Source organism: Symphalangus syndactylus, chromosome 5 (genome assembly GCF_028878055.3).
Source record: "Symphalangus syndactylus isolate Jambi chromosome 5, NHGRI_mSymSyn1-v2.1_pri, whole genome shotgun sequence".
Taxonomy (NCBI): Eukaryota; Metazoa; Chordata; class Mammalia; order Primates; family Hylobatidae; genus Symphalangus; species Symphalangus syndactylus.
The window spans coordinates 135,138,900-135,283,078 of NC_072427.2; the positions used below are offsets into that span (position 1 = coordinate 135,138,900).

Sequence of the window (144,179 nt, forward strand, 5' to 3'; positions counted from 1 at the left end):
TCTGAGGGTATTAAAAATAACCAAGATTCAAGATGAGGGTAGCCTTGAAACAAGAGAGAGGAGCTCAAATCATTGGAAAAGAGGAATGCAACTTTGACCTATGTATCGTGTTAAGGTCTAAGGACATGAAATGTGAAGCTGCTCTTTGTGGGGGACAAGGAGAGAGCGAGAATAATGTTCTGGAAGCTAAAATGAGAAGCAAGGTTTTCCCTTTATCCACAGAGTTGTAAGACAAAGTAAACACCCATTGTATGATAAGGTTTTGGAGGAAGCAGATTTTGCTGAGTGTGCAGTGGTGAACAGAATACTGATTTATGAACTGGAAACTGGGAGAAAATGTGGAGCATAGGGCACATGGAGGTTAGAGTTATGGAAATTATAAAAGAATGAAAACTAACTTGCAGTTCTGGAGCTTTTCAGGTGACTGACATAAATGGGAACAAATGACATAATGAGATGAATTCTTATGGATTCAAGGCAGACAGTATTGGTGAGACAGTGAGTGTCAGTATTAGGGTAAGTATGCCTGGACTACTTGGCAACCCCTTGCCATGGAGGCAAATTGGAGAAGTAGTAACTCATTCAAGCACCTGTGGCCCCTTTTTTGACCACTATTGATAGGTTTGAGGTGATTGGAGAAAGCTGAGTCTTTCTCTGCGCACAATTCACCCACTTAAACTCCTCCCTCAATGCAGCAATGTAGGCCCAGAGGGATGTGATTGTGGACTTAGTACCGTGGGCTCACTCTTATTCCCTTATGGAGGAGATGGCATTTTAGTCTGAAAGCATAGGTTTCTCCTTTGACACTTCTTGGTGGGGGAAATATTTTCTACAGGACAGATCATATGTTAGTCTACCAAAAAAGTCTTAACAAATTCAAAAAATTAAAATCATATCAACTATTATTTTTCATGAAAATGAATTAAATGAGGAATCAACTATAGGAGGAGCTCTGAAATGCTACAAATACATGGAAATTAAACACCAAGCTTCTAAACAAGCAATAAATTGATGAATAAGTCAAAGGAAAAATTTAAAAAATTTCTAGAGACAAAAGAAAATAAAAACAAAATACTAAAACTTATGAAATACAGCAAAATCAGGCATTAGAAGGAGGTCTATAGCAATAGATATCTACATCAAAAAAAGTAAAAAGCTCTCAAATGAACCACCAAATGAAGGATCTCAAGGATAGAAAAGCAAGAATAGACCACACTCACAATTAGGAGAAGAAAAGATATAATAAAGATCAGAGTACAATAGAGACTTAAAAACAATAGAAAAGATAAATAGAAAGCTGATTTTATGAAAAGATAAATGAAATTGACAAACTTTTAGCAAGACTAACCAAGAAAAACAGAGAGGAGTAAAATAAATAAAAGCAGAAATAAAAAAGAAGGCATTACATCTGATACCACAGAAATACAAAAGATCGTAAGAAACTACTATGATATGTCAACAATATGAGTAATCTAGAAGAAATGAATAAGTTCCTAATCGCAAAAACCTACCAAGGGTGGGGCAGGTTGGGAGGAAGGGTGAGAGATAAAGACTACATATTGCATACAGTATATACCACTCAGGTGACAGATACATGAAAATCTCAGAAATCATCACTGAAGAAATTATCCATGTAACCAAAACTGTCTGTAACCCAAAAACTATAGAAATACAAACAATTTATCAAACCTGCCAAGATTGTATTAAGAAGTAGAAAATATAAACCAACAAATAATGAGATTAGAAGCAGTAATAAACTCTTCCATTAAAAGAAAGTCCAGGACACGATGGCATCATTGATGAATTCTAGAAAATATTTTTAAAAGAACTAATACAATTTTTCACAAACTATCCCAAAAAAATTGAAAAGGAGGGAACTCTTTCAAACTTATTATATGAAGCCATAATTACACTGATTCCAAAACCAGAGAAAGACATAGCAGCAATACAAGTACTTGAGGTCAATATCCCTGATGAACTTAAATGTAGAAATTGTCAACAAAATACTAGTAAACCAAGTTTAACAACATATTAAAAAAATTCAGTGGGATTCATATCAGGGATGCCATGATATTTCAACATATGTAAATCAATAAGCATGATACATTACATCAATAGAATCATATAAAAATTATATGATCATTTCAATAAATGCAGATGCATTTGACAAAATTTAACACCTCTTCATAATAAAAACTCTCAACCAATTAGGTATAGAAATAACATACTTCAACACAGCAAAGGCCATATGTGACAAATCCACTGGCAGCATAATGCTGAATGAGGAATTGTTGAAAGCTTTTCCTCTAAGATCAGGAACAATATGAAGCTCCCCACTCTTACCAGACCTATTCAACATATTACTGGAGGTCCACAAAGGACTCTGAATAACTAAAGTAATTCTGAGCAAAAGGACAAAGCTAGAGACATCACAGTACTTGCCTTAAAAATATACTACAAAGCTATAGTAATCAAAACAGCATTGTATTGGCCAAAAAAATATTAGAAAAGACAAAAAGATCAATGGAACCAAACAGAGATCCCAGAAATAAATTAATGCATTTACAACCAAAAGATTCAAAAAAGATGCCAAGAACACAAATTGAAGAAAGCTCGTTCTCTTCAATAAATGGTGTTAGGAAAACTGAATATCCACATACAATAGAATAAAGCTAGACCTCTATTTCTCACCACATACAAAATTCCATTCAAAATAGACTAAAGAGTTAAATGTAAGATCTGAAACTATGAAGGTACTAGAATAATGCAAGAAGAAATGCTACATAACTTTGGTCTGGGCAAGGATTTATTAGGCGAGATCTCAAAAACACAGGCAACAAAAGCAAAAATAGAGTAATTACATCAAACTAAAAAATTTCTGCATGGCAAAAGAAGCAATCAACAGACTAAGGAGAAATCCTACAGAATGGGAGAAAATATTTGCAAATTTACATCTGACAAGAGATTAATATCAATAATTTATAAGGAACTCAAACAATAGGAAAAACCTAATTTAAAAATGGGCAAAGACATTTCTCCAGGGAAGATATAGAAATGGCCAACAGTTATATGAAAAAAATGCTCAATATTATTAACAATCAGTGAAATGCAAATAGAAGCCAAAATGGGATCTCACCTCACCCCAGATAGAATGGATATCATCAAAAAGGCAAAAAAAAAAAAAAAAAATGCTGGCAATACTGTGGAGAATGGGAAAGTTTTATACACTGTTGGTAATGTAAATTAGTACAGGGGTTATGAAAAACAGTATGGAAGTTCCTCAAAAATTTAAAAATAGATCTATCATATGATCCAGCAATCCCACTACTGGGTATAGGGCCAAAGGAAATGAAATAAATATGTTGAAGAGTCATTCTGCACTTTCATGTTTATTGCAGCACTATTCATATTATCCAAGGCATGGAATCAACCTAAATGCCATCAACAGAGAAAAGGATAAAGAAAATGTGATGTAGATATACATAATGAACTCCATTCGGCCACAAAAATAGATGAAATCCTGTCATTTTCAATAAAATAGTTGAGCCTGGAGAACATTATGTCAAGGGAAATAAGCTAGGTATAGAAAGAAAAATACTGCATGATATCATTCATGTGAAGAATCTAAACAAATTGATCTCAAAGACATTGAGAATGGAATAGTGGTTACCAAAGATGGGAAAAACAGGGGAAGTGGAAGATGGGGAGAGGTTAATGGGTAAAAAGTTACAGTTAGGTAGGAGGAATAAGTTGCTGTATAGTAGGGTGACTATAGCTAACAATAACGTATCTTTCAAAAAGCTAGAAGAGAGGATTTTGAACGTACTCACAATAAAGAAATGATAAATGTGTAAGGTGGTCAGTAAGCTAATAACCATGATTTGATCATTACACAATGTATACATGTACTGAAACATCACATTGTATTCCATAAATATGTAAGATTATATGTGTATGTATGTTTATGTGTGTGTGTGTATGATCCCATCAGATTTGTTATATGACACCTACAAACCTGGCAAATGTGTGGTTTTCCTCAAGTTTGTTTGTGTGATTAACGTATCTTTTCTCTAGTTTACAGACTGGGGAAACATTAATACATATATTAATTATATATATTAAGACTTTTTTATATATGTGTGTATGTGTATGTGTGCGTGTATATATACATATACACACACACTGGAAGTTACATATATATGTGTGTATATATATGAAGTTACATATGTGTGTGTGTATATATATATAGGAAATTACATATATACGTATTTGTGTGTGTGTGTATATATATACATATATAAATATACATATATAAATATATATACATATATATAAATATACATATATATATACATATATATAAATATACATATATATATACATATATATATAAATATACATATATATAAATATATATATAAAATTTTCAGGCCATTTCCCAGATTCTAGTAATATTTATTTTGTGTAATTTTGCTACACTCAGGTATACCTTGTTTTATCACATGGCTTTCTGTCTATCAAGGAATACTAACATCATGCGGAATTTTTTAAAGATATCCAAGCTATATCACAAATGCTTGAATTCAGAATCTCTGAAGTAGGTCTATAATTATATTTGTTGAAAATATATTTTTACACTTGACTCTGATACAAAAAAATTTTTTAAATCAATTAAGAAAAAGAAACTACAACCTCTAGCATTCATTACAGTAGAGTTGTTCCTAGTAGAAGATTCAATATTTAAATATTTAATCTCATTTTCCCTATTTCTTGCCTGGCTTGTAGAAATGTGGAAGATATCTTTTTGTGTATGATGAACCAACAAACAAGTATGCAAGAGAGTGACACAGATTTTATTTCTCTCAGAGAATAGACAGATGCAATGAAGACACATCTTATCAATGGGTTTTGTTTCTCAAGTCAAAGTCAGCTTTTCTTAAACCATTTCCTTATGCAAGAAGATGGGGAGCTGAATGTGGAAAAATGCTATTCAAACAAATAATTCGATAATCGCCAATGAAGAGTGTTCTTTCTTCTCACTACAGATGAAATACAAGAGACGTATCTAAGACCAGAGCTTTTACTTTCTCTAACTGGAGTGAAATCAAAATTGATGGATATTTTATTTTTATTTTTATTTTTTCTTCTTTTTTTTCTTCTGATTGTCCTTTTTATTTTAGCCATTTAAGTACATCAAAAAAAAAAAAGGCAACACTTCCTCAAAGTGAATAAAAATGGAATCAAAAATCAAAATTAAAAAAAAACATTTCCATAGGCCTAGCAGAAACTTAACACACGCTGTAATATGTTGCCTGACAATTGTACCTTGCAAATATTTGACTATTTCTATTTTTTCAGTAGTATCTTAATGGGAGATCGGAAGAGAATACATCAAGGTGGCTAGCAAACACAATTTCAAATTATAAAGTAATAATATTTATAATTTCTGAGTAATGTATAATTAAACATGAAAAATAGATATCATTATAGCATAAATCCAGGCTAGATTTTAGGCCTAAGTAAAATGTCTAAACGGTTTTGTTTTGTTTTAAAAAAAGGCATAAGGCTTTTCTCCTTATTTAGGCTATTAATCTATCTCCGCCTTTTTACTTCCACTTGTATTCTAGTCATTGGTTTTATTAAGAGTTACAACTACCTGAGCAAGTACTTTTTCTTCTATTACATATTAACTATTCCTCTCACTTTAAATTTTTATGAATTATATATTCTAAACTACAAATGCTTGTGTAGCTATGTCCTAACCATGGGTACCATTTTTTATAGTTTGTTTCATTATAAATTCATAGGCTTATTCATTGTTGCATCATAAGTGAAGAATGTGGGAATTCTCAGTGAAAAGACCCAGAACACCACAAAAATAACATCTTACTGAATCAATACATTAGTTGGAAACAGCAGCAAAATTATTTTTTTTCCTCCTCTTAATTACATGCTTTACTGTTCTTCAGCAGAAGGTACAAAATGTTCACTGTTATTTAAGAATTCTAAGTTTGCTTCATCCATTACTCGTCTTTCATTTTCTGATACTTTGGTATCCTTTCCATGGAATTTTTTCTTTACAACAAAAATAAATACAGTAAGTAAAACAAGTACTGGGAATAGTAGGGCTACCTTCAAGCCGAAGAAGGCTCTTCTGTGAAAACAGAATAAAGAAAGTAGATTATTAAATTGTGTAAAATATTTTACATTTTTTTCTCCCCAGTATGCAGACCTTAAAAGAAAAAAAAAACAGAAGTTATATATACAAATATCAAGAAAGCAATTCTGTTTATTCTTTTCATTGGGGAATAAAAAACTTTCCTATTGTTATTTTTTCTTTTTAAATATGAAGCTACAGAAACTAAACTTTGGCTTTCTCTAGCCTTCCTCTGGGAGGGAGAAAAATATACATCTCCAGCCGCCTCAAACCATCTCATTCTACCTAAGGGAGGGAGAGAGAAACTGAGATGCAAGTTTTAAGTTCACAATCCACAGGTACAGGCTCGCTAAAAGATTGAGACCTTATCATAGAACTGTTGAATGCTACTTTTTCTCCAGCACCTTATACCACATTAATAAACCCTTATATACAACCGTTCCTTTTACCCAGTACATTTTGTCTGGCTATCATGAAAAAATTGCAAGTCTCATACTAAAAGTCAATAAACACAGTATGAAAAGAATAAGACTTAAAGCCAGATCCAGGTATATAAGGGATGTTGGAATTATCAAAATGGAAATTTAAAACAACTATATTATTAATTTGCTAAGGGCTCTAATGAATAATGTAGACAGCATGCAAGAACAGGTGAGCAATGTAAGCAAGGAGATACAAATTCTAAGAACCAAAAAGAATCACTAAATATTAAAAAATACTGTAACAGATATGACAAATACCTTAATTTTTTTGTTATTAGATAGAGCACAGCTGAGGAAACTATCTCTAAGTATATCCCAATACAAACCTCCAAAATTAAAAGCAAAGAAAAGACTAGAGGAAAAAAAAAAAGGATAGCCAAGAACTTTGTGATAACTACATGTGTATAATGGAAATACTTGAAGCGGAGAAAGAAAGGAACAAAAGAAATATTTGAACTAACAAGCAGTGAAAATTTTTCTTGAATGAATGTCAGACACTAAACAACAGACCCAGGAAGCTCAGAAAACACCAAGAAGGGAAATTGCTGGAAAAACTATGCATAGGTTTGTTATTTTCAGATTGTAGAAAATCAAAGAAGAAGAAAATATCCTGTAAGAAGCCAGAAAAAAAAAAAAAAAAAAACAGGTATAGAGGAGCAAAAGATTACATCAGACTTCTCTGCAGAAACCATGCACTCCAGAAGAGAGTGGACTGAAATATTTAAAGTGCTAAGAGAAAAACACCTCCAACTTAAAATTCTGTACCCTGTGCAATTATCTCTCAAAAGTTAAGTTGAAATAAAGACATTGTCACACAATAAAAAACTGAGGGACTGTTTTGCCAGTACATCTGTCTTTCAAGAAATGTTAAAAGAAGTTTGTAAGAGAGAAGGAAAAGGATATAGGCCAGCAACCTAGATATACATAAAGAAGGAAGAACATCAGAGAAGAAATCAGTTAAGGTCAAATAAAAACATTTTTATTCTAAATTGATTTAATAGAAAATAGTTTGTTCCAAACAATAATGGCAACAATGTGTTTAATAGTATTTAATTTACATGCTTATTCATATGTTTATGTATGATTACACATAAGTGGAGTAAATGACAGCAATGACACAATGGATAGGAAGGAAGAATGAGGGTTATTTTGGTATTATTAGGTACTCTTATTATCTGTGAATTTATAAAGTGTTATTTAAATGTAAACTTGAATTTGTTCTAAATGTATATTGCAAACTCTAGGAAAACCACTAAATGTTTTAATTAAAATGGTACAACTAATAAACTAAGAAATAAGACAAAATAAAATTATATAAAATGCTCAAAACAACAGAAAGACAAAAAGTGGAAGAAAAAAATAGGATCAAATAACAAGGGCAGCAAATAGAAAATAGTAACAAATATGATAATATTCATTCAATTGCACTAGTAATCACTTTTAATGTCAATGATCAAAATGCATCAATTAAAAGACCAAAATGAGCTGGGCATGCGGCTGATGTCTGTAATCCTAGCATTTTGGGAGGCCAAGAAAGGAAGATTGTATGAGTCCAGGAATTTGAAACCAGACTGCGCAACAAAGTCAGACCCTATCTCTACAAAAATTCAAGTATTAGCCAGGCATGGCGGTGCACGCCTGTGGTCCCAGCTACATGGGAGGCTGAGGCAGGAGGATCCCTTCAGCCCAACAGGTTGAGGCTACAGTGAGTCATGTTCAAGCCACTGCTCTCCAGCCTGGGTGGCAGAGTGAGACCCTGTCTCAAAAAATATTAATAATAAGATTGTTGGTGGATTAAAACAAGGAACCAAATGATATAGTTCATAAAAAAACTCACTTTAAATATGAGAACATATAGATTAAAAATAATTAAACTGTACTATATAGTTCATAAAAAACTCACTTTAAATATGAGGACATATAGGTTAAAAATAATTAGACTGAGGAATTAATGCTAACATTAATCAAAAGAAAGTGGGAGTTACTATATTAATTTTAAAAAAGAGCAGTCTTCAAAGCAAGAAAATTGATCAAGGATTTAAAAAAGGCATTACGTAATAACAAAGGGATCAATTCTCTCATTGTCCCTTGAAAAACATAACAATTCTTAACATGTAAGCTTGTAAGAATGGAGTGTCAAAATATATTAGGAAAAAATAATAGAACTACAAAAAGAAATGAAGTCCTCAACATCGTCAACAGGTTCCTGGAAACTAGTAAATTTAAGTGAAATTTTGTATTGTATAATGAAATCAATTTTACCACAGATAATTGGTGTAAACAAGAGTTAAGTTCCTATGGCATACAGTATATTGTTTTGCTTAATGTCAGTTTCTAGGAACCTGTTGATAATAAGTAGAGAATTAATGTAAATGAATCCATAATTGTGTTTGGAGACTTCAAAATGCCTCTATCAGAAATGGACAGATCTAGCAGGCAAAAATCAGTAAGGACATAGTTTAACTCAATGACACTATCAATCAACAGCATATAATGAACACCTGTAGACTACTCCATCGAACAGCAACAGACTACAAAGTCTTCCCAAGATCACATAGATTATTCATTGAGATAGACCACATTCTGAGCTATAAAACATGTCTTACAAAATTTAAAATAATGGAAATCATGCAATGTCTTTCCTCAGACCACAATGGAATTAAACCAGAGATCAGTAACAGAAAGGTAACTGGAAAATCTTAATATATGTGAAGATTAAACAATACACTTCTAAGAAACATGAGTCAAGGTGAACTCTCATGAGAAATTTAAAAATATTTGAAATAAGAGAAAATAAAGTTATAGTATCAAAAGTTCTGGGATGCCACAAAGCAGGCTTAGAGAAAAATTGGTAGCATTAATGTGTACATTTAAAATGAAGGAATATCTGAAATCTATGGCTTAATCTTTTACCTTAACAAAGTAGAAAAAGAAGAATAAATTAAATTCAAAGTAAGCAGAAGAAAAGAAATAATAAAAAGCAGAGCACATATCAATGAAATTTAAAACAGAACACGAACAGAGAAAAATCAACAGAAACAAAAGCTATTCCACTGAAAAAAAAAGTAGTAAAATTGATGAGCCCCTTGCCAGGCTAATTGAGATAGAAAGGAAAACAAGATTTACTAATATCAGAATTGAAAGAGGGAACATCACTGGAGATCACATTTACCTTGAAAGGAATATCATGAACAGCACTATAGCCCTAATTTTAATAACCTCAGTGAAATGGACCAATTCCTTGATAGATACGATCTACCTAAATTCACACAAGAAGAAACAGACCATCTGAATAGGCCTATATATGTTAAAGAAATGAATCAATAATTAATAACCTTCTAAAACAGAAATCACCAAACCAAGATGGGCTCATGGGTGAGTTCTATCAAACAGTCACATAAGAATTTATACCAATTCATTATAATCTCCTTCACAGAATAGAAGCAGCAGGAATAGTTCCTGTCTCATCCCATGAGGTCAGCATTATCCTAATACAGAAAGCAGACAAACGTATTACAAGAAAAGAAAACTACAGAGCAATACATCTCACAAATATAGATGCAAAGAGTCTCAAAAATAGCTAATTGAATCCAACATTATATAAAAAATTATATGCAACAACAAAGTGGAATGAATCTCAGGTTTACAAGACTGGTTCAACTTCAAAAACGAATTATATAATTCGTTATAGTAACGGGCTAAAGATGAAAAAAATCACATGATCACATGAGAAAATGCAGAAATGCATTTGACAAAACCAAACATACATTAGTGACTAAAACTCTCATTAAACTAGGAATAGAGAACTTTATCAACCTGATTAAAAGAAAATCTGCCAAAATCCTACACTTATCATACTTAATGTCAAAGAATCCAAAGACTTCCTGCCAAGGTCAGGAACAAGGCAAGGATGTCGCCTCCCACGACTGATTTTCAACATGGTACTGGAAATCCTAGCTAATGTGATTAAAAAAAAATGAAAAGGGAATGAAATGTATACAGGTTGAAAGGAAATGTATACAGGTTGAAATGTATACTAGTACTGGAAATCCTAGCTAATGTGATTTAAAAAAAATTGAAAAGGGAATGAAATGTACACAAGTTGAAGGGAAGAAACAAAACTGTCTTTTTTTTTACATATGTGTATGTAGGAAAGTCTCAAATAATAGACAAAAATGCTCCTGGAACTAATAAGCTATTATAGTAAGGTTGCAGGATACAAGATTAATATAACAAAATGAAAAGTTTTCCTATATATTATCAATGACCCAGTGGAATTTGAAATTAAAAACACATTACCATTTAAATTGGCACCCCTGAATATGAAACATGAGGTAAAAATTTAATAAAATATATATAAAAGCTGCATGCAGAACACTATAAAATTCTGATTAAATAAATCAAAGAAGAACTAAAAAAAGTGATATTCCATGTTCATGTACAGTACAGACTCAATATTGTCAAGATGTCAGTTCATCCCAGCTTGATATACAGATTCAATGCAATCCCAATCAAAATCTTCATTAATTATGTTGTGGATATTGACAAACTAATTCTAAAGTTTATATGAAGAGGTAAAAGATACTGAACAGCCAAGACAATACTCAAGGAGAAGAACAAAATAATAGTGTTGATACTAACTGACCTCAAGACTCATTATAAAGCTGCAGTAATCAAGACAGTGTAATTTTGGTAAAATAATACGCAAATATATCAGTGGAAAGAACAAATAGCCCAGAAATAGACCCACTTAAATATAGTCAACTGATCTTTAATAAAGAACAAAGGCAATACAATGGAGAAAGGGTTAATATTTTCAATAAATTGTGCAGGAATAACTAGATATCCACATGCAAAATAGTGAATTTATGCTTCACAAAAATTAACTCAAAATGACAAATGTGAAATGTAAAACTATAAAAATGTAAAATGTAAAACTATAAAACTTCTACGAGGTAACACAGGAGAAAACAACCTAGGATTGGTTTATGACTTTTTAGATGCAACAGCAAAAGCACAATTCATTAAATAAATCATTGATAAGCAGGGCTTCATTAAAATTAAAACCTTCTGAATAGAACAGTTATCCAGGCATGTATCTCAGGTTTGCAAGACTGGTTCAACATTTAAATATCAATTTGTCTTGGCTATTCAGTATTCAACTGTCTTGGCTATTCAGTATTCAAATATCAATCGTATAATTCATTATATTAATATACTGAATAAGATAAACAATCACATAATTACATCAATAGGAGGCTAAAGCAGGAGGATCGCTTGAGCCCAGGAGTTCAAGACTACAGTGAGCTAAGAAGGTACCACTGCACTCTTGTTTGGGCAATAGAGCAAGACCCATTTCTGAAAAAAACAAAACACAAAAAACAAATTCTTCTCTGAGTAAGTGAGAAATACACTGTCAAGATGATAAAATGAGAGTCAGGGGACACAGACTGAGAGAAAATATTCACAAAAGACATCCAAATAAATGTTTTCTAAAATATACAAAGAATTCTTAAAACCAAACAATTTTAAAAAACCCAGTTAAAAAATGGGCCAAAGACCTTAACAGATACTTCTCCAAAGAAAATATAGAGGTGGTAAATAAGCATATAAGAAGATGCTTCACATCTTTCATCGAGGAAATGCAAATTTAATGCAAATTTAAACAAAAATGAGATACTACTATATACCTATTAGAATGGCCAAAATACAGAACACTAAACATTAAATGTGGATAAGGAAGTGGAGCAACAGAAACTCTCATTCATTGTTGGTGAAAATGCAAAATGATACTGACAATTTTGAAGCCAGTCTGCCTTTTTTTAATAAAATATACATATTTTTGCCATATGATTAAGTAATTGCACTTTGGTGTTGATCCAAAGGAGTTGATATCTGTATCTACACAAAAACCTATACACACATATCTATAAAACTTTTAATTATAATTGCCAAAACCTGGAAGCAATCAAGATGTCCCTCAGTAGACAAAACTGTGGTATATCTAGACAACAAATTATTGTTCAATGCTAAAAAGAAATAACCTATCAAGCAAACACCTAGATGAAACTTCAATGCATATTACTGAGTAAAGAAGCTACTCCGAAAAGGCTACATAATGTATGATTACTACTATGTGATCTGAAACAGACAAAACTATGGAAGCAGTGAAAAGACTAGTGGTTTCCAGGGATTAGAGGGAAAGGAGGGATGAATTGGCAGAGCACAGAGGGTTTTTTAGGGCAGCAAGACTAGTTTTTATGATAGTGTAATAGTGGATTATATATCATTATACAGTCATGCAAACCCATTGAAAGTTCCGCAACAAAAGTGAAACCTGATGTAAACTATGGATCATGACTGATAAAGATATGTCAATATGGGTTGTCAATTGTAACAAATCTACCACCCTGATGGGAGATGTTGATAATGGGGAAGGCTATGCATGTGTGGGAGCAGGCAGGATATGGGAAATCTCTGTGCTTTCTCCTCAATTGTACTGCGACTCTAAAACTATTCTAAAAAATAAAGTCCTTTAATAATCATGATAATCATTTAATTGTGTATTAATTGGCAAATAACTGCTCTTTTAAAAATTTCCAGCCGGGCGCGGTGGCTCACGCTTGTAATCCCAGCACTTTGGGAGGCTGAGGCGGGCGGATCACGAGGTCGGGAGATCGAGACCACGGTGAAACCCCGTCTCTACTAAAAATACAAAAAATTAGCTGGGCGTGGTGGCGGGCGCCTGTAGTCCCAGCTACTCGGAGAGGCTGAGGCAGGAGAATGGCGTGAACCCAGGAGGCGGAGCTTGCAGTGAGCCGAGATTGCGCCACTGCACTCCAGCCTGGGCGACAGAGCGAGACTCCGTCTCAAAAAAAAAAAAAAAAAAAAAAATTTCCACTTTAAACAATCCAGCAGTGAACACAGGTGACTAAAATAAAAGTAGTAAGGGCCATGTGTGAGCTACAATATGCCAGGAGAGTTGTAAAGAGGGATGGTTATTTCTAGCTGGCTGAAGTGGTGCAAACTTTTGAAGAAAGGGTGTATGAGATAAGCTTGAAGCATGCACTGGATGTCAGAAGCCTAACACTTGCCTTAAATGGCTAAAATCAAGGTATTGGTAGAGCTGCATCTTTTTATTTTATTTTATTGTTTATTTATTTTTGAGATGGAGTCTCACTCTGTTGCCCATGCTAGAGTACAGTAGCAAGATCTCGGCTCACTGCTACGTCCACCTCCAAGGTTCCAGTGATTCTTCTACCTGAAGGCCTCCTGAGTAGTTGGGATTACAGGCACCTGCCACCACGCCAGGCTAATTTTTGTTTTTTTTAGTAGAGACGGGGTCTCACCATGTTGGCCAAGCTGGTCTCTAACTCCTGACCTCAAATGATCCACCTTCCTTGGCCTCCCAAAGTGCTGGGATTACAGGCATAAGCCACCGTGCCTGGCCCTGCATTATTTTTCTGTAAGCTCTAGAATCTGTTTCCTTGTCTTTTCCCACTTCTAGAGGCAACCTACATTCCTTGGCTTCTGGGCCCTTTCCTCCAACTTCAAAACCGGCAACAATATTGCATAGTCGTTCTCACATCACATCCCTCTGACTTGATGATCATTGCTTTGGGGAGATTCTGAGGAGCATCTTGCCAGTTGTCCTTAAAATGAGTTATAATTCCGATTAAAAATAAATACTTTTGGCCGGGCGCGGTGGCTCACGCCTGTAATTCCAGCCCTTTGGGAGGCCGAGGCGGGTGGATCATGAGGTCAGGAGATCAAGACCATCCTGGCTAACACAGTGAAACCCTGTCTCTACTAAAAATACAAAAAATCAGCCAGGTGTGGTGGTGGGCGCCTGTAGTCCCAGCTACTCGGGAGGCTGAGGCAGGAGAATGGCATGAACCCGGGAGGCGGAGCTAGCAGTGAGCCGAGATCGCAGCACTGCACTCCAGCCTGGGCAACAGAGCAAGACTCCGTCTCAAAAAACAAACAAACTTTCTTAAAATAATGTCATTAAAGTAAATTTAGTAAGTGTCGCTTTTTTATTTCTTTCCATACTTTTATTCATGGAAATAAAATCTACCAATTAGGAAGACATTTTGTATAATAAGACTTAAAGTTAGTGAATGCTGCTTTACTAGGATTCCAAGAAAAGCTGGATCATTACTTGTTGGGAATGTTGGATAGTGAATTTACACATTAAGTGAGAGAAAGTTCTAGTAAATTTGACCCAGGGAGTTTTCTCCAGAGATTTAACCTGAACTAAGAAACATTCCCCACTTTACATAAATAATAGCATGCTCCACATATTCTTCATGCTTTCTCTTTTTTTTAACGTAACAATATATTGTGAATAGGGTCCATATTAGAAAATACATATCTTCTTTCTTCTTTAAGAACTCAGAATATTCATTTGCCTGCATGTGTCATTTTATTTGATACCTTATTGATTGATATTTACATTGTTTTCAGTATTTTGGGAATATAGCTTGCTAGAGGATAAATTCCTAGAAGTACTCCCACTGGCTCAAAGTCATTTACTTTGCAAACACAATCTGCAATCAACACCTTTGTTAACAATCTGGGTGACTTTTAATTGCAATTCTGTTATTGTCAATGAATAAAAAAGAGATGTTCATCTTTTCATGTTTCAAAACCTCTAGTGACTTTTTTGGAAAATGTTTGATGATTTTTTTTCTTTACTAGTTCCTATATTTTATAGCAATTTTAGTTTTACAGAAAAACTGTACAGAAAGTATGGAGGGCTCCTTGCCCAGCATATGCACAGTTTCTCCTATCATTAACCCCTTATATCAGTACAGCACATTTGTTCCAAATGATGAAAGAATACCGATACATTATTAAGTCCATATTTTACATTAGAGTTCACTTTTTATGTTGTAAATTTCCAAAGGTTTGGCAAATGCATATTATGATGCAACATTATAATATCATATAGAATAGTTTCACTAGCCCAAAAAATGTCTTGTGTCAGACCTATTCATCCATCCCTTCTCCCCACTGAGCCCCAAGAAACAACGGATCTTTTCATTGCCCATTGTTTTGCCTTTTCTACAAAGTTATACAGTTAAAATTATACAATCTGAAGCTTTGTAGGCTGCCTTCTTTTATTTACACATTTAATTTTCCTTTCTTTTTGTAGATTGATAGCTCATTTTTTTTAATTGATTGATATGATTAGGATTTGTGTCTCTGCCCAAATATCCTGTCAAATTGGAGGAGGGACCTGGTGGGAGATGATTGGATTAGGGGGGTGGATTTCCCCCTTTCTGGTCTCAAGATAGTGAGTGAGTTATGAGATCTGATGGTTTAGAAGTGTGTGGTACTTCCACCTTTGCTCTCTCTCTCTCTCTCTCTCCTGTTGCCATGAGAAGATATGCTTTGTTTCCCCTTTGCCTTCTGCCATGATTGTAAGTTTCCTGAGGCCTCCCAGTCATGCTTCCTCTAAAGCCTGTTGAAGTGTGAATGAATTAATCCTGTTTTCTTCATAAATTACCCAGTCTCAGGTAGTTCTTTATAGCATCCTGAGAATGGACTCATACATTGATGACTAATATTCCATTGTATGAATGTACCACAGTTCAATTATTTGTTTAACTATTAAAGGACATCTTAAATGCTTCCACTTTTTAACATTCAAATGCAGGGTTTTTTTGTTGACATGTTTCCAATTAATTTAGGTAAATACCTGGGAGCATGATTGCTTAATCATACAGTAAATCTATCCTTTGCTTTGTAAAAAACTTTGACTCTGTCTTCCAACATGACTGTCCCATTTTATATTACCTCCAGCAATGAAAGAAAATTCCTGTTATCTCATTCTTGCCAGCATTTGGTGGTGTTTTTGTTAATTTTTAAGAGCTTTTTATATACATAGGACATTTGCCTGTGTCTGTGTCTGACTTAGAAATTCTTCTAATTTATCTTTTGTTGTTGAATTTCACTTAAAATAAGCTCTGGTGATGTAGTTTTTAAAATATTTTATTATTTGTTCCTTTTCTTTATCTTCTTTGTTTTAACATTTATTTTAGGTTCATGGGTACATGTGCAGGTTTGTTATATAGGTAAATTGTATGCTATGCAGGTTTGGTGTACAGACTTTTTGTCACCCAGGTAACAATCATAGTCATTTATAGGTAGCTTTGTATCTTCACCCTCCTCTCACCCTCCACCCACAAGTAGACCCCAGTGTCTCTTGTTCCCTTATTCGTGTCCATATGTACTCAGTGTTTAGCTCCCACTTAAAAGGGAGAACATGTGGTATTTGATTTTCTGTTCCATAGGCTCACTTATGATTCAACATCACTAATTATTAGAGAAATACAAATCAAAACTACAATGAGATACCATCTCACACCAGTTAGAATGGCTATTGTTAACAAGTAAAAAAATAACAGATACTGACAAGGTGGTGAAGAAAAGGGAACACTTATACATTACTGGTGGGATTGTAAATTAGTTCTGCCATTGTAGAAAGCAGTCTGGTGATTTATCAGAGAATGTAAAACAAAATTACCATTCAGCCCATTAATTGTATTACTGGGTATAAACCCAAAGCAATAAAAATCCTCCTACTATTTTTTTTTTTAATTATCATTTGGGGAATTTGGGTCATACTTAGTGTTATGGTTTGTTTGTGTCCCCATCCAAATCTCATCTTAAACTATAGTTCCCATCATCCCCAAATGTCGTGGAAGGGACCCAGTGAGAAGTAACTGAATTATGGGGATGGTTACCTCCATACTGTTCTCATAGGGAGTGAGTTCTCTTGAAATCTGATGGTTTTATAAGGTGCTTTTCTCCCTCTGCCTGGCACTTCTTCTTGCTGCTGCCATGTTAAGAAGGATGTGTTTGCTTCCCCTTCTGCTATGATTTTAAGTTTCCTGAGGCCTCCCCAGCCCTCCAGAACTATGAGTCAATTAAACCTCTTTCCTTTATAAATTACCCAGTCTTGAGTATGTCTTTGTTAGCAGTGTGAGAATGGACTACTACAGAAAATAGGTACCAGGTAAGGGGGCACTGCTGTAAAGATATCCCAAAATGGGGAAGCACTCTTGGAATTTGGTAACAGGCAGAGGTTGGAATTGTTTGTACGGCTCAGAAGAAGACAGAAAAATGTGGGAAACTTTGGAACTTCCTAGAGACTTGGAGGGCTCAGAAAATAGGAAGATGTGGGAAAGTTTGAAACTTCCAAGAGTCTTGTTGAATAGCTTTGAACAAAATGCTGATAGTGATATGGATGATAAAGTCCAGGCTGACGTGGTCTCAGATGGAGATGAGGAACTTGTTGGGAGCTGGAGTAAAGGTCACTGTTGCTATGCAAAGAGTTAGGTGACATTTTGCCCCTACCCTGGAGATCTGTGGAACTTTGAACTTGAGAAAGATAATTTAGGGTATCTGGTGGAAGAAATTTCTAAGCGGCAAAGTGTTCAAGAAGAAGCGGAGCATAAAAGTTTGAAAAATTTGCAACCTGATGATGCAGTAGAAAAGAAACCCATATTCTGGGGAGAAATTCAAGCCAGCTGCAGAAATTTACATAAGTAATAAGAAGACAAACGTTAACTGCCAAGATAATGCGGAGAATGTCTCCAGGGCATGTCAGAGACCTTTGCGGCAGCCCCTCCCATCACAAAATAAGAGGCCTAAGAGAAGTACTGGTTTTGTGGGCTAGGCCCAGGGACCCGTGCTGTGTGTAGCCCAGAAACTTGGTGCTACAAGTCCCAGCCACTCCAGCCATTTTTAAAAGAGGCCATGGTAAAGTTTGGCCCATGGCTTTAGAGGTTGCAAGCCCCAAGCCTTGGCAGCTTCCATGTGGTGTTGAACCTGTAGATGCACAGAAGTCAAGAATTGAGGTTTGGGAACCTCCACTAAGATTTCAGAAGATGTATGGAACTGCCTGGATTTCTAGGCAAAAGCTTGCTGCAGGGATGGGGACCTTATGTAGAACCTCTGCTAGGACAGTGTGGAAGGGAAATGTGGGGTTGGAACCCTCACACAGAGTCCCCACTGGGGCACTGCCTAGTGTGGCTGTTAGAAGATACCCACCATCCTCTGTACCCCAGAATGGTAGACCTAGCAACACCTTGCTCTGTGTGCCTGAAAAAGCTGCAGACACAATGCCAGCCCATAAAAGCAGCTGAAGGAAAGCTGTACCCTGCAAAGCCACGGTGGTAGAGCTGCCCAAGACCATGGGAGCCCACCTCTTGCATCTGTGTAACCTGGACGTGAGACATGGAGCCAAAGGAGGTCATTTTGGAACAATAAGGTTTAATGACTGCCCTATTAGATTTTAGGCTTGCATGGGGCCTGCAGCCCCTTTGTTTTGGCCAATTTCTCCCATTTGGAATGGGTGTACTAACCCAATGCCTGTACTCCTCATTGTACCTAGGAAGCAACTTATTTGCATTGATCTTACCAGCTCATAGGCAGAAGGTACTTGCTTTGTCTCAGATGAGACTTTGGACTTGGACTTTTGAGTTAATGCTGAAATGAGTTAAGACTTTGGGGGCCTGGTGGGAAGGCATAATTGTGTTTTGAAATGTGAGGACATGAGATTTGAGAGGGGCCAGGGACAGAATGATATGGTTTGGCTGTGTCCTCACCCAAATCTCATCTTGAACTGCATTTCCTATAGTCCCCATGTGTCATGGCAGGGACCCAGTGGGAGGTAATTGAATCATGGAGATGGTTACCTCCATGCTCTTCTCATGAAAGTGAATGAGTTCTCATGAGATCTGATGGTTTTATAAGCGGCTCTTCTTTTCCTTCACTCTGCACTTCTCTTTGCTGCTGCCATGTAAAGAAAGATGTATTGGCTTCCCTTTCTGCCATAATTGTAAGTTTCCTGAGGCCTCCCCAGACCTGAAGAACTGTCAGTCAATTAAACCTCTTTCCTTTATAAATTATCCAGTATCGGGTATGTCTTTATTAGCAGTGTGAAAATCAACTAATACACTTAGAAACACATTTTTTTCTTCCTAGATAATTAAAAGGAATCCTGTGTGAGTAAGTCTAATACTTACAATTTCACATGAAAAATTTGTGTATTTGGTCAATATATAAATTTCAAATTAATGTTTCTATAATTGGTAAGGTAAAATTGCAGCAGCTTCTTTTCTTACAGATGATCATCCAGTTATCTTAATGTCACTAAGAGAATACCTTTGCCTATGAAGAGTATTGAAACATTTTTTTCCTTTATTTTTCTCAATGACCATATAACCAGGAGCCCAGCTGGTCATTCTATGTCTTCCTGGAGAAGCCAGAGGAGGAGAATTTTGTAATAAAAAGGGATTCAAGTACAGATCCCAGCTGTATTTCTTTCAGTTGTGCTATTTTGGACAAGTTATTTATTATTCTTGAAACTTATTTTCTTCATATTTAAAGAAGGAGAAAAGAGCGATTTCCTACAATTTCTGTAATTATTAAAATGAGATACCAGAATGCCTGATACAATACTAAATACAAAGCAAGTGTTCACTATATGGTAGCTATCATTACTAATATTATAATTGTCAGGCCTCTGAGCCCAAGCTAAGCCATTGCATCCCCTGTGACTTGCACGTATACATCCAGATGGCCTGAAGTAACTGAAGATCCACAAAAGAAGTAAAAATAGCCTTAACTGATGACATTCCACCATTGTGATTTGTTTCTGCCCCACCCTAACTGATCAATGTACTTTGTAATCTCCCCCACCCTTAAGAAGGTACTTTGTAATCTCCCCCACCCTTAAGAAGGCTCTTTGTAATTCTCCCTACCCCTGAGAATGTACTTTGCGAGATCCACCCCCTGCCCCCAAAACATTGCTCTTAACTTCACCACCTATCCCAAAACCTATAAGAACTAATGATAATTCATCTCCCTTCACTGACTCTCTTTTCGGACTCAGCCCGCCTGCACCCAGGTGATTAAAAGCTTTATTGCTCACACAAAGCCTGTTTGGTAGTCTCTTCACACGGACACGCATGAAAATAATCACACTAAAATGACAGACTTATGAATTAACATAGTCAAAGAAAAAACCTATTAATAAAATATATTTACGACAACTTACCCCAAAAATGTGGAATTATATATCCTACAAGCCCCTCGTGCTCCACAGCTGTTGGTGGACCACTTCATACATGTTGTATCAATCACAGCCCCAAAATATATTGGAACTAGAATACCTCCTGCAACATGAGATAAGAAGATATCAATCAAAGGAAAATGTTTCAAATGTAACTGGGTGATATTCTACATGGATATATTTTGAGTTAAAAAAGTTTAAAATTTTGGAAAATTATTCCATTGTTTTCACCTACATCCACCCAGGAATCAAAATTATTAGGAATCTCAAAGTCTTAAATCATAATGGTAACGTTATAGACACATTTGATCTATCTTCTCTCCTATACTCATAGGGAAGAAGGAGGATTATATAAATGTATACTCTGTTCTTCCTATAACATTGATTAACTTAAACCAAAGGGGAATGTAATTAGTAAAACATGGAAATCTTGTTGATTCATATAAAATTTTTCTTAGTCAAGAAAGACTGGATTACTGGGAGTCAATTTACAACCTTATGGGAAAAGAAAAAAGCTCTCACCTCAACTGCTGTAAAGTCAAAGATTTTTAATACTATTTTAAGAAAATTAAAAATTGAATGCTTACATCAGGACTCCCTCCCCCAGAGACGTTCAGGCCCGGTTTTGAAGAGTGCTCAGCAATTGGCGAGTTTTACTTCTTTCTGGGCTCAGAACCCCACTTCCTCCTTCTTGGTGCTCTTAAAGACTACAGTCCACATTTTCTTTCCGTTGATTTAATGCTTTTCTTAATATCTCCTAAAGCAGCCTAGGCTGTACAGGTTAGGGTCGCTGCTAAATTTTGTTTCTATTAGTGGTCTTATCACAGTGGTGCATACATTTCAGTGGTCTGTCCCTAAGTTAATTTTTATTTGTAGTGCATGATTTCACGGAAGGTACAGCATTCCAGGAATACATACATTGGTTATAGGAGAAGTATACATTCTGAGATTAACTCCTAGTTTTAAGCATAGGTAATTTGGTCAAAATTTTGAAGGACATCATAGTAGAGAGCTATCCTTCAGATGTTAGAACTGAAGCATACAAGATTTTACTTTGTTCTTGTTCTTTTTTGTGACTCACATTTTTCAGATTTTATTTCATCACAAAACATGACAGTGATTTATATATGACAGTTTACTGATTCTGCTTATTTTTAATCATTCTCAATTTTCTGAGAGTAAGAAATATTAGAATCACAAGGGAATGGTGTCTGAGGCCAATGTATCTGAAGCAATCTAGTGCTGACAAAATGGGTGAGAAATTTGCAGATTTCAAAAACTCAGGAGCACCTTTGAAAAATAAAAAATAGATGCCAACAATTTATTTTCTTCACATTATGCCACTGGTTTAAACAAACTTTATGAAGTAAATGTGTTAACTAACAAACTAGGACTTAATTACTGGAATTAAAAGCCTCTGATGACCTATTTTCTAAATAACTTTTTCAGTTTAATACACTATATATTATAATAGGCCTTCCACAATTTACACACATATCATATTTAAGACGATTGTTTGTGAATTGGAAGTTTGGTACTAAGTGTGGATTTTTCCCATAGAGGCATTTGAGCTTCACTGTGGCATATGGTGGACACATGGAAATTGGATGTTCACAATTAGGACGGCCAGATTTATTTATTTCTATTTTATGTTGCTAAAATAATTTCTATTTTCATAGTCTCATTTCAACATATCAGAAGAAATACTAACTACCCAGGACTATTTTCAGCCTCTGTGTTCAGGTTCCAGGAGTGAGGTATCTTCACTGAATCTGAAGGTAGAGAACTGCCAAGATTACAGAGGCTGGAAGATTAGGGACACAGAAAGGGAATACTGGGAGGAGAACCGATGTAACCCTGCAGCATCTCCATCTTGTCTCTCCTATTCTCTCTGCACTTCTTTTTACCTTTCAGGATCAGTGACCTTCTCACCAAATACATTTCATGACAACTCCATTGTAATTTGGCCATAGGGTTATACTTTTTCCTTTGCTTGCAAGGGTCCCAGAAACTGACCCCTCCCACTTCCTTTCCCTTCTGCCATCAGGGGTTACCTATGGGCCATAATCAGTCCTCTGCACCAATCCCTAGATGAATGATGCCCTTTTGCTACTTCCCAGGAATAAGTATATAAGGTTTACAGTTCTCACGAAGGAGCACTCACAGAGGTTAGGCTAGACATTGTTTAACAACAGGCATCTGTGCAGTAAAAAAGGCAAATGGCAACAAGGGAGACAGGGTAATTTTCTAAATCTTTTCTAATCAACTTTGAATATTTAAAATATAGGCCTCTAAAAGGTGGCAGATAGGAGGCAGGACTAGCTTGCAACTCTCACTTGGACAAACAGAGCAGCATGTGGAGACTCATACTGTGAACTTTTTCTGCAAGAACTACCACATCTAAATAGTGGGAAAGCTGAGAGAATCCACAAACCCTTTGAAGAAACTGAATCACCAGCTGCAGGCTCCCTGAGATGCCAAAAAACTGAGTCAGCTTCCTTTCTCTGCAGGGGGGGCTGATGGTTAGGGGCAAGTTTTTAGCCTTCATCACCAAATACCTGGTAATAGACTCAGTGCTGTTGGGGGTCACAGTGGCAGTGAGATCAGCCTGTAGGACTGCATGCTAGATAGGAGCAGAGTAAGGCCTGTTACTGCCGGTCCTCCCACGCCCCTCTGCTGCTCACCTGGCCCCCCACCACTTCTTTTGAAATCTGTGTGACTCAGCAGAGGCAGCCATAATTCCCTTGGGAACATAACTTCATTAGCCTGGGAACCACACCCTCATCCCCCACAGCAGCTACAGCAAGCCCTACCCAACGAGAGTCTGAGCTCAGACATGCCTATCTCTGCCCCCACCTGATGATCTTTCTCTGCCTACTCTGGTTGCCGATGACAAGAACATAATCTCTTAGGAGCTCTATGGCCCTGCCCACCAACTGAGAAACCTGAATACTTAACCAGGTGATCCTAGGGCAAGTTTGCTTCCTCTCTATAGTACTGCAGCTGATGTACTCTTGAAAGCACCACTGCCTGGCTGGAGGCCAGCCAACACAAAACCAGTGAACTAAACAAAAATACAACCAAGGACCCTCACACAGTCCACTTCACTCTCCTGCTATCTCCGCCAGAGCAAATGCTGGTATCTATGGCTGAAAGACCTGAAGATGGATCACATCACAGGGACTCTTTGCAGACACTCCCTAGTACCAATCCAGAGCCCAGGAGCTCCACTGGGTGGCTAGACCCAAAAGAGTAAAAACAACCACTGCAGTTCAACTATCAGGAAGCCCCACCCCTAGGGGAATGGGGAGAATGCACATCAAAGGAGCACCCTATGGGAAAAAAAAATCTGAACAGCAGCCCTTGAGCCCCAGATCTTCCCTCTGTCATAATCTACAAAATGAGCAGGAACAATAAAAACAATTCTGATAATATAACAAAACAAAGTTCTTTAACACCCTCAAGAGTCACACCAGTTCACTAGCAGTGGATCTAAACCAAGACAAAACCTCTGAATTGCCAAGAAAATAATTCAGAAGGTCCATTATTAAGCTAGTCAATGAGGCGCCAGAGAAAGGTGAAGTCCAACTTAAGGAAATCAAAAACATGATACAAGATATGAAGGGAAAATTTCTCAGTGAAATAGATAAGATAAATCAAAAACAATCACAACTTCTGGAAGTCAAGGACACACTTAGAGAAATGCAAAATGTACTGGAAAGTCTGAGCAATAGAATCAAACAAGCAGAAGAAAGACCTTCAGAGCTGGAAGACAAGGTTTTCAAACCAAATCAATTCATCAAAGAGAAAGAAAAAAGAATTTTTAAAAAGCCTCCAGGAAGTTTGAGACTAGGTTAAGCATCCAAACCTAAGAAAAATTGGTGTTCCCAAGGAAAAAGAGAAATCTAAAAATCTGGAAAGCATATTTAAGGGAATAATCAGGGAAAACTTTCCCAGACTTGCTACAGATCCAGACATCCAAATACAAGAAGCTCAAAGAACACCTGGGAAATTCATCACAAAAAGATTATGACCTAGGCACATATTCATCAAGTTATTTAAAGTCAAGATGAAGGAAAGAATCTTAGGAGCTATGAGGCAAAAACATCAGCATCAGGTAACCTATAAAGGAAAACCTATCAGAATACCAGCAGATTTCTCAGCAGAAACTGTACAAGCCAGGAGGGACTGAGTTCCTATTTTTAGCCTCCTTAAACAAGAAAGTTATCAGGGAAGAATTTTGTCTCCAGCAAAACTAAGCTTCATAAATGAAGGAAAGATACAGTATTTTCCAGACAAACAAATGCTGAGAGAATTTGCCACTACCAAGCCAGCACTACAAAGACTCCTAAAAGAGCTTTAAATCTTGAAACAAATCCTCAAAAGACACCAAAATGGAACTTCCTTAAAGCATAAATCTCACAGGACCTGTATAACAATAACACACACACACACACACACACACACACACACACACACAACCCAAGGTATTCTGGCAGCTAGCACGATGAATAGAATAGTACCTCACATCTCAATACTAACATTGAATGTAACTGACCTAAATGCCCCACTTAAAAAATATAGAATGGCAGAATGGATAAGAATTCACCAACCAAATTTCTGCTGTCTTCAGGAGAGACTCACCTAACACATAAGGATTCACATAAACTTAAAGGAGTGGAAATAGATATTCCACATAAATGGACACTGGAAGTGAGCAAGAGTAGCTATTCTTATATTAGACAAAGCAAACTTTAAAGCAACAGCAGTTTAAAAAGACAAAGGGGCACATTATATAATGATAAAAGAACTAGTCCTATAGGAGCATATCAGAGTCTTAAATATATATGCACCTAACACAGGAGCTCCCAAATTTATAAAAAATAATTACTACTAGACCTAAGAAATGAGATAGACGGCAACTCAATAATAGTGGGGGACTTTAATATGCCACTCACAGTGCTAGACAGGTCATCAAGACAGAAAGTCAGCAAAGAAACAATAGACTTAAACTATACCCTAGAATAAATGAGCTTAACAGATACTTACCGAACATTCTGCCCAATGACTGCAGAATATACATTCTATTCATCAGCACATGGAACATTGTCCAAGATAGACCATATGATAGGCCACAAAACATGTTTCAATGAATTTAAGAAAGTGGAAATTATATCAAGTACTCTCTCAGACCACAGTGAAAGAAAATTGGAAATTAACAGAAAAAGGAACACAAAAAACCATGCAAACACATGGAAATTATATAACCATCTCCTGAATGATTGTTGGGTCAACAATGAAATCAAAATGGAAATTTAAAAAAGTTTTGAATGGAACAAAAATAGTGACAAAACTTATCAAAACTTCTTGGATACAGCAAAAGTGGTGCTAAGAGGAAAGTTCATAGCTTTAAATGCCTACATCAAAAAGTCTGAAAGAGCACAAATAGACAACATAAGGTCACATCTTATGGAACTAGAGAAACAAGAGCAATCCAAACCCAAAGCCAATTGAAGAAAAGAAATAACAAAGATTAGGGCAGAACTAAGTGAAATTGAAACAACAGCAACAAAAAAATACAAAATATAAATGAAACAAAAATCTGGTTCTTTGAAATGATAAATGAAATTAATAGACCATTAGCAAGCTTAACCAAGAAGAAAAGAGAGAAGATCAAAATAAGCTCAGTTGAAAACTAAATGGGAGATATTACTACTGATACCACAGAAACACAAAAGATTATTCGAGGCTACTATGGACAGCTTTAAGTGCATAAACTAGAAAATCTAAAGGTGATGGATAAATTCCTGGAAATAAACAACCAGGAATAAATAGAAACTCTGAACAGACCAATAAAAACCAGTGAGATTGAAATGATAATCTAAAAACTGTCAACAAAAAAAAAAGTCCAGAACCAGACAGATTCACAGATGAATTCTATCAGGAATTCAAACAAGAATTGTTACCAATCCTATTGACACTATTCCACAGGATAGAGAAGGAAGGTATTCCTACTAAATTTTCTATAGAGCCAGCATCACCCTAATATCCAAACCAAGAAAGGACATAACAGAAAAGAAAACTACAGACCGATATCCCTGATGAACATAGAAGCAAAAACCCTCAACAAAATACTAGCTAACTCAATCTAACAGAAGATCAAAAAGATAATACACCATGATCAAGTGGGTTTCATACCAGGGATGTAGGGATGATTTAACATCCACCAGTCAATACACCACGATACACCACAAAAACAGAATTAAAAACAAAAATCACATGATCATCTCAATAGATGCAGAAAAAGCATTTGACAAAATCAGGCATCATTTTATGATTAAAACCCTCAGTAAAATTGGCATAGAAGAGACACGCCTTAAGGTAACAAAAGCCATCTATGGCAAACCCACAGCTAACATTTTATTGAATGAAGAAAAGTTGAAAGCATTCCCCCTGAAAACTGAAACAAGATAAGGATGCCTACTTTCACCACTTCCATTAAACATAGTACTGGAAGTCCTAGCCAGAGAAATCAGACAAGAAAAAAAATCAACGGCATCCAAATTGGTAAAAAGGAAGCCAAACTGTCACTGGTGATGATATGATTGTAAACATAGAAAGCCCTAAGGACTCATCCAAAAAGCCCCTAGAGCTGGTGAATGAATTCAGCAAAGTTTCAGGATACAAAAATCCATGTATACAAATCAGTAGCTCTGCTATACACCAACAGTGACTAAGTGGAGAATCAAATCAGGAACTCAACCCCTTTCACAATAGCTGCAAAAATATAAAATAATTCTTAGGAATATACCTAACAAAGGAGGTGAAAGACCTCTAAAAGAAAAACTACAAAATACTGCTGAAAGAAATCATAGATGACAAAAACAAATTGAAACACATCCCATGCTCGTGGATGGGCAGAATCAATATTGTGAAAATGGCCATACTGCCACAAGCAACCTACAAATTCAATGCAATTCCTGTCAAAATACCACCATCATTCTTCATAGAACTAGAAAAAATAATCTTAAAATTCACATGGAACCACGTAACAGCCTGCATAGCCAAAGCAAGAGTAAGCAAAATGAAAAAACTGGAGGCATCACATTATCTGACTTCAAACTATACTATAAGGCCATAGTCACTAAAGCAGCATGGTACTGGTATAAAAATAGGCACATAGATCAATAGAACAAAATACAGAACCCAGATATAAAGCCAAATACTAACAGCCAACTGATCTTTGACAAAGCAAACAAAAATATAAAGTGGAGAAAGAATACCCTAGTCAACAAATTGTGCTGGGATAATTGGCAAGTCACATGTAGAAGAATGAAACTGGATCCTCATCTCTCACCTTATATGAAAATCAACTCAAGATGAATCAAAGACTTAAATACAAGACCTGAAATCATAAAAGTTCTGGAAGATAACATCAGAAAAACCATTCTAGACATTGGCTTCGGCAAAGACTTCATGACCAAGAACCCGAAAGCAAATACAACAAAAACAAAGATAAATAGATGGGATTTAATTAAACTTAAAAGCTTTTGCACAGCAAAAGAAATAATCAGCAGAGTTAATAGCCAATCCACAGAATAGCAGGAAATCTTCACAATCTATACATCTGACAAAGGACAAATATTCTGAACCTACAAACAACTCAAACAAATCAGCAGGACAAAAACCAAACAATCCCATCAAAAAGTGGGCTAAGGGCATGCATAGACAATTCTCAAAAGAAGACACACAAATGGCCAACAAGCATATGAAAAAATGCTCAACATCACTAATTATTAGGGAAATGAAAATCAAAACCACAATGCGATACCACCTCACTCCTCCAAGAATGGCCATAATCAAGAAATTAAATAAATGTTGATGTGGATATGGTGAAAAGGGAACACTTTTACACTCGCCAGAGAAAAAGAATTAATTATATGAAAAAGATATTTGCACATGCATGTTTATAGTAGCACAATTTGCAATTGCAAAAATATGGAGCCAGCCCAAATGCCCATTAATCAATGAGTGGCTAAAGGAAATGTGGTCTGTATATATCATGGAACACTACCCAGCCATAAAAATGAATGAAATAATGATATTCACAGCAACCTGGATGGAATTGGACACTACTATGCTAAGAGAAGTAACTCAGGAATGGAAAACCAAACATCACATGATCACACTCATAATTGGGAGATATGTTATGAGGATGCAAAGGCATAAGAATGATACAATAGTCTTAGGGGACTCAGGGGAAAGGGTGGGATGTGGGTAAAGGATAAACAACTACACACTGGGTATAGTGCACACTTTGGTTGATGGGTGCACCAAAATCTCAGAAATCACTACTGAGAATTTATTCATGTAAGTAAACATCGCCTATTTTCCAACAACCTACTGAAATAACAAAAAATAAATTTAAAAACAATTTAAAAAGGCCTTTAGCCTCTGGAGTCTATAATCTTACTCTTCGCCAATAATAAACCACAATTTTCTGATCTTTCTTTTACTCAGAGCATGCTCTTAATCTAAGATGCCCAGTTCTAGAGTCTGAATTCTCATTCCCTTTTGCATTAACTTCTGCTAGTGGTTAGCTGCTCAGCCTTACAGGACCAGGTGGTAGGAAATGGCACAGTTAATGTTATCGCCTGTTGTTTTATGCAACTTCAGCCTGACCAGATTCCTAGGGCTCCTAAGCTAATTGAGGTCTGTCCTAAATAATGCCTCCATTTAGAAGGAAGACTCTCCACTCTGCCTATACCTGGAAGAAATATTCTTATTTTTCTGAAAAAAGGAAGATTTCAAGTACTACCTATCTTTCTGTTAGAAAAAGTATAATAAATATGATGATTCCTTGCTCTTAACAGATTGGCTTTAACGAGAATTAACAATCAAATTCTCTGCTAGGCCACTCAATTTTCCTCTTATTATTTTCATTTATCACAACAATGGAAATGATTCTTACTTATTCCTTTTTTATACATTCTCATAGTTGAAAATTAATTACATTGTCTTTAAGCCTTAACATGAATATTTACATGTTAAATTTCTAATCTGTATATTTATCATACCTAGTGATCGCATAATCATTGAATGGAAGCCGATTGCAAGTGCTTTCAATTCAGGTTGAACAATCCTGTAATATGATTAAAGGAAAGAAACAATACACATCATTAAAATATCAAACTAATATCAAAACATTTATCAGTATCATTTTTCTTCATGATAGAATGAGAACCCTTAAGTGAATGGCCCACAATAAATATGGTTATAGTTTCAATTGTTTTAAAAGGCAAACACCTAGGTGGTAATAATAATTATTTTTATTTCTTTTTTTTTTTTTTTTTTTTTTTTTTTTTGAGACGGAGTCTCGCTCTGTCACCCAGGCTGGAGTGCAGTGGCGTGATCTCGGCTCACTGCAAGCTCCGCCTCCGGGGGTCACGCCATTCTCCTGCCTCAGCCTCTCCAAGTAGCTGGGACTACAGGCGCCCGCCACCACGCCCGGCTAATTTTTTTTTTTTTGCATTTTTAGTAGAGACAGGGTTTCACCGTGGTCTCGATCTCCTGACCTCGTGATCCGCCCGCCTCGGCCTCCCAAAGTGCTGGGATTACAAGCGTGAGCCACCACGCCCGGCCTATGCTTTATGATTTCAGGACAGTCTAACAAATATTTTCATGTTTGATCCTTATGAAAATCCTATAAAAAGGTGATGAACAGACTCACGTTTATGAGGAAAATGATTTTGTGTGGACTATTTAGTTAAGGTAGCTCACATGAAAATATTATATACCTTTATCCAAAAGTAATTCTTAGCAGTCCTCTTTTTGCCATCTTATTTCTGTCATCAGCGTTAACAGAGTAGTTTACTAATATGATTCATAAATTATATAATACAACCAGAAGGGTCAAAAAACCTTTCTGTATTCTAGTGTCTTGTGTATTTAACTGTCATATTAAAGGTAAAGACTATAATTGTATCCTCACTTAGAAACTAACTCACTCTTGCATTTCCCCAATTCCATTTTTCTGTGTTCAGTAAACTGATTACACTACCAACCCTGTGATAACTTAGTATATACCAAGTGAAATAAAATTATTTTGCATTAGTGGAGGGGGTGGATTGGGATAAGGGAGGGTGACTGCGGCTCAAAAACCCCAGTTTTACTGAAAGAGTAAATTAACTGATGAAAAAGGTGTTTTTTTCTTGAACTCTTGGATGGTTATTCTTTCAGAGACCTATGTAGCTGTCATCAATCAACAAACATTCACTGAGCACCTAATAACAGATACTATGCTAGTTAATGTTCTTGGGAGTAAATAGACAAATTATGCTTCTTCTCATCTAAGTGACTTGGAGAAGTATATCACTTAATTTCTCTTAGCCTTAGTTTCCTTGTTGGTTAAGTGAGGATAATAATGCTTATCTCATAAGAATCCAATAAAATGAGCTAGCACTCTAAACTTCAATTTAATTTACACATAATCACCTCTATACTTTACAGAACAGCTACCACTTATTGAGATTCTGAAAAGAATTCAACAGAATTTATAAACTTTTAAACGGCAAAAGTTAAATTAAACACAATATATTAAAAGCTAAACATAAGATAGTTATATATCAGGAGAGACAATAAATGGAAAGTGTGTTTTGGCTCTCCTTTCACCAAGTACAGCAGTACTTTGTTAGCCCATTTGAGGGCACAACACCACACTGAGGACAATGAATCCATGTCTGCTATATAAGGAGGAAATTTATTTCATAAAGAGACGGTCAGGAGAAAATCACCAGGAAGGGTAGGTTAGCTTTTCTATGGAGATGTTACTCTCAAATATCAGATTTCTCAAAGGAGATTTGGGGAAGGGAGAGATTGCACTTCACCCCTGGTTGAGTTCTCTGACAATTGCCTGACAGGCATTTTTCACTGTAACTCATTTTCTTTTTATTTATTTATTTATTTATTTATTTATTTATTTATTTTTTTATTATACTTTAGGGTTTTAGGGTACATGTGCACAATGTGCAGGTTTGTTACATATGTATCCATGTGCCATGTTGATTTCCTGCACCCATTAACTCGTCATTTAGCATTAGGTGTATCTCCTAATGCTGTCCCTCCCCCCTCCCCCCACCCCACAACAGTCCCCAGAGCATGATGTTCCCCTTCCTGTGTCCATGAGTTCTCATTGTTCAATTCCCACCTATGAGTGAGAACATGTGGTGTTTGGTTTTTTGTCCTTGCGATAGTTTACTGAGAATGATGTTTTCCAGTTTCATCCATGTCCCTAGAAAGGACACGAACTCATCATTTTTTATGGCTGCATAGTATTCCATGGTGTATATGTGCCACATTTTCTTAATCCAGTCTATCGTTGTTGGACATTTGGGTTGGTTCCAACTCTTTGCTATTGTGAATAGTGCCGCAATAAACATACGTGTGCATGTGTCTTTATAGCAGCATGATTTATAGTCCTTTGGGTATATACCCAGTAATGGGATGGCTGGGTCAAATGGTATTTCTAGTTCGAGATCCCTGAGGAATCGCCACACTGACTTCCACAATGGTTGAACTAGTTTACAGTCCCACCAACAGTGTAAAAGTGTTCCTATTTCTCCACATCCTCTCCAGCACCTGTTGTTTCCTGATTTTTTAATGATGGCCATTCTAACTGGTGTGAGATGGTATCTCACTGTGGTTTTGATTTGCATTTCTCTGATGGCCAGTGATGATGAGCATTTCTTCATGTGTTTTTTGGCTGCATAAATGTCTTCTTTTGAGAAGTGTCTGTTCATGTCCTCTGCCCACTTTTTGATGGGGTTGTTTGTTTCTTTCTTGTAAATTTGTTTGAGTTCATTGTAGATTCTGGATATTAGCCCTTTGTCAGATGAGTAGGTTGCAAAAATTTTCTCCCATTGTGTAGGTTGCCTGTTCACTCTGATGATAGTTTCTTTTGCTGTGCAGAAGCTCTTTAGTTTAATGAGATCCCATTTGTCGATTTTGGCTTTTGTTGCCATTGCTTTTGGTGTTTTAGACATGAAGTCCTTGCCCACGCCTATGTCCTGAATGGTATTGCCTAGGTTTTCTTGTAGGATTTTAATGGTTTTAGGTCTAACATATAAGTCTTTAATCCATCTTGAATTAATTTTTGTATAAGATGTAAGGAAGGGATCCAGTTGCAGCTTTCTACATATGGCTAGCCAGTTTTCCCAGCACCATTTATTAAATAGGGAATCCTTTCCCCATTTCTTGTTTTTGTCAGGTTTGTCAAAGATCAGATAGTTGTAGCTATGCGGCATCATTTCTGAGGGCTCTGTTCTCTTCCCTTGATCTATGTCTCTGTTGTGGTACCAGTACCATGCTGTTTTGGTTACTGTAGCCTTGTAGTATAGTTTAAAGTCAGGTAGCGTGATGCCTCCAGCTTTGTTCTTTTGGCTTAGGATTGACTTGGTGATGCGGGCTCTTTTTTGGTTCCATATGAACTTTAAAGTAGTTTTTTCCAATTCTGTGAAGAAAGTCATTGGTAGCTTGATGGGGATGGCATTGAATCTATAAATTACCTTGGGCAGTATGGCCATTTTCACGATATTGATTCTTCCAACCCATGAGCATGGAATGTTCTTCCATTTGTTTGTATCCTCTTTTATTTCATTGAGCAGTGGTTTGTAGTTCTCCTTGAAGAGGTCCTTCACATCCCTTGTAAGTTGGATTCCTAGGTATTTTATTCTCTTTGAAGCAATTGTGAATGGGAGTTCACTCATGATTTGGCTCTCTGTTTGTCTGTTATTGGTGTACAAGAATGCTTGTGATTTCAAAACTCATTTTCAAAAGTTGCAGTTTGTATACTATACGCACAAGGCAAACTGACATTTGTTATCAACGTGTATTTTCCCAGGGAAAGGGTTAGCATGCAGGAGAATTGGGGGACTTGCAGATAGGGTGAATATTTTCCTGAGTGGGCCTGAAATCTTCAACTCAGTGGAAATGATGGATGTGTGTGATATAGTAACATACATATACAATAACAATCATACACATTCACTCCTACATTTACATGCATGCACACTCACACTACTGCTTGCATGCTCATACTCACATGCTCACTTGCATGTACACACTCACACACTGTTATCATGAAAGATATTTTTCACTGTAGATTAATTCTTTGTTTGTCATCAGCTTACATCATGCCTCACACCGTTGTCACCAGCAGAATGCCAAGATTTTTAGATCTTCTCTGGGTACCAAGACTCTCATTCCACATGGTTTAATATACATTCCTTAATCCAACTCACTCTCCTACTCTTTTCCCATCACTCAAACCCTGTTATTTTTGCCCATGGAAACTCTTGTTTCTTACCAGCAAAATGTTTACTTTTTTCTTTTTTTTTTTTTTTTTTCAGACGGATTCTCACTCTGTGGCCCAGGCTGGAGTACAGTGCTGTGACGTCAGCTCACTGCACCCTCCACCTCCTGGGTTCAACCAATTCTCCTGCCTCAGCCTCCCCAGTAGCTGGGATTACAGGCGCCTACCACCACGACTAGCTAATTTGTTTGTATTTTTAGTAGAGATGGGGCTTCACCATGTTGGCCAGGCTGGCTTTGAACTCCTGACCTCAAGTGATCCGCCTGCCTCGGCTTCCCAAAGTGTTAGAATCATAGGCGTGAGCCACCGTGACTGGCCAACTTCCTACGTTCTTTTTAGCTCTTTTACTTTCTTGTTCTAAATGAAATCTAACTCCCATTAACACTCTTTCCTTGCAACTCTATCAAGTTTTCCTTCCACCGCCTCCCTATCAATGGGGCTGAAATGTGGAAGTCCTTATTGATCTTTTGTTTTTACCACTTCCATACCTGAGTCTCCTCTGAAAGACCTCTAGATCCCAGTAAGAGGTGCACCACCCTAATATACTATTTTCTAACCTCCTTGTTGAAGTTAGCTGTAGACTGGCACACCACAACTCTCATCATTTCTTGACAATTTTCATTCTAGGCTCTCTGTCGTTTTCGTCAAAATGATTTCTGCCCCTTTTCCTAGTTATTTTAATATTCATATAGATTATGCTCCCAATGCTCTGCCCTTCCGGGTTCTTGGCCTTTTCTCTGGAAAGTCGTATTTCTTTCACCCACAATCAGTTCATCAGTACCCACTTATAAAATTCTCCATTTTGAGCATCCCACTCCTCATGACCACTTCTCAAATTTTAAAATTACTCCCTTTCATACATCTGCTGCAATATACCCCAGCCCTAGCTCTTTAGGCTTATGACTCTGACCTCTTCACAGGCCATCTCTAGTTTCACCTCTTCATGTCCTCTCTCATCATGATCTTTTGTTATAATGAATCCTTTGCATATATCTTGAACATTTTGTCGATCTCATCCTTTATTGTATTGGACAGGCAAAAATGCTTTTATCTAAACCTCTGCCTTCTCTACACATACGTACAGTGTGCTGCATGGCTGGGGGAAATAATTCAACCATGCTGGTTAGGCTCACTTTAAATTCTTAAGCCAAAATATTCAGGAGACCTGCAGTGCAATTGTCCAATATTTTACTAGTCCATTTTGCCAGTCAGTATATTTCTCCAATCTTCAAGATTACTAGGTAACATTTTCTGATATGAACACTCTTTCTTTTATCTTCCTTCTCATCTGATTACATTGCTTTTTTATAATAAAGAAAGTAGAAGCAATTAGATAAAAAAACGTTTAATATTCTTCATCACTACAGGTACACATTTACCGGCTTTTTACCCACATAGACAATTTTCCCTTCTACAGAGAAAAATTCTGTCCTTGTTAACATCTCTTTTCACCTTCCCCTGTAATTACTTTCCCTCTCTTCTGCATTATCAGTTTCCTTCATCTGTACTGCTAATTCTCATTAGTATGCAAGCATGGTATGATTTCTAGCACTGAACATAAACAGAACTCTTGATGACAGAATCATGCTAACTACCACATCTTTTCTCTGCTTCTTCTTATAACACTTCTGAAAAGAACTTTCCATACTGATTGTTTAACACTTTCCTTTCTAGCATTTTTTCTTGATCCTCTTCAATACAGCCTTTCAGATTCTATGCAGCACACATTATAGTCACATTTTCAAAGGGAGAAAAATCCTGTTAAAACAAAATAAATTCAAAATAAGGAGAGATAGCTTATCTAAATGAGGAAGAACCAGATAAACGATTTTGGAAGTATAAAGAAGAAAGAGTGTTACAACATCTCCAAAGGACCACACTAACCTCCAGCAGTGGATTCTAAGCAAAATAAAATCTTTAATACAGTCAAAGAATGCACACCTGTAGTCCCAGCTACTCAGGAGGCTGAGGTAGGAGAATCGCTTGAAGCCAGGAGGTGGAGGTTGCAGTGAGCCGAGATTGTGCCACTGCACTCCAGCCCGGTGACAGAGTGAGACTTCAACTCAAAAAAAAAAAAAAAAATCCAAAATATTGATTCTAAAGAAGCCTCCAAGAAATAAGGGCTTCAAGAAATACAGGATTATGTAAAGGTTGAGATCCAAAGTTGAAAGCCATCACAAATACACCAGAAAAATGATGTAGCGCATAAAAGAAAATATAGATTTTATTGAGAAAAACAGACACAACTTCTGAAAATGAAAAATATTTTGATGGAATTGCAAAATGGTTTTGAAAGCTTCAACAATGGGCTGAACAAGCAGCATAAACCATTTAAGAGCTGGAAAACAGGTCTTTTAAGTAAACCCAGTAAGACAAATATAGAAAAATAAATCGCAAAACTTAACAAAGCCTTCAAGCACTAGGTTATCATGTAAAGCATCCAAACCTATGAATTATAGGTGTTCCATGGGGAGAAGAAGAGAAAGTAAAAAGTGTGGGTAACTTGTTTGAATAAATAACTCAGGAAAACTTCCCTGGTCTTGCTGCAGACCTAGACATCCAGATATAAAAATCTCAGATGATTCCTGGGATATGTATTTCAAAAATAACCTAAGAAAAACATATAGTCCTCAGACTATCCAAAGTCAACATAAAAGAGGCAAGAGAGAAGTGTCTAATCATCTATAAAAGAAATCTCATCAAAGTCATACCAGAGTTTGCAGGAACCTTGTAAGCAGGAACCTTAACAAGCCAAAAGAAACTGGGGTCCTATTTTGGGTCTTCTTACAAAATAAGGCCAGACAATAATTTTTTTTATCCCCCTCAACTAAGATTCATAATTCAAAGATAAATAAGGTATTTACTAGATAACAAGCAAACACTAAACATATTTGTCACAGACTGGCACTACAAGAAATACTCAAAGGTGTTCTAAACACAGAAATGAAAGAGCAATACTAATCATTATGGAAACATGCAAAAGCATAAAACACACAGATCTTATAAAGAAATTACCTAATTGATGCCCCAAAGCAATTAAGAACTAATTAACAATATTATGGAAAAAAAAGCTCAAAAATCAATACTGAACTTAAATGTAAACAGACTAAATCCTCCACTTAAAAAAATATAGGCTGACAGAATGTTTAAAAAAAAGATCCAACTTTATGCTACATACAAGGAACTCACCTAACTAAATTAACTGGTATAGACACTTTCAGAGTCAAAGTAAAGGGTACAAAAAGATATCCCATGATAACATAAACCAACTATAGCTATACTTGTGTTAGATCAAACAAATTTCCAATCAAAAACGGTAAAAAAATGAAAAAGGTTATTATATTTTATAAAGGCTCAATTCAACAAGAAGATATAACAATTCTAAAAGTATGCATCGAACATTGTAGCACTCAGATTCATAAAAGAAATACTACTCGACTGAAGAAAAGAGAGAAATACCAATACAACATTAGTAGGGTCCATAAATAACCCACTGACAGCAACAGGAAGATCATGGAGGCTAAAAATCAACAAAGAAAACTGGTAAATTGAACACTAGACTGAATGAACCTAACAAATATTTGCAGAACATCTTATATTACTACCACAGAATATAGATTCTTCACAGCTGCACGTGAAACATGCTAAAAAATTGACCATATGCCATGCCACAGGCAAGACTGGATACATTTTTTTAAAAATCAAAATTACATGAAGTACCTTTTCAGAACACAATGAAATAGAAATTAGTACATAGAGGAATTCTTGACACTACACAAATGCACAGAAACTAAATAACTTGTTCCTGAACAATTATTGGGTCAATGATGAAATCAAGGCAGAATTATTTTTAAAAATCAAAATGAATGAAAATAAAGACAGCATGTCAAAACCTCTGAGATGCAGCAAATCAGTGCTAAGAGGGAAGTTTGTAGCATTAAATGGCTATCTAATATTATGCCTCATGGAACTAGAAAATCAAGAACAAACCATACCCTAAACTGGCAGAATAAAGTAATAACAAAGAACAAAATTAAATGAAATGTGGGCAAAAATGTTTACAAAGGATCAGTGAAAAAAAAAGTTGGTTATCTGAAAATATAAACAAGATTGCTAGACTGCTAGTAGATTAACCATTAAAAGGAAGAAGATTCAAATAAGCACAATCAGAAATGATAAAGGTGACATTAAAACTATTACCACAGAAATACAAAAGATCATCAGAGACTACTACATACATCTTTACATACACAAACTAGAAAACTTAGAGAAAATTGATAAATTCCTGGAAACATACAACCTCCCAAATTTGAACCAAGAAAAAATAGAAATACTGAACAAATAATGAGTAATGAAATTGAATCAGTAATAAAAAAGAAATCTCCTAACAACAATAAAAAGTGCAAGAACAGTTGGCATCACAGCCAAATTCTACCAAAGAAACAAGGAAGAAATGATACCAATTCTACTAAAACTGTTCCAAAAAATCAAGAAGGAAGGAATCCTCCCTAACTCATTCTATGAAGTCAGCATCACCCTGACACCAAAACTAGGCAAGTAAACAATAAATAAAAAAAAAAACTATGGATCAATATTCCTGATGAACATAGATCAAAATATCCTCAACAAAACAGTAGAAAATTAAATTTGGTAGCACATCAAAAGGTTCATCACAAGGATGAAGTGGTCTTTATTCCTGAAATGCAAAGATGGTTCAACATATGCAAATCAATATATGTGATTCATCAAATTAACATAATTAAAACCAAAAAACATATAAAATCAACTGATACAAAAAAGCACTTCATAAAATCAAGCATTCCTTTATGATAAAAACCATTACTAAACTAGGCATAGAAGAAATATACCTCAAAATAATGAAAGCCATAAAATGCAAAGCACAGCCAACAACATACTGAGGGAGGGAAAATTCTAAGCATTACTTCTAAGAATGGGAACAAAGTGAGGATGCCTACTTTCACCACTCCTGTTCAACATAGTATTGGAAGTTCTATCTAGAGCAATCAGACAAAAAAAAGGAATAAAAGTTATCCAAACTGGAAAACAAGTGTTCAAATTATTTCTGTTTATTTATCATATAATCTTATACCTAGAAAATCCTAAAGACTCCTCTGAAAGTCTCCTAGACTTGATAAACTACTTCAGTAAAGTTTCAGGATATAAAACCAATGTACAAAAACAAGTATAATTTCCATACACCAATAATGATCTAGCTGAGAACCAAATCAGCAAATGAATCCCAATACAGTTATCTATCTGATAGATAACCAATAGATAATATAGTTGTCTATAACAAGATTTTTACTGATATATATAATAGATACAAAATAAAATAAATAGGAATACATTTAACCTAAGAGGTAAAAAATCTCTACAAAAAGAACTGATGAAAAAAGTCGTGTATGACAAAATCGAATGGAAAAACTTCCCACATTCATAAATTGAAATAATTAATATTATGTAAAATGACCATCCTGCCCAAAGCAACCTATATTCAATGCAATTTCCATTAAATTATCAATATCATTTTTTATAGAATTAGAAAAAAAAATCCTAAAATTCATACGGAACCAAAAAAGATCCTGAAGAGCAAATTCATCCTAAGCAAAAAATAAGCTGAAGTTATTACCTTACCTGACTTTATATTATACTTCAAGTCTATAAGCCAGTATAAATAGTAATAGTATAAAAATAAATGCATAGATTAATGGAACAGACTACAGAAGCTAGAGATAAGACCACCTACCTACAACATACTGATCTTTGACAAAGGCAAAAAAAAATATATACACTGAGGAAAGGACACCCTATTCAATAAATGGTACTGGGAAAATTGGTGAGTCATATATGCAGACATAAAATTGAATCTCTATCTCTCACCATATATAAAAATTAACTCAAAATTGATTAAAGACTTAAATGTAAGGCCTGAAACTATAAAAAATCTTAGGGGAACACCTAGGAAAAACTCTCCTGGACACTGGTCTAGGCAAAGGATTTATGATTATGTCCTCAAAAGGAAATACAAGAGCAACAACAAATATACACCAATGGAACTTAATTAAACTTAAAAACTTCTGCTAAGTAAAAGAAATAATCAACAGAGGACACAGACAACCCACAGAATGGGAGAAAATATTTGTAAACAGTGGATCTGATAAAGTGCTAATATCCATAATATATGAGGAACTCAACTCAATGAAAAAAAGAAAGAACCGCATTAAAAAGTGGGCAAAGGACATGAACAGACATTTTTCAAAGGAAGACATACAAGTGTTCAATAAACATATAAAAAATCCCCAACATCACTAATCATCAGAGATATTAAAATTAAAATCATAGTATCATCTTATATCCTTATGATAGCTATTATTACAAAGTCAAAAAAACAAGAGATGTTGGTGAAGGTGAGGAGAAAAGAGAATGCTTATACACTGTTGATGGGAATGTAAATTAGTACAACCTCTATAGAAAACAGTATAGAGATTTACCAATGACCTAAAAATTGAACTACCATTCAATCCCAGCAATCCCAGTAGTGGATGTCTACCTAAAGAAAAAGAAATGATTTTATTAAAAAGACAACCTATGGCTGGGTGAAGTGGCTCACACCTGCAATCCCAGCACTTTAGGAGGCCAAGGCAGGCAGATCACCTGAAGTTAAGAGTTTGAGACCAGTTTGGTTGACATGGTGAAACCCCATCTCCACTAAAAATAAATATAAAATAAAATAAAATAAAATAAGAAAATAAAATAAAATAAAATAAAAAATAAAATACAAAAAAAAACTAGACAGGTATGGTGGTGGGTGACTGAAATCCCAGCTACTTGGAAGGCTGAGGCAGGAGAATTGCTTGAACCTGGGAGGCGGAGGTTGCAGTGAGATGAGATCCTGCCACTGCACTCCAGTCTTGGCAAAAAAAGTGAGACTCTGTCTCAAAACAAAAACAAACAAACAAACAAGCAAAAAATACCTGCACTTGTATGCTTATCACAGTTCTAATGACAAAAGCAAAGTCGTAGAATTAATCTAAATGTCCATTAACTGATAGTTAGATTAAAAATTCGATATACATGTATATACCAAGGAATACTAGTCAGCCATAAAAAATTAAGTCAAGTCATTTGCAGCATTATGGGTAGAACTGCAGGCCATTATCCTTAGTGAAATAAGTCAGAAACAGAAAGTTAAAAAATGCATGTACTCACTTTGATGTGAGAGCTAAATAGTGGGTACACAAGGACATACAGAGTGAAATAATAGACTATTAGAGAATCTAATGTGTGGGAGGTTGGGAGAGGGTGGCAGGGACGGGATGGGATGGGAGGGTGGAAGGGATGAAATACTATCTATCGGATACAATGTACACTATTCGGATGATGAGAACACAAAACCCCATACTTCGCTGCACAATATATCCATGTTTCGCAACTGCACTTGTACCCCTAAATCCATAAAAATGAAACACTTTTCAATAACCAAAACAACCTTATTTTTCCCTTCCTTCTTCATGCACCAGTTTTGTTTGGGCTAACAGTGATCAGCGTATAATGAAATCCAATGGTCACTTTCTAATCCCTAACTCCTGTGAACTCTCAGCAGCCCTTGACATAGTTGCTTTACTCACTACTTCATATATTCTTCATTATACTTCAAGAACATGATCTTTTCTCAGTTTTTCTCATAACTCATGGGACTTCCTCAATTTCCTTCACTGGCTTCTTCTATTACTGATCTCTAAAGTTAAAGTGCTATGTGTTGGTCCTAGGTTCTAGTTTCTATCTATAATGAGCCCCTAGAATATCTCAATAGTGCACTGAATTTAAATAGCATCTGTATGTTGCTAACTCTACAATTTATGTTTCTAACTTTAGTGTCTCTCCTGAATAGTGGATTCTACATATGACATTGTTGGTAGATAGCTAACAGGCAGCTCAGTTTTAGAGACACAAGAAGTCTTACTTGTCCACTTTCCCAAAACTACTCTTCCTTTGTCTTTCCCATTTTGTTCGATAGTACTATCATTTTTCTAGAACTCAGACCAGAACTTTCAGAACATCCTTAAATTCTCTCTCTCACCTGCCATATTCAGTTGAGCAGCAAATCATATTGGCTTTGCCTTAAAAACAAAACAAAGACGGAGACTCAAGTCGCTTCCCACTTCCTTTATCATAACCATGCTCAATCAAGACCCCATCTTGTGAAGAATGATCATAGCCTTATGTTTTCCATGATTTCATTCTTGTCTTTCAAAAACACACTCCATCTCCATGCACAGTTAGAGTGTTCTTCTCGTTAGGTAAGCCATAAGCATTAGGTAATACTAACGCTTAAACCCTCTAGGGCATCTGAACACATTTAGAATAAGTTCCAAAGACTTTCCTGGAACAATATAGTCTGGATCATGCTAGCTCTGTCATTGTACTTCATACCTCTCTCTTCCTCACACACTTTTTTCTGACCATGTATATGTTAAGTATGTTCCACACCAGGGCCTTTACCTTTGCTCTACCTTGCCTAGATTGTTCCTTCCCTGTCCCCATTTAGCATGGCTTGTAGTTTCACTCTTCATCTCTTCATTTAGGTCTCTTACCATATGATTTCCAATGCACAATGTCTAGACTAGTGTCTCTTACCTATCCCTACTTTTTCTATTTTCTTACTCTGATTCTTCTTTCTAGTGTTGCACACTTACCCTATTTTACATATTTACTTGCTTATTTGTTTATTAGTTCTTCTCCTATGCCAATCCACCCCCCATTCCCCATCCCCACTGGATGCCAATGAAGTTTTATCACTTTCATTCACATTTGCATCCTCATTGCATGGACCTGTGGCTGACACACATAATAAATATGTACTGGACGAGTAAATGCCTACACTCCTGCTTAGTCTAGTTTTAGCAATAGCCTTATGATATAAACTTTAGAAAGTCATTAATAGAATGAAGTTCATATTTTATATTTGTATTCTCTAGTCAACTTCACAAAACTTTTCTTCAAAGAAAATCAAAGGCTGGTGAGAGATTAATAAATGCTTTTGACAAGTGGTAATGTTGATTTCATAACTTTCTTAATTAGATAAATCATAACTATCATCAAGGATGAAACAGTATTTTTAAAACTCTCCTTATGAAAAAGTTTCAATTAAGAAGCTGAAACATGTTGAGATGTAAACTGGTATGATATTTTGAGGTGAATTTTTATGTTAATGAATCTGTAATTTAGCAAATATATGCTTCTCCCTTTGAGTAGACATTTTATATTGAAGATGAAGATATATTTGTGGAATATTTACTATAAATAATTTGATAAAACTTGCAGTCAGAGTCAAAATTTAACAACTGTAAATTTAGTTTACAGGTTTATTTTCATGTTAACAAAATTTAAAAACACATTTTTTTTTCTACAACATCATGCTGTTGGCTGACCATGACTGTGATCAACTAGTATATTTTAAAAGTACAATTAGATGTTAACCCAGGTCATTCTACTTATCACGTATATTTTTAACATCTATATGCCTGTCTTTACATGTTTACAGTTTTAGGTGACTGAATTATTATATTGGCCAGTAGGGCACACATTATCTGCTTCCTCCCTAATTTTCCAAACTTATCTTATGCCACACCCCTCTCACTCAGTATGTTCCAATGAACTGGATTCTTTTTAGTCTTCAAACACACTAGCGCTTTCCTGTCTTAAGGAAGCAGCACTTAGACCCTCTCCCTGAAAGCCCTTCATTTGGCTTTTTCTGTATTTCCTTAGATAAAATATCACTTCTTTTAAGATGCGCTTTGTAAGTCCTTTCCCTCATATACCCTCATTTCACTCCCAAATTTCATTTCTCTTTTTATTCCCTTTATTAGCAGTCTTTTTCCTTATTAAGACTAAGAGCAATTTGTAATTATGTGTTTATTTTTAAACTTATTTGTCTCACGTCACTCGTCGTTTTCAAAGCTATGAGACAACAAGTACCTTATTGGTTTTATTTACCAAGAAATATCCTTCATTAAGCATCACATGCTGTCTAAATATGTTTAATGAGTGAAGAAAGGAATGAATTCTTTACGTATACTTTTCTTCTGTCTACAATGGTATTAAGGGATACTAGGTCAGAAGCCATGCTGTGGGTGAATTTACAGCATTAGAATTTCATTACACACTGAAGTTTACATCTTGTTGCAAAACTTTTTCTTTCAGTGAAATCAACAGATGATTTTCTCTAACTGGCCCATTAGGATCCAAGGCAACTCAAAATTAAAAGTTCTTTTTGAATCATATAGAGATTCTTTTACAATTGAGGCAATTGTCAATCAGTGTGTGTCTTAAGATTCTCAATAAAAGAAGAATGTATAGAGCCTAGATTTCACAATGGAAGTATTACAGACAAAATTATATTGTTAATGATAGCATTGAAATACCATAATAATTCTAAGAAAATGAATTCCCAGAAAATAAAAATGTAACAAAATATGAATTTGAGCTAAATACGGAAAATATGTATATCATTGAGTGTGTTTTTAGTTTAATATATGTGATAATGTTTTAAAACATCATACTTACCTAATCACCAGCACGGAATATGAGGTAAGTCCAATTGCACAGAAGAAAGCATCTAAGACTTGAATTACAAAATAAATGTAAGATTTCCTTGTACAAGCATCATCTCTTGGGCATTCACCCAAGTGCGCTGAGTAATTTTTGTTCTGGAGACCAATTACTTCCACACAGCTACAGTCATAAAACACCTAAAAATAATTTTTGAAATATTACCAGATAAATTTGCCACATGCAACTGGGCTATGAATACATTCCATTATATTTAAATAAGTCTCAAACTAAAATATTTACAGTTTTAAAAATATTATGAAAATACAGTTGCTTAATAATGAAAGGCAAAATTGCTTCCTGAATTACTTTCTGTATAAGATAATGTAACTGAATATTAACACTTAATAAATTCTTAATTTTAAAATTGGGAAATAATTTAAGAAATTAGTGTATGAAAGTGTATATAATTTTCTCATTAATATAAATTGTTTTCAATATTGCTCTTTCACCCACACTTACTTCCTAAAATATGCATTTTTACTCACTTTGACAATCTCTACGTAAAGTATTAGGGACACGCCCTGGGGAAGGATTACCCCAAAACTTCAGAAAATACAGCAGTTTGAAAGGGGTCAAAATCTGGAACTAGAGCCACTCATGAAAACAGGACAGAGTACAGAAGAAATAGAGATGGGCATGGATGCCAGAATTCTATTTAAGCAGGCGAAAGCAGCATTCAAGACCATAATGACAGATAACAAAATAGATAATATTATTACCAGAGAGGTCCAACACAACAGAATGTCCTGACTAATGGTAAGAGTACAGAAGGGGAACATTAGGATCAAATGATTTGAGAGATTTAATCGGCAGTTTTTGTAGGTAGGTGGCTTTAAAAAAAATCTATTCTGATTCTAGGCTAAACAAAAGTTTAAGGGGAGTTCGCCTTTAACCTACTAGTGCTAAAGACTAATTATTGAAGGAAGAATTTTAAAAGAATTTAAATCTATACTTTTATGGTTCCACCAAGCTTCCTTTTATCCTTCTTTTTTCACTAAGAATAATATGGAGCAATCTTTTATGGAGAAAGCACACTGGCCAATAAAAAAAACTTTGATACAGAGAACATTATTTTAAAAAGAGATTTCTTTTTTACTGAGGATTTAGTAAAAGAATTTTGAAGTAGCCCCCAGATGGTATAGCCATTGTTCATATTAAGAAGATGTCTCCATGTAGACAGAGCTCTTTTTAGGATTCTAATATTATGTTTCTTTCAGATCTTCACTACTGGGCAAAGTGAAACCAGGGATTAAATGAGGGCACCTTACTGAAGGATATTATAGCAAATGAATATGAGATGTGGGCTTTTTAAGTATAGTCTGTGGGCCATATATGTTGTGCAAGTTTATTAAAGTTATGGCCTACCTTCAAGGAACCTAGGATGCTTTATTCGTCAAATTTCTCCATGCCTTTCCATAATATATCGGTATGACAATGGGCAAGGGAAAGATGAAAAATGTTTAAAAATGAAACATAGAAGAGTGTGGTAGACAGTAATTATCATAGCTGACTATGTTGCTAATGTTGGTAATAGGAAAATGGCCTGAAAAATGAATACACAACTTTGTGAGATGTTGAGTGAAAGGTAGGTATGGGGAATAGCATACCCAATTTCCATCTATTGGGAGTTATCCAGGATATTAGGAAAAATCCATGGCTCACATGGAAAAAAACCCATTTGAGTGAAGAAAAAAATGGAATTTCAAATGGATATGTTGGGAATAAGCGGGCAGGATACTAAATTATCCTGGGTAAGAGAAGTGCCAGTTGTGAGGAAATCGACACAGGAAATCGAGAATTTGGCAGTCAAGAGAGCATGAATCCTTGATTAATTTATTGGAAAGTCAAAATCCCCAGTGAGGGGCCCGCCATTGCCCAGGCTTGCTTAGGTAAACAAAGCAGCCAGGAAGCTCGAACTGGGTGGAGCCCACCACAGCTCAAGGAGGCCTGCCTGCCTCTCTAGGCTCCACCTCTGGGGGCAGGGCACAGACAACCAAAAACTCAGCGAGAACCTCCACAGCCTTAAATGTCCCTGTCTGACTGACAGCTTTGAAGAGAGTAGTGGTTCTCCCAGCACGCAGCTGGAGATCTGAGAACGGACAGACTGCCTCCTAAAGTGGGTCCCTCACCCCTGAGCAGCCTAACTGGGAGGCACCCCCCCAGTAGGGACAGACTGACACCTCATTCAACTGGGTACTCCTCTGAGACAAAACTTTCAGAGGAACTATCAGACAGCTGAATTTGTGGTCTCATGAAAATCCGCTGTTCTGCAGCCACCGGTGCTGACACCCAGCCAAACAGGGTCTGGAGTGGACCTCTAGTAAACTCCAACAGACCTGCAGCTGAGGGTCTTGTCTGGTAGAAGGAAAATTAACAAACAGAAAGGACATCCACACCAAAAACCCATCTGTACATCACCATCATCGAAGACAAAAAGTAGACAAAACCACAAAGATGGGGAAAAAACAGACCAAAAAAACTGGAAACTCTAAAAAACAGAGCACCTCTCCTCCTCCAAAGGAACGCAGTTCCTCACCAGCAATGGAACAAAGCTGGATGGAGGATGACTTTGATGAGTTGAGCGAAGAAGGCTTCAGACGATCAAACTACTCTGAGCTATGAGAGGAAATTCAAAACAATAGCAAAGAAGTTAAAAACTTTGAAAAAAAATTAGAAGAATGGATAACTAGAATAACCAATGGAGACAAGGGCTTAAAGGAGATGATGGAGCTGAAAGCCAAGTTTCGAGAACTACGCGAAGAATGCAGAAGCCTCAGTAGCAGATGCGATCAACTGGAAGAAAGGGTATCGCTGATAGAAGATGAAATGAATGAAATGAAGAGAGAAGGGAAGTTTAGAGAAAAAAAAATAAAAAGAAATGAACAAAGCCTCCAAGAAATTTGGGACTATGTGAAAAGACCAAACCTACGTCTGATTGGTGTACCTGAAAATGATGGGGAGAATGGAACCAAGTTGGAAAACAGTCTGCAAGATATTATCCAGGAGAACTTCCCCAATCTAGCAAGGCAGGCCAGCATTCAGATTCAGGAAATACAGAGAACGCCACAAAGATACTCCTCGAGAAGGGCAACTCCAAGACACATAATTGTCAGATTCACCAAAGTTGAAATGAAGGAAAAAATGTTAAGGGCAGCCAGAGAGAAAGGTCGGGTTACCCACAAAGGGAAGCCCATCACACTAACAGCTGATCTCTCAGCAGAAACTCTACAAGCCAGAAGAGAGTGGGGGCCGATATTCAACATTCTTAAAGAAAAGAATTTTCAACCCAGAATTTCCTATCCCGCCAAACTAAGCTTCATAAGTGAAGGAGAAATAAAATACTTTACAGACAAGCAAACGCTGAGTGATTTTGTCACCACCAGGCCTGCCCTAAAAGAGCTCCTGAAGGAAGCACTAAACATGGAAAGGAACAACCAGTACCAGCCCCTGCAAAAACATGCCAAATTGTAAAGACCATGGAGGCTAGGAAGAAACTATAGCAACTAACGAGCAAAATAACCAACTAACATCATAATGACAGGATCAGATTCACACATAACAATATTCACGTTAAATGTAAATGGGCTAAATGCTCCAATCAAAAGACACAGACTGGCAAACTGGATATGGAGTCAGGACCCATCAGTGTGCTGTATTCAGGAAACCCATCTCATGTGCGGAGACACACATAGACTCAAAATAAAGGGATGGAGGAAGATCTATCAAGCAACTGGAAAACAAAAAAAGGCAGGGGTTGCAATCCTAGTCTCTGATAAAATAGACTTTAAACCAACAAAGATCAAAAGAGACAAAGAAGGCCATTACATAATGGTAAAGGGATCAATTCAACAAGAAGAGCTAACTATCCTAAATATATATGCACCCAACACAGGAGCACCCAGATTCATAAAGCAAGTCCTCAGTGACCTACAAAGGGACTTAAACTCCCACACAATAATAATGGGAGATTTTAACACCCCACTGTCAGCATTAGACAGATCAACGAGACATAAAGTTAAAAAGGATATCCAGGAATTGAACTCAGCTCTACATAAAGTGGACCTAATAGACATCTACAGAACTCTCCACCCCAAATCAACAGAATATACATTTTTTTCAGCACCACACCACACCTATTCCAAAATTGACCACATAGTTGGAAGTAAAGCTCTTCTCAGCAAATGTAAAAGAACAGAGATTATAACAAACTGTCTCTCAGACCACAATGCAATCAAACTAGAACTCAGGATTAAGAAACTCAGTCAAAACTGCTCAACTACATGGAAACTGAACAACCTGCTCCTGAATGACTATTGGGTACATAATGAAATGAAGGCAGAAATAAAGATGTTCTTTGAAACCAACGAGAACAAAGACACAACATACCAGAATCTCTGGGACACGTTCAAAGCAGTGTGTAGAGGGAAATTTATAGCACTAAATGCCCACAAGAGAAAGCAGGAAAGATCCAAAATTGACACCCTAACATCACAATTAAAAGAACTAGAAAAGCAAGAGCAAACACATTCAAAAGCTAGCAGAAGGCTAGAAATAACTAAAATCAGAGCAGAACTGAAGGAAATAGAGACACAAAAAACCCTTCAAAAAATTAATGAATCCAGGAGCTGGTTTTTTGAAAAGCTCAACAAAATTGATGGACCGCTAGCAAGACTAATAAAGAAGAAAAGAGAGAAGAATCAAATAGATGCAATAAAAAACGAAAAAGGGGATATCACCACCGATCCCACAGAAATACAATCTACCATCAGAGAATACTACAAACACCTCTATGCAAATAAACTAGAAAATCTAGAAGAAATGGATAAATTCCTCGACAAATACACCCTCCCAAGACTAAACCAGGAAGAAGTTGAATCTCTGAATAGACCAATAACAGGTTCTGAAATTGTGGCAATAATCAATAGCTTATCAACCAAAAAGAGTCCAGGACCTGATGGATTCACAGCTGAATTCTACCAGAGGTACAAGGAGGAATTGGTACCATTCCTTCTGAAACTATTCCAATCGATAGAAAAAGAGGGAATCCTCCCTAACACATTTTATGAAGCCAGCATCGTCCTGATACCAAAACCTGGCAGAGACATAACCAAAAAAGAGAATTTCAGACCAATATCCTTGATGAACATTGATGCAAAAATCCTCAATAAAATACTGGCAAACCGAATCCAGCAGCACATCAAAAAGCTTATCCACCATAATCAAGTGGGCTTCATCCCTGGGATGCAAGGCTGGTTCAACATACGCAAATCAATAAATGTAATCCAGCATATAAACAGAACCAAAGACAAAAACCACATGATTATCTCAATAGATGCAGAAAAGGCCTTTGACAAAATTCAACAACCCTTCATGCTAAAAACTCTCAATAAATTAGGTATTGATGGGACGTATCTCAAAATAATAAGAGCTATCTATGACAAACCCACAGCCAATATCATACTGAATGAGCAAAAACTGGAAGCATTCCCTCTGAAAACTGGCACAAGACAGGGTTGCCCTCTCTCACCGCTCCTATTCAACATAGTGCTGGAAGTTCTGGCCAGAGCAATCAGGCAGGAGAAGGAAATAAAGGGTATTCAATTAGGAAAAGAGGAAGTCAAATTGTCCCTGTTTGCAGATGACATGATTGTATATCTAGAAAACCCCATTGTCTCAGCCCAAAATCTCCTTAAGCTGATTAGCAACTTCAGCAAAGTCTCAGGATACAAAATTAATGTACAAAAATCACAAGCATTCTTGTACACCAATAACAGACAAACAGAGAGCCAAATCATGAGCGAACTCCCATTCACAATTGCTTCAAAGAGAATAAAATACCTAGGAATCCAACTTACAAGGGATGTGAAGGACCTCTTCAAGGAGAACTACAAACCACTGCTCAATGAAATAAAAGAGGATACAAACAAATGGAAGAACATTCCATGCTCATGGGTTGGAAGAATCAATATCGTGAAAATGGCCATACTGCCCAAGGTAATTTATAGATTCAATGCCATCCCCATCAAGCTACCAATGACTTTCTTCACAGAATTGGAAAAAACTACTTTAAAGTTCATATGGAACCAAAAAAGAGCCCGCATCGCCAAGTCCATCCTAAGCCAAAAGAACAAAGCTGGAGGCATCATGCTACCTGACTTTAAACTATACTACAAGGCTACAGTAACCAAAACAGCATGGTACTGGTACCACAACAGAGACATAGATCAATGGAACAGAACAGAGCCCTCAGAAATGATGCCGCATAGCTACAACTATCTGATCTTTGACAAACCTGACAAAAACAAGAAATGGGGAAAGGATTCCCTATTTAATAAATGGTGCTGGGAAAACTGGCTAGCCACATGTAGAAAACTGCAACTGGATCCCTTCCTTACATCTTATACAAAAATTAATTCAAGATGGATTAAAGACTTACATGTTAGACCTAAAACCATTAAAATCCTACAAGAAAACCTAGGCAATACCATTCAGGACATAGGCGTGGGCAAGGACTTCATGTCTAAAACACCAAAAGCAATGGCAACAAAAGCCAAAATCGACAAATGGGATCTCATTAAACTAAAGAGCTTCTGCACAGCAAAAGAAACTATCATCAGAGTGAACAGGCAACCTACACAATGGGAGAAAATTTTTGCAGCCTACTCATCTGACAAAGGGCTAATATCCAGAATCTACAATGAACTCAAACAAATTTACAAGAAAGAAACAAACAACCCCATCAAAAAGTGGGCAGAGGACATGAACAGACACTTCTCAAGAGAAGACATTTATGCAGCCAAAAAACACATGAAGAAATGCTCCTCATCACTGGCCATCAGAGAAATGCAAATCAAAACCACAGTGAGATACCATCTCACACCAGTTAGAATGGCCATCATTAAAAAATCAGGAAACAACAGGTGCTGGAGAGGATGTGGAGAAATAGGAACACTTTTACACTGTTGGTGGGACTGTAAACTAGTTCAACCATTGTGGAAGTCAGTGTGGCGATTCCTCAGGGATCTAGAACTAGAAATACCATTTGACCCAGCCATCCCATTACTGGGTATATACCCAAAGGACTATAAATCATGCTGCTATAAAGACACATGCACACGTATGTTTATTGCGGCACTATTCACAATAGCAAAGAGTTGGAACCAACCCAAATGTCCAACAACGATAGACTGGATTAAGAAAATGTGGCACATATACACCATGGAATACTATGCAGCCATAAAAAATGATGAGTTCGTGTCCTTTCTAGGGACATGGATGAAACTGGAAAACATCATTCTCAGTAAACTATCACAAGTACAAAAAACCAAACACCGCATGTTCTCACTCATAGGTGGGAAGTGAACAATGAGAACTCATGGACACAGGAAGGGGAACATCATGCTCCGGGGACTGTTGTGGGGTGGGGGGAGGGGGGAGGGACAGCATTAGGAGATACACCTAATGCTAAATGACGAGTTAATGGGTGCAGGAAATCAACATGGCACATGGATACATATGTAACAAACCTGCACATTGTGCACATGTACCCTAAAACCCTAAAGGATAAAAAAAAAAAAAAAAAAAGCCCCAGTGAGCCCCTAGCTAAACTCATCAGGATGTATATATAAAAATGCACATAGATTGTTGTCCTAGTAAGTAGTGCTGACAGCAGGTTAATCAGGACTTTCCCCTAACTTCTGATGGATAAATTAATTCCAAATTAATTGAAATCATGTGCTTCAGTCAAATCATATGCTTCTTAGACATCCTAAGTGGATTAAATTCTAATAGGTCACATTTCTACACTCTCAAGAAAAAGTGGGGTAATCTCAAATTAAAATTCAAATAACAGAAAAACTTGGTTGTGTCCTAAGCAAGACTTTATATGAAGCTTTTTTTATACTTCACATCCATCACAATGACAGATAATATTGGAATCTTTTATCTTTATACTGGATACCTTAGCTATAGGAAGATATGATAAGCAATTCTTAAAAAATCAAATCTGTGATTTTGATTAAGGAGAGAAGGAAAAAGAAAAACAAATACTCACTATGGGCTCTTTATTACCACTTGAAGATTTGCATCCTGCTAGACAAGGTGACAGGTAAGTTATTCCATTGTTCCCACAGACTGGTTCCCATTGACTTTCATCACAATTGCACTCTGAGTTGCAATAAGAAAGTGGTACATCTATATGAGATGCCACTGAATTATTTCTGAAAATACATGATAGACATATATCAAATAAAGAGAAAGAGAAGAGAGAGGAAGAAAAGAAGGAAGAGGAGGAGAGACACAAGGGGGAAGTAGAGGGGAAATAAAGGAGGAGGGAAGGTGAGGGAAAGAAAAGAGAAATGAAATAAAGGATTTTCTTCAATTAGATCAAGAAATTTGATCTGATGATGCCAAAATAGGTTTTTAAAATGCTTTTAATTTTTTTAATGCTTGTAACTCTCCTTCTTTACCAAGATGTGATTTGTTACTTAGAAAAAGTAAAACTTAAAAAAGAAATAAGAGATTAGATAAGACTTAGACAAGAGGTTGTTATGATTCCATCAAGAAGGTTCACATTAGAAAAGTAACTTTATTTTTCTAGACTCAATTTTTTTTTTGGTGAGGTAATGGCATTAGACTGAAGTTCCTCTCAGGTCACTATAAAGTTCTGTGAATCTATGGATGCTAGTTAATGTGGTTGAACTTTAAAATCTGTATCTTAACTACATAAAATAAGAATTCATTGTGGTTAGAGCCGAACCTCTGAAGAATGAAAAACAAAAAATAATAGAATCAGTTGAAAAGGGCTAGAAATGTTCTGTATATTTTTTGTGACACTACAATGTTTTTAAACTCATTTACTTTTACTATGGCTACAAATTGTTAAATATAATTTTAATCATGGCTAAAATTATAAAGCATATTATTTGTATAAATTTTCTGCTTCAAGATTTTAAAAGCTTTTTTGTTTTGGAAAAATTTGTTAATGATTGAGGATTGATGAAGTACCTTTGAATGAGTATGTCATTTAAATTAAGAAAAAAGTAGATCGTAATTTAGAAAACACATTATTAATAATTTTATTTAAAGTCATCTAATTCTTTATTCTGCTTGAGGACATCCTACTGGGAGTAGTTATGGAGAATGGTTTATGATTGCTATGGTCTAAATATTTGTGCACCCCCAAATTCATAGATTGAAATCTAATCTCCTATGTGAAAGTATTAAGAGATAGGGCTGCCAGGATGTGATCTGGTCATGAGGACGAACCCTCCTGAATGGAGTTAATGACCCATTGCTTATTCCACCATGACTAAACACAGCTAGAAGGCACAATCTATGAACTAGGAAGTGTGCCTTTACCAGATACCAAATCTCCCAGCACCTTGATCTTGTATGTTCCAGCCTCCAGAACTGTGAGAGATACATTTCTGTGTATTTACAAACTACACAATATTTTGTTATAGCAGCTCAAACGGAATAAGATAATGACCCAGTCCAGAAATTGCAATCAGTTCCTCCTGTATTCAGATTAGTTCTGCCATAGCTTACCAATGTGACTACTTTTTGTAAAAAATGTCAACCTCATAGAGACTTTTGGGGAAAAATAATTTTGGGACAGTTTTCAAACATATTTTTTCTTAAGAGTCCTTCAGAGTCTTAAAAAGCATTGAAGGACCCAAAGTTTTTTGTTTTAATTAGTTGTATCTATAGACACTCTATTAGAAATTAATATTAATACATTTTAATACATAAGCAGACATATTTTTAGCTGTCGGCTGGTGGCATCAACACATATCATATAGTCTTAAAAATATCACTATACCTTCATGAGATAATGTGAATAAAAAGGCAAAGTCTTTGTATCATTATAAAAATAGGTTAGAAATTGTGGACCCCTTGATAAAGTCTCAAGGACCCTTAGAGATAATCAGAGATAATTCGGAGATCTCTGCACTAATTTTACTTATAAAACAAGTCCTAATGACTAAGATTTCATAAATGGTGAATACATTGATTTTATTATTTGCTATCATTAGATTATGAGTTCCATGAGGGAATTGATATTTCCCACAAATAATCACCTTTCAGGAAGGACTCAGTAAATTTAATTAAATTGAACAAATCCTGTATAACTCTTGCTTCCATCTTTTCAGCAGACGGCACAGTTACTATACTTGTTTTCAGGAAACTAGCTTTATGCTAAAGCTTGGCCTGAAAAACAGGAAGCCTTTGAAACTAATGGTGTGATATAAGATCAATAGGGAGTCGTTGTGTGACTTTAAGCAAGTCATAATTCTGTAGGTCTCATATAATAAAGGAAGTGATATATGAAAGTTGGGCTGCATGACCTCTAAGGTTCTCTTACCTCTAAAATCCAATGTTCTAGGTACAATGTGTATTGACTTACCAAAGTAGGTGATGGTTGATAGGAAAGATCAAAAACAGTTTAGATTTAGAAGCATGCAGGAAAATAATTCATGATTAGTTTAACAAGCCTCCAAGAACAGGATGTTATTTAGATAAGAAAATGAGAATATTTGGCAAATTAAAATCAACACCTCATAGAATGCAGATTTTGAAATAGTAACAGCACTAAAGAACATGGTTATTGAACTGTAATCTGAGTATCTTTGCTTGTTGCTTGACTGTGAACCTTCCTAAACTTACATTGTTGGCTATATTGAAGTGATTATTAAAAATCTGTGTAGGAATCTTGCTCTTGATTTGGGGTAGAGACTGTAGTACTAAAAATACTTGACAAAACATGGTAATAATGTAAAAGTAAAGATATCCCGAAGTCTAACATACAATTATAAACAGAATATATCTTAATGCTATTTCCATTGTAGACTACCATAAAAAAAAATATTAGCTTGCAAAAAAGCAGAATTAAGTACAATGTGAAAAAGTGTTATTTCATAAAGACAGTTGTTAATATCAAAAAGAACTGTAGATGAAAGTTATTCAGTCACTTTTGGAGAATGTAATTTATATTACTATTTTGATCCATCCAAAATGTTAATGGTTAAGACTAAGAGTTTTAGAGTCAAAACCCCCAAATTTGAGTCAGAATCTTAATATTGCTAGCCATATAATTTATCTATTTCTCTAAATTTTACTTTCTCATTTATAAAATGCGGGTAAAAGTACCCACCACTCATTATAATTACCCGTAAATTGTAGGTATTATTACTTCAACGTATGTTGCTTTTCTTTAATGAAGGAATAAAATAACTTTAAGGTCTTAAGGAGTGAACATTTTAAGAATTTCAAAAATGAAATTTCTCTCAATGAAAAGAAAGTTTAATTACAATTGTTTTCTACCCTATTTTCCTTACACATAGTCTTTTAATTGGATGGTTAACATCTTATGCAATTATATATACAAACCCATCATAGGTCAAGGTTAGGCCGGCAACTGATTTGCTTTCACAGATTAGAAAGAAATATAAAACTTGAGACAAGAGATGCACTGTTGCAGAACAAAATGCCAATTTGGCAAGTCCAACTAAAGACAATTTGAATTTTTTAATGATATATCCTCCTGAAAACATGCCAATTGCAACAGCAGGTAGGGCGAGGATTCCTAGAAATAAGAGAAAAAAGCTGTAAATATATATATATATATATATATATATACACACACACACATATTTAAATATATATATTTAAATATATATACACATATTTAAATATATATTTAAATATATACACATATTTAAATATATATTTAAATATATACACATATTTAAATATATATTTAAATATATACACATATTTAAATATATAAAAATGTATATGCATATTTAAATATATATTTAAATAAATATATATAAATATATATGTTTTTTTCGGATATGTGTTTTTATATGAAACACAGTATGAGGTTGGGTGAACCAAATTCGTCCCATCTTACCACTTCTTTAAGAGGAAGGTGGCAGACTAAGGTAGAGGTAGGGGACCAGTGTACCATGTAAGAGAGACAAAAATAATTTCTTCCTCCCAGTTATGAGGGTTTGGTTTGTTTAAGACCAAAAGGCAATGGCTAAGAATATTTGTATGTCTGAACAGATTATTTCTATGAAGCACATTCCTTTTTTCTGGAAATCAACAACAAAACAAAACCTTTTTTCCTATGAGATTTTGAGCCTGCCATCTAAAATCCTTTACATCTCTCACAGTAGAGTTCCACCCTCAGTAGCTTATTTCAAATTTTCCCAGAGATTTAGAATTGAATTCCTGAAGTAATATCTCATCCTTATTCATCAAAACATATATACCCTGGTATAATAAAAAAAGATCAACATACAGGATTAAAAATGGTTAATTCCTCCTGCAATTCTACCATTTCATTGTCCTGTAAGAGTTATTAAAGATGAAGTTTCCTCTAACAAAAAATTCAGATCAAGTTATTGGGAGCCAAAATTTAACTTTTAAGTTTAAACTTTTAGGTTCAACAGGGAGATCATCCAGGTGCCTGGTCTAGTGCTTCTGTACATTCATTTTCTAATTATTATTTTCTCATGTACTCATGACCTAGTCACATACCACTTGATAAATTTTTTAACTCATCACATATTTATCAAATTTCTACAATGTTTCTACAAATTGATAGATAGTTTTGTACAATAGATAGATTTGTAGAATAGTTACTACAAAGTGTTATAACTTCTTCTTAATGGGCAGGTCTCAATATGACACTGAAAATAGATACTGCAGCAAAAAAATACTCTCTAAAGTATGGTTTTTTTTTTGAATCATGCATATTTTGTGAGGCATTTAAATTGATTCTTTTTTAAAAAACGTCAATATCGTATGTTTTGTAAGTGGCTGAGGCCTTATTTCAGTCCATGAATTGTAGGTTTATAATGGTTATATTACAAAAGGGTTTGTCTCAGGATCTCAGCACTATAAGATCCAATTATGCAGGTACTACCTCTAAATGTTTTATTCAAAAGCAACTTTGGTTTTAGAACTCATCTAACATGAGATGCAACTTCAAATGCAGAACAATGGTTATATCACAATATTGACAAATGTTACAAAGTTAGAGAGATAATAAAAGTATATTTAGTAAAATGTGAAATCACCTTCACAATAAAATGTGTCTTTTAACACAAATACTCAGTAATGTTGCATTTATCAAGCAAACACGTAAAAAATATGTCTTACCCAACAAAAAGTTAGTTTCAGATGCAGACCAACCATACTGTTGCTCCACGATTTTAATGATATAAGTAAGAGAAGCAATGTAGCTGCTCATGTGTAACAATGTAAAAATTACAAATATAACATACAGGGGATTGGTAATGATGCTTTTCAAAGACTGGAAAAAACCTGTAGAATTATAAAAGTAAACAAAATATTTCAATGTAATTAAAATACATTAATATTTGAATTTTGAAAATATAAGTTTTATAAGATTTAAAATTACAAAACCACATAACACAGAAAGAGCACCCTGCAATCCTACTGTTAACAGTTTAACTATATTCCTTCAATATTTTTCATATGCATATTATTATTTATTGGTTTAGTTCATTTTACTTCCAAATAAGATCATGCATAAATGCTGTCTTATAACTTTGTTCACTTAACATTTTATTATCCTTGGAACTCTACCATACTATTACATATAGATTAATTAACTTGGTTATTCATTCCACAAATGTTTGGTTTTCAATTGGGTACTAGGCAATATACTAAGCGTCCCAGAAAAAAAAAAAAAAAAAACAACTGAATCAGAAATGTGATGTTCACAGGGTGCAGTGGCTAATGTCTGTAATCCCTACACTTTGAGTGGCAGAGGCATACAGATTGCTTGAGCCCAGGAGTTAGAGACCAGACTGAGCAACATGGCAAAATCGCCCCTCTACAAAATATACAAAAATTAGTCTGGCATGGTGGCATGCTCCCATCACTTCAGCTACTTGGAGAGCTGATGAGGAAGAATAACTTGAGCCTGGGAAATCGAGGCTGCAGCAAGTCATATACATGCCACTGCATTTTAGCCTAGGAGACAGAGCCAGACCCTGTCACAGTGAAGGAGAAGAAGAGGAAGAGGAAGAAGGAAAAGGAGAAGTAGAAGAAGCAAGAAGGATAAGGAGGAGGAGGGGAAGAAGAAAAGAAAAGAAAAGAAATGTGATGTCTCTTATGTATCATCACTTAATTATATAATTATTATATTAAAATAAAATTGTTAAATATAAATTTAAAGACAGCATAATCTGAGACACAGAAATAAAATCTCTGATGTTCAAAAATTTTAAAGACAAAATTAGTATGAGGGCTCAGACTTATTTTTTCCCTGGTATACAGCTTTTGTACCATAAAATACTGCCTCAGTAAATCTGGCAGTATTATAAATCACCTGTGTTAAGACACAAGAAAGAGAGACGGGATAAAAATGTTGGTCCCAAGGGACATTATGACAGTAATAGTACAACAACCTATGCCAACAAATAGGTGTGATAACAAATTTCTAACTTCTGTCCATGGCAGAAATTTTATGTTCTGGGTCTGTGATTGCCAGGTCAATCAAATACAAGAGAAGTTAAAAGTGGAAGGAACTACTTAGAACAAAAGGAAGTTTTAGAGTACAGCAAGACAGGCCCAGAAATGGTTATTGAGAGACGGATGATATGGGTTTTGAAAGATCTTGTTCTCTGTAGACCTCTAAAGATTTTCATTAGATATGAACAGTACTAACAGTAGTTTCTTTAAAAAAGTTTCCTCTGATTATAATAATACAAAATACATTTTGGGAAATGGCACAGAACAGAAAAGAGGTAAGAAAATGTATAGTAAGAATAAACAATATTTAAAATTGTTAGGCCAAAGTGCTAAACTTCCCTCTATTGGTCTCCTCTGTGAGTAAGAACCACCACTGATTTGTGAGGCATTCTAAGAGAGTCGTGATCTTTGGTCAAAATGAATGAAACGTGTAGATTAACCAAACTGTTAAAATTTTGTGGCGGATAGCAATTTGGATGTCATCTGGTCTGAACTTCTACACAATTGTGACTTATTACTTATTTTGAATAAACAGATCAATAAACAACTCAAGTGACATGAAGCTGACTACCTGAGAGCAATTTGCTCAACTTTTGAACAGTTCTCATTGTTTAAAAATTGTCTTTGTAATGAACTGAAAACTTCCTTTCTTTCTAACCAATTAGTCTTAGTTTTAATCAAGAACACAGAGAATAAATCCAATATGTTTTTTCTCCTGACTATAGGTATTTAGGTATGTTATCCATTCCTAACAGGCACTTATTAATAATTAAGATTCTCTTTACTATTCACGTCACTACCCCCCGCCCCAGAAAACCAGCTCTTAATATAGACAATATTACTATTGTACCATTTTTGTATCTTCATTATCCTCTTTATTATTTCTGGATTCACAGTCAACTCTGACTCTTACAGGTTTGAAAATCCATTAATTATTATGGATTTGATTAGATAAAGCAGAAGAATGGCATACATAAAATAAAAATTCTTTGATATGCTATTTTTAGTATGCTTATTAAAAAACTTTTAAAACAGTGGTGTGCTGGTAAATGTTTAAGAACTGATTTGTTGGTTGGGAAAACTGATTTGTAGGATTTCTCAATTTCCATGGTAATGTATGGTGGTAAATTCTCCTACCATGGACAATTTCAAGCTACCAATGCAGCTGAAATTGAACAATCCACTCACATGAGTGAATACACAAGTCTCCAGCATCCATCCCATTGCTCTTGGGTTAGTGTGGTGGAGAGGAGAAAATAATAACAACAACAAATGGGAAGTGAAACAACTGCTGAGAAGGAGAGCATGGGTTACCCTGGGAAATTTGTAACCTTACTTCAATAAAAACTTGAAACGTTTGCCAAGAGTTTAGGTGTTGGTTGCACTACTTCAGGTTTTGCGATTTCACCATTTTGTCCCAATCTGAAAACCACTGTCAATACCTTACCATTTCAAATATTTTGCTCTGACTGCCGTCAGATCATTCTCTCGATTACTGCTTCTCTGTGGTTCTCCATTAGCCCTCCAGGGCTTATATTCAAAAGAGGAGTCACTATCAAGTGGTAAAGAATCCTAATTCACATTACTGACTTCAATTACTTTAAATACAGCTATTGCTTCCACTTCATTTTTGAATACTTAGCTAAGCTATAATTATATATATATTAAAATTACTTATATATAATCTTATTAAAATTATATATATAATCTTATTAAAATTATATATAATCTTATTAAAATTATATATAATCTTATTAAAATTATATATATATAATTTTAATTACCAAGAAAAATAATCTTACTCCAATTACCTACAGAGAAACCTCTCCTGAATTCCTTCTCCTTATTCTATCTCTACACTTGGGAATAGTTAAGTATAACCTTACCATACCACTATTTAAGATACTTTACTACAATGATCTATATATTTCTCAATATTATCCACTAGGTTTTTGAAAAATAAAAGTGATGTTCTGTCATCAAGGCATAGTGTGGTGGCTGGTACCTTTTGTTGAGTAAGTGAATGAATGAAATATTATAATCTTTTTAACCTTCACAGTTTACACTATATAATATTAAAATGAATACATACTCTTTGACTTATAAGGAACAAATGTTTTATTTGTAGCCTTTGATTGGTTTCTGCCTGCTAAAGAGCAAAATCCTAATCCACTTCTGCTTGCTCTGTGCTCAAGAAATATTTGTTAACTTTAGCATGACTTTTAGAAAAATAATTCAGCTACATTTAGTGCAGAAGAAAACTAACTTTTGACGATTTGAGTGTGCTTTATTATTTTGGAATACTCATCACTCCCTTTCATTGGAATTAACAACTCCAAGTTGACAATGAATGTAAAATACTTACCAGTCACATTTTTGGTAATATATTTTCTTCGGTTGGTCAAATTAGCTATTTGATTCCTTTTATCATTTGTTTTTAGCACATGCAAAAATAGTGAAACTTTCCTTTCTTTCTGTGGTTTATTTGGATTTAGAGGCAACAAAAAGAATGGTATAGAAGAAATAATGGATAATATTCCAGACACAAGGAAACCAAGCCACCAAGCTCCAACCCAACGAGAGTCCTTAGGAGTTATCCTGATAGTGCCTAGAATAAACAAAAGAAGCCAGTCAAAAATCATTTTGAAATACAGTAGGTTCTGGGAAATAATGATAATGATTGCAGTCCTCCACAGATGAATAAAGTAAAGTATATGTCATAAATTCTAAGACACTATTTTCTTCTTTTCATATTTTATTATCTCTGAACCTAGAATCAGTCTAACATTTGATGACATCTTACAGTTGCTGTAGGCCAGAAATCAGTCATGACATCGTTCTCATTTCTGGAGCTTGTGTGCACTTGGTGGCTTTTCAGGTTTCATGACTGGACAGCTGTCATCATAGGAGTCTTAACCCCATGGACCATTTAATAACTATTCATGGAAAAAATATAAATCCTCATTGTTGTCTGGAAATGTGGTGGGCACAAGGGTGCTTGCATCACTGAAACTCAAGTTCTAGGTAGCTCAGTACAGAAAGAGAGAGATTCCATTGTTTTGGAGAATGTAGGGCAAAAGAACAAGAGTCTTTGTCTAGTAATCGAGAAAATTCTTCTGGATCTTGTCTGAGGCCACCAAGGCAGTACCTCTATAACACTGCACAAACCACAGTATTAATCAACATGGGGCCTAAGTCACTTCAAACAACTAGGAAGCATATTCAAGACTGATGGGTAGAAGCAAACCCAGACTGCAAAAACTACAATAAATATCTAACTCATCAAGGCCCAGTCAACAGTGAACATTTATTAGCACCAAGTTCAGCCAGAAAAACAAGACCTCACCAAACAAATTAAATAAGGCACTAGGAACCAATCCTGGCGAAACAGACATATGTGTTCTTTCAGACAGATTTCAATATAGCTGTTCTGAGGAAAATGAAAGAAATTCAAGATGACACAGAAAATGAATTCAGAATTCTATCAGATAAATTTAACAAAGAGAATAAAATAATGAATACCAACACCACTCAAACTATTCCAAAAAATAGAGGAAGAGGGAATACTTCAAAATTCATTCTATGAGGCCAGTATCACCCTCATACCATGACCAGACAAACAGACATCAAGAAAGGAAAACTAAAGGCCAATATCTCTGATGAGTAATTATGCAAAAATCCTCAACAAAATCCTAACAAACCAAATTCAACAATATATTAGAATGATCATTCACCATGATCAAGTGGGATTTATCCCAGGAAGGCAAGGATGGTTCAATACATGGAAATAAATCCACGGAACACATTGTATCAACAGAATAAAAGATAAAAATCATGTGGTCATTTCAATTGATGATGAAAAAGCATTTGATAAAATTTAACATTCCTCTATAATAAAAAAAACTTTAAAAAACTGGGGAAAGAAGAAACATAGCCCAACATAATAAAAGCCATATATGACAGACCTACAGCTAGTATCATACTGAAAGGCGAAAACTGAAAGCCTTTCCTCTATAATCTGTAACACTGTCAGGATGTCCATTGTCACCATTTTTATTCAACATAGTACTGGAAGTCCTAGCTAGAGCAATCAGACAACAAAGATATAAAAGGCATCCAAATTGGAAAGGAGAAGTCAAATTATAGTTGTTTGTATATGATATGATCTAATATGTAGAAAAACCTAAAGATGCTACAAGGAAGCTACTCAACCTGATAAACAATAATTTAGTTAAGTTGCACAGTACAAAAACAACATAGAGACCACTACCATTTCTATATGCTAACAGTGAACAATTTGAAAAAGAAATAAAAAAGTAATCCCATTTACAATAGCTGCAAATACCTTGGAATTAACTTAACAAAAGAAGTGAAAGATCTCCATAATGAAAATTTTAAAACATTGAGGAAAGAAATTGAGGAGGGCAACAAAAATTGAAAAAATATTCTATGTCCATGGATTGGAAGAATTAATGTTGTATCAATGTCCATACTACCCAAAGCAATCTACTGATTCAATGCAATCTCTATCAAAATAACAATAATAGTCTTCATAGAAATAGAAAAATCAAACCTAAAGTTCATGTGCAACACAATGACACAGAATAGCCAAAGCTATCCTAAGGAAAAAAAAAAATGCTGGAGGAATCCTATTACCTGACTTCAAATTTTACTACAGAGCTATAGAAACCAAAACAACATGCAGTATGCTACAGGCATAAAAACAGACATATGGACCAATGGAACAAAATAGAGAACCCAGATTCCACACAACTACAGTGAACTCATTTTAGACAAAGGTGCCAAAACCATGCACTGAGGAAAAGACCGTCTGTTTAATAAATCGTGCTGAGAAAACGGGATATCCATATGCAGAAGAATAAAACCAGGCCCCTGTCTCTCACCATATGTAAAAATCAAATCAAAAGTGATTAAAGACATACATCTAAGACTTCAAACTATGAAACTACTACAAGAAAATATTGGTGAAAATCATCAGGATATTAGTCTGGGTGAAAAAAAATTATTGAGCAATACCCGACAAACACAAGCAACCAAAGTAAAAATACACAAATGGGATCACATCAAGTTAAAAAGCTTCACACAGCAAAAGATACAATCAGCAAAGTGAGGAGACAACTTATGCAATGGGAGAAAGTATTTCCAAACTCCCCCTCTGACAACAGATTAATAGCCTGAATATATAAAGAGCTCAAATAACTGTATAGAAAAAAATCTAATAATCTGATCAAAACAAGGGCAAAACACTTGAATAGACATTTCCCAAAAGGAGACAAACAAATGACAAACATGCAAATGAAAAGGTGCTCAACATCATTAATCATTAGAGAAATGCAATTCAAAACTACAATGAGATATGTGATGAATGATATATCTCACCCCTGTTAAAATGGCTTTTATCCCAAAGGCAAGCAATAACAAATGCTGGTGAGAATGTAGAGAAAAGGAAATGAATCTTCATACACTCTTGGTGTGAACGTAAACTAGTACAACCACTATGGATAACAGTTTGGAGTTTCCTCAAAATACTCAAAATTGAGTTACCATATGATTTAACAATCTCACTGCTGGGTATATATCCAAAAGAAAGGGAATCAGTATATTTAAGACATATCTGCACTCCTATGTTTGTTGTAGCACTGTTTACAACAGCTGTGATTGGGAAGGAACCTAAGTGTCTATCAATAGATGAATTCATAAAAAAGATTTGGTACATATGGAATGCTATACAGCCATAAAAAAGAATGAGATCCAGTCATTTGCATCAACATGGAGAGAACTGGAGATTATTATGTTAAGTGAAGTAAGCCAGGTACAAAAAGACAAACATCACATGTTCTCACTTATTTGGGGAATCTAAAAATCAAATCAATTGAACTTGTAGGCATAATGAGAAGAAGGATATTGCCAGAGGCTGGGAAGGGTAGCAGAGGATTGGAGGTGGGCACAGTTAATGGGTACAAAAAAAATAGAAAGAATAAGACCTACTATTTGATAGTACAATAGGGTGACTATAGTAAATAATAAATTAATCGTATATTTTAAAATAACTTAAATAATGTAATTAGATTATTTGTATCTCAAAGAATAAATGCTTGAGGGGTTAATACCCCATTATCCATGATCTGTTTATTTCATATTGCATGCCTGTATCAAAACATCTTATGTACCCCATAAATACATACACCTATTATATACTCATAAAAATAAAAAATAAAAAAATCTTAAAAACAAAGCAAAGACGCTAAAATTATTAAAATCCATCCAGCAGAAATTTAAGAGTTGAAAAATTCAGCTGACATACTAAAGAATGCTTCAGAGTCTCTTACGAGCAGAACTGACCAAGCAAAAGAAAGAATAATGAGCTTGAAGATAGGCTGTTTGAAATTGCACAGTCACAAGAGACAAAAGAATAAAGAATGATGCACACCTAAAAGATACAGAAAATAACCTCAAAAGGGCAAAACTAAGAGTTATTTGCCTTAAAAGGGAGATAGAAAGGGTAGAAAATTTATTCAAAGGGATAATATTACAGAACTTTTCAAACCTAGAGAAAATATCAACATTTAAGTATAAGAATGTTAATGAAAACCAAGCAAATATAACCCGAAAAAGAGTACCTCAAGGCAATTAATAACCCAACTCTCAAAGGTGAAGGATAAAGAAAGAAAAAAACTTTTACCCTAGAATATTATGTCCAGCAAAAATATAATTCAAAGATAAATAAGAAATAAAGACCTTCCCAGATTAAAAAAAAAAAAACTGAGGGATTTTATTTACACCAGGACTGTCCTATAAGAAACGCTAAGGGGAGTTCTAAAATCTGAAAGAAAATAATGTTACTGAGGAAGAAGAAATCATCCAAAGTTAAAAAAAACTCAGTGTCAATAGTAGGCACACAGAAAAATACCAAATATTATAATGCTGTAATTATGGTGTGCAAACTACTCTTAAGTAGAAAGACTAAATGATGAAACAATAAAAGATAATAACTGCAATAATTTTTTGCGACATACACAGTAAATAAGATATAAAGGGAAAAAAATGTTTAAACATAAGAGGATGATGTTGCAGTATAGAGGTTTTATCAGTTTTCTTTTCTTCTTTTTTTTGAGACACAGTCTCACTCTTACCACCCAGGCTAGAGTACAGTGGCGCAATCTTAGCTCACTGCAACCTCCACCTTCACGAGATTCTCCTGACTCAACCTCCTGAGTAGCTGGGACTACAGGCACCTGCCACCAGACCTGGCTAATTTTTGTATTTTTAGTAGAGATGAGATTTCACCATGTTGGCAAGGCTGGTCTTGAACTTTTGACCTCTGGTGACTCGCCTGCCTCTGCCTCCCAAAGTGCTGGGATTACAGGTGTGAGTCACTGTGCCCAGCCTGTTAGTTTTCTTTTTGCATATTTTTTTTATGCAATCATTTTAAGCTGTTACCAGTTTAAAATAGTGGGTTATAAGTAAGTATGTGCAAGCCTCATGGTAATCTCAAATCAAAATACACATGACAGACCAAAAACTAAAAAATAAAAGGAAGAAATTAAATTATTCCATTAGAGAAAATGACCTTCACTAAAAGACAGACAAGAAGGGAGAAGAGAAGGCCCCAAAACCACAAGAAAACAAATAACAAGATGGCAGGAGTAAGTCCCTACCTATTAATAACATTGAATGTAAATCAACTACAGTCTCCAATCAAAAGAGAGTGTCTGAATGGGTGATAAAACAAGACCTAATGATCTGTTGCCTACAAGAAACGCAATTCACCATAAACACAGGCTGAAAATGAAGGGATGGCAAAAGATATTATTACATGCCAATGAAACCAAAAGGAGTTACTATACTTACATCAGACAAAATAGATTTCAAGACAAAAACTGAAAGAAGAGACAAATAATGTCATTATGTAATAACAAATGGTTCAATTCGGCAATGGAATAAAAGGATTGTGAATATATTTGCACCCAACACTGAAGCACCAAGAAATATAAAACAAATATTATTAGAGTGAAAAAGAGAGACAGACTTCAATACAATAATAGCTGGAAATATCAACAACTCACTTTGAGCACTGAAAAAACCTATTAGAAAATCAAGAAAGAAACAGACTTAACCTGAGCTATGGAACAAGTGGACCTAATACATATTTACAGAATATTTTATTCAAGGGCTCCAGAATAAACATTTTCTTTCATCAGCATATGAATCATTCTTAAAGACAGATGATATATTAGGTCACAAAAGAAGTCTTAAAACATTAAGAAAAAAAAAAAGAAATCACACCAAGCATCTTCTGTGGCCACAGTGGAATAAAACTAGAAATCAATAACGAGGAATTTTGGAAACTATCCAAACACATGGAAATTAAACAATATGCCCCTGAATGACCAGTTGGTCAATGAACAAATTAGAAAGGAAATTGAAAATTTTCTTGAAATGAATGAAAATGGAAGCACATACCGAAACCTATGAGATAAGATACAGTAAAAGTAGTACCAAGAGGAAAATTCATAGCTTTAAGTGCTCACATCGAAAAGAAGAAAAACTTCAAATAAGTAATCTAATGACACATTTTAAAGAACTAGAGAAACAAGAGCAAACTAAACCCAAAATTAGTAGAAAAAATAAATAATAAAGATGAAAGAATAAATAAATCTGAGATAAAGAAAATAGTGCAAAAGATGAATAATACAACCTGTTTTTTGAAAACTTAAATACAATTGACAGAAATTTATCCAGACTAATATGAAAAGACCCAGATATGTAAAATCAGAGATGAAAAAGAATACATTACAAATGATACTGCTGAAATTTAAAGGTCCACTAGAGGCTACTATGAGCAAACATATGTCAATAAATTGAAAAATCAAGAGGAAATGAATAAATTCCTAAATATATAAAACCTATTAAGATTGAACTGAGATCCAAGATGTAAACAGAGCGATAACAAGTAATGAAATTGAAGCTGTAATTAAAAGTCTCCCAGGAAAGAAAAGCCAAGGACTTGCTGGGTTCACTGCTGAATTCTACCAAACATTTAAAGAATAATTAATATCAATCCTGCTCAAACTATTCTAAAATATAGATAAGGAGAAAATATTTCTAAACTCATTCTATTAGGTTGGTGCAAAAGTAATTGCAGTATTTGCCATTCGTTTTAATGGCAAAACCAATCTAAGACAAGGTCGGAATTACCCTGCTATGAAAACCAGACAAACATACATCAGAAAAGGAAAACTACAAGCCAGTATCTCTGATGAATATTGATTCAGAAGTCCTCAGCATAATATTAGCAAACCAAATTAAGTAATACATTAAAAAGATCACTCATCATAACCAAGTTGGATTTATCCCAGGGATGTAAGAATGGTTTAACACATGCAAATCAATCATGACACAGATATCAACAGAATGAAGGATAAAATCCATATAATCATTTCAATTAAAGCTAAAAAATTTTTTGATAAAATTCAACAATGCTTCATGGTAAAAGCCATCAAAAAGCTGGGTATACAAGGAATATACCCAAATGTAATAAAAGCCACATATAACAGGCCCACAGAGCTAGTAGCATACTGAATGGGCAAAAACTGAAATCTTTTTTCTAATATCTGGAATATGACTAGGACACCCAGTTTCACCACTGTTATTCAACATAGTAGTGGAAGACCTAGCTAGAGCAATTAGACAAGTGAAAGATATTAAGGGCATCCAAAAGGAAAGGAAGTCAAATTCACCTTGTAATCATATATTCAGAAAAACCTAAGACCCCACCAAAAAAAAGAAAACTATTAGAACTGTTAAACAAATTTAGTCAAATTGCAGGATACAAAATCAACATATAAAAATTAGTACCATTTCTATATGTCAGTAGTGAACAATCTGAATAAAATAATTAAATCCCATTTACAGTGGCCACAAAAAAATTAAATGTGTGGAGGTGAACTTAACTAAAGGGAAAGATCTCAATAATGAAAACTTTAAAAACACTGAGGATAGAAATGGAAATCAAGACACAAAAATGGAATTATATTCCATGTTCATGGATTGGAAGATTCAATGTGGTTAAAATGTCCATACTACCCCAAAAAATCTACAGATTCAATGCAATCTCTATTATAATGTCGATGACATTCTTCACAGAAACAGAAAGAAAAATCTTAAAATTTGCATGGAATCACAAAAGACACAGAATAGGCAAAGCTATCCTGAGCAGAAAAGAACAAAACTGAAGGAATCACATTATCTCACTTCAAATTATTCTACAGAGCTACACTAACCAAAACAGCATGGTACTGGCCATAAAAGCAGATACATGGACCAATGGAAAAGAATAGATAACCCAGAAACAAATCCAGACACATAGAGCAAACTCATCTTTGACAAAGTGCCAAAGAACATACACTGGGGGAAAAGATAGGCTCTTCAATAATGGTGCTAGGAAAACTGCATACCTATATGCAGAAGAATGAAACTAAACCCCTATCTCTTGCCACATAAAAAAATCAAACCAAAATGCATTAAAGATGTAAATCTAAGACCTCAAACTGTGAAACCATTATAAGAAAATCTTAAGGACAATCTTCAGAACATTAGGCTGGGCAAAGCATTTTTGAGTAATACTTCACAAGCACAGGAAATACAAGCAAAAATGGCCAAATGGGATTCTATCTAGTTAAAAGCAACTGTAAAGCAAAGGAAACTATCAATTACGTAAAGGGACAACCCACAGAGTAAGAAAAAATATTTGTACACTACCCATCTGGCAAGAGATTAATCACCAGAATATATAAGAAGTTCAAACAATGCTATAGGAAAAAATCTAATAATCCATTTAAAAAATGGGCCAATGGTTTGAATGGACATCTCTCAAAAGAAGGCATACAAATGATAAGCAAACATATGAAAAGGTACTCAACATCATTGATCATCAGATAAATGAAAATTAAAACTACAATAAGATATCTCACCAAAGTTAAAATGGCTTATATCCAAAAGAAAGGCAATAACAAATGCTGATGAGCATGTGGAAAAAAGGCACACTGTTGGTGGGAATGTAAATTAGTACAACCATGCTGGAGAAGTGTTTGGAGGTTCCTCAAGAAACTAAAAAGAAAGCTACCATACAATCCAGCAATTCTACTGCTTAGAATATACCCCAAAGAAAATAAATCAATATATTGGAGAGATATCTGCACTCCTACATTTGATTTAGCACGATTTACAACAGCCAAGATTTGGAAGCAACCTGCGTCTAACACCAGATGAAGTGAAAATATTATACATATACACAATGGAGTGCTATTCAGCCATAAATATGAATGAGATCCAGTCATTTGCAACACAACGGATGGAACTAGAGGTCATTACATTAATGTAATTTCTGTGCTTCTGGGAGCACTTCCAGCATCAGTAGTGGCACTTCATATGGCTCACACAGTGTTATTTAAGGTTGATGGTATTGCACTAAACAAAATGAAAAATACACAGAAACCACAGGAGTTCACTTTTTAAAGTGATTCATCACTTGACAGTGATGAAAACCACTCACATGGAGATGATGAATAACACGTGGCATTTTAAGTAAATACTCTCAACACTTGAGCTAACTGCAGTAATAACAGGAGATGGTTACATAATTTTTACAGCAGTAAAGTATGCACCATAGTTAATTTTATTCAGTTATGACTTAATACTGTATCGTTATGTTTGGTTGCATTTCTCTTGACTGCAAGTGGCATAATGTAAAATCTATAAGAGTTTTTCTGTGTAAAGTTTGACAAATTTTAACTTTTAATAATAGATTTGTGAATATTTTATTGTATTAAATTATAAAGTAGTTTAGCATCTATATATATTTTATTTATTCATGATATATTTGTATCTTAACATTTTCTAATTTCTAAGCTGTGTAGTTTATCTGCAGGTTTCTTCATATTGTCACAAATCTCAAAAAATGTTTCCAATACATTTATTGAAAGATCTATGTATAAGTGGATCTGCACAGTTCAAACCTATGCTGTTCAAAGGTCAACTCTACTTTTAAAAATCTGTTAAGAAGGTAGATTTTAATTTAGTTTTTCTTACCACAATAAAATAATAAAATAATAAGAATTGAGAAAACACACAAACGGAAAAACACAAACCATAGAAATTCGAAGCACAATTGAATGATGCCATTACTGTGATCTATAAGGAAGCTCATTGACATAAGATAGTATTGACATAATAAAATATCGACTTGATTTAAAACTATTCAGAAATAAATTATTTTCCATGATGAATCTGTCTTTAAAATTGATTTGTGTGACATATGTATCCATGTGCCATATTGGTTTGCTGCACCCATTAACTCATGGATACATATGTAACAAACCTGCACATTGTGCACATGTACCCTAAAACCTAAAGTATAATAATAAAAAAAAAGAATTGTTTCAAATTAGATAAAATAAAGTTAAAATTTCAAACAAAAAAAATAAAATAAAAAAGAAAATTGATTTATGTGATCATATTGTTTTATAATCATATTGTTTTATAATTAACAACACAGACTGAATTCAGGAAATGATTGGTTAAATCAATAACTCCATATACATGCCAAGTATTTATTTACGCCTATCAGAAATGTAATTTTGAGGACTTTTTTGGTTCTTTCACTGGTCTTTGTATAGGAACTAAAGAACATAACCTAGCTAGATACTGTCTGACAGTGTTTCCCTTGGGTAACATACCGTGTTAAAAGGTGGAAAATTCTACCAAAAAAAAAAAAAAAAGTCTTAGTTTCTGGATGTTCTAGAAAACCAACCAGAAGGGCTTTTCAATGCTGGGTACAAAATTCGGCATGAAAAGTACAGGCCAGAGCTGGGCGGCACCCGAGCTTTTGGGTGTGTGGTGATAGCAGTTTACCAACAACCCTTCCCATTCTAACCATCAAACCCTAATTTCCGGTCTTTGACACTCTTTACTCATTTGTGTTATCTCTTTGGCTTGTGTAGGAATTGGAGTTTGCCAAAGTATACTTTATAATAAGTGCACTTCATGCTTCTCACTGAGTAGAGAAGATGTGATAATATTTGAAGAGCCAGGAGTAGAAATTGAATAACCATGAATTCTAAAATGCTGTAATTATTTCTGAATAGAGTAGAGAGACTGCAAAACTATTACCCTAAAGACCTAAAGCTCTTCACCACTTATTTTGCACTCAGTGATAAAAGCAATTATGAAACTGGAATCAAATGACTAAATATAATATATAATGTGTAGCTACAGTAAGTCACATTTCTAAAATGGAAGATATAAATCATCATCAAGTATTTGCTTTCATTTTATATTAGAAAGCACTTTCAAATTTGTTGGCCTACTGTGATGTCTATTCCTCCCAGAATGAATCCTTTGGTCTCATTGGAGTGATCTATTTAAGTCCTGGTGAGATAGAAAATCATATTCATTTATTCACAAACACTAATCAGTTATTATTTATTAAGACAGACACCATTCTGTCATGTTCTCAAAGAGATGGTGGGTAAGTACACACATATTTACAGATTGTTGTGAGAAGGTTTACAATAAAGACATGCTCTTGGTCATTAATAGGGGCACGGAATTTGAGACCAATGGAAAATGATTAAGTAAGGGTTATCTGAGGAAAGCTACAGGTTGAAAGAGACTTTAAGAACTATGAAAATAAAAGAGAGAAAAGATTTTCCAATTTTAAATAAAGGGGAGTGTGAGATTACAGGGTACAGAAATTCAGTCAATCATTGAATTAAGGTACAGATACTCAGCAAGAGAGGGAATATAGGGAACAAAGTGGGTTTGGAAATAAAATGAGACCAGCATTTGACAGGTTGAGTTTTAGGTAGTTATTTTAAAAAATCGAAGAAAAAAGTGAATAAATAGTAGAAATATATATTTAAACAAATTATAGGCTGGGCGCGGTGGCTCACGCTTGTAATCCCAGCACTTTGGGAGGCCGAGGCGGGCAGATCACGAGGTCAGGAGATCGAGACCACGGTGAAACCCCGTCTCTACTAAAAATACAGAAAAAAAAAATAGCCGGGCGTGGTGGCTGGTGCCTGCAGTCCCAGCTACTCGGAGAGGCTGAGGCAGGAGAATGGCGTGAACCCAGGAGGCGGAACTTGCAGTGAGCCCAGATTGCGCCACCGCACTCCAGCCTGGGCGACAGAGCGAGACTCCGTCTCAAAAAAAAAAAAAAACACACACACACAAAAAAACAAATTATAGAAAAATATCCATTACAATTAGGAAATTACACAGAATTTTTTTTGTGTTTCATTAGTGTAAGAAGCAGATTATAATAGATGAGAAGTACATGGGAGATGAGACGATGAGGCACTTAGATGATTTTTTTCTAGGTACTTGGCTTTGAAGATGAATTGAGGAACAGTTAATCAACTGGAAAGTCATTTGGGGATATAAAATATGTACATGTGTAAATAGATCGGAGAGACATGATAGTGTTTGCTGAGGAAGAGGTTGCAGATGAAGAAGAGGCAGAAAGATGAAATCTAAACCCCAGTTGGATCGATTAATATTAGCTAAAGATAGATACTTTTTCATAAGTATGGGTAAAACAAGATAAATATTGATATAGTACAGGTACATCTGTAGGAAGGAGGGCATCAAGTCGAGGCAGATATTACAACATGGGCTCTAATTCTTCTATGAGAGGAGAAATAAAGCCTCCGAGAGTGAAGATAAAAGTCATAAATTTTATTTATGTATCCTCTCCTTCATTCATTTGTTCTACAAGCACTCATTAAATGTTGCCATAGGCCAAGCCCTCAGTGAGAGCCAGGAAAAATGACCATAACCAAAGCGCACTCTGTCGTCTCTTAAACCACCCACACCATAAGCCAATGAAGCAGCCACAAGGAGATGCTGGCAAAGCAAACTCTGAATTCTACACATCCACCAAGTCATCATCAACTGAAAAATAAAATGTACTGGACTTGGCAGTCAGTTTTCAGAGAGGGACATTTTAAGTAATCTAAAATAAGTTTGTTAAAAATCTCTATTTACACGTAGTTTTATAAGCAAAGTATAAAAAGGAGCTGAATTTCGTTTTTATTCTGATTATTAATGCATTTATTTCCTACCTGTAACTTTTGGAAAATAGTAAGCAAAGTACTATTGAAAAAGTAAATTTAATTATTTGGAAAAATGGTGTCCTGCACTTAAAAGGCACTATCACGGTACCTTGTTCCGATTGTACTTACTCAGATCCACATACCCGATATCCACATACATTTTAGCAAACAGAGATCCCAGCAGAAAGGCAAAAACTAGACCAGTCATTCCCATTGCATTCACAGTACCTGTCGGTATTACAAAACAATTTAATCAGATACCGCAAATACTTGGTTTTTATTCAACATGTTTTTAAAAGTAATATTACATAATACATTTCTCCAAATATTTTTTCTAATAAAGAATACAATTAATGATACTATTATTTCAAAGGTAGACCTAGGGATTAACCATGCAATTTAATATTTTCTGTTTATTACCTAAATACAAGGAAGAATGTCCTTCTTTTGCAAAATCATCAATGTAAGAAATCCCCAGTGGTACTATGGGGGTTTCCCCTATCCCACGAAGCATATTACCCATGAAGACATAGATCCACATGTGTGACCCAGATTCCTTCACACAACCTATCGAGACAAGAGAGTGTTTTATTTTAAACATTATTTTTAACATTCTTATTAGAAATTTAACTACTTTAAACCCTTTGCTATTCCATTTTTTTTCTAATTACAAGTGATTCATATTCACTTCGCAAAGTTTGCAAATAAGGAAGGGCACAAAGAAAACAAGTAAAAAATATCTATAATCACACTACACACAGAAGATCATTGCAAATGTTACTCTAGATCTTCTACATTTTTGGTGCACAAAATATGCATAATATTCATTATGTACAATATATAATTAAATATCTAGGTTTTTTTAAGCTGCATACATAGTTATCGTTATATTATCACAATTTACCCATGTTGTTAAGATTTCTTCTATGTGAAAATGTTAATGACTATATAGTAGTGTGTTGAATAACAGTTCCCTCATTTGTTTAAACCATCTCTTCTTTTTTAGTTAGAAAATCCATTTTTTATTCTGTTAAACACAGATGTCATGGCTATAATTGTAAATAAGTCCTTGTGCATATTCCTGATTATTTTCTTAAGATTTATCACTAAAGTAGGTAAGTATATTTTTGTTCTTTAACATATATTAAAAATTAATCTCCAGAAAAAGTTACAAATTTACACACTTCCAGAAGTATATAAAATGTGAAATCTTATATTTCCTCCTTTCCATTTCTTTTCATTAAACTTTTGGGTCATAATTATAATTTATTATTTGTGTTATAATGGGCACAAAATCATCAAATGCTATAATATTTTGCATTTTTTATGAAGAGCAAAGTTACATTATTCACATATTTCTGCCACTTCCTGCTCTTCAAATTTTAAATGTGTACGTTTTTTGCGAGTTACCGACTAAATTTGTTCTCTTTCCTCATCTACTTATAAATATCCTTCATATATATTACAGTCATCCCTTGACATATATAGTAGGATATTTGTTCCAGGACAACTTATGTGTACCCGAATTCATGCATACTTAATTCCTCTGGTTGGCCCTGTGGAAACTACCCGTAGAAGTAAGATCTCCATTTGGGGGGGTTTCTCCTTCTGTTTGGTTGGACAAAAGCCACATATAAGTGAACAGATGCAACTACAATCTACGTTGTTCATGGGTCAACTGTGTATATTAACAGTATGATTTTGTCTGTATGTAAGGGTTAAAAATTTTTCCTATTTGTTCTTAAATCAATTTTGCTAAAAAATCACATTTTATAGATGTAATTAGATATACAAATTTTATACTTTTTAACAGTCAGTATTAATTCTTACCTCTTTCTATTATCTCAGGTGGTGTTCTATTGAGTGTTAACATTTGATTAATTAAACAGTTTGATAAGTTTGATGTTGAACTTTCTGATGGATCAATACTGGTTTCTTTAGAATACCTGTAACTATAAGAGTAACACTGGATTGAACATTTTGCTTATCTGCTGAATATTTTCACTTTTCCCAAAAATGCAGAAAAATTTTCCCCTTTATTGACACTGTCTTCGAATTACCAGACTTCTCTTTGTCAATTTCCCAGCATGTATGTCAGAAGAGGTGATAAGTGGGGGTGGGGGTGGGGCGGGAATGGGAGCATCTACTAAGACAGATAATTCAGCACACCATGGATAAAGTGGGTTATCACTTTTCTATAATCCTAGGAGTGTTTATATTCTGCTCAAGATGTAAAATATCCTGTTTCACCTGTTTTATTTTTTTTAATCTGTTAACTATATCTATTTATCCCTTTGAGTTATCGCCAAAGATAGTAAGTCTGTCTGATTTTCTTTCATGGACACACACGCACTAATGCTTGACTCTTCAAAACTCAATTAAAAATTTCTAACCTATTTTAACTTTATGAGGGAGAACTTAATAAGAACAAAAGAGATGGTGCTGAATTAGGGACAGATACTGATATCCAAAAGTACGAAGGAGCTCTGGTGAGCTCTGAGGGCAGCACATAGTGTGCCAGGTATTATGTTCAGCTACAATGAACTAGAAATAAAGCTCAATTTTTGTACTTTAGAGATTTCACACTCTCTGAGATAAAAGCATATGATCAAAGACACAATAAGTTTAATATGCAAGGTCCCAAGTTGTCACATACACACACAAAAGAGATGATCAGCTTTGCCTGGAGGTGGTGGTAGATCAAAGAAGACTTCGCAATGTGAGTGACAGATAAAATGAATATTGAAGATGGATAGAAGTTTAACTGGTAGACAAAGGAAGAAAAGTATTCAAGGCTGTAGAAACAACAGGTCCAAAGAGATGACATACTCTGGCACATTTAGAGAACGTAAGCCTGGAATGTGGTCCTCAAATGTGGGGAGCAATGGAAGATGAAGCTGTGTTGGTTGCATCTAGGCATGTTCTCCATAAAAATCATGAAGAAGAAGATAGTAAGAAGATTAGAAGGAATTATGGGACACTGAAATTATGGTGTCAGAAGTAGAGAAAAAGGACGGGCATGATGAAGAGGCCACAAAGGTAGAAAAATGAATCAAGATTATGGACTATGATGAGTATTAGAGCAGTACCATTAAGAAAAAAAATTCTTGTAAGTGTCAAATGTAGGAAAAGAACAGAATTAATATGATGACCAAAAGACATGATTGCTGGATATGGCAATGAGTAAGTAATTGGCGTCTCTAACAAGGACTGCTCATTGTCTCTCGGTATCCTTTTTTCTCTCCTTCCATAGTAAAAGAAGTTGGCGGCTGGGCGCGGTGGCTCAAGCCTGTAATCCCAGCACTTTGGGAGGCCGAGGCGGGCGGATCACGAGGTCAGGAGATCGAGACCATCCTGGCTAACACGGTGAAACCCCGTCTCTACTAAAAATACAAAAAAAAAAATTAGCCGGGCGTGTTGGCGGGCGCCTGTAGTCCCAGCTACTCGGGAGGCTGAGGCAGGAGAATGGCGTGAACCCGGGAGGCGGAGCTTGCAGTGAGCCGAGATTGCGCCACAGCACTCCAGCCTGGGGGACAGAGAAAGATTCCATCTCAAAAAATAAGTTGGGATTTTTAGCTGGAAACTGCGTCCTGGAATAAAGCCTTTCCCCCTCCAATATCTATATATCTATGTGTAAAATGTAACCAATTTCTGGTAAATGTGAAGCCAGTGGAAACATTTTGCTTCCGAAAATGCTCCTTTAAGCCTCAGTCTGTGTGCATTTTTGGTTCTTCTCCTTGTTCTTCTTCCCTTCTTCTATCCTGCTGCCAGAAAATACATTGCCACAATTTGTACCATGAGGCCAAGGCCATGCAAGGCATAGCGCTATGATGAAAAGAATAGAATCATATCATCCTTGGACTAACTACATTAACTTTTATGTAAAAAATAAGCTTCTGTCTTATTTAAGTTTTAGCTATTTCCAGTTTTCTCTTATGAATACCTTACTCTAATCATAACTACACAGTAACCTTAGAAAGAACAACTTTGGTGAAATGCTGTTGGGAAAACTTATATACAGCGGGTGAAGCTGTGAAGTCTTACTATTATTAAAATCTTACAGGCAAAGACATGAAGTACACGTGTTATACTAAAATGTAATAAATAGCTTATTTATTTCATTTGAAACTTTACACCTTATGTAATATTATTCTTATTTCAAAGTCTATGAAAGCCATGATGAATAAAGCAATACACTAACTATCATATAAAAGAAATATACTCAATTTCTAGACATACTTAGTGAATATTCTCAAAAGATAACTATTTAAAGGATAAAAATAAAATTCTACTGCTAATTTACAAGTTGCTGATAATGAATGGCTCAGTGCTGTTTAACACTTACTATCCCATGAAGAAATGTGGTAAAGCCATCAAAATACCTCCAGTTCCCATAAGAAAACAACCAATTCCAATTAACTTCGGTCTGTGTAGTTTAGATCCAAAGTAACTTACAAATACAATCACAAGCAAATTTCCTAGAAAGAGAACAAAATTATGTTGACATGACTTAGTTCAATTTTGTACCTGATAGAACTGAATGCCCCAGAATGACTGCAAATAAAGCCCAAGACATCATACCTTCCCTCAAAGACCGTGTAATTTAATTGTGAAGATGAGCTCTCCTGCATTAAACAACTAATTGAAATTTATACAGTACTAATGATAAGTAGAATAGGTTTTACATGCAAACAAAACACTTAGGTAATTTGGCAATATGAGAGAAGCAAAATATTATTGAAAGTTTGGAGTTTACCACATTGCATTGGGATGGAAAAATGTCTTCCTAATCTGAGAAATCTTGTGATCATCATTCATGCATTATTACAATTTATTTCCAGCATTCTTTAAATTTATACTATGTACCTACCATGGTGCTCAGGGTCAGAAATATAAAAAAAGAATAAACCACGGTACCTGTTCTCTGGAAACACATTAGTAATAAAGTAAAACAGATGAATAGAGGTACTATTAGGTTATGGAAATAGCTTAAATTAGGGGCTTTGTGAAAATCTCCTGGAGGAGACATCATTTGAGATTTAATGTTGAGTATAAATTATTTAGATTAAAAAGTGGAAGAAGAGCAATGAGAGCAGACCAATTCGGATTTATCTGTAGCCTGATATATAACAATTAACAGACAACAATCAATAATTATTGAACATTGATGGAAAATAGTAGCATGAAAGAAGAGCATCAAAACAGACCAGCAGATAAAGCAACATAAGAATAAGTACTTAAACAAGATTAAACTAAAAACAGTAAAAACATTTTTAAAAAAATTCTGTTAGCATATTTAGAGTTATAAGGGCATGTAGTATCCATAAAAGCAGAATGGCAGACTAAAAGTAACAAAAAAATGGGCCGGGCGCAGTGGCTCACACTTGTAATCCCAGCACTTTGGGAGGCGGAGGCGGGCGGATCACGAGGTCAGGAGATCGAGACCACGGCGAAACTCCGTCTCTACTAAAAAAAAATACAAAAAATTAGCCAGGCGTGGTGGCGGGCACCTGTAGTCCCAGCTACTCAGAGAGGCTGAGGCAGGAGAATGGCATGAACCCAGGAGGCGGAGCTTGCAGTGAGCCGAGATCGCGCCACTGCACTCCAGCCTGGGTGACAGAGCGAGACTCCGTCTCAAAAAAAAAAAAAAAAAAAAAAAAAAAAATGATAAAGTATTGTTATAAATTTAAAATATTATTAAAAATTTACAAATTAGAACTTGATATAATAAGATGGCATCAGAGAAGATTGATGAAACATAAAGAAACTAGGCAGAAATTTAGAAGAAAAAAATTTAAAAGCAAAAATACCCAGAAAATATATTATTTGTATTATATATGTTACAGAATACAATAGAAAAAAACAAATAGTAAACAGAAAATAAACTCGCTGGCCGGGTGAGATGGCTAACGCCTATAATCCCAGCACTTTGGGAGGCCAAGGTGGGTGGATAATCTGAGGTCAGGAGTTTGAGACCACCCTGGACAATATGGTGAAACCCGGTCTCTACTAAAAATACAAAATTAACTGGGCATGCTGGTGCATGCCTGTAATCCCAGCTACTTGGGAGACTGAGACAGGAGAATCTCTTGAACCCAGGAGGCGGAGGTTGTAGTGAGCTGAGATCATGCCATTGCACTGCAGCCTGGGTAGCAAGAGAGAAAAACTGTTTCCCCTCCTCCCCCCGCAAAAAAAGAAAATATTGGGAGGCCGAGGAGGGTGGATCACGAGATCAGGAGGTCGAGACCACGGTGTAACCCCGTCTCTACTAAAAATACAACAACAACAACAACAACAACAACAAAATTAGCCGGGCGTGGTGGTGGGCGACTGTAGTCCCAGCTACTCGGGAGGCTGAGGCAGGAGAATGGCGTGAACCAGGGAGGCGAGCTTGCAGTGAGCTGAGATTGCGCCACTGCACTCCAGCCTGGGCGACAGAGCGAGACTCCGTCTCAAAAAAAAAAGAAGAAAAAAAAAGAAAAGAAAAGAAAGAAAAAGAAAATAAATTCCTTGTGTTAGAGGAAGACTTCAGATGAAAGTTTCTGCTTTTGTCCAGCAGAATTAATATAGAAAGAGACAGTCTCAGATATATGCTGGTATATTTTCAGAGATTTAGAGATAAAAAAATCAGTGCATAAAAATTACAATGGCATTAATTTCTTATATACAACACTGAATGTTATAAAACAGTAGATAAATAATTTAAACGTTTTGAGAAAAAGGGTTTTTGAATGTTTAATTCCATATCCAGACAAATTATCACTTAAATATGATAGTCAAATAAGCACATTTTCCAAAAGGCAAGGGCTTAGAAAATATGCTATATTTTAAATTCTTCCTAAAAAAATAATTACAGTCATCCCTTAGGGTCCATGGGTTATTGCTTCTAGGATGCTCTGTAGATACCAAGGTTTGTGGATGTTCAAGTATTCAAGTTCCTTAAGTAAAAAGGTGTAATATTGCATATAACCTATCCCCTATCCATACCCTCTTGTATACTTTATATCATATCTAATGTCTAATACTTAATATAATGTAAATACTATGTAAATAGTTGTTATTCTGTGTTGCTTTTATTTGTATTATTTTTACAATTGTATTGCTACTTTTTAATTTTTATATTTTTTGAATATATCTTGCATCCACCATTGGTTGAATCCATGGATGTGGGAACTGTGTATACAGAAGGTCATCTGTACATGAAGATATATTCCAGAAAGACTACAGATGAGATTTGAAATCACAAGATTCAAGAAACAGAGGTAAGCAAAGAAACAAAACTGATAATGATGTTCAAATAAGTGCTGTTAAACAGCTGCAAAGTTTAACAAAAATATGAAGGATCAATTTCTTAACAAAAGGAGACATTCAGTGAATTAAATTTTAAAACTAATAACATTCTAATTCTAAAATCCTTGATGATTTCATTGAGCCTGAGAGGTAAAAGAGTGAAGGACATGTAGAGTGTAATATCTTTTAATCACAAATATTTTGAATCGATTTAAAGAGATGTCTTACTTTGACAATTACTTTTTAAATATTATTTAGTTAAGCATATTGTAAATACAGTTACATGAGAAACAAAAATCGTATAAAATATTTGCAGTTCATATAATAGACAATTGGGAGCTCCCTCTAAATAATTAGAAAGTGAAAAGACGAGGGAAATTTAGCAGAGACTGGGAGCTAGCAATACATAAGAGAAAAATTTCAATTATTATTTAAAACTTCACTATTGTTGCAGAAATACAAATTAAAATGAAGGTAACAAAGCAATATCTTCAATGTTCCCCCAAAAAGACTTTAACCCCTCAATTGTGTACCCCGTTAAACACTAGAATCTAGTGTAGGTTGCTCCTATACAGTCCCTCCCTCCTAAAACCATAAGAATTATAGTCCTCCCTCAGCCTTTCTTCACACTGGGGCACCTTGAGACAAGGGAGGTAAAGCTTCACAAGGCATTAATTTGCAAACAATGAGTTTGTGTAGGATTAGAGTTTTTCAACATCATCACTATAGACATTTTGGGAAGGATTGTTCTTTGTTGGTAAGTCTGTTCTGTGCATTGCACAATGTTTAGCAGCATCCCTGGCCTCTACCCTGGGTACCAGTAGCATCCTCCCTTCCTCAGCTTATTTATGGCAATTAAAAATGTCTTCAGATATTGCCAAATTGCTCATGAGGGACAAATTTAGAACTGGCTGAGAGCCAAGCGTTAAAAACAGTTTGTTTTTTTAACATATGCAAGTATGGTTATTAAAATAGAAAAAAAAAAGCTACCTATTTCGAAGCTTCCATCAATTAAACCAGCAAGAGAAGAGGATATTTCAAATCTCCTTTCTATTTGAGTGCTTGATATTTTCATAAAAATTCCAGCTAGTGCTTTAGCAACATAGCTGAATGACAGGAGTGTCAAGAAGATCTGAAAAACAGCAGAAAGAAAAGAGAAAACTGATTAAAGAACTATGTAGTGTTTATAGGTACGTGGAATTAAAAGTTTTTTTCTTTAATTACAAACATTATTTTTATCTTAAAAAGCATACTCATCTTTTTTCCTACACAAGTTGGAACTTGTCAGCCCTATAACTTTTTTTTTAGTGATTCTTTTTTATTTCATGAGTTTTGGGGGTACAGGTGGTTTTGGTTACATGGAGAGAGAGGTTCTTTGGTGGTGATTTCTGAGATTTTAGTACACTGTCACACAAGCAGTGTACACTGTACCCCATATGTAGTCTCACCCTCATATCCCTCTCAACCATTCCCCCGAGTCCCCAGAGTCCATTATACCACTGTTATGCCTTTGCATCCTCATTGCTTAGCTCCCTCTTATAAGTGAGAACATACAATATTTGGTTTCCCATTCCTGAGTTACTTCACTTAGAATAATGGTCTCCAGTTCCATCTAAGTTGCTGCAAAAGACATTATGTCATTCCTTTTTATGGCTGAGTAGTACTCCAAGGTGTATATATGCCACATTTTCTTGTTTTTATTTTTTATTATTTATTTTTTATTTTACTTTAAGTTCCAGGATACACGTGCGGAAAATGCAGGTTTGTTACATAGGTATATGTGTTCCATGGTGGTTTGCTGCACCTATTGACCCATCCTCTCAGTTCTCTCCTGTCGCCCCCCCAACTCCCAACAGGCCCTGGTATGTGTTGTTCCCCTCACTGTGTCCATGTGTTCTCACTGCTCACCTCCCACTTATGAGTGAGAGAATATGCGGTGTTTGGTTTTCTGTTCCTGTGTTAGTTTGCTGAGGATGATGGCTTCCAGCTTCATCCATGTCCTTGCAAAGGACATGATCTCATTCCTTTTTATGGCTGTGTAGTATTCCATGATGTATATGTACCACATTTTCTTTATCCAGTCTAACATTGATGGGCATTTAGGTCGGTTCCATGACTTTGCCATTGTAAATAGTGTTGTAATAAACATACTTGTGCATGTGTCTTTAGAGTAGAATGATTTATAATCCTTTGGGTATATACTCAGTAATGGGATTGCTGGGTCAAATGGTATTTCTGATTCTAGATCCTTGAGGAATTGTCATACTGTCTCCCACAATGATAGAAGTAATTTACTTTCCTATCAACAGTGTAAAAGCGTTCCTATTTCTCCACAGCCTCACCAGCATCTTTTGTTTCTTGACTTTTTAATAATCGCCATTCTGACTGGCATGAAATGGTATCTCATTGTGGTTTTGATATACATTTCTCTAGTGATCAGTGATGTTGAGCTTTTTATCATGTTTGTTGGCCATATAAATGTTTTCTTTTGAGAAATGTCTTTCATATTCTTTGCTCACTTTTTGATGAGTTTTTTTATTTTTTTCTTGTACATTTTTGGAATCTACCCATCTGACAAAGGTCTAATATCCTATAACAGTATTATCACTACACTAGTAAAGCATGATTTTCTAACTTGCTTACAATATTCGATTGTTAGAGGAGTATAATCAGGGTTATTTTAAAATTAATATTGTTAACTGATTTATAGGAAGCTAGACACTGTTCTCAGATAGCTACAATGGTGAGCTATTTTTTATTTCCACGTGAATAGCATAGGCTAACTGGGAGGGGGTGGTGGTACATTCGCAAAGGTAGCATTTCCAGAAGCAAGCTAAAATACTGAACTTTGTGGACTCAAAGAGGAATTTTATGACCAACAGAAGTGACTATATCAATGTGAGATGTAGTGGTTATAGATGTTTTAATTTCCAATTTTATTTTAACAAAATGTACTGATTCATCCTTTCTCTTAAAGCTCACATCTACATTCTTAACCCCACTATTAAAATATTACCCGCTTCTTTCTCTTAAAACTCACATCTACATTCTTAACCCCACTATTAAAATATTACCCGCTTCTGAACTGCAGGTTTGTGTTTCCCCCCAAATTTCTATGTTGAAACCCAAATTTCCAGTGTGGTGATAATTGGAGATGGAGCCTTTTAGGGGTACTTGGTCACAAGGGTAGAACACCCTAATAAGAGAAATAAGAGATTCTCGCCCTCTCTCTATGCCATATGAGGACACAGTGAGAAGATAGCCATCTGCAAACCAGAAAGAAGCCCTCATCAGAACTCAGTTATGCTGGCACCCTGATCTCAGACTTCCCAGCCTTCAGAAATGTGAGAAATAAAGTTTTGTTCTTTAGTTACCAATCTTTTCTATTCTACCATTCTAAACCAAGAGACCCCTTCTTATCACCTTCTATATTCCCAGTGGTTTGCACCACCACGTCTTGCCTCAATTACTACAATAACCTCTTGATACATCTTTCCAGTTCTGCACAAGTCTGCCCAATGGCATCTTCTCAAAACAGTAGCTAGAGAAATCCTTTCAAAATAATTTAAAAATAAATAGATCATGCTGCCACTCAGTGTCTTCCCATGTGCCTTACAGCAATATCAAGACTTTCCAATGACCTACAAGACCATGAATAATCTATCTTCTCATCTGAGAGGAGTCAACTCTGACAGCTTGTACATACAGAAGTACATACAGTCTTTGTGTCAGAGAATAGTAATGAAAATTTTTCAATCATAATCATTTCAGAGACTATTATGGGCACCTCTTTTCACACAAACTAGAAAACCAAAACAAAACAAAACAAAAACAAAAACAAAAAACAGATGGATTCCTGGAAATATACAACCTCCCAACATTAAACCAGAAATAAATTGAAATCCTTTTTTTTTTTTTTGAGGTGGGGGTCTCACTCTGTTGCCCAGGCTGGAGTGCAATGGCGCGATCTCAGCTCCTGAAACCTCCACCTCCTGGGTTCGAGCAATTCTCCTGCCTCAGCCTCCTGAGTAGCTGAGATTATAGGCATGCACCACCACGCCCGTCTAGCTTTTGTATTTTTAGTAGAGACGGGGTTTCACCTTATTGGGCAGGCTGGTCTCGAACGTCTGACCTCGTGATCTGCCTGCCTCGGCCTCCCAAAGTACTGGGATTACAGGCATGAGCCACCGCGCCTGGCCCTGAAATATTAAATAAGACTGATAGACAACTAGCTAGATTAATAAAAAAAAATAACAGGGAAGATCCAAATAAACACAATAGGAAATGACAAATGACACCAACCCCAGAGAAAAACAAAAAAGCCTCAGAGACTATTATGAGCATCTCTTTTCACACAAACTAGAAAACCAAAAAAAAAGGATGGATTCCTGGAAATACACAACTTCCCAACATTAAACCAGGAGAAATCCTAAATAGACCAATAACATGGCAAATATTAAATTATTAATAAAAATCCTGCAATCTAAAATAAAAACTGGACCAGAGAGATTCACAGTCAATTTCTATCAAATGTATAAAAAAGAGCAGGTACCAATCCTACTAAAATTATTCCAAAAATTTGAGGAGCAGGGACTCCTTCCTAACCCATGCCATGACAAAATGGATGTTCACTAGTTTGTCGAGAAAAGGGAACACTTAAACACTGCTGGTGAGTATGTAAATTAGTTCTTCCACTGTGGAATACGGTTTAGAGATTTCTCAAACAACTTAAAACAGTACTACCATTTGACTCAGCAATCCCATGATTGGGTATATACCCAGAGAAATACGAATTATTCTCCTGAAATGATATACATATTTGTATGTTCATTGCAGCTTTATTCATAATAGTAAATATATAGGACCTAGATGTCCATCAAGGGTGGACTGGATAAAGAAAATATGTTACATACATACTGTGAAATACTGTGTAGCCATAATAAATAAAACAATGTTATTTGCAGCAATGTGGATTGAACTGGAGGTCATTATCCTAAGCAAATTAATGCAGCAACAAAAAAACAAATGCTGCATGCCCTTACTTACAAGTGGTGCTAAACATTAAGTACACATGGATGCAAAGAGGGAAACCATAGTCACCAGGGCCTACTTGAGGCTGGAGGCTGGGAGGAGAGTGAGGGTTAAAAGCTACCACCTATGGAGTACTGTGCTCCCTACCTGGGTAATGAAATCATTTGTATATCAAACCCCAGGAACATGTAATTTACCCGTGAAAGTAAGCTGTGCATGTACACACGAACTTAGTATAAACATTAAAAAAAAAAAAACTTATAAAAAAAAAGGAAAAAATGTAGGAGGGAGTGATTTCAGCCAAATGACAGAATAAGAAGCCTGGGACCCTCATTCTCCCGTAAGACAGATTTAACAACAAATAAACTAAATGCCTTTGTGGGAACTCCAGAAACCAATTACAAGGTTTCTGCACCAATAAGCATAAATACAACATGGAAAGAAACATCATGATTCTCGTTATTCTGCCTCACTAGAGACCCTCCCATCCCACACTGTGCCATGCAGTGGGGAGGAAGTATCTAATTTCCCTATGTCCAATGTTTCCACCTTTAGGGTGACTGTGACTGCCAAAGGTCTAGTCTCTGTCTTGCCTATATTCAAGTACTGATAGAAATGAAGAAGCAGGATGGGTATCTCTCAGAACAAAGACAATAAATGTGCATCAGAATCTGCACTACCACAGAAAGACTAGGTGCAATGCCAGTACCATAATTTACTGTGATGCTAGAGAGGTCACAGTATCACAGACATGAGAGAGATGAGAGAAGGTTTTTGTTTGTTTATTGTTTTATTGTTTTTGTTTTTTTAAGACGGAGTCTCGCTCTGTCGCCCAGGCTGGAGTGCAGTGGCGCAATCTTGGCTCACTGCAAGATCTGCCTCCTGGGTTCACACCATTCTCCTGCCTCAGCCTCCCGAGTAGCTGGGACTACAGGCATCTGCCACCACGCCCAGCTTTTTTGTGTTTTTTAGTAGAGACGGGCTTTCACCATATTGGCCAGGCTGGTCTTGAACTCCTAACCTCAGGTGATCTGCCAACCTTGGCCTCCGGAAGTGCTGGGATTATAGGCGTGAGCCACCTCTCCCGGCCAGAGAGAGGGTCTTGAGTAGAAACCAGCAAATATTTTCAAATAGAAGATTACACATGAGCCAAAGCACAGAGAGAGGAATGCATACCCAGAAAAGCCTGAGAGGGCTCCAGAATCTCTCTAGCCATGTAGAATGGAAAAAGTTCTCCCTATGGAAAACTGGACTACAAAGTCTGAAAAGTTGTTGGATTTATCAAATGCAGACTTTTTTTCATGAAAAAATAACAAGGCATATAAAGAAAAAGAGGACCCCCCCAACAAATTCAAGGTAGTAAATTAAATCTTCAGAAAATGACCTGAAAGAAATGAAGATACAGAAATTGCCATATGACAAATTCAAAATTACTGTCAAGTATGCTCAATAAATTACAAGAGAGCACATATAGACAACTAAATGAAATTAGAAAAATAACCAATAAACAAAATGAGAATATCAACAAAGATAGGGTAACTATGAAGAACCAAACAGAAACTCTGGAATCAAAAATAAAATAACTGAATAGAAAAATCTACTAGAGGCTTAACAAAAGACTTGACCAAATGTAAGAATCAGTGAAACCAAAGAAAAAACTGAAAATTACTGTGGCAGAGATGAAGAAGAAAAAAAACAATGTGAAGAACTAAACGAATGATGGAACACCATTGATCAGAACAACACGTGCATTATGAGAGTACTAGAGGAGAAGAAAAAAAAAGGTGCAGAGAATTTATTTGAATAAATTATATCCCCCAATTTTTCCAATCTGCAGAAAGTAATGAACCTAAAAATTTAAGAATCTCAAAAAATTCCAAATAGAATAAATCTAATGAGATCCACACCAAGACATTTTGTTGTCAAACTGTCGAAAGTCACAGACAAACAGAATCTTGAAACCAGCAACAGAAAAGCTACCTATGAAATATAAGAAGCTTCTTGCCGGGTGCGGTGGCTCTCGCCTGTAATCCCAGCACTTTGGAAGGCCGAGGCGGGCAGATCAAGAGGTCAGGAGATCAAGACCATCCTGGCTAACATGGTGAAACCCCGTCTCTACTAAAAAAATACAAAAAAATTAGCTGGGCCTGGTGGCGGGCGCCTGTAGTCCCAGCTACTCGGGAGGCTGAGGCAGGAGAATGGCGTGAACCAGGGAGGCGGAGCTTGCAGTGAGCCAAGATCGCACCACTGCACTCCAGCCTGGGTGACAGAGCGAGATTCCATCTCAAAAAAAAAAGAGCTTCTTATAGAGTATCAGCAGATTTCTTACAATAATTCTTTCAGGATACAAGGGAATGAGATAATATATTTAGTGAACTGTCAGGGGAAAATCCTACAGACCAAGAACACACATTTTTGTTTATTTTTTGTTTGTTTGCTGTTTATCATCCTTTTCCTTCAACTTTTAGTACCCACTTCAGCATTCCATTTTTCTAATTAGTTCCCTGTCTACTCTCTATTCTTCTGGAATTCCTAGAATTTGTGTGTTAGTTCACTTGATGGTATATCACAGGTGCTTAAGTTTTGTTTATTTTTCTTCGTATATTTCTTTTTCTACTTACCAGACTGAAATGTTCAGTTGGCCTATCTTAAAGTTTGATGATTCTGTGTTCTGCCTGCTTAAATTTTCCACTGAACTCTTGTCTTGGTCAGTTCAGGCTGCTATAACAAATTACCACAGACTGGATGGCTTGAAAAACAAACACATATTTCTCATAGTTTTGAAAGCTGGGATGTCGCAAATCAGGGTGCAAACATAATTGAGTTCTGGTGAAGGCCCTCTTTTAGGTTACAGGCAGCTAGCCTCTCCTTGTATCTTCACAGGGAGGAAAAAATTTAGTTAGTTCTCTGGCAGTTTCTGTTTTTATTGTTATTAAACGTTAAGTTCAGCGATACATGTGCAGAATGTACAGATTTGTTACATAGGTATACACGTGCCATGGTGGTTTGCTGCACCCATCAACCCATCATCTACATTAGGTATTTCTCCTGATGCTATCCCTCCCCTAGTCCCCCACCCCCCAACAGGCACCAGTGTGTGGTGTTCCACTACCTCTGTCCATGTGTTCTCACTGTTTAACTCCCACTTATGAGTGAGAACGTGTGGTGTTTGGTTTTCTGTTCCTGTGTTAGTTTGCTGAGAATGACGGTTTCTAGATTCATCCATGTCCCTGCAAAGGACATGAACTCATCCTTTTTTATGGCTGCATAGTATTCCATTGTGTATATGTGTCACATTTTCTTTATCCAGTCTATCATTGATGGGCATTTGGGTTGGTTCCAAGTCTCTGGTATTGTGAATAGTGCTGCACTAAACATGCATGTGCAGTGTCTTTTAGTGGAATTATTTATAATCCTTTGAGTATATACCCAGTAATGGGATTGCTGGGTCAAATGGTATTTCTGGTTCTAGATCCCTGAGGAATCACCACGCTATTTCCCACAATGGTTGAACTAATTTACACTCCCACCAACATATAAAAGTGTTTCCATTCTCCACATCCTCTCCAGCATCTGTTGTTTCCTGACTTTTTAATGATCATCATTCTAACTGGTGTGAAATGGTATCTTACTGTGCTTTTGATTTGCATTACTCTAATGACCAGTATGATGAGCATTTTTTCATGTTTTTTGGCAACATAAAATGTCTTCTTTTGAGACATGTCTGTACATATCCTTCACCAGATTTTTGATAGGGTTGTTTCTTTTTTTCTTGTAAATTTGTTTAAGTTCTTTGTAGATTCTGGATATTAGCCCTTTGTCAGATGAATACATTGCAAAAATTTTCTCCCATTCTGTAGGTTGCCGGTTCACTCTGATGATAGTTTCTTTTGCTGTGCAGAAGCTCTTTAGTTTAATGAGATCCCATTTGTCAATTTTGGCTTTTGTTGCCATTGCTTTTGTATTTTAGTCATAAAGTCTATGCTCATGCCTATGTCCTGAATGGTATTGCCTAGGTTTTCTTCTAGGGTTTTTATGGTTTTAGGTCTTATATTTAGGTCTTAAATCAGTCTTGAGTTAATTTTTGTATAAGGTGTAAGGAAGGAGTCTAGTTTCAGTTTTCTGCACATGGCTAGCCAGTTTTGTCAACACCATTTATTAAACAGGGAATTCTTTCCCCATTGCTTGTTTCTGTCAGGTTTGTCAAAGATCAGATGGTTGTAGCTATGTGACATTATTTCTGAGGCCTCTGTTCTGTTCCATTGGTCTATACATCTGTTTTGGTACCAGTACCATGCTGTTTTCAGTTACTGTAACTTTGTAGTATAGTTTGAAGTCAGGTAGCATGATGCCTCCAGCTTTGCTCTTTTTGCTTTGTTTTTCTTGGCTATACAAGCTCTTTTTTGGTTCTATATGAAATTTAAAGTAGTGTTTTCTAATTCTGTGAAGAAAGTGAAAGGTAGCTTGATGGAGATAGCATTGAATCTACAGATTACTTTGTTCAGTATGGCCATTTTCACAATATTGATTCTTCCTATCCATGAACATGAAATGTTTTTCCATTTGTTTGTGTCCTTTCTTATTTCTTTAAGCAGTGGTTTGTAGTTCTTCTTGAAGAGGTCCTTCACATCCCTTGTAAGTTGCACTCCTACGTATTTTATTCTCTTTGTAGCAACTGTGAATGGAAGTTCACTCATGATTTGGCTCTCTGTCTACTATTGCTGTGTAGGAATGCTTGTGATTTTTGCACATTGATTTGGTATCCTGAGACTTTGCTGAAGTTGCTTATCAGCTTAAGGAGATTTTGGGCTGAGACGATGGGGTTTTCTAAATATTCAATCATGTCATCTGCAAACATAGACAATTTGACTTCCTCTCTTTATATTTGAATACGCTTTATTTCTTTCTCTTGCCTGATTGCCATGACAAGAACTTCCAATACTGTGTTGAATAGGAATGGTGAGAGAGGACATGCTTGTCTTGTGCCAGTTTTCAAAGAGAATGCTTCCAGTTTTTGCCCATTCAGTATGACATTGGCTGTAGGTTTGTCATAAATATGTCTTATTATTTTGAGATATGTTCCATCAATACCTAGTTTATTGAAAGCTTTTTAGCATGAAGCAGTGTTGAATTTTATTGAAGGCCTTTTCTGCATCTATTGAGATAATCATATGTTTTTTGTCGTTGGTTCCATTTATGTGATGGATTATGTTTATTGATTCACGTATGTTGAATCAGCCTTGCATCCCAGGAATGAAGCCGACTTGATCGTGGTGGATAAGCTTTTTGATGTGCTGCTGGATTCAGTTTGCCAGTATTTTATTGAGGATTTTCATATCAACGTTTGTCAGGGATATTGGCCTGAAATTTTCTTTTTTTGTTGTGTCTCTGCCAGTTTTGGTATCAAGATGATGCTGGCCTCATAAAATGAGTTAGGAAGGATTCCCTCTTTTTCTATTGTTTGGAATAGTTTCAGAAGAAATAGTACCAGCTCCTCTTTGTACCTCTGGTAGAATTTAGCTGTGAATCTGTTCTGGTCCTGGGCTTTTTTTGGTTGGTAGGCTATTAATTACTTCCTCAATTTCAGAACTTGTTATTGTTCTATTCAGGGATTCAACTTCTTCCTGGCTTAGTCTTGAGAGGGTTTATGTGCCAGGAACTTATCCACTTTGTCTAGATTTTCTAGTTTATTTGCATAGAGGTGTTTATAGTGTTCTCTGATGATAGTTTCTATTTCTGTGGGATCAGTGGTGATATCCCATTTATCATTTTTTATTATGTCCGTTTGATTCTTCTCTTTTTTCTTCTTTATTAGTCTGACTAGCAGTCTATCTATTTTGTCAATCCTTTCAAAAAACCAGCTCCTGGATTCATTGATTTTTTGAAGGGTTCTTTTTGTGTGTGTTTCTATCTCCTTCAGTTCTGCTCTGATCTTAGTTATTTCTTGTCTTCTGCGAAGTTTTGAATTTGTTTGCTCTTGCTTCTCTAGTTCTTTTAATTGTGATTTTAGGATGTTGATTTTAGAGCTTTCTTGCTTTCTCTTGTGGATATTTAGTGCTATAAATTTCCCTCTACACACCGCTCTAGCTGTGTCCTAGAGATTCTGGTACATTGTGTCTTTTTTCTCATTGGCTTCAAAGAAATTATTCCTGCTTTCATTTTGTTATTTACCCAGTAGTCATTCAGGAGCAGGGTGTTCAGTTTCCATGTAGTTGTGGAGTTTTGAGTGATTTTCTCAATCCCGAGTTCTAATTTGATTGCACTGTGGTCTGAGAGACTGTTTGTTATGAATTCTGTTCTTTTGCATTTGCCAAGGAGTGTTTTACTTCTTATGTGGTCAGTTTTAGAATAAGTGTGATGTGGTGTTGAGAAGAATGTATATTCTGTTGATTTGGGGTGAAGAGTTCTGTAGATGTTTATTAGGTCTGCTTGGTCGAGAGATGAGTTCAAGTCCTGAATATCTTTGTTAATTTTCTGTCTCATTGATCTGTCTAATATTGACAGTGGGGTGTTAAAGTCTACCACTATTATTGTGTGGGAGGCTAAGTCAATTTGTAGGTCTCTAAGAATTTGCTTTATGAATGTGGGTGCTCTTGTATTAGGTACATGTATATTGAGGTTAGTTAGCTCTTCTTGTTGCATTGATTCCTTTACCAATATGTAATGCCCTCCTTTGTCTTTTTTGATCTTTGTTGGTTTAAAGTCTGTTTTATCAGAGACTAGGATTGTAACTCCTGCTTTCCATTAGTTGGTAAATATTCCTCCATCCCTTTATTTTGAGCCTATGTGTGTCTTTGCACATGAGATGGATTGACTGAATCCAGCACACCAATGAATCTTGACTCTTCAACCAATTTGCCAGTCTGTGTCTTTCACTGGGGCATTTAGCCTGTTTACATTTAAGGTTAATTTTGTTATGTGTGAATTTGATCCTTTCATTATGATGATAGCTGGTTAATTTGCCCTTTAGTTGATGCAGTTTCTTCATAGTGTCGATGGTCTTTACAATACGGTAATTTTTGTTGTTGTTGTTGTTGTTGTTTTGCAGTGGCTGGTACCAGTTTTTCCTTTCCATATTTAGTGCTTCCTTCAGGAGCTCTTGTAAGGCAGGCCTGGTGATTACAAAATCTCTCAGCATTTGCTGGTCTGTAAAGGATTTTGTTTCTCCTTTGCTTATGAAGCTTAGTTTGGCTGGATATGAAATTTTGGGTTGAAAATTCTTTTATTTAAGAAAGTTGAATATTGGCTCCCACTCTCTTCTGGCTTATAAGGTTTCTGCCAAGAGATACTAATTTATGATATAGACTGAAACAATTTTAAAAGAAAATATGTGGTAAAAAAAATTGAGTTTAGAAAATTTTTTGAAGTATTTGTTCATCAATTAATTGAAACCTATTCACACTCTCCATTTACACATTTTTTTTCTTGTCACTTCAGGAAGAGCAGTAACAGAATTAAGGGCCAAGGCCCTTCCCACTATTTCTGTAAGATACATTAAGGCTGAGTTTAAGGTATGCATTATAGAGTGAAATATTATAAATCTTGGATTGGGTACCCTTACACAAAGATTTAAATCTGTGTTAACTATCAGCCTTGTGCCTTAAAAAATAAAGTTCTTGTGTTTGTAAATCTACATTGGTTTTATTTAATTTTACTTTACATCATTTTATTACATTATGAAAACCACTTATAAAATTTTTGATGTTGTTTTTTTTCTGTATTAGCTAATGACAAACAATTATATGCTTGTCAGTAGTCACTCTGGCATAATAAATTTCTTATGTTTAATTCCTCTTACATTTTTACAGAGTTTGTCATTTGTATTTTCTGTGCTTTTTAATTTGATTAGGATCAAATTTACTGTCATAATCCCATCCTTTTGTGATATCCTAGCAGTTGTCTGTGTCATTAGATTTAGTTGCTGACAAAGTTTAAAGTGCTTTATTTAAAAAACACACTCTTTGTTTATAAGTTGTTTTCTTAAATTATTATAATACATTGTTTTAAAGTACACTAGAGTTTTCAAAATGGTAGACTTTGACATAATTTTTAAATCACTCACCGTACTGTGTTTAAAGACATGAGGTGTAAGCTCCTAGCACTCAAAGCACTCTGACCTGAAATCTTCACAAACATGTCTTCAACTTTACTTTTGTCTCTTGGAACCAATACTTCTGGTATTAGTCTTGGTATCCCTCTTCAGCTATTATATACTCATTCTATTAAAATTCACATTTTTTCCCCAAAGCTTTTTTTCTTCCCCAAGATGGCAGATTAAAGGCAGTGTTAGCATGCCTCTACCACTTGGAAAGAAAAAATAGTGTACGGAGATTCACATTGCGATTTTTTTTCCCAAAAAGCAACGCAGGAACTTAACAGGAAAATGAAATCCACAGAACCTTTGAAAGCAGCAGCAGGCTGCAGCATACAGCCTGAGCCAGGTAAAAAACTGTAAGTCCCTAGAGTGACACTACCTGCAGTGTATACACTCCCACTGGGGAACCTAGAAATTCAGGGCATGTAGGAAGATCATAACCCTACACAGCACTGGAATTGATTTAGGGAGCAATGAGAAATAGAAAAGTAGGAGTGGCAGCGGGAAGTGCCTTGCATGCATTCCCAGTATCCAGTGTGTACTAAGGAACCCATCCCATATTGTGCCTCACAGGGGCCCCTGTGGAAGTCTCTTAACTAATCCAGCCAGTGGTCACAGGTTGAAAGAAGCTCCCATTTGAATTTTGTGACATACCCTCAAGTGGAGAACTCCCTAGGCTGGAATTGGGCGGCAGGGGTGGGGGCAAGTTGGAAGTGTGATGCAGCCATGAGCAAAGGAGCTGGGCTCCCTAGCTGTGTGGACAGACTGGGAGGGGCGTGGCCTGAAAGCTTCAGTTGCTATCTCTGTGGGGAAAGTTTATGGTTGGAGGCAGTTTTGACAAGATTTCTGCTTAATTTCTGCTATCAGCAGAAAACTTTTGGTGTGAAATCTGCCTTACCAAGTGCCTGGAAGCAGGGTGGAGATTGCTGCTGCCCTGCCTGCTACTTCCTGCTAGCTTTGCAAACTCTTCCGTGCAGCAGAGGCAGCTACACTCCTCTCTGGAACATTACCTGAGTGGCCAAGGAACCACCCTCTTACTCTTACAATGGCTGCTGTTTGCCTAACACACCAAGAGCCGTAGTGTTAACCTGCCCCAATCAGCCCCTACCTTGCTTGGCCCCTCCACTCACCTTGGTAGCTTAACACAAAGAATAGGCACTTTTGAGAGCTTTATGGCCTCGCCTATCACATAAGAAACCACAGTACCTCCCTTCAGTATCATAAGGCAAGTACAAATCCCACCACTACTAGCATAGCTAGTGCTTGTTTCTAAGTGCCACCTCCTGACTGGAAGCCAACCAACACAGTCCCTTACAGCATCTCCAGGCAGAATAGCACCGCACCCAGGAAGGAGAAAACTTGTGCATGACCTCAGCTATCACCATTTTCTGCACCACCCTGGCTAACCAAGATGGTGAGTCTGTCCATGTGGCCAGCTTTTTACTACTACAACCTGCATTTGAGAAAGCCAACACAGTAAGACTACTTATAACCAAGGAGTCTATGTTATTTCCCTGCACTCCCATCAGAGCTGGTGCTGGGATCCACTGCTGACAGGCAGGTCATATTGCTGGTTCCCTTGCAGACATTCCGCAGCATCAGCCTGGAGTATAAGAGCCCCACTGGGTGGCTAGACCCAGAGGAGTTACAGCATTCACCCTAGTCTGTCTCTCAAGCACTCCTCCTAGGGGAGGGGAAGTGCACCACATCAAGGGAACACCCCATGGGACAAAAGAACCCAGACAGCAGGCCTTGAGTCCCAGATCTTTCAACTGTTGGGAAGTTTCTTTCAGCAGCAGAACAGTTGCAGTGCAGGGCTCAGCAGAGAAAGTCTGCAGCTCTAACCTAACAGTCAGGCAGTCCTGGTACTTGTGAAGAATCTTGGAGAAGGGGCTTCTTTTGCCTCTCATCGACTACTGCAGATATAGCTAGGGCTGTTACCACAGGAGCTTGGTATGGACACACCTATAGACAGCCTTTCTGGAACACTTCAGGGTGATTGCATCCCCACAGGAGGAATACCTCCAGGCACAGATTTGCAGAAGAGGTAGAGTCACAATTATTCCCTATGTAGAACATCAACATTCTTGCAGATGAGAAGAGGTAACTGTCTGATATAAATAGCCAGAACACTGGGTCAAGGGTGTGTCTGGAATGGGAATAGCTTTCCTGTGACCTGACAGAGCTGCTGAGGTGGATATGGTCCTTCTCTCTGTTAAGACCGCAGTGAGTTTCACTGAGATCACCCTCACCCACCTTTGTCAAGAATAGGACCTCTGCCCACCATCGAGTATTGCAATTACCCACCCAATTTAGCCACAGCTGGTTTTTAAACATGGACACCTCCCACACTGGACTGAAGCCTGAACTATTTAACCCAGTAACTAAAATACATAGGAAAAAATAAACAAAAAAGTGCACACCAGAGTAGAATGAGATAAGCTTCAAGAGACCTCTGTCATTCCAAATCTATAGGAGATTGTGAACTTGCTTACACACTGAGCACATTACTACTACAAGTAGCATCAGAGAAAGCCATCATACAAAGACTCTCTATAACCAAAGAATTCATACAGAGTTTTTACCCATTAAAGTACAAAGAGCCAAATTAAGCTATAATAAACTACAAACATTAAAGTCACATACTTAGGGGAGGGGAAAGAAATTTTAAAAAAAAAGTCAAATTAAAAATAAATTTAATAATAATTAGGCCATGTGCAGTGGCTCACACCTGTACTCCCAGCACTTGGGAGGCCGAGGCGGGCAGATCATGAGGTCAGGAAATTGAAATCATCCTGGCCAACATGGTGAAACCCCGCCTCTGCTGAAAATAGAAAAATTAGCTGGGCGTGGTGGCGAGTGCCTGTAATCCCAGCTACTCAGGAGGCTGAGGTAGAAGAATCGCTTGAACCCAGGAGGCGGAGGTTGTAGTGAGCCGACATCATGCCACTGCACTCTAGCTTGGCGACAGAGCAAAACTCCAAAAAAAAAAAAAAAAAACAGAATAATTAGAAGAAACACTCTACCCAAATGAGAGAAAAACAAACAGAAAGACAATTTTGTTAATATGACAAAATAGGGTTCTGTAACACCCCAAGAGATTATACTAGCACTCCAGCAATTGATTCAAACCTAGATGAAATCTTTGGAATACAAAATAAAGAATTTAATAGGTTGATTGTAAAGCTACTCAAAGAGATACTGAAAAAGGTGAAAACCTACATTAAGAAATGAAAAAAACAATTCAGGATATGAAGGAAACATTTTATAAAGTGATAGATATCTTAAAGATAAACCAATCAGAACTTTTGGAAATGAAAGACAAATTTAGAAATTATAAAATGCAGTGAAAAGTTTCCACAATAGACTAGAACAAGTAGAAGAAAAAAAATCAAAGCTCAAAGACTAGGCTTTTAAATTTACCCAAACAGACAAAAATAAAGAAAAAGAATAAAAATAAATGAAATTTTCAAGATCTATGGGATTATGGAAAAGGGCCAAACCTAAGAATAATTGGTGTTCCTGAGGGAGAAAACAAAAAGTCTTGGAAGCATATTCCAGGGAACAATTGAGGAAAACTTCCCTGGCCTTGCAATAAATTTAGATATTCAAATATGAGAAGCTCAAACAATTCCTGGAGATTCACTGCAAAAAGGTCATCACCAAGGTCATCAGGCTACATAAAGTCTGTATGAAAAAAAGACTTCTGAGAGCACTAAGTCAAAAGCATTAGGTAACTTATAAAGGGAAACCTGTAAGACTTAACAGCAGACTTCTCAGCACAAACCTTACTAGCCAGAAGGGATTAGGGTCCTATCTTCAGGTTCCTTAAACAGAATAACTGTCAGACAGAAATTTTGTATCCAGTAAAACTAAGTTATATAAATGAAGGAGAAATAAAGTCATTTTCAGACAAACAAATGATAAGGGAATTTGTTACTACCAGACCAGCCTTACAAAAAATTCTGAAAAGGGTTTTAAATCTTGAAACAAAAGCTTGATATGCACCAAAACAGAATTTTGAAAGCATAAAACTCAAAGGCCTCTAAAAGAATTAGATGATTTAAAAAAAGTATCTAAGTAACAATTAAAATGATGAGCAGGAAAATACCTTACATCTAAATATTAATGTTGAATGTAAGTATCCAAAATGCTTCACTTAAGAGATACTGATCGACAGAACATATAAAGAATCACAAACCAAATGTCAACTTTCTTCACATGACTCACACAATACATAAGCATTCATAAAACTCAAGGTAAAGGGGTGAAAAAAGATATTGCATGGAAATGGAAATCAAAAGTCAGCAGAAGTAGCTATTCTTATATCAAATAAATCAGACTTTAAAGCAACAGCAGTAAAAAAAAAAAAGACATAGAAGATTATTATATAATGAAAGAAGGATCAATCCAACAAGAAGATATTAAATTTATATGCACCAAACAATGGAGCACCTAGATTCATGAAACAACTACTGGACTTAAGAAATGAGATAAATGGCAATACAATAATAATGGATGACTTGAAAACATCACTGACAGCACTAGACAGATTATCTAGCCAGAAAAGCAATAAAAAATGGACTTAAACTACATTCTAGAAAAAATGAACCAAATAGATACACATGAATCTTACAAAACATTTTGTCCAAGAACTGCGGACTAACATTCTTGTCGTCAGCACTTGGAAACATTCTCCAACATAGATAATACAGTAAGACAGAAAACAAGTCTCAGTAAATATTTGGAAACTCAAAATGTTATCAAATATTTTCTCAGACCACAGCGGAATAAAACTAGAAATTAACTCCATAAGGAATCCCCCAAATTATGCAAATACATGAAAATTAGGCAATATGTTCTGGAATAATTTTTGGGTTAACAATGAAATCAAGGTGGAAATTAAGCTTCTTTGAAATAAATGATAATACTGACACAAGTTATCAAAACCCCTTGGATACAGCAAAAGAAGCTCTGACAGAAAAGTTTATAATACTACATTCCTACATTAAAAGTCTGAAAGATCACAAATTGGCTGAGCACAGTGACTCTCCCCTGTTAATCCCAGCACTATGGGAGGTTGAGATGGGTGGATCACTTGAGACCGGGAGTTTGAGACCAGCCTGGCCAACGTGGTAAAACCCTGTATCTACTCAAAATACAAAAGTTAGTCCGATGAGGTGGCAGGTGCCTGTAATCCCAGGTAATCAGGAGGCTGAGGCAGGAGAATTGCTTGAATCAAACAGGCGTACACTGCAGTCAGCCAAGATGGCGCCACTGCACTCCAGCCTGAGCAACACAGCAAGTCTCTAACTCAATAAATAAATAAGAATAAAAATAAAAATAAAAAAATCACAAAAAGATAACCTAAAGTCACACCTCAAGGAACTACAGAAACAAGAACAAACTGAACCCAAAGCTAGCAGAAGAAAAAAAAATACAAAAAGATAAAAGCAGGACTAAATAAAATGGAAACAAAATAATATAAAAAAATCAGTGAAACAAAAGGACGGTTCTTTGAAAAGATAAACAAATTTGATAGAACATTAACTGGATTAAATAAGAAAGGAAGACAGAAGATTCAAATTAGCTCAATTAGAAGTGAAACTGGAGACATTACAATCAATACCACAGAAATACAAAAGATCATGCAAGGCTACTATAAGCACCTGCATGCACACAAACTAGAAAATCTAGAGAAAATGGATAAATTCCAGAAAAAATACAACCATCCTAGATTAAATCAGGATAAAATACAAACCCTGAACATATTAATAACAAGCAGCAAGACTGAATCAGTAATTTAAAAAATTATCAACAAAGAAAAGACCAGGGCCAGATAAATTCACAGCTGAATGCAACCAGATATTCAAATAAGGACTGGTATAAACCCTACTGAAACAATTCCAAAAGATCAAGAAAGAAGAAATTCTCCTTAAATCATTCTATGAAGCCAGTGTCACCCTTACACCAAAATCAGGAAATTATATAATGAAAAAAGAAAACTACATACCAGTATCCCTGATGAATATAGATGTAAAAATCCTCAACAAAATACTACCTAACTGGATGCAACAGAAGATCAAAAAGATAATACACCATGATTATGTGGGTTTCATCCCAGAAATGCAGGGATGATTTAACATACCAAGTCAATAAATGTGATACATCACATTAACTGAATTAAAAATAAATATCATATAATTTATCTCAATAGATGCAGAAAGAGCATTTCATAAAATTCACCATTCCTTTATGATAAAAACCCATAGACAAACTACGTGTAGAAGGGACTTGCCTCAAAATAATAAAATCCATATATCACAAACCAATAGCCAACATTGTATTGAATGGGGAAAATTCAAAAGCTTTCCCCCTAACAAGAGAAAGACGACAAGGATGCCCACAATCACCAATCCTATATGACATATTTCTGAAAGTCCTAGCCAGAGCAATTAGGCCAGAGAAAGAAATAAAGGACAACCAAGTTGGAAAAGAGGAAGTCAAAGTATCGCTCTTCATTGATGATATGATTGTATACCTAGGAAAACTCTACAGACTCATCCAAAAAACTCCCAGACTTGATAAAACAATTCAGTCAAGTCTGAGGTTACAAAATCAATGTACGCAAATCAGTAGCAGTGCTATACACCAACAAGGACTAAGCTGAGAATCAAAGCAAGAAATTAATCATTTTTACAACAGCTGCAAATATACACACACACACACACACACACACACACACACATATATATAAAATCTAAGAATATACTTAACCAAGGAAGTAAAGATCTCTACAAGGAGAACTACAAAACACTTCTGAAAGAAATCATAGATGACACATATATATTCCATGCTCATGGAATGGAAGAATCAGTATTCTAAAAATGACCTTACTGCCCAAAGCAATCTGCAGATTCAGCGCAGTTCCCAACAAAATGCCAGCATCATTTTTCACAGAATTAGAAAAAGCAATCTCAAAATTCATATGGAACCAAAAAAGAGCTCAAATAGCCAAGGCAATCCTAAGCAAACAGAAGAAATCTGGAGGCATCATATTACCAGACTTCAAGTTATACTGCAAGGCGGTAATTACCAAAACAGCTTGATACTGGTATAAAAGTAAGCCTACAGAAAACGGAACAGAATAGAGAACCCAGAAATAAAGTCAAATATTTAATATCAACTGATCTTAAAGCATACAAACACATACACTGGTGAAAGTACACCCTATTTAATAAATGATGCTAGGAAAACTGGCCAGACACATGTAGAAGAATAAAACCAGATCCCTATTCCTTACCCCATACAAACATCAAGTCAAGAAAAATTAAAGACTTAAATCTAAGACCTGACTCCATAAAAATTCTGGAAGATAACTTTAGGAAACTCTTCCAGACATTGATTTAAGCAAAGAATTCATGACTAAAACCCCTAAAGTAAATGCAACAAAAACAATAAATAAATGAGACCTAATTAAACTAAAATGCTTCTGCACAAGAAAAAAAATTCATCAGAGTAAACAGACAACCTACCAAAATGGAAGAAAATATTTACAAACTTTGCATCTGACAAAGGACTAGTATCACAATCCATAAGGAACTCAAACAAATAAGTAAGAAAACATCAAATAATCCCATTGAAAAGTGGGAAAATTACATGAATAGGCATTTCTCAAAAAAAATGCAAATGGAGAACAAACATGAAAAAATGCTCAAAACCACTAATCCTGAGGGAAATGCAAATTAAATCCACAATGAAATACAACCTTACTACTGCAAGAATGTGACGCATGCACGAGCTTCAATAGCTGATTCAATCAAGTGGAAGAACGGGTATCAATGATTGAAGATCAAATTAAAAAAATAAAGTGAGAAGACAGGTTAGAGAAAAAAAGAGTAAAAAGAAATGAACAAGGCCTCCAAGAAATATGGGACTATGTGAGAAGACCAAATCTACATTTGATTAGTGTACCTGAAAGTGATGAGGAGGATGGAACCAAGTTAGAAAACACTCTTCAGGATATTATCCAGGAGAACTTCCCCAACCTACAAATGCAGGCCAACATTCAAATTCAGGAAATACAGAGAACACCAAAAAGATACTCCTTGAGAAGAGCAACCCCAAGACACATAATTGTCAGATTCACCAAGGTTGAAATGAAGGAAAAAATGTTAAGGACAGCCAGAGAGAAAGGTCGAGTCACCCACAAAAGGAAGCCCATCAGACTAATAGCAGATCTCTCTGCAGAAACCCTTCAAGCTAGAAGAGAGTGGGGGCCAATATTCAACATTCTTAAAGAAAAGAATTTTCAACCCAGAATTTCATATCCAGCCAAACTAAGCTTCATAAGTGAAGGAGAAATAAAATCCTTTACAGACAAGCAAATGCTGAGAGATTTTTGTCACCACCAGGCCTGCCTTACAAGAGCTCCTGAAGGAAGCACTAAACATGGAAAGAAACAACAAGTACCAGCCACTGCAAAAACATGCCAAATTGTAAAGACCATCAATGCTATGAAGAAATTGCATCAATTAACAGGTAAAATAACCAGCTAACATTATAATGACAGGATCATATTCACACATAATTATATTAACCTTAAATGTAAATAGGCTAAATTCCCCAATTGAAAGACACAGACTGGCAGATTGGATAAAGAGTCAAGACCCATCAGTGTGCTATATTCAGGAGACCTATCTCATGTGCAAAGACGCACATAGGCCCAAAATAAAGGGATGGAAGAAGATCTGCTAAGCAAATGGAAAACAAAAAAAGGCAGGGGTTGCAATCCTAGTCTCTGAAAAAACAGACTTTAAACCAACAAAGATCAAAAGAGACAAAGAAGGCCATTACATAATGGTAAAGGGATCAATTCAACAAGAAGAACTAACTATCCTAAATATATGTGCACCTAATACAGGAGCACCCAGATTCATAAAGCAAGTCCTTAGAGACCTACAAAGAGACTTAGACTCCTACATACTAATAATGGGAGAATTTAACACCACACTGTCAATGTTAGACAGATCAATGAGACAGAAAATTAACAAGGACATCCAGGACTTGAACTCAGCTCTGCACCAAGCAGACCTAATAGACATCTACAGAACCCTCCACCCCAAATCAACAGAATATACATTCTTCTCAGCACCACATTGCACTTATTCTAAAGTTGACCACATAATTGGAAGTAAAGCACTGCTCAGCAAATGTAAAACAACAGATACCACATCAAACAGTCTCTCAGACCACAGTGCAATCAAATTAGAACTCAGGATTAAGAAACCCACTCAAAACCACACAACTACATGGAAACTGAACAACCTGCTCCTCAATGACTACTGGGTAAATAACAAAACGAAGGCAGAAATAAAGATGTTCTTTGAAACCAATGAGAACAAAGACACAATGTATCAGAATTTCTAGAGGTAGAGCAGTGTGTAGAGGGAAATTTATAGCACTAAATGCCCACAAGAGAAAGCAGCAAACATCTAAAATTGACACTCTAACATCACAATTAAAAGAACTAAAGAAAACACAAGCAAACAAATTCAAAAGCTAGCAGAAGGCAAGAAATAACTAAGATCAGAGCAGAACTGAAAGAGATAGAGACACAAAAAACCCTTCAAAAAAAATCAATGAATCCAAGAGCTGGTTTTTTTTTTTTTTTTTTTTTTTTTGATCAACAAAATTGGTAGACCACTAGCAAGACTAACAAACAAGAAAAGGGAAAAGAATCAAATAGATGCAATAAAAAAATGATAAAGGTGATATCACCACCGATCCCACAGAAATACAAACTATCATTAGAGCATACTATAAACACCTCTATGTGAATAAACTAGAAGATCTAGACAAAGTGGATAAATTCCTGGACACATACACCCTCCCAAGACTAATCCAAGAAGAAGTTGAATCTCTGAGTAGACCAATAATGGCTCTGAAATTGAGGCAATAGTTAATAGCCTAGTAACCAAAAAAAATCCAGGAACAGACAGATTCACAGCCCAATCCTACCAGAGGAAGAAAGAGGAGCTGGTACCATTCCTTCTCAAACTATTCTAATTAATAGAAAAACAGGGACTCTTCCCAAACTCATTTTATGCGGCCAACATCAACTTGATACCAAAGCCAGGCAGAGACACAACAAAAAGAATTTTTGACCAAAATCCCGATGAACATCAATATGAAAATCTTCAATAAAATACTGGCAAACTGAATCCAGCAGCTTATCCACCATGATCAAGTCAGCTTCATCCCTGGGATGCAAAGCTCGTTCAACATATGCAAAACAATAAATGTAATCAGTCACATAAACAGAACCAAAGACAAAAACCACATGATTATCTCAACAGATGCAGAAACGGCCTTCCACATAATTCAACAGCCACTCATGCTAAAAACTCTCAATAAACTAGGTATTGATGGAACATATCTCAAATTAATAAGAGCTATTTATGACAAACCCACAGCCAATATCATACTAAATGGGCAAAAACTGGAAGCATTCCCTTTGAAAACCAGCAGAAGACAAGGATGCCCTCTCTCATCAATCCTATTTAACATAGTGTTGGAAGTTCTGGCCAGGGCAATCAGGCAAGAGAAAGAAATAAAGGGTATTCAATTAGGAAATGAGGAAGTCAAATTGTCCCTGTTTGCAGATGACATGATTGTATATCTAGAAAACCCCATCATCTGAGCCCAAAATCTCCTTAAACTGATAAGTAACTTCAGCAAAGTCTCAGGATACAAAATCAACGTGCAAAAATCATGAGCATTCCTATACACCAATAACAGACAGAGAGCCAAATCATGAGAGAACTCCCATTCACAATTGCTACAAAGAGAATAAAATATCTAAGAATCCAACTTACAAGGGATGTGAAGGACCTCTTCAAGGAGGACTACAAACCACTGCTCAACAAAATAAAGGAGGACACAAACAAATGGAAGAATATTCCATCCTCATGGATAGGAAGAATCAACATTGTGAAAATGGCCATACTGCCCAAAATAATTTATAGATTCAATGCCATCCCCATCAAGCTACCAATGACTTTCTTCACAGAATTGGAAAAACCTACTTTAAATTTCAGATGGAACCAAAAAAGAGCCTGCATTGCCAAGACAATCCTAAGCAAAAAGAACAAAGCTGGAGGCATCACGCTACCTGACTTCAAACTATGCTACAAGGCTACAGTAACCAAAACAACATGGTACTGGTAGCAAAACAGATATATAGACCAATGGAACAGAACAGAGGCCTCAGAAATAACATCACACATCTACAACCATCTGAACCTCGACAAACCTGACAAAAACAAGCAATGGGGAAAGGATTCCCTATTTAATAAACGGTGCTGGGAAAACTAGCTAGCCATATGTAGAAAGCAGAAACAGGATCCCTTCCTTATACCTATGACAAAAATTAATTCAAGATGTATTAAAGACTTAAATATTAGACCTAAATCCATAAAAACCCTAGCAGAAAACCTAGGCAATACCGTTCAGGACATAGTCTCCAACTAGGACTTATTTATTTTTTGTTATACTTTAAGTTCTAGGGTACATGTGCACAACGTGCAGGTTTGATAAATAGGTATACATGTGTCATGTTGGTTTGCTGCACCCATCAACTCATCATTTACATTAGGTATTTCTCCTAATGCTATCTGCCCTACCATTTGCTTCATTAGGACTTCATGACTAAAACACCAAAAGCAATGGCAACAAAAGCCAAAATAAACAAATGGGATCTAATTAAACTAAAGAGCTTCTGCATGGTAAAAGAAACTACCATCAGAATGAACAGGTAACCTACAAAATGGGAGAAAATTTTTGCAATCTACCCATCTGACAAAGGGCTAATATCCAGAATCTAGAAGAACTCAAACAAACAACCCCATCAAAAAATGGACAAACGATATGAATGACACTTCTCAAAAGAAGACATCTATGTAGCCAACAGACACATGAAATAATGCTCATCATCACTGGTCATCAGAGAAATGCAAATCAAAACCAAAATGAGATGCCATCTCACACCAGTTAGAATGGCCACCATTAAAAAGTCAGGAAACAATAGGTGCTGGAGAGGATGTGGAGAAATAGGAACACTTTTACACTGTTGGTGGGAGTGTAAATTAGTTCAACCATTGTAGAAGACAGTGTGGCAATTCCTCAAGGATCTAGAACTAGAAATACCATTTGACCCAGCCATCCCATTACTGGGTATATACCCAAAGGATTATAAATGATGCTGCTATAAAGACATATGCATGCATATGTTTATCGCGGCACTATTCACAATAGCAAAGACTTGGAACCAACCCAAATATCCATCAATGATAGACTGGATTAAGAAAATGTGGCACGTATACACCATGGAATACTATGCAACCATAAAAAAGGATGAGTTCATGTCCTTTGCAGGGACATGGATGAAGCTGGAAACCATCATTCTCAGCAAACTATCACAAGGATAGAAAACCAAACACCGCATGTTCTCACTCATGGGTGGGAATTGAACAATGACAACACTTGGACACAGGGCAGGGAACATCACACACTGGAGTCTGTTGGGGGGTGGGGGGCTGGGGGGGATAGCATTAGGAGAAATACCTAATGTAAATGATGAGTTGATGGGTGCAGCAAACCAACATGACACATGTATACCTATGTATCAAACCTGCACGTTGTGCACATGTACCTTAGAACTTAAGTATAATAAAAAATAAATAAATAAAAATAACATATTTGCCAGGTGCAGTGGCTCACACCTGTAATCTCAGCACTTTGGGAGGCCGAGGTGGGTGCATCACGAAGTCAGGAGATCGAGACCATCCTGGCCGACATGGTGAAGCCCTATCTCTACTAAAAATACAAAAAATTAGCTGGGCATGGTGACACGTGCCTGTAATCCCAGTTACGAGGCTGAGGCAGGAGAATCACTTGAACTAGGGAGTCAGAGGATGCAGTTAGCCAAGATCACATCACTGCACTCCAGCCTGGTAACAGAGCAAGCCTCTGTCTCAAAAAGAAAAGAAAAAAAAAAAGAATGCATTATTTACAATAGTCTTAAATAACATCAAGTATTTAGAAATAAATATAACAAAACATATATAAATCTTTACATGGATAATTCTAAACCATTTTTAGTGACATTTTATAAAATCCAAATAACTGGAGAGTTATATCATATTCATGGGCAGTAGACTTAATATTTGAAATTTTTCAATTATTTCCAAATCAATCTATGAATTCAATGAGTTTAATCAAAATCTTAACAAGGTTTTCATCAAACTTAATAAGCTTATTTGAAAAGTCTATTAAAAAGTTTAAAAACACCAAGAATACTGAAGTCATATCTGAAGAAAAGTTAAAACAGATTACCTACTCTACCAAACATAATGCTTAATATGAAGCTTTAGGCAATATCAGGCAATATCTATCCCTGCCACAGGAATAAGTTAATGGCCAAATGAATAGGTAATTGAGCTCCAAACAGACTGATGCATACAAACAGATTCATGCCACTTCGATATAGAACAGAAGGCTCAACAGATAAATTGGAAAAATAGGGGCTAGTCAACAAACAGAGCTTAAAATAGTTATCCATAAGGGGGAATACTGGAATAAATTTCTGCTTCATATTCCACATAAAAATTAATTTCATATGAATCAAAGATTTTAATTTCAAAAGCAACATGTGTAGATATAAATCTTTCTCACTTTGGAAGAACAAGGTATTCATTAAAAAAACTTTTATTACTTGTGTAAATGCTCAATTATAAAATTATAGATAGGCTCAAATATGTTAAAATTAAAGACTTTTTTGTCAAAAGTTCATTAAGAAAGTGAAAAACCATTTAAAAGCCTACAAGATGTTCTTCTCGCATATAATAATGAATTCATATTACAGCATTTTCTTGGTATAAATAACTCATATAAATAAAAAAGACAAATAATCTAATATAAACATAGGCAAATATATGCACAGGTTTTCACAGAAGAGAAAACATATATGGATAATAAACATATGGAATGATGTTCAAACTCATTAGATATCAAGGAATACAAACCAAGACAAAAATGAAAGTCATTGCTTATTTAAATTGCAAAAATCAAGAAGTCAGAAAACACAAAGTGTTGGAGAACACATACACTTAGATTTTCACTTCTATGTTGTGGTGATCAAGTAAATCCACGTAGCCACTTTAAAAAGAAACAGCATTATCTTCTAAAATTGAACATTTATACATTCCATGTTCTAGCAATTTTGGTTCTAAGTATTATCAAGAAAAGCTGGGTACAAGGTAAAACAATGCATTAGTCCATTTAAAAGAAAAGAGGTTAATTAACTTATGGTTCTGTGAGTTGCACAGGCTTCTGCTTCTGGGGAGATGTCAGAAAACTTACAATCATGGTGGAAGGTGAAGGGGAAGCAGGCGTGTATTCCTACAGCTGGCAGAAGAGAGAACAAGAGAGTAAGGACGTACTACACACTTTTAAACAAACAGATCACAGGAGAACACTGTCAAGTAACAGCAAGGAAGAAGTCCGCCCACATGATTTAAACATCTCTCACCAGGCCTTTCCTCCAACACTGAAGATTACTTGAGATTCTGGCAGACACCAGAGAGCCAAACCATATCATTCCACCCTGGAATCTTCCAAATCTCATGACTTTCTCAAATTTCAAAACACAATCATGCCTTCCCAGCAGTCTCCCAAAGTTTTAACTCATTACAGCATTAACTCAAATGTCCAAATCCAAAGTTTTATCTGAAACAAGGCAAGTCCCTTCCACCTATGAGCCTGTAAAATAAAAAACAAGTTATTTATTTCCAAAATACATTGGGGGTACAGGTATAAAACATATATAAATCTTTACATGGATAATTCTAAACCATTTTTAGTGACATTCTAAAAGGGAGAGATCGGCCAAAACAAAAGGGTGTGGTTTAGACATGTAGAGAAACATCTTTGTAACAAAGTGCACTGTAAAAGCATTATATGGCCTACTCTTAGGATACCTCTGTCTTTCTGGAGACCCAGGGTAGAGTGTGGGCTCTGTGCAGAGCTCAGAGATCCAGTTAAAAGATAGAAACTAAATTTAAAACTACCTATCTAAATACAATTGGTCTCCTAAACAATTCTAAGGTACATTTCTACAATTTTGTGTTTGACTTGGCATCCATTTTTAATCTTCCTCTAGCACACCAGACTCTCTCTCTGTACCTTGAGATGTAAATTTTGCTATCTGATTTTCACTTGAGTTGTTCCTTTAGTATGCAAATTTAAGGCTATCTAGCTAACAATTGCCTAGGGTAATGAAACAGTTTATAAGAAATTGAAAGTCTAAAATATCTAAATTGGAAGTTTAAAATATCTAAAATATGAATCTGTAAGTTCTACTTTTATCTGCATAACTAATATGTCTATTTATTTGTTATGTGTATAATGCTTGCTATTGTTAACTACTGAAAATATATGAGTTCCAATAATAAGATTTTAAAAAGCATTTAAATCAAATACTTTATCAGAAAACTAGAAAATAGAAAAGCCCAAACACTTTTTCCAAGTTCACGTGACTTCAGCAAATCCTTAATAAATAATGTGTTTTTAAATTGTTGGTAAAATAATATTAGAAATGTGTTAGAATTGTCAACACACATTATTGTTTGATTTCTTGGCCATGCAGTTTAATATTTATCTCTGCTAGATATTATAAGGTGGCCAAATTTGGCATGAGGTTTATAAAGCTTGCAGCCCAAAAGAAAATTATCTTTGTTTGTATAATTTTTTGTATACATAAGGCTTTGAATATTGTTGGTTTAATAAAATGGCTAACTTTTGAGTTATTGGCAAAACAAACAAAAACATTTATCTAACCTTAAGGTTCTTTCTTACGTAAACACCAGAGATCACAGCCTACAAAAATGATTAACAGATAAATAACATTAAATGTTGACTATTGCAGTTTTCTTGAGTAAACTAGGTAAACTATACTTTTAAAAAATTAGTGAATTAGGTAAATGTAATGGAATAAATGCTTATAAATAAACTTGTCATATGATTTGTAATCTAAAGTTATGATATTAAATAAATATTAATTAAATATCTGTCATTCCTAATTTTTTTTTAATTTTAGGAAAATATTTTTCTAGAAAATGTGTTCTTATTTAAAGGAAAGTTATTTTTGTCTAATGCAAAGATTATTTAAAGTTTACAAAACCAAGTAGTAGGATCTAGAGAAATGTTTAAAAAGTTGTGGATACAAAGAGGTATTTTTGATAAGAAAACTTAAAGAGAAAATAATTTTATATGAGAAATAATCTCGTTTTTTTTTTAAATAAAATGAGAGAGATGTTTAAGAAAAAACAGAGAGGGATGTTTAAAATAAAATAAAATAAAATAAAATAAAATAAAATAAGAGGGATGTTTAAGATAAACAGAAAGTCCAAGCATGTCATAAATTATTTGTATAAGTTGTAATAAAATTTGTAAAAAGAGGATTTATGAGAAAAAAAACTACATGTTATCATGTTTTCTGTAATTCAAAGGCAATTATTTATAAAGTGATTCTAGAGATTGGGCTTTAATATAAAAAATTAATACACTAAAGAATTGCTTAGAACAACAAATTTTTCTTAAGGTTTTGATTTACCCAATAAAATTGTGAGATATTTTACTTTTTAAACCCAAAAGTTTGACTTTTATTTTGTCTACTGTTTTCAGTTTTCTCTTCCTTTGAGAAGGACTGAGATAACTGTCTTCTTCAAATTTTATCAGCTTCTGTAATTTTTTTCCCTCAGATTCTACTGCTATTGTGGCCCAATGCTAAAAAACATGTAAATGAAATGTTTTCTTCTAATCTAACATTCTGTGCTCTTGGCTTTAAATTGTTCTATGAAACAAAAAATTTCCATTTATGACACAGGACACATTCTTTCTATGCCTAAGTAATTCAAATGCAGTTTACATTGGTTTTGACTTGCAGGTTTTATAAATGGTCTCCTCACAGGGAAAAGCAAGCATACTGCAGAAGGTCTTTCATTTATTTACTTATTTATTTACTTTTTGTCTTTTGGTAACTGACCTAACAAACAGATTTTACATTTTATTTAAAAAAATGCCTATGTCATTAAGTTTTGACTTGCTTAGAAAAACAGATTTTTTTTTCTTAATTAAGGTGGTTATATCCATGTAACTTCCTGTATTTTTTTAAAGTCCTTATTCTGTTAAGCAGCAGGGCTTTTAATTCTGGGTCTAAAAGGGACACCAAGTCCTGCTAAATTTTAAACCCTAACAGCAGTTAAACCTTCATCTTCTGATGCAGGAAAAGATGACAATCAAAATTAACTGCATTCATTAGACACAGGGCCAGAAATTAAAGCTGTTAAACACCTCTGGGCTCAGGAACTGTCACAGAAGACATGGGTCTGTGAGATTGTAAGGGTCAATTTTGAGAGAGATAAACTTAGTTCAGAGTTTCTCTATAAATTAAACATTGATATTACAGGCACACTGATGAAAGACCAGCATCAGGGCCCATGTGTCTGATTTGTTATAACAAGTTTCTTGGGGCATTAACCCATTTTTTAATATAAAAAAAAGAACATTATGAAAAAGTGTATGAAAACTATTTCCTATGGTCAACATGACTAAAATTTAATAGATTTGTTTATAAGACTTGAGAAACACATTTAATTGGTCTTATGCTGTCTTTAATAGGTCTTATTGTTTGGGAAATTCAGTCTTCTTAGTTAAACAATAAAGATTTTTGCCTTTATTTTTTAGATCTTTGAGTTACCACTTTGGCTAAATGAATGACTCATTTTGCAATAACTTGCAATCCTATTTTGTGATATTAAGTATTTTAAATTTTTGATATTTGACAGACTTTCCAAAATCAAATTCTAAAATTAGTACTTTTGACTTCATTAATTTGTTGATATTAGGTCTCCTGAAGTCCAGAAGAGATGTATTTGGCTTGTTTGATATAATAAAGTTATACAGAAAATATCATCAAGTAAAAAACGGTGTTTAACCCTCTTTGAATTATACTATACTTATATAAATGTGTTATGAGAATGTGTTCCAAAAATGGGTGATATTCCTGTGATTCTGATATGTCTTAGTGTTATCAGTAGTCATTATGATTATTATGTAAAACTGCTGTATGCCACAAAGGTAATCAAATTTGTCAATTTTGTCTTTAACCATGGCTGTTCTAGGACTTTTGTCATCCACAACTGTTTTATTTTCATTCTTTTATAGGACAGTTTATAATCAGCTATAGAATTCTGAGGACTATTCTTAAATATAGATTTCTAATAAATTTAGATATTGTGCCATTCAAATAGAAAAATTTCCAGGACTTTCATGGAGTACTGATGTATTCATAAAGTTTGGTGATCCAATATTGAATGGAACATGGAGTTAATTGCATGAACAAAAATAATAGAAGACTGAAATAATCCTTTATGATTTTTGTTTAAAATATTTGCTGATTGTTTTTGTTTTCTTTTTCAGAGTCAGGAAAACTTTCCTTTTAAGCTACTTACAGCTTTAACAGTTTAGTAAAGTATACTCTTAAGGACAAAATTTAGAATGTAATTCGTTTCTGTAAACTTGGTTACTCCAAAACTTGGAAACTATTTTGTAAGTATCCTTAATTTATGAGGATATTTGCATACATTTACTGAGAATCTGTTTTCTTTTATTGCTGGGAATAACTGAAGACACTGGTTATTTTATCAAGGCTTTCACTGAAATAACATTTTCAGATTATCTTGAGAAAATGAGGCTGATCTGTGGAGCCAATGAAAGCCCCTTGTATAAACTAGCCCTGTATCTTGTTCTTTACAGGGTCATGACCTGTGGTAATTAAAGAATGTAACTTTCTGACAGGCCCAGGAACCCCAAGTTTCCTTGAGACCTCAGAAAGAGAAGAATTCACACAGCTATTTGTAGGCACAGATAAATCCTTGGCTAGGCTTCAAGACTTTACGAAAGTCTAATTTTAGATTCCTTGTGAAAAAGATTCCAGCAAAGCCAATTTTACAAAAAAAGAGAGACAGCCTATATGGCAAATGATTATTCTTGTTGCACTTTATCAAATAATCAAACCAAGTGTAATAGTACTAAAAATTATTTTACAAATAAATTGGTCTTACTATAATTTTGTTTTTAATAAAACTAGAGAATTGAAGAGAGAAAAATTATTTTTTTTATAAACTATAGTATGTCTGATATTCAATTCTATTCTTCCCTGAGGTTTATCTATTTTTATTTTCTACAATTTGGACTAAATTTTAAAATTATTTCTTGCTACAAGTCTCCAAAATAATGTTTTTAATTGTTTTCCCTCTTTTTCTTTTTTCTCTCATGTTTCCAATTCAAAATTACTAAATATTAAGCTGTGATTTCTATTAAAGCCCTGTGGATGCAAACTAGACAACTTAAACTTCAGAAGAAAATAACAAGACCCTGTTTATAGACATAAATCACCTTCTAACTGCCTACTGACAATAGACTTCAGAGTAATATTGCCTATATCAGTTTACAAAGATTGTTCTCCATTTTGCTATTTGTTTGTTGTTTTTTTCTCTCTTCCTCCTATTTTTTCTTCTAAAATGCTTTTTTTTTATATTTGTTTACAGAAAAGGGAGCAGAAAGATAAAGAAAATAAAAACTTGGGACTCCAATTCACTACGCCCACAGAAATAAAATTAAGCTAAAAGCTGAGTCCTGCAAGAAGCAGTCTTTCCTTTTGTTCCTAAGCATATAGCAACAGATAAAAGGTTAAATATTTCCACAGGTAGCTACTCTGTGTTCACCTTATTTTGTGTAAAGTGCCAATTTACTGAGCCTAAGGCAAGTAAATGATTGACTATTCCCTTACCTGCTCCTTTTTCTGTGGCAACACGTGGATTCAGTAATGTGACCATACATTCCCACTTTTCCATCCAGCCTGCTTTTCTCTTTTAAATATTGAAGCCCTCAAAATCATCTTTGGAGAAATGCCCAGGTCTGTCTCTCAGGTGCATCCTTAACCTGGGTAAGGTAAATTTCTAAATTGATTGAGACTCGGCCTCAGGTACTTTTTGGTTTACAATCCAATCTCTGTGGTCTTTATTAAACTAGATAGGACTGCAAATTTGACTAAATAAAAATATATATCTGAGGAAATCAACTAATTTCTTGATTTCCTCAAGACTCCCTTATGGAGATTTAAAGGCTTTGACTTGGGTTCCAGAGTTTTCAATTCACAATGTAGGTTACTTCAGGCAAATTTCTCAAATTGGCTGAGTCTTGGCTTCCCCATTTAGCACTGTACTTAGGAGTACTTGCTCCTGTTTCTAAAATTAGCAGTATAATTTAATACCTCACAGTTTTGTGTCAAAAGCAAAAGGCAGAATTATTACATTTACCAACTTGTAAATGGAAAAACTAAGTGGCTTTTCTACGTTATCAACTAGATTTTTGTCCCAGGTCTTTTGACTATTATTATAGATCTCTCTTTCTTCAGCCTAAATTACTTATCAGAATTATTTAAAATACTGGGTTTTTTTAAAGGAATATTTAAATAGGTCAGTATCACAATGTAATTTTGGCAAAATATTAATATTCTATGTTTATAGGTTAATTCTATTTTTTAACATATTATTCATTGCACATTTTTAATTTTAATCACATTCATAAGTCTCTTTTGATCTATCCAAAAACCAAAGAGAAGCTATCAAAATATTTCTAAATTTTTCACATTGATAAACTACAAAGCATCAAAAATTTCACCAAATAAATTCTTTATCAGATTAAAAGACTGATTTAATTCAAGACATAGATAATTTCATTAATATTTGAATATATGCTTCCATTAAAAATTATAATTTGAAATATAATGTTCTAACAACTTGCCTATCTATAAAGTTCCCCATCTACTTATTTTATTTCAAAAACACAAAACTTTTCACCTTGAACCCATCACAGTGTCTTGTTTTCTTATTCTCTCAAGATCGTGCCTCTGCTGTCTTATTCAAATGTTGACTTTAGTCCATGTTTGAACTACAGATATCGGTGTTTTTAATTGTTTTTGTTGCTTACTTTGAAACAATCACTTATTCAGCATGAAAAACTATAATTTATTTTATTTTTACAATATATAATTTAGAAATAAGAAAAGCCAAAATGTCGTCATCAATCAACCACTCACTAATATTAATTCAGGGTCTACTATGTTCTGACTATTGGGCTAGGTCAATGCTGGACATAAAAGGAGAAAAGAGAGACACAAACTCTGAGCCTAAGCGCATTATAATTAAATGGAGAAATACATTTATGGAGATAAGTTTGAACAAGTAAGTAACATAGAATCACACACTAGATTACATGAACAAATATTTAATAGTTTTAAAAAGTGCCAATTAGTCCCTTGCACAAATTAGATACTCAAAATAGGTAGAAAAATAGTGTAAAGAATTAAATTAGAATAACCTCAGAGAGTTTTATAAAGGAAATACCTCTGGAATAAGAATAAAAAGATAGAATTTGGATTTGTTAAAGCAGGCAAAGTGTGCTCCAAGTACCTCTCAGAGCAATTCTGGTGATGCCTGACCTTGACACCATGATGATCTTGCTTTATTTTAATGTTGTTCATTTCTTTTTCAAGAGAAAATGCATGTAGTTGAAATATAAATTTAAAAAAAGCAAAGATTTTTTCTTTAACCATTGTCCCCTTATCCAGAAACATAATACGTATTTTAATTAAGTACATAATATGGTCTTTTTTTTTTTTTTTTTAACACAAATAGCATACTATCAACACTATTCTCTATCTTTGTATTAATAAAAGTCCTCCTTATTTTTCTTATGGTAGCAGGATATTAATTTGTCCATAATATATGTTACTAGTTCTACATTGATAAGCATTTAGGTTGTATCTAACTATTTCATATTAGAAAATGTTTTTTTAATTATTTTAAGTTCTGAGATACATGTGCAGGACATGCAGTTTTTTTGCCTAAACAAACATGCCATGGGGGTTGCTACACCTATCAACCCATCACCTAGGTATTACACCCCACATGGATTAGCTATTTGTCCTGATGCTCTCTCTTCTCCTGTTCCCTGACAGATCCCAGGGTGTGTTGTTCTCCTCTGTGTGCCCATGCATTCTCATTGTTCGGGTCCCATTTACAGTGAGAACGTGTGGGATTTGGTTTTCTGTTCCTGTTTCAGTTTGCTGAGGATTATGGCTTCCAGCTCCATTCATGTCCCTTCAAATGACATAATCTCATTCATTCTTATGGTGGCATAGTATTCCGTGGTATATATCCACCACATTTTCTTTATCCAATCTATCTTTTGTGGGCATTGGGGTTGATTACATCTTTGCTATTATGAACAGTGCTGCAGTGAACATACATGAGCATGTGTCTTTGTAATAGAATGATTTATATTCCTTTGGGTATATAACCAGTAATGGGACTGCTGGATCAAATGGTATTTCTGGTTCTAGGTCTTTGAGGAATTGCCACACAGTCTTTCACAATGGTTGAACTAATTTACATTCTCATCAACAGGGTTTAACTATTCCTATTTCTCCACAGCCTCGTCAGCCTCTGTTGTTTCTCAGCTTTTTAATAATTGCCATTCTGACTGGTGTGAGATGGTATCTCATTGTGGGTTTGATTTGCATATCTCTAATGGTCAGTGATATTGGGATTTTTTTCACATTTGTTGGCTGCATAAAGTCTTCTTTTGAGAAGTGTCTGTTCATGTCTGTTGCCCAGGCTGGAGTGGAGCGCGGTGGTGAGATCTCGGCTCACTGCAAGCTCCGCCTCCCAGGTTCACGCCATTCTCCTGCCTCAGCCTCCTGAGTAGCTGGGACTACAGGTGCCCACCACCACACCCGGCTAATTTTATTTTTTTAGTAGAGACAGGGTTTCACCATGTTAGCCAGGGTGGTCTCAATCTCCTGACCTCGTGATCCACCCACCTCAGCTTCCCAAAGTGCTGGGATTACAGGTGTGAGCCACTGCACCCAGCCTCCTTTGCCCAATTTTTAATGGGGTTGTTTTTTTCTTTTAAATTTGTTTAAGTTCCTTGTCAATTCTGGATATTTGACTTTTGTCAGATGGATAGATTGCAAAAATTTTCTCCCATTCTGTAGATTGTCTCTTCACTCTGATGATAGTTTCTTTTCTTGTACAGAAGTTCTTTAGTTTAATTAGATTCCATTTGTCAATATTTGCTTTTGTTGCAACTACTTTTAATGTTTTTTTTGTCCTGAAACATTTGCCCACGCCCATTGCCTGAATTGTATTGCCTAGATTTTCTTCTAGGGTTTTTATAGCTTTGGGTTTTACATTTAAGTCTTTATCTTGAGTTAATTTTTGTATAAGGTTTAAGGAAGAGGTCCAGTTTCAATATTCTGCATATGACTAGCTAGTTCTCCCAACACAATTTATTAAATAGGGAATTGTTTCCCCATTTCTTGGTTTTGTCAGGTTTGTCGAAAATTAGATGGTCATAGATGTGTGGTCTTATATCTGAGATCTCTATTCTGTTATACTGGTCTGTGTTTCTGTTTTTGTACCAGTACCATGCTGTTTGGGTTACTGTAGCCTTGATATACTTTGACATCAGATAGTGTGTTGCCTCTAGTTTTGTTTTTTTGCTTAGGATTGTCTTGGCTATATGGACTCTTTCTTTGGTTTCATATGAATTTTAAAGTAGTTTTTTTCTAATTCTGTGAAGAATGTCAATGGTAGTTTAACAGGAATAGCATTAAATCTCCAAATTACCTTGGGCAGTATGGCCATTTTCACGCTATTGATTCTTCCTGTCTGTGAGTATAGAATGTTTTTCCATTTGTTTGTGTCCTCTATTATTTCCTTGTGCAATGGTTTGTAGTTATCCTTGAAGTGATCCTTCACTTCCCTTGTTAGCTGTATTCCTAGGTATTTTATTCTCTTTATAGCAATTCTGAATGAGGGTTTATTTATGATTTTGCTCTCTGCTTGTCTATTCTTGGTGTATAGGAATGCTTGTGATTTTTGCACATTGATTTTGTATCCTGAGACCTTGCTAAATTACCTATCAGCTTAAGGAGGTTTTGGGCTAAAAGGATGAGGTTTTTCAGATATAGGATTACGTCATCTGCAAACAGACAGTTTGACTTCCTCTCTTCCTATTTGAATACATCTTGTTCATTTCTCTTGCCTGATTGGGCCAGAACTTCCCGTACGATGTTAAATAGGAGTGGTGAGAGAAGGCATACTTGTGCTGGTTCAAAAGAAGTGCTTCTAGATTTCACCCATTCAGTATGATATTGGCTGTGAGTTTTTCATAAACGGCTGTTATTATTTTGACATATGTTCCATCAATACCTAATTTATTGAGAGTTTTTAACATGAAGGGATGTTGAATTTTATAAAGGCCTTTTTTTGCATCTAGTGAGATAATCATGTGGTTTTTGTCTTTAGATCTCTTTATGTGATGACTTACATTTATTGATGTTCATATGTAGAACAGACTTTCACCCCAGGGATGAAGCCATCTTGACCATGGAGGATAAACCGTGGAGGATAGGCTGTGTGTGTGTGTGTAAAAAGCTTTATTTCCTTCTAGTGTTTAAAAAAAGTCACTGTTAATAAAAGATAAATACCATTTCCACAATTTACAGTACTTGGCTTCTGGATTCACTTTGCCTATATTTTATTGATGATTTTTGCATCAATATTTGTCAGAAATATTAGCCTGAAGTTTTGTTGTTGTTGTTGTGTCTCTGCCAGGTTTTGGTATCAGGATGATTCTGGCCTCATTAAATGAGTCAGGGAGGAGACTCTCCTTTTCAATTGTTTGGAATAGTTTGAATTCAGCTTTAAATGCATCTGTTCTTCGGGTTTTTTTGTTTGTTTGTTTGTAGGCTATTTATTACTGCCTCAAATTCAGAACTTGTTATTGGTCTATTCAGGGATTCAACTTCTTTCAGATTTAGTCTTAGGAGGGTGTATGTGCCCAGGAATTCATCCATTTCTTCTAGAATTTCTAGTTTATTTTCATAGAGGTGTTTATAGTATTCTCTGATGGTTTTTTGTATTACTGTGGGGTCACTGGTGATATACCCTTATTATTCCCTCTTCTTTATTAGTCTATCTAACAACCTATCTAGTTTATTATTTTTTCTCAAAAAACACCTCCTGGATTTATTAACTTTTTGAACTATTTTTGGTGTTTATATCTCCATTTCTACTGTGATCTTGGATATTTCTTGTCCTCTGCTAGCTTTTGGGTTTGTTTGCTCTCAGTTCTGTGGTTCTTTTAGTTGTGATATTAGAGTGTCAATTTGAGATCTTTCTAGCTTTTTGATGTGGGCATTTGGTGGTGTAAATTTCCCTTTTAACATTGCTTTAGCTGCATCCCAGAGATTCTGGTACCTTGCCTCTTTGTTCTCATTGGTTTCAAAGAACTTCTTGATTTCTGCCTTAATTTCATTATTTACTCAGGAGTTCTTCAGAACTAGGTTGTTCAATTTCCATGTAGTCGTGTGGTTTTGAGTGAGTTTCTTAATCTTGAGTTCTAATTTGATTGCACTGTGGTCTGAGAGAATTTGGTATGATTTCAGTGTTTTTGCATTTACTGAGGAGTGTTTTAGTTCCAATTATGATATTGATTTTAGAGTAAGTGTCGTGTGGTGCTGAGAAGAATGTATATTCTGTTATTTTGGGGTGAAGAGTTCTGTAAATATCAATTCATGTCCACTTGATCCTGAATATCCATGTTAATTTTCTGTCTCAAAGATCTGTCTAATATTGATAGTTAAGTGTTAAAATCTCTATTATTGTGTGGAATTTTAAGTCTGTTTGTAGGTCTCTAATAATTTGTTTTATGAATATGCGTGCTCCTGCATTGGGTGCATAGATATTTAGGATAGTTAACTCTTCTTGTTGAATTGATCCCTTTCCCATTATGTAATGCCCATTTTTTTGTCTTTTTGACTTCTGTTGATTTAAAGTCTGTCTTGTAAGAAACCAGGATTGAAACGCTGTTTTCTGTTCTTCATTTGCTTGATAACTTTTCCTCTATTTCTTTATTTTGAGCTTACTTCTGTCTTTGCATGTGAGTTGTATCTCTTGAATACAGGACACCAATGGGCTTCACTCTTTATCCAGTTTTTCATTCTGTCTTTTAATTGGGGTATTTAGCCCATTTACATTTAAGGTTAATATCCTTATGTGTTAATTTAATCCTGTCATCATGATGCTAGCTGATAATTTTGCAGACTTGTTGATGTAGTTGCTTCATACTATCATTGGTCTTTGCACTTCAGTGTGTTTTGGCAGTGGCTGGTAAATTTTTTTTTAACACACATAGACCTCCGTGTTTTATGTCTAATAAAACCACATGATGTTAGAATTAGAGAGTTAATCTCATATAGCCCCATAGGTCATATTTTTAAAATCAATTTTTTAAAATATATAGCATTTTTTATTGTACTTTAAGTTCTAGGATAAATATGCAGAATGTGCAGGTTTGTTACATAGGTATACACGCACAATGGTGGTTTGCTGCACCCATTAACCCGTCATCTACATTAGGTATTTCTCCTAATACTGTCCCTCTCCTAGCCCCTCACCCCCCAACAGGCCCCAGTGTATGATGGCCCCCTCCCTGTGGTCCATGTGTTCTCATTGTTCAACTCCCACTTATGAGTGAGAACATGTGATGTTTGGTTTTCTGTTCTTGTGTTAGTTTGCTGAGAATGATGGTTTCCAGTTTCATCCATGTCCCTGCAAAGGACATGAACTCATCATTTTGCATAGTACTCCATGGTGTATATATGCCACATTTTCTTCATGCAGTCTATCATTGATAGGCATTTGAGTTGGCTCCAAGTCTTTGCTATTGTAAACAGTGCTGCAGTAAACATACACGTGCATGTGTCTTTATAGTAGAATGATTTATAATCCTTTGGGTATATACCCAGTAATGGGATTGCTGGGTCAAATGGTATTTCTGTTTCTAGATCCCTGAGGAAATGATGACACACTGTCTTCCACAATGGTCGAACTAATTTACACTCCCAAGAGTGTAAAAGCATTCTTATTTCTCCACATCCTCTCCAGCATCTGTTGTTTCCTGACTTTTTAATGATCACCATTCTAACTGGCATGAGATGGTATCTCATTGTGCTTTTGATTTGCATTTCTCTAACGACCAGCGATGATGAGCTCTTTTTCATGCTTGTTGGGTGCATAAATGTCTTCTTTTGAGAAGTGTCTGTTCATATCCTGCATCCACTTTTTGATAGGGTTGTTTGTTTTTGTCTTGTAAATTTGTTAAAGTTCTTTGTAGATTCTAGATATTAGCCCTTTGTCAGATGGATAGATTGCAAAAATTTTCTCCCATTTTGTAGGTTGCCTGCTCACTCTGATGATAGTTTCTTTTGCTGTGCAGAAGCTCTTTAGTTTAATTAGATCCCATTTGTCAATTTTGGCTTTTGTTGCCATTGCTTTTAGTGTTTTAGCCATGAAATCTTTGCCCATGGCTATGTCCTGAATGGTATTGCCTAGGTTTTCTTCTAGGGTTTTTATGGTTTTAGGTCTAACATTTAAGTCTTAAATCAATCCTAAGTTAATTTTTGTATAAGGTGTAAGGAAGGGGTCAAGTTTCCGTTCTCTGCATATGGCTAGCCAGTTTTCCCAACACCACTTATTAAATAGGGAATCTTTTCCCTATTGCTTGTTTTTGTCAGGCTTGTCAAAGATCAGATGGCTGTAGATGTGTGATGTTATTTCTGAGGCCTTTGTTCAGTTCCATTGGTCTATATAACTGTTTTGGTACCAGTATCATGCTGTTTTGGTTACTGTAGCCTTGTAGTATAGTTTGAAGTCAGGTAGCATGATGCCTCCAGCTTTGTTCTTTTTGCTTTATTCTTCTTGGCTATATGGGCTCTTTTTTGGTCCCATATGAAATTTAAAGTAGTTTTTTCTAATTGTGTGAAGAAAGTCAATGGTGGCTTGATGGGGATAGCATCGAATCTATAAATTACTTTGGGCAGTATGGCCATTTTCATGATATTGATTCTTCTTATCCATGAGCATGGAATGTTTTTCCATTTCTTTGTGTCCTCTCTTATTGCCTTGAGCAGTGGTTTGTAGTTCTCCTTGAAGTGGTCCTTCATATCCCTTGCAAGTTGTATTCCTAGGTATTTTATTATCTTTGTAGCAATTGTGAGTGGAAGTTACTCATGATTTGGCTCTCCGTCTATTACTGGTGTATAAGATTGCTTGTAATTTTTGCACAATGACGTTTTATCCTGAGAGTTTGCTGAAGTTGCTTATCAGCTTAAGGAGATTTGGGGCTGAGACAAGGGGGTTTGCTAAATATAAAATCATGTCATCTGCAAATAGAGACAATTTGACTTTCTGTCTTCCTATTTGAATGCGCTTTATTTCTTTCTCTTGTCTGATTACCCTGGCGAGAACTTCCAATACTATGTGGAATAGGAGTGGTGAGAGAGGTCTTCCTTGTCTTGTGCTGGTTTTCAAAGGGAATGCGTCTAGCTTTGTTCATTCAGTATGATATTGGCTGTGGGTTTGTCATAAATAGCTCTTATTATTTTGAGATGCATTCTACCAATACCTAGCTTACTGACAGTTTTTAGCATGAAGGGGCGTTGAATTTTGTCAATGGCCTTTTCTGCCTCTATTGAGATAATCATGTGGTTTTGTCATTGGTTCTGTTTATGTGATGGGTTACATTTAGTGATGTGCATATATTGAACAAGCCTTGCATCCCAGGGATGAAGCCGACTTGATCATGGTGGATAAGCTTTTTGATATGCTGCTGGATTTGGTTTGCCAGTATTTTATTGAGGAGTTTTGCACCAATATTTATCAGGGATATTGGCCTGAAATTTTTTTTTTGTTGTGTCTCTGCCAGGTTTTCATATCAGGATGATGCTGGCCTCATGAGTTAGGGAGGAGTCCCTCTTTTCTATTGTTTAGAATAGTTTCAGGAGGAATGGTACCAGCTCCTTTTTGTACCTCTGGTAGAATCTGGTTGTGAATCCATCTGGTCCTGGGCTTTTTTTCGTTGGTAGGCTATTAATTACTTCTTCAATTTCAGAACATGTTACTGTTCTATTCAGAGATTTGACTTCTTCCTGGTTTAGACTTGGGAGGGTGCCTGTGTCCAGGAATATATCCATTTCTTCTAGATTTTCTAGTATATTTGTGTAGAGGTATTTATAGTATTCTCTCATGGTAGTTTGTATTTCTGTGAGATCAGTGGTGATATCCCCTTTATCATTTTTTATTTTGTCTATTTGATTCTTCTCTTTTTTCATGTTTATTAGTCTGGCTACCGGTCTATCTATTTTGCTGATCTTTTCAAAAACCAACTCCTGGATTCAGTGATTTTTTGAAGGGTTTTTCATGTTTCTATCTTCTTCAGTTTTGCTCTGATCTTAATTATTTCTTGTCTTCTGCTAGCTTTTGAATTTGTCTGCTCTTGTTTCTCTAGTTCTTTTAATTGTGGTGTTACGGTGTGAATTTTAGCTCTTTCCTGCTTTCCCTTGTGGGCATTTAGTGCGATTAATTTTCCTCTAAACTTCCTCTAAACTTTCCACTGCTTTAGCTGTGTCCCACAGGTTCTGGTACATTGTACCTTTCTTCTTCTTGGTTTCAAATAACTTCTTTATTTCTGCATTCATTTTGTTATTTTCCCAAAAGTCATTCAGGAACATGTTCACTTTCCATGTAGTTGTGTGCTTTTGAGTGAGTTTCTTAATACTGAGTTCTAATTTGTTTGCACTGTGGTCTGAGAGACTGTTATGATTTCCATTCTTTTGCATTTGCTGAGGCGTGTTTTACTTCCAATTATGTGGTCAATTTTAGACTAAGTGCAATGTGGTGCTTAGAAGAATGTACATTCTGTTGATTTGGGGTGGAGAGTTCTGTAGATGTCTATTAGGCCCACTTGGTCCAGAGCTGAGTTCAAGTCCTGAATATCCTTGTTAATTTTCTGTCTCGTTGATCTGTCTAATACTGACAGCGGGGTGTTAATGTCTCCCAGTATTATTGTATGGGAGTCTAAGTCTGTTTGTAGTTCTCTAAGAACTTGCTTTATGAATCTGATTGCTCCTGTATTGGGTGCATATATATATTTAGGATAGTTAGCTCTTCTTTTTGCATTGATTCCTTTAACATTATGTAATGCCCTTCTTTGTCTCTTTTGATCTTTCTTGGTTTAAAGTCTATTTTATCAGAAATTAGGATTGCAACCCCTGCTTTTTTGCTTTCCATTTGCTTGGTAGATCTTCCTCCATCCCTTTATTTCGAGCCTATGTGTGTCTTTGTATGTGAGATGGTTCTCTTGAATACAGCACACCAATGGGTCTTGACTCTTTATCCAATTTGCCAGTCTCTTTAAATTGGGGCATTTAGCCAATTTACATTTAAGGTTAATATTGTTATATGTGAATTTGATTCTCTCATTATGATGCTAGCTTGTTCTTTTGCCTGTTAGTTGATGCAGTTTCTTCATAGTGTTGATGGTTTTTACAATTTGGTATGTTTTCTCAGTGGCTGATACTGGTTTTCCTTTAAATACTTAGTGCTTCCTTCAAGAGCTCTTCTAAGGTAGGCCTGGTGGTAACAAAATCTCTCAGCATTTGCTTGTCTGTAAAGAATTTTATTTCTTCCTTGCTTCTGAAGCTTAGTCTGGATATGAAATTCTGGGTTGAAAATTCTTTTCTTTAAAAATGTTGAATAGTGGCCCCCACTCTCTTCTGGCTTGCAGGGTTTCTGCAGAAAGATCCACTGTTAGTCTGATGGGCTTCCTTTGTGGGTAACCCGACCTTTCTCTCTGGCTGCCCATAACATTCTTTCCTTCATTTCAATCTTGGTGAATCTCAAGATTATATGTCTTGGGGTTGTTCTTCTCAAGGAGTATCTTTGTCATGTTCCCTGTATTTCCTGAATTTGAATGTTGGCCTGTCTTGCTAGATTGGGGAAATTCTCCTGGATAATATCCTGAAGAGTGTTTTCCAACTTGGTTCTATTCTCCCAATCACTTTCAGGTGCACCAATCAAATGTAGGTTTGGTCTTTTCACATAGTCCCATATTTCTTGGAGGCTTTGTTCATTCTTTTCTATTCTTTTATCTCTAATCTTGTCTTCATGCTTTATTTCATTGTTGATCTTCAATCTCTGATATCCGTTCTGCCACTTGATTGATTCAGCTGTTGATACTTGTGTATGCTTCACAAAGTTCTCGTGCTGTGTTTTTCAGCTCCATCTGGTCATTTATGTTCTGCAAACTGGCTATTCTAGTTAGCAATTCCTCTAACCTTTTTTCAAGGTCTTAGCTTTTTTGCCATGGGTTAGAACATGCTCCTTTAGCTCAGAGGAGTTTGTTATTACCAAACTTCTGAAGCCTAATTCTGTCAATTTGCCAAACTTATTCATTAGTAAGCATTACTAATCCCACCACTTAGTTCATCAAGATCCATGGCTGAGGGTCATGCCTGCATCCATGGGCAACATCTTTAATGGATGCGAGGGCTCAGGGAACCAAGGAGAGAAAACAGTTGGGGGTATATCCCCACTATCTTGCCCTCCACACTGGGCTATTCCAATGGGAAGTAAGGAGACAAAAAGGATGCCTTATTCTCACTTCTCTTTCTAGATGAGTAACAGATCATCTTTGTCCTCCACTCCTCTGGAGTGCATTTGAAGGACTGGGACTCCTTTAACCCTGAGACTTTGAATAAAAAGTGACTCATTTTCTTTTGTACATGGGTTTGGCCTTCTTACCATCTTAAACAAATCTGGCCTGCGTAGGGAAGCCTTGGTTTAAATACTATCCAACAATTAGATTTTTTTCTGTAGATAGGAGGGTAGCTGGTCTGAGGCCTCTTATATACAGGCTTTCTTTGTCCTGTGAGACAAACTAGACCTTTGCAAGTATTGCACAATTAACCCAGGCCTTTTAGGAGTCATATCAGGCAGGTCCAAATGGAACAATTCCACAAAACTACAACAGTAACTTCCAGGGGTACCATCTGATGCAGCAATTGAGGGTCCTGGCCCTTCTTCTCCTTCTTATTTGGGGCTTCCTCCAACTACATCATCAACTCCTCCAGTTCCACCATCTCTAAAACTTTCCACTTACCCAGTTTCACTCTTACACTACAGGAAATGCCCAATGGAGATGATGCCACTAGGGTTCAAGTTTCCTTCTCATTATAGGACCTTATGCAAATAAAGGGAGACTTGGGTCAATATTCTGATGACCCCTATAGGGATATATAAGCTTTCTAAAATTTAACTCAGGTGTTTTACCTCACATGGAGGAATGTTATGCTGTTTCTAAGCCAAACGCTAACAGCTGGTGAAAAAAAAAGGAGCTGGGCAGGCAGCAGAGAAGTTTGGAGATGAGCAATATGTCTTCTAGAGCAGGCCAAAAACGAAAAGAGAAAATAGGAAAGGCAAAGAAATAGAGGAATCACCATTTCCAATAAGAAAAGAGGTGGTACCTCTTGGCAACCCCAATTGGAACTCCAGTGACTCCACGAGTGAATGGAAAAACAAAACAAAACAAAAAACCCTTTTTAATGTGCATATTAAAGGGCCTATGATGAACTAGGGCCAAACCTCTTAATTACTCTAAACCATCTATGGTAGACCAGAAGCCAAATGAGAATCACTTAGCCTTTATGGGAAGACTGAGAGAGGCACTAATAAAACACTGCTGTTTGTCTCTTGATTAATTCAAGGAATGCTCATCCTAAAGGACTTTTATTACACGGGCATGTTGTAATACTAGAAAGAAACTACAGAAGCAGGCTACAGGATTAGACAGCACCTTGGGAAACCTCTTGAAGGTGGCCACCTTGGTCTTTTATAATAGAGACCAGGAGGAGACCCAAGAGATTAAAAAGGAAACACAAGAGAGAGACAGAGGCTCCAGTAGCTGCTTTCAAGCTTGCAAATTCCAGTATCTCCAAGGTGCATCTGCTAGTTGATATGAATATGAATACTCAGGGCACTTTAAAAAAGATTGCACAGGGAGCAAGAGGAAGCCACCTTTATCCTGTCCAGCCTGTGGGGGCAGAAAACGAGATCAGACTGCCCCTGGAGATGGAGGTCACCAAGTCCAGAACTGATCATCTGACAGACGGTCCAACAGGACTGATGAGGTCGTGTGGCTCAAAACCCTGGCTCCAGCTGCTCAAGCTGCTATTACAGCTCAAGAGCCCTGGGTGATTTTGGAAATTGAAGGAATAAGGGTGGACCTCCTTCTGAACACTGGAACCAGTTTCACTCTTCTCTCAAATCCAGACCTCCCATCTTCCCATAGCATGACTGTGATGGGCATCTCAGAAAAGTTTCTAAATCAATATTTTTCTCAACCGTGTAGTTGTAGTTTGAGGGCCCTATTATTTACGCATTCCTTTTAAATCATGTCTGAAAGTCCCACTCCTTTATTAGGTAGAGATATTTTAGCTCACATAAAGGCCAGTATCCTTATTGCTCTGGGACAATCTCTTTGTCTCCCTCTGGTGGAAGCTAATATTAATTCAGAAGTGTGTGCAACTCAAGGCAGAATAAGTCAGGCTATAACTGCTAGGCCAGTCCAGATCCACCATAAGGATCCCACTTCTTTATCTAACCAGAGACAATATCCCCTAAATCCAGAGACTAGGAAAGGGCTAGAAGCCAATGTTAATAACTTAAAGATGCAGGGCCTCCTCAAACCCTGTAACATTTCCTGCAACACCCCAATATTAGGAGTACAAAGACCTAATAGGGAATGGAGACTAGTTCAGGACTTCTGCCTCATTAATGAGGCCATAGTCCCAGTTCATCTGATTGTCCCTAATCCCTATACCTTGCTGACTCAAATACCTGAGAAAACTAAATGGTTCACAGTCCTAAATCTAAAGGATGCCTGTTTCTGTAATCATTACATCCTGACTCTCAATACTTGTTTGCCTTATAAGAGCCCTACAGCCAAATCATTCAGTTAACATGGACTATGCTGCCTCAGGGATTTCAAGACAGTCCTCACTTGCTTGGACAGGCACTGTCAAAGGACTTCTCTGAGTTTTTCCATCTGCAGGCCATGGTCTTGTAATATGTAGATGACATACTGTTCTGTGCCCCAACTGAGAAACCTTCTCAGGAAGGCACTGAAACTCTTCTTAATGTCTTAGCGAACAGAGGATGTAAAGTTTCAAAACAGAAGGCCCAACTTTGCCAAGCCTCAGTGAAGTGCCTGAGTTAGTGTTGTGTGAAGGGACCAGAGCATTAGGAGAAGAAAGGATTAAGCCCATTTTCTCATTTCCCCTTCCTAAAACCCTCAAGCAAATAAGAGGATTTTTAGACATTACAAGATTTTGCAGACCATGGATACCTGGGTATGGGGAGATAGCTGACACCTTATATCACATCATAAAAGATACTCAAGTGGCTAAAACTTATTTCCCAACCTGGGAACATGAAGCTCAAAAAGATTTTAACCAGCTAAAACAAGCCTTACTTAAGGTACCAGCCCTCAGCCTTCTTGTAGGGAGGGCCTGAAATCTTTATGTATCAGAAAGAAAGGGAATGGCCTTGGGAATTTTAACTGAAGCTCAAGGAACAGCTCAAAAGCCAGTGGGATACCTGAGTAAGAACAATGATTTTGGTGGCTTAAAGATGGCCTGCATGCCTCCAAGCCATTGCTGCAGTGACTGTACTGGTACCAGAGGCCACCAAATTAACCCTGGGATATGACTTAACCGTTTATACCCCACATAATGTAGCAGAATTGCTGTTTTCTAGGAAAAGGCTTTGGCTAAGAGACAGCTGGCTTTTTAAATATCAGGCTGTTAGAAGGGTCTACAATCCAGTTCTCACCTAAACCCAGCCACTTTCCTCCCCAAGGAAACTGGAGAACCTGAAAATGACTGTGAACAAGTTATGGTACAGACCTATGGAGCCAGGGAAAATCTCATGGAAACTCTCCTAGGAAATTCAGACTGAACATTCTTCATGGATGGAAGTTCCTTTGTAGAGCAAGGAGTCCATAAAGCAGGATATACAGTAGTCACTCTGAATGATGTTATTGAAAGTGTGCCCCTCTCACCAGGCACAAGCACTCAACTAGCTGAACTGATAGCTATTATGGAAGCACTTGAATTAAGCAAGGGAAAGGTAGCTAACATTTACACTGACTCTGAGTGGGCTTTCTTAGTCCTCTATGCTCATGCTGCCATTTGGAAGGAAAGACACTATCTTACCACTAATGGATCTGCTATAAAATACCATTATGAAATTAACAGATTATAATCCTCAGTTTTCCTCCCATGAGAGGTTGCAGTGATGCTCTGTAAGGGACATCAGAAAGGAACAGATGAAGTAGTCGAAGGAAAGAAGTCAGCTAATCAGGCAGACAAGTAAGGGGCAAAGAAGCCTCAGGGCCTCAACGCACTTAAAGCCCCTCTAACCTGGGAAGGCTCCATAAGAGAAAGTAAACCTCAGTACTCCTTTGTAGAGATAGAATGGGACATCTCTTGAGGGTGCAGTTTTCTGTACTCAAGATGGCTCTAATCAGAGGATGGCAAACTCCACTTGCCAGCCTCCAGCCAGTTGGAAGTCCTTAAGATTCTTCACCAAGCTCCAAACTTTTCACTTATTAAAGGATAAAACTTATCAGTGTTCTCAGAGATTGTTTTAAGGAAAGAACTTATTAAAAACAGTCAAGCAGGTTGTTAATGCTTGTGAAATCTGTCTTAAAAATAATACCCTCAACAGGTGGCTTTTTCTGCCTCAAACCCAAAGGATAGGAAGCTATCCAGGGGAGGACTAGCAGATAAATTTCACGCACATGTCAACAACAGAGGTCATCCAATACATCCTGGTATGGGTAGACACTTTCAATAACTGGGTAGAAGACTTTCCATGACATACTGAAAAGGGCTTTGAGGTAATAAAGTTGTTAGTTAACGAAATAACTCCCTGATTTGCTCTACCTAAGTACCTCCAAAGTGGCAATGGCTCCTCTTTTAAGGCAACGATCATGCAGGGGATCTCAAAGGCACTAGGCATACAGTATCATCTCTATTGTGTTTGGAGACCCTGGTCCTCAGGAAAGGTAGAGAAGGCAAATGATATAAGACACCACAGAAAACTATCCCAAGAAACTCACCTTACTTCTGTCACTCTTCTTCCCATGGCTTTACTGCAGTTAAAAAAACATCCCTTCAAAGTTAGGTCTGAGTCCTTTTAAAATGCTGTTTGGATGGCCTTTCCTTACAAATGATTTTCTATCAGACCAAGAGACTGACCTTTGAAGTGGTAAACATGTAACCTCCCTAGCTCACTTCCAACTCAAATTAACACAATTAGCAAAAGCCCAACCAAAGAAATAGGACAACCTTTATTTAACCCAGGAGATTTGGTATTGGTAAAGGCTCTCTCCTCTCTCTCTCCTTTTCTAAATCCCAACCTTGAAAGGGCACTACACTGTTCTTCTTTCAACCACCTCAGTGGTAAAAGTTACAGGAATCAACTCCTGAATACATCAGCCTTGAGTCAAAACCTGGAAAGCTGACAGAGCAACTCCTGATGTCTCAAAGGAATGTTGTGGATATCAATGTGAAGAGATAGGATATCTTAAGCTGAAATCATAAAAATTAAGTAAATGAGTGAGGGCCACTCATCCTACTCAGTCCTACCTCTATCTTACCAGATACTTTCAATCATTTCTACCTTTCCACTAGAGAGCCACTGCCAGTTATCAGAACTTCTTTTTGATGCATATTTGCAGGGAGATTTTGATTACCCATGGGATTGCATTTGTAACATCATACACCCTTAAAGGGAAATTCTATATCTTGGCAAGTAAAATTTTAGATGAAAATTATTTATTATGTAATTTTTGCAGAAATTGCTATACTCACTCTACTATTTACAGTAGGTAGGACTATACACTGTGGCACCCACAATGTGGAATTCTGGATGAAAAATTCTAATTGCTGTAATATTCTGCCTAATTTTCATCTTTATAACAGAATTAATAATTACAGGAAAGATTTAGCCAAAATTAACACTAAAGTTACTCTGGCCGCTCAATCTAATGCCGCTTACATTGGATTTACATTGGAAAAATGGTGCTTCTTCATTAATGCGTCTACTAAAGCACAGCGACACCTGGTGGACGCAGGCCAGTATTACAACCCATCAAAATGGTTAACAAGTACCAAACAAACCCTGTGGTTGTTGCGGCCTCTAATGCCCCCACTAATAATGGTTATCTTAGTACTCACATCCAAACTCTGTATTCTAAACCTTCTTGCAAAATTTATCTCTTCTGACCTAGAAGCTATTAAATTCCAAATGTTGTTACAGATGAAACCATTCATGGACCCACCTTTCTTCCAAGGACCCTTAAATCCTCAGGAGGAGCCTCAACTGCTGTTCCCCACATGACGCCCCTCTCCAGCAGGAAATAGCCAGAAGAGTAGTCATACAACACCCGCTAAGAGCAGTTAAGGTTTTCACTCCTGAGTGGGAAAATGATACAGGACATAGAAAGAAATTATTTAGGCAGATACTGAGGGCAACAGAGTCTTGGCAGAGTTTCCCTTCTAAGAAAAAAGCAGCCCCCCAAATCATTTCTAATGAAGAGGAGCCTGGGAATTGAGCTGCAAACACAGATAAGCAAGTTGGAAGCTTGCACAGGGAAATGCCAGCAGCTGTGCCAATCAAAAAGGGCTACCTGCAGGCCAGGCAAATGCGGGCTTCATCTTCTTTTTGTTGTTGTTGTTACCATGTGTACAGTAACAGAGGAGTGAGCAACATGGTGCAGCTCAGGCAGAGAACTCGCTTACACAATTAAAGAATAGGTTGGGGGCTACCAAAAATTTGCAACCCATGCAAATGGCACATCTGGTCTAAACAGTGTTTTGCACCCTGTGTTAATCAGGCACTGTCTCCTCACAATATCATTTATAAAACTCCCTACATTTCACTGTGCATCTGGCAACCCATTTTTCTGGGATCCCTCTCTGCAGCACAGAGCTATTCTCTTTCTTTTGCCTATTAAACTTCTACTCTCAACCTCACTCTTTGTGTGTCCATGTCCTTGTTCCCCTTGGCCAAGGAGACAATGAACCTCACATGTTACTTCTGACAATGAGACCATTTCATTATCATTCATGGGACATTTGTTGATACAGTTGCCCCAAAATATATTTGATTTATGTGCCACAGTTATTTCACAGATTCAGTTTTTACGGTTTTTTTTTTTTTTTTTCCTCCTTTGGGTAGACAATGTTACAGGGAAGATCAGTGACTTAAGGGCTGCTATTCATATCCTTTTGTCCCATGGATTGCTTCCTTGATGTGGTGCTCTCCTGTTTCTCCTAGAAAGGGAGCTTCTTGAGAGACACCCTGCCTTGACTGTTATTTCTCATTTGGATCTAGACACTTAGAAGAGCTACTAGGCTCTGGGCTGGTACTAGGGAGTGTCTACAAAAGAGTCGTGTGGTGTGATCCATCTTCAGGTCTCTCAGCCATGGATACCAGCACCTGCTCCAGTGAAGGAAGCAGGGTGGTGAAATAAACTCTGAGGGTCCTTGATTGTATTTGTACTAAGTGTGCTGATTTTGTGTTGCTTGGTGTCCAGCCAGCTGGTGGTGCTTTTAAGAGCGCATCAGTTGCGTTTGTATAGGGAGGATACAAACTTGCCCTAAGGTCACCTTTGAATTAATATTCGAGATTCTCAGGCAGTGGGCATGGCCATAGAGCTCCCAGGGGATTATGCCATTTGTCTTTGGCTACCAGGCTGGGTAGAGAAAAACCATTATGAGTGGGAAGGGTTAGGAATTTCTGAACTGAGACTCTCCTTGGGCATGGCTTGCTGTGGCTGCTGTGGGAGATGGGATTGTGGTTTCCAAGCCAATGGAGTTATATTTCTAGGGGTAGACTTGCTATTTTTAAACAATTTGAATTTCTCTCAGCATTTTATTTATTTTCTTACATTCTAATTTTTGTACATAATTCCTGGATTCCAGAAATTGGTATTCTTATCAATGCCAAGTAAAGATAAGTGCTGGAGAAAAGTTTAGAACATTTATAATTTATAAGCTATTAAAATTTTGTGCTTCTGAGAGATTGTGAAGTACTATGCTAGAGGAGAAAAATAATATTCAGTAAAATTTAAATGCCTTATTTTCTGTATTAAATGAAATTAGGTAACTAAGAGGGTCTAAGTCTCTTGGCTTTTCTATATCTTTCTAAGTGGAATTAAGGGAGGAGACCACCTTTCATATTGTCTTATGCCCAATTTCTGCCTCCAAAGAAAGAAAAAGTAAAAACTAAAAGGCAGAAATGAAATCCACAGGCAGACAGCCCAGTGCTACACCCTGGGCCTAGTTAAAGATCAACCCCTGACCTAACCGGTTATGTTATCTATAGATTTCAGACATTGAATGGAAAAGCATTGTGAAAATCCCTGTCCTGTTCTGCTCTTTTCTGATGATCAGTGCATGCATCCCCCAGTCACGTACCCCCTGCTTGCTCAATTGATCACAACCCTCTCATGTGGACCCCGTTAGAGCTGTAAGTCCTTAAAGGGGACAGGAATTGCTCACTCAGGGAGCTCAGTTGTTGGAGACATGAGTCTTGCCAAAGCTCCCAGATCAGTAAAGCCCTTCCTTCTTTAACTTGGTGTCTGAGGGATTTTGTGTGCAGCTTGTCCTGCTACATTTCTTGGTTCCCTGACTGGGAAACAAGGTGATTAATGGATGGATGGTTGAGGCAGCCCTTTAGGCGGCTTAGGCCTGCCCTGTGGAACATCCCTGCAGGGGACTCCAGCCAGCTTGAGGGATGTGGGTCCTGAGAGCACTCTCAGGTAGGCAATTGCCCCAGTGGAATGCATCATCAGAGTGGTGCACAGCAGGCCCCTGTGGATGATCAACTCAGTGGCTGAACACCGGGAAGGAACTGGCATTTGGAGTCTGGACATCTGAAACTTGGTAAGACTGCTCTTTGGATCTTGCCCACTCCATTTGAGTGGAAGTGTGGCCTGATCACCCACAACGTGCCTGTACCGGTACTTTGGTTTTTGTTTTTGACTTGACTTGGATTGCTTGATACTTTTTGTGTTGGTTTTGACCTGGCTTGTATTTCTTGGTACTCTGATTTTGGTTTTGATTCTGGTTTGGTGTAAACTGTAAGTGTGTGTGTTTGCTTTTTTTACTGGTTCTTTGTTTTGTGGTGTGAATGTGGCGTGATTGTGGTGTTTTGTCTCGAGGACACATGGGTCAGGCACAAAGTAAGCCCACCCAACTAGTAACTATGTTGAAAAATTTCAGGAAAGGTCCCCTTACAGTATTACTATGACATCAGGAAAACTTAGAACTTTGTGTGAAATGGACTGGCCAGCATTAGAGGTGGGTTGGCCATCAGAAGGAAGCCTGGACAGGTCACTTGTTTCAAAGGTATGGCACAAGGTAACCTGTAAGCCAGGGCACCCAGAACAGTTTTCATACATAGACACTTGGTTACAGCTGGTTTTAGACCCACCCCCCGCCACAGTGGTTGAGAGAACAGCAGCATAAGCAGCTGGCAGAGGCAAGGAAAGACCAGCAGAGAGAGAGAGGAAAGAGACAGAGAGAAAAAAGACAAAGAGGGAGAGGAAGGGACAGAGAGATAAAGAGGGAGTCAAGGAGAGAAAGAGAGAAAGAAAGAGATATACAAGTAGTTAAGAAAAAGTGTACCCTATTCCTTTAAAAGCCAAGGTAAATTAAAAACCTAAAATTGATAATTAAAAGTATTCTCCATTACCCTGTAACACTCCAATACCACTTCGTTGTCAGTGTAAGTAAGGGCATATCCTGAAAGCACTGAAGCCGTCCTATCAAAAATCCTTAACCCAGTAACCTACAGATGCCCAAATGCATTCAGTCTGTAGTGGCAACTGCTTTGCTAACAGAAGAAAGTAGAAAAATAACTGTTAAAGGAAACCTCATTGTGAGCACACCTCACCAGTTCAGAAGTATCCCCCCCAAAAAAAAAAGATGATTTAACATTAACCACTGAAAATTCCCTTAATCCAGCAGGTTTCCTAACAGGGGATCTAAATCTTTATTACCATACAAAGGTCCAACCAGACCTAGGAGGAACTCCCTTCATGACAGGACGATAGGTGGTTCCTCCTGGGTAACTGAAGGAAAAAAACAAAAGCCATCTATACCAACTCTAAGTTAATTTGGACTAAACAAGGTCTTATTAATAGCAAAGGATAATTGAAATCCCAAACTTACAAGGTTTTCAACAAAAGTAAAATTTGCTAAAAGTTAACAGTGTAACATGTATTATAGTAACTTCTAATCTTGTGGCCTTAGACAGTCTAGTCCAACGACATAAAGGAAGTTCACTTTGGAAAAGAATGGTTATCATCTTCAAAAAAAAAAGGGAAAAAAAGGAGGAACAGAATTTATGTAAAAAGAATGTTATATGGTAAATTCTTGTCCTGAAATAAATTAACTGGTTGTTTAAAGAAAGAAATGTTTGTAATAAGTCAGAAAGTTGAGGCATGTTGAAGGATTGTCTGTGAAAGTTGTGAAAGAGAAAAAAAGTTATAAAAAGAACTTATGCAAGAAATGTTGCATAATTTAAAAGTAATTAGGCCTCCTGAGTACTACTGAAGAAACAGTTTATGTGCAAGGTGTATAAGGAAAGTAAAATATACTTTTGGTAAAAGGGTTATAAGGAAGCATAAGAATGTAACATTTAACCTATATTAAAAGGTTAAAAATTTTTGTTTTGAAGGTTTAAGCAAGTTTTAAAAAGTTACTTGTAAAGAAAATTCTGTGTAATATGTGTAAACATATTAGCTAAAGTTGAAGTGGTATCATCCAGTTTTTCTGTGAACTGGACATTAAAGTAAAAACACAACAGGTTTTTCTTAAAGGGCTAACCTGCTCTTTAACAAAAGATTATAAAAGGTTAAAAAGATTATAAAAGGTTGGCTGGGCACGGTGGCTCACACTTGTAATCCCAGCACTTTGGGAGGCCAAGGTGGGCGGATCACGAGGTCAGGAGATTGAGACCATGGTGAAACCCCGTCTCTACCAAAAATACAAAAAAAAAATTAGCCGGGCGTGGTGGTGGGCACCTGAAGTCCCAGCTACTCGGAGAGGCTGAGGCAGGAGAATGGCGTGAACCTGGGAGGCGGAGCTTGCAGTGAGCCGAGACTGCACCACTGCACTCCAGCCTGGGTGACAGAGCGAGACTCCATCTCAAAAAAAAAAAAAAGATTATAAAAGATTATAAAAGGTTAAAAAGAGTCTAAAAATCTTACCTTATGGTCTGACATTAAAAATTGAATAAATATGTCTATAAATTTTATTGAAACTAAGTTTAACATTAATTACACACTAACATAGAGGTGAAATTTAGCTTATCTGGCATAAAAATCATACAGGAAGCATTGTCAGATATAAAATGGTGTTTGGCTTCTTTGATCTAAAAACTAATAAAAATAGGTGCTAAAGGAAATTTCTCAGTAGAAAAGCACCGAGGACTATAAAGTCCACTGTCTGGGGGGGTGGGGGGTGGTGCTTTCTTGACTCAGGTGCGATGAGTCCATCCTTTTTTCACTGTGCAAACAGCAGTGATTAGCAGCACAAGGTAGGGTCCTTCCTAGGCTGGCTCGAGTCCCCACATTTAAAACAAAAGATCAATTTCTTAAAAATTGTGTACTTGGTTTATCTTCTACTTTCCTTTCCCTCAAAACTAAGTCTTTTAGCACATATACCACTGCTAGAATTTCCGGTAAATCAGCACCAGCCTGAAGATCACGTTCTCATCAAAGAATGAAAAGAAGGGAAACTTGAGCCAGCCTGGGAAGGACCCTACCTTGTGCTGCTAATCACTGCTGTTCTCACAGTGAAAAAAGGATGGACCTATCACATCCAAGTCAAGAAAGTGCCACCCCCCTCCAGCATCATGGAAAGGGTTTTCTCCAGGGGAAAACTCTACCAAACTAAAGCTAAGAAAAATTTAACTCTTTCATCTATTCTATTACTCTTTCTTTCCTCACTCTATTGCTGATGATCTAGTTATTAACATAACCAAGTCAATTTCACCTCAAACTATTGCATTTAATGCTTGCCTTGTTATACCCTGTGGGGACTTGCCAAGTCAAAGACAGCTCTCTACTTCAGAAAAGTACCTCTGTCCCTCCTGACTCTTCTCAGACTGGGAATTAGTAAATTGGGACCATTTAATCCAGGGAGATTTCGGTAAAGACCCCAGTGACAACCAGGAGTCTTGCCCCCCAGTGTAGAGCATTTATGCCATAGTTGGTCCAATGTTCTGTGGACACTAAAGAGCATGGATGGACTGCCCCAACCAGTTTTTGTAACTTCCTAAAATCATATACATTCACTGTACTAGAGGATCACAGAAGTTAAAGACTTAAACTTTGGCAATTAAGATAGGATACCAAGATGCAAATGCCTGGTTGGAATGGATCAAATATTCCATCCACATATTAAACAAAAGCAATTGTTATACTTGTGCACATGGCAGGCCAGAGGCCCAGATTGTCCCCTTTCCGCTAAGGTGGTCCTCGAGTCGACTAGGCATGGACTGCATGGTAGCTCTTTTCCAGGATTCTACAGCCTGGAGTAATAAGTCATGCCAAGCTCTCTCTCTGCTATATACCAAAAGTCTGGCACCTTGCAGGTCAGCCCCTGAGGGCCATCCAGCTTCTTTCTGTCTCCCACTTTGTGTCTCTCATGACAGGGAGGAAACAGCATCCCTTGGAGACCTGAAGGGATGCAGTGAGCTTAAGAATTTTCAAGAACTTATGAATCAGTCAGCCCTTGTTCATCCCCAAATGGATGTGTGGTGGTATTGTGGTGGACCTTTACTGGGCACTCTGCCAAATAACTGGAGTGGCACTTGTACTTCAGTCCAATTGGCTATGCCTTTCACCCTGGCATTTCAGCAACCAGAGGGAGGAAAAATAAGACATCATAAAGTGAGAGAAGCCCCTTATGGGTCTTTAGACTCTCACGTCTATTTACACACAATTGAAGTCCCACAGGGAATACCAGATCAATTTAAAGCCTGAAATCAAATAGCTGCAAGATTTGAGTCAATATTTTGGTAGATGACAGTTAATAAAAATGTAGATTGGATAAACTACAGCTATTACAAGCAACAGCAACAACCTTTTCATGAGTTAAAAGAAAAATTCTTGTCGGCCCCAGCCCTGGGGCTACCTGACTTGACAAAACCCTTTATGTGTCAGAAAGAGAAAAAACGGCAGTTGGAGTTTTCACCCAGACTGTGGGGCCCTGGCCAAGGCCAGTGGCCTCTCAAAATAACTAGATGGGGTTTCCAAAGGCTGGCTCCCATGTCTAAGGGCACTGACAGCAATGGCCCTGTTAGCACAGGTAGATAAAAAAACACTTGAGCAAAACCTGAATATAAAGGCCCCCCATGCTGTGGTAACTTTGATGAATACCAAAGGACATCATTGGCTAACAAATGCTAGATTAACCAAGTACCAAAGCTTGCTATGTGAAAATCCCCGCATAACAATTGAAGTTTGCAACACCCTAAACCATGCCACCTTGCCCCCAGTATCAGAGAGCCCAGTTAAACATAACTGTGTAAAGGTATTGGACTCAGTTTATTCTAGGGGGCCCAACCTCTGAGACCATCCTTGAACATCAGTAGACTTGTCAGCTGTACGTGGATGGGAGCAGCTTTGCCAACCCCTGCAAAGTGACTGTGAAGAAGATGACAAGTCTTGCTCCAGTCACACTCAGAAGCTGACTAGTCCATGCACGGCCAAAGCATGAGAAAACTCATCACAGTACTCATTTTCCTTAAAATTTGGACTTGTACAGTAAGGATTTCAAATGATCTTCCTCAGAGTGACATCAAATCACTGAGGTAGGACAAAAAGTTGCTACAGTCTTATTATTTTATGGTTATTATAAGTGTACCAGGACTCTAAAAAGAACTTGTTTGTATAATACTATTCTATACAAGGTAGGTAGCCCAGGAAATTACCAACCTGATGTGTGTTATGACCCATCTGAGCCTCCCATGACCACAGGTTTTGAAATAAGAGTAAGGACTGAGGACTGGTGGGGGCTCATAAACAATATGAGTTAAGTGTTATCCAAAACAGAAGAAAAAGGGGTGCCCAAACAAGTCATCTTGAAATTTGATGCCTGTGCTCTCATTAATAGTAATAAGTTAGGAATAGGATGTGGTTCTCTTAATTAGGAAAGAGGCTATATGGCAGAAAATAAGTACATTTGTCATGAATTAAGACTGTGTGGAAATGAATGTGGATACTGGTCTTGTGTCATTTAGGCTACTTGGATAAAAAATGAAAAGGATTCTGTCCACCTTCAGAAAGGGAAAAGCAGCCCTTCCTCTACCAGTGGTCAGTGTAACACCTTAGAGCTAGTAATAACCAACCCCCTTGATCCTTGCTGGAAAAATGGGGAGGGTGTAACCCTAGGAATCGATGGGGTTGGACAGGATCCTTGAGTAAATATCGTAGTTTAAGAAGTTTATAAATGCTCTCCTGAACCAGTATGATGAACCGAATGTACCAGTACCAGAAATTGCAGGAAAAACAAGAAATTCATTTTTGCAATTAGCTGAGCATGTAGCCCAGTCTCTCAATGTCACTTCATGTTATGTATGTGGAGGAACTGTAATGGGAGATCGATGGCCATGGGAAGCCCAAGAATTAGTACCTACAGACCCAGTTCCTGATGAATTCCCAGCTCAAAAGAATCAGCCTGATAACTTCTGGGTCCTAAAAGCCTCAATCATTAGACAATACTGTATAGCAAGAGTAGGAAAGGACTTCACCCTTCCTGTGGGAAGACTCAGCTGCCTTAGGCAAAAACTGTGTAATACTACTACAAAACAGCCACCTAGTGGAGTTCAAACCACACTAAAAAAAAATCCATTTAGTAAATTCCCAAAATTAAAAACCGTGTGGACCCACGTGGAGTCCAACCGGGACTGGACCGCCCCTACTGGATTATACTGGATATGTGGGCATAGAGCTTATGCCAAATTACCCGACCAGTGGGCAGGTAATTGTGTTATTGGCACTATTAAACCATCTTTCTTCCTACTGCCCATAAAAACAGGTGAACTCCTGGGCTTCCCTGTCTATGTTTCCCACGAAAAGAGAAGCATAGCTATAGGAAATTGGAAAGATGATGAATGCCCCCCGACAGAATCATACAATATTATGGGCCTGCTACTTGGGCAGAAGACGGCTCATGGGAATACCGGACCCCCATTTACATGATCAACTGAATCATACAGTCATAAGCTGTCTTAGAAATAATTACTAATAAGACCAGCAGAGTCTTTACTATTCTGGCCAGGCAAGAAACTCAGATGAGAAATGCTATCTGTCAAAATAGATTGGATCTTGACTACTTGCTAGCAGCTGAAGGAGGCGTCTGTGGGAAATTTGACCTAATTGCTGTCTACATATAGATGATCAAGTGCAAGTAGTTGAAGACATAGTTAGAGATATGACAAAACCGGCACATGTGCCCATGCAAGTGTGGCATGGGTTTGATCCTGGAGCCATGTTTGGAAAATGGCTCCCAGCACTAGAAGGATTTAAAACTCTTATAGTAGAAGTTATAATAATAATAGGAACCTGCCTACTGCTCCCTTGTTTGCTACCTATACTTCTTCAAATGATAAAAAGCTTCATTGTTGCCTTAGTTCATCAAAATTCTTCAGCACAAGTGCACTATATGAATTACTATCCATCTGTCTTGCAAGAAGACATGGGTAGTAAGAATGAAAGTGAGAACTCTGACTAATGAGTGAGGCTCTCAAAGTTGGGTGGGGGCAAAGGGAGGAGACCACCCCTCATATTGTCTTATGCCCAATATCTGCCTCAAAGAAAGAAGAAGTAAAAACTAAAAGGCAGAAATGAAATCCACAGGCAGACAGCCCAGTGTCACACCCTGGGCCTGGTTAAAGATCGACCCCTGACCTAACTGGTTATGTTATCTATAGATTCCAGACATTGTATGGAAAAGTATTGTGAAAATCCCTGTCCTGTTCTGTTCCGTTCTGATTACCAGTGCATGCATCCCCCAGTCACGTACCCCCTCCTTGCTCAATTGATCACAACCCTCTCATGTGGACCCCCTTAAAGTTGTAAGCCCTTAAAAGGGACAGGAAAGTCTCACTCGGGGAGCTCAGTTGTTGGAGACATGAGTCTTGACAAAGCTCCCAGATGAGTAACGCCCTTCCTTCTTTAACTTGGTGTCTGAGGGGTTTTGTCTGTGGCTTGTCCTGCTACAGAATGATTGATGATGTCTAATTAACCTGTCAGGTAGAGTCTGAATCAACTCTGCCTAATTTTATTAGGATGTAGAATTATTCCAGTAAAATATAGTACCAAGAAAATGCAATAGAATGTAGTTTTGCCAAAAAAAAATACTGCATTATGTGAAGAAAGCTGCTTTTATTTTTCAACTTTGAATTAATCAGGGATGGGAAGGGAGTAGCGAGGAATTCTTAAAGAGAATTTTTCAAGCAGGGAGCCATGCTGATGCTGAAGTGATTGGGACATCAAAAAGCACAATAGAAATTCTACATTCTTCATTTCTTCTTATAGGGGCACTAGGAAACAGTGAAAAGTCAGGAAATTTTTGGAAAAAATGAAAGAATCTCTGTACAACTTTTGGAATTATACCCAATCACTTAAAATTCATTTGCTTAAATTTTGTATCAGTTCCTTTTGAAATTGTTTATTCTTTCTTCCTTTCCTCTTTACATTTACTTATGTAACTTCTTAGGTTTCCTATATTTTATTAACACAAATAATCTGAATAGAACTATGGGTGCATTGTTTGCTTTAGGTTAAAGGTTTAACTATTAGAACTACTACTATCAATAGGAGGATAGGCAGTCTCAGGTAAATGCTGTCATGGAGTAGGTTTGCCCCAAAGTTGAGGCATTCTAAGGGTCACTATTGCAAGTTGAGCTTGTCCTGCTGCTTATATTCTGGTTAATAGTAACCTTAATTAAATGCTGCTTGAGACACACTAAATAGATTTGGTACCATTCGCTGACAGTCAGATTAATTACACTAGTCAATGAAGTGGGGTATTTATGAGAAAATTTTCCAAAAGCTAAGATATTATAGAAATGAAGGGTGGATATTATTGATAGACAATTCTCCATGAGCCCCTACATTTCTGTATATCTTGTTAGCAGAAAAAGTGACAGCTTTTGTTCTGGCCTATTTTCTCAAGAATGTTGGAATAGTAAAATGACCATGAAAGATATATATATCTCTCTCTAAAGCAGAGGGCAGGTAGTTTGTTGGTCAGGATGGTAAGAAAATATCTCTCTCTGGGAAAAAGTTTGGGCAGATTTTCTTGCAGCCTATTTAAAATATTGGAATTTCCTTGGCCATGATCATATATTGGTTAGTATTTTGCACTGTGGGATTTTCTAAACTCAGGATTTCTTAGCTGTAATCCAAACCCATTGTATACCCAATGTTTGCTTGGGTCTCCCTCTGTGTAAACACCTTTGGGTTTAAATACCTTTGGGACTTAGAGAATAAGAAAAATTACCCTAAACATGAAGCTTGTGCTGACTGCTATGCTGTGAGTAAAAACGTCCTGTTTTTGATCCAGGAGCCTTGTAGTTTCTGTCAGAATCCACGAAACTACGGCAGGCTAACCTGTTAGCTTACAGACCAGATAAAATCTCGGATTCTTTTACAGTTCTTGAGAACAAACTACTGTGTACAGTTCTTGAGAACAAACTACTGTGTACCTTTAAATTTTGCCAAAAATATAAAGATGGTCACTGACATTTATTCCAATCTAATAAAAGGGGAGAAAATTATTAAGGAAAATGCAATGGAAGTAGAAAGGAAGAAAACAAAAACAAGTTGAAAAAAATAAGCCTAAGTGGTTTTACAATAAATTCAAACAGATGAAAATTGCTTCTCAAAAAACAATGGGTTTCATATTAGATGCTTCCAAATTTCAGCTGTATCTTGTTTATAAGAGACAGATCAAAAACATAATGCAAAGAAAGATTGAAGATAAAGGTTAGGAAAGATGTATCAGACACATATTAAATCAACTTCTGTATAGTTATAACAATGACTGTGAGATAAAATATAATTTAAAGGAGAAAGAATTAATAGGGCTAAAGAGGAATATTAATGATAAAAAAATTCTGCCAAGAATACATAACAATTATGCACCCATGTAAATCTATCATTGTAACTTCACATACATAAAACAAAAATTTACAAAATTACCAG

At 36.1% G+C, this 144,179-nt stretch overlaps 1 protein-coding gene across 1 annotated transcript; it reads right to left on the reverse strand.

Moving 5' to 3' along the window:
* Positions 1-5,955: 5,955 nt before the first annotated feature.
* On the reverse strand, positions 5,956-115,864 carry LOC129483278 (putative solute carrier organic anion transporter family member 1B7). The gene is given in 14 exon segments (XM_055280434.2): positions 5,956-6,154; positions 20,711-20,828; positions 29,803-29,867; positions 44,682-44,866; positions 52,783-52,948; positions 56,121-56,316; positions 57,903-58,067; positions 61,609-61,851; positions 74,510-74,608; positions 74,801-74,947; positions 76,211-76,332; positions 78,726-78,858; positions 82,661-82,802; positions 115,781-115,864. Coding segments are annotated over 14 exon segments (2,064 nt in total).
* Between the last annotated feature and the right edge of the window lie 28,315 nt (positions 115,865-144,179).